The sequence below is a fragment of the Harpia harpyja genome, chromosome 2, assembly GCF_026419915.1.
Source record: "Harpia harpyja isolate bHarHar1 chromosome 2, bHarHar1 primary haplotype, whole genome shotgun sequence".
NCBI classification, from domain to species: Eukaryota; Metazoa; Chordata; class Aves; order Accipitriformes; family Accipitridae; genus Harpia; species Harpia harpyja.
Genome location: NC_068941.1, coordinates 81,510,169 through 81,653,918, shown reverse-complemented (window position 1 = coordinate 81,653,918; position 143,750 = coordinate 81,510,169). Strand labels below are relative to the sequence as shown.

Below are 143,750 nucleotides of genomic sequence, written 5' to 3'. Positions count from 1 at the left end.
AATAATTCCCTCCAGGAGAAAACCAAAAAAAAGTCTGAACCTCAAGAGGGAAAACAATTCAGTCCAGATGAAGGGTATTTCAGGCAGTACCAGAAGAAAAACTCCACATGAAGGGAGTTGTTTTAAGCAACAAGGTCTTTAAGGTTATTTCCACGGAGTTTCAGGGCTGTCACTTTCTATGATGAAATGTTATTCCTGTTCAATATGCCAACTTTTTCAGTCTTACATGACTGAAGTCAAGCCTTTTCATAGGAGCTTGTGTTCCCAACACCTCCAAGAACCAGAACTGCTTTCATGTAGGAACCGAAATCCAGATTTTTAAGTGTCAGCATACCTGTTTGTAAATGAAGGCATATGTTTATAATGCTGTTGTTTTCTTTGTTAGGGAGGAAACTTATTGTTAATACCAGAGGGCCAAACTGTACAAAGTAAATTTGTGCAAGAATTCAGCAAGACCACATCAGCTCTCTGACAGGAAGGACCTAAAGAAAGGAATTAGCAGGATCGGATGTGGTGCTTTCTGACAGACAGCCAAACCTAAGAGGTCAAAATAAGAAGCCAGCGCAAAAATAGATTTGTGCTTAAATTGAAGTGCACAATTCCCATTTGTACCGCTGCACCCTGGATTAAGCAACTATTGTATGATAGTTTATAAACCCAAAAGCCCTGGGCTCAAGGAGCAACCCATTTCACCATAAATTAGGCCGTATTCAACAATGCTGCAATGGCAGCATTTCTAGTGGTATTATCCCCGCTTTCTTCCCCAAAGGGATGGGATCTGCATGAACTTGCCCAGTGATGTACATCCCAGGCCCTGTTTTGGAGCACCGTGCAGCTACACCATCACAGGCAGCCACCCAGGTAAGTCTCACTCAGATTTCCCTCTCTCTTGACCCCATTCACTGCCTTGCCCAGTTTTTAAGGACAAGGCGATATTTTTCAGCCTGGAAGGGAATTGATCCCATTGCATAAAATGGACTGTCAGAAGTGCACAGGATCCCTTCTCCTGTGTGTACGAGGCTTTGCTCATGCAGACCACATAACCACAGCGGTAAGTACCTGCTTCCTGAGGCGGGCGAGCAAATGTCTTGCTAGAACAGTGTAAGAACCCACATTTGAAAATTCAGCCTGAAAGTGCTGACCTGTGCTGAAAATAACCTTGACAGATTGCAGGGGGAGATTCCTTGTTTTGTCACAGCATCTCATGGCCTTAACTATTCAGCTGGTAAATATTCAGCTGGCAAGTAAGCTTCTCCTTCCAATCTGTCCCTTATTGCCTGGGTGAGGATGGTGCCTTGGAGTGAAGCCCTTTGTTCCAAGTGCTTCGTGTTTAATCTGATCCTGTCTTTCCAGGTCAGGCATCTCCAGAAGTAAATATCCTACAAATGGAAGGTATTTAACAATGCTTTTGGTGAAGGATGATCCAGAAGAGTTTCCATCTCTGTGCCTAAGAACTGCTTTATCAGGGCTAACAATTTTCTACACGTGCTTTCATTAGCTTGTTTTAGACACGCTTAGTGAGCTGCTAATGCCAAAACCTCATTCCTTATTCAGTTCTGCCCCTCACTATTGCTAGAAGGCACCATAGGGGTACCACTGTTCAGCTTTCTTCCTTTGAAGAGCAGGGGGCAACTCATCGAATCAGAAGTTGATCCACATGAGGACAGGGAGCTGAACAAGGCGCCTGGAAGCGCATCTGTGTTATCCCACAGGACATCAGGTTTCTATCTACCCACAATGGACTTTTCATCTCTTTTCACACCAGCTGTGGGAAGCAGCAAAGTGGCTGGTGACTACACATGGGACAGCTTTACCAGGTAAGAAGATGCCACTAGGACTTGGAAGCTGTACGGTGGCACTGGGAGTAATTAACACCATCTTTACTCATGCTATCTGCCCATGCCCGGGGTGCACGTGCCCAGGCTGCAGAGTGCACATCCCCTGGGGCCTCCTGTCCACGGGCAAGGAGTAAGGCACAGAGCCTGCAAAGCCTCCATTCTGCTCCCTCATCCCAAAAGGTCACCGTTCCTCTCCCACGAGCCAGAGCAGGAGGAGGATAAGAGGGCACAAACTGCTGCTGAAATGGGGCACACAGCGGCATGGGTACGGTGCTGCTGAGGTAATTGCTGAGGTGGCGTGGCTTTGGCAAGACGTCAAAATGCACAGCTGGCTAATATAAACCCCTCTTTTCTCCAGAGCCACCTCAGAAGCAGCTATTGATTCTTAAGGCAGTAATATTCATCTGGCATCTCATTCATTCCAAGTTAATTGCTTAAATGGGTGGAAAAGGAAATTTGTGAAACGAAATGTGCTGCTGCATCAGGCATAAAGGAAACTTCGTCCCTATTAAGCTGGAAATGCTTCCCAAAGACAACACATAGGCTTTACTGTGCCGAGGCACTTAAGTTCAATTCTTCAGTGGGGCCACTGTTTAAAGAGAGCATTACTAACTCAGTCACAGCAAGCTTCTGTACTTCAGCTTCCCAGTCACTCAGTTTACTCTTCAGGATGGTTTCCCCTACAGCTTAAAAATATGACCTTGGAAAGAATCACTAAATAAGTAAATACTTGAGTCTAGCAGGGTTTTCTTCCTCGATCCAAACCCTGGCACAGGTTGTAGTCTTGCGACTATGTCCTATCTGCTAAGAAGTCTTCTGTTGGTATTAAGTGGCATATTGTTTAGAGAAATAACACATTTTCGTTAGGGAAGGAGAAAACATTCCAAATAAGCTGCTGGTCAAACATACATTTTTATGTGTGTCAGCAGCTTGGGAAGAAGAAGGAGAAGGGAGCAGTTTCCTTTTAAGTGTTTCTCTGAAGAAAAGTTGCAGTTTACATTACCATGAATTTCTCCTTCAGAGTGCCTCTCATTCTCAGGATGCAATTTTGTGCTTCCTTTTCACGGCAGACTTTTTTCACAATCTATATAGCAGTGCTCCTTTAAGAATTGGCTGTTTCACCTCTCTAAGTAAAGCTACTTTAGTACATACATTAATTCCTTGCATTTGCCATAACTACCATACAAAATGTCTTCTCTGCAGAGATAATAGCACTGCAGCTATTTATTTAATTATTGAAAGCAGTTGGCATCTTTTAAAGAAGATCTTTTAAAGTTTTTATTCATTATTGGGTTTTAACATCATTTCCATTTGTGACCCCCACTGTATTGGCTCACTGTTAGGTAAGTCTAAGGAAGTTTCTTTTCCCTGAACGTAAGGCCTGAGGAAGGTCTGAGCGGTGTTTAAGGGACTGGCCCAGGATGTCATCTCAGGGTCTGCTGCCATTAGCTTCCTGTGCCTGTGAGCAATTTTCTCCAGAAAAAAACATTCAAATGAGATTTTAATCCTCTATGGAGTGTTTTTTCTTCCTCAGCTCTGGTACTGCTATGTGACAAACCATTCTCTACTTACACCTTAGCTACCAGCAGCCTCAAGGAGCCAATGCAACCAATGACTGCCAAAATAGAGACCTATTCCCATGCTCCCATGGTCCTCAAGGCTCTCCAGCACGGTGGCAGCAGGGTAAGCCATGCACTGTCATCTCCTGTGGGTTCCCAATCCAGAGACCCTGTTGGCAGGTCTTGGTTCAGGGACCCAGTGTGGTCTGAGAGAGCACCATTTTGCTGGAAAACGTCTCTAACTGCAAGTGGTTGTTCAGCCTAAGTTTTCAAGTTTTCTCCAAGGAGCCTGAAAAAAACTTTTTTTTTTTTTCCTGAGGAGAATGCCATATTTTTCTGTTTGGGCTTTTGTTTAAGGGGTGAGGTGCAAACTACCATGCAGTCAAAGTCTGTAGATGACTTACTTGCAATGATGGTAGGGCTGATACAACAAGGATATGGTCGAGTGGCCAGTTCAAGAGTTAAAAGTTTCAGACTAGTCAGAGAGAATAGGTGAGTGAGAAAAAGAGGAGGAACTGCAAAGAGCTAAAGGCAACTGTCAGAGTTTGAAAGGGAGCAATGCAAATCCAGAAGAACGGGGCTGAGAAAAAAGTCAGGAATTTCTTGAAAGTGGCAGAACAAGCTTGGTGCAGTTTGGTGCAAGTCTGTAGCTGTGAATTCACTAGCCTTCCTTCAGGCATCAGCAAAACAGGCAATAACTCTTTAAATTCAGTATTATCTCATATCCTGCCTACAGGAACATTTTAGCTGCTTTCTCGGTACTGAAACACTTCACTTTTTACTGCTCTGGAAGGAGATAGCTGCAATGAGGTAGATGATGACAGCGATATTTGATGCTCAAGCAATGGCAACACCATTGCCTTGCCGGGTGACTGGCTTCACCAAGACTGAGGGAAAGGAAGTTTAACCTGGATTTTTGCACTTTAAGCCCATCCTTTTTCTATCAGGCATGGACACAGACAGCAAATCATCCCTCCCTCTCCACGTCAGCAGCTTCCTTATTTCTGGAGAAACTGTCCCATCCAGTTCAGTGGGTTTCCAACTTCAGTACTGCTCCCAGGATTTGCCCCCCCCCCCCAAGGATTGCTGCTTTAATTTCTGCATAACAATACAAAGCTAAAAGTTTCTGTAAGGGTCTTTTATAAAGAAAACAAGGAGGCTGACAAAAAAAAAAGGCATTAATGCTCACTCCCACTCATGTGCCGCCTCTCCTTATCCTTTTGGCTCTTGTTTTACACCTGTTAGTGCAGTGTATGGGTTCGAAGTAACTTCTCTCTTGCTCCTTTTAAGGGCACTGTTTTTAAACATAGGAGATTTCAGCAAAAGAGACCCCACAAACATTGAGGAGGTAGGTCTGAAGAACTATGAATTTCATCTGGGAAAGGTGGAAATGAGTCACAAAAGAGAGGCACTTATAAGAAAAAAGCCCCTAAGAAGAAAGACTTCAAAGCTGCACCTTTGAATATAAAAACCACTTCGTCTTTCAAGCCGAAACACTGCTGCCCAGAGGCCGTGTCATACAACGTGTATAGCATCAACATTACCTACCAACATATAGAAATTCAAGGTAGCCACCATCAGTTCACATCTGTTGTTTCTGCTCTAAGGTAGGTTGGCTGAGTGAAAAATGAGCCTTACCTACGGCACGGTTCAACGCTGTAATGGTGGGAGGCTCCGCCCAGAATTGTAAGCTTTAATGCAGCATTTCACAATCTCAGATAATTTTTAAGTGAAGTGTATAAGAAAGAAAGGCTGATAGATATTTACTCAGGAGTTTGTTTGTGATCTGGCTGAGGATACGCTTCCAGAAATCTGTGACGGGTGTTCTGCGCTCTTGTACATCAATGCACTGAGTGTTGTAAATGGTTATCGAGTAACCTCCATTTCAGAGGAAGGGTGTACAAGTTCAACAAAACATTGGTGTCCAAAGAAGCCTGTGGTGAAGGAGCCCTCTAAAGAGCTATTAATCGAGCTAGAAAGAAAACCTTGTGAGAACACTTTAGCTTTCATAAGTTTTCTACCCCTGGGGAGATATGTAAGGAGGGAGCTGAAAGATATAGCAACACACTCATGTTTGCCTGTTTGTTTGCCTTGGTGTCAGTTATCTGGTACTTGATAAATGCAGAAATTGTATTCACTGAACTGCTAGGATGATGAAATTTTACTTTCTTCATCTGCTGTGGTTCTGGCAAGAGATAAAGAATAACTAAAATGAAGTTATTAGGAAAATCTGTGTTTGAACCCTGGAATTTCAGAGCTATGCTCAGTAGCTTGGTATGCTCAGGTTTAACTGACCTCTCTCAACGAGGAGAGCACTCACGGCCTTCAGATTTTAGACTTAGGTCAAGTACCAAATTCCTGAATAAATGTGCAAATGCTCCCAAAGTCCTGAGTTTGTTATATTGAGGCTTTCTTGCAAGTTTTCCAGTCCATCTGCCTTCCAGAGAGATTAGAAATGGTACTAGAACAACTAATTTCTGGAATCCAGGACAAACTGGGAGTCTCACAAATTGCTCTAGTCCAGGTTTAGTTGCAGAAAAAAGAGAAGAGTACTGAACAGCACTCAGTTGTTCTGCTATTGTTTCCTCTATGGGAAAAATAGTCATTAATATATCTGGACAAACTTGCTTTGCTTCATTTCCAACCTAAATGAACAACTTGTTCTCAGTTCAGCTTCAGTATATAACAGCAAAAATTAGAAAAGAGCCCAACAATACACTAATAGATTCCAGAAATGCTGTACAATGTCAATAAAGAAGTCACTGAGCCATTTCAAAAAATGTGAAGTATTTGCAAGATATGATGAAGTGAAATAAATTGTTCCTCTTATGTCTCATAAAAGAAGCCCTATGGAAATGTAGAAAGGATTCCAATAATTATCTTATCAGAAAAAAATAATAATTTATGTGTATTCCAGTTAAATTGTAGCAATTTATTAGAAAGATTGTTTCACCTATAAACTAAATAGCTTGATTTGTAGCATGTCATTTCCACTGAAAGAAAATTTCAGTCTAACAGAAAATCCGCTTTTCCTAACTAGTTTCAGTCTTTCATGTAAATATTCCACAAATGATCATGGTTCTACAAACTCAAAGTGAAAGCCATTTTCTGAGAAAATGTAAGGAAGAAGTCTAATAAGATTAGTAAAAGACTCATAGGTCTAATAAGAGACATCTAATTAATAGTAACTCAAAAGTTGCCTTGGGATTAGATGTCTGCGAAAACTGTTTTTCCTACATGCTAAAGGAGGAACAGAGGTGTCCAAAGTCACCTCCAGGACAGGCAGCAGACAACTGGTAGGAATCTGAATTTTGGACAAAGGTTCCTCCAGGGACACCTGGACAGCACATAGGCTCTAATTTCCTCTTGTGGAGTTGAGCCTCTGGTGGTTTTTTTCTTCAGCTGTAAAATGGAGGTACCTACTGTATTTTCCTTCCTCACCAGAATATTGCGAGACTGACTCAGATTAAAACTTTTATCAGCTGGCTCTGAGGAATTGGGGTCATGGAAGTGTCCGAGATGTTACTTTTCATTGCAGCATCAAGAATGATATCTGCTTGATTGTCGGATAGCTAAAGGGATTTATTTCTATGCAACTGTGAAGAAAAGAATTTGAGAATGTTAGATTTCCATTTCTCATTACCTTGTTTCCGTTCTCACAGGCTACCGGCTGATTTGAGATATAAGCTGCGTTTTTGGATTTACAGAATAAGATTAGCTACTGCTAACTATGGATATCACTATTTATTCAGCTTGTCAAGATGGATTTTTTATTGCCTAGAAGGGAGTGTCTGCTATTTCCATTTTCCTGAGAAAAATGGAAGTTAAGACATATATCTGGAAGCAGCCTATAGTCATGACGCATGAGATCACAGACCTCTGACCACACCAGAGATTTCAAAGAGAATTTAAACACCTTAAACATTGTGGTGGGCTTGGACGCACTGTCCTACCAAGGTCATTTTAGGCTGGTTCAGGTAACTGAATCCAGTTCTCCAGAATCTGAATACTGCTGCTGTGATGGCAGCTTCCTTTATTGCCATGTTTTATCTTCACCAAGCATGAGTGAATGCCAAGCACCTGATGTGGGTTAGCAATTAGTGTCTAAGAGAACATAAGCTATAGGGTCCAAAATGTAGACTCTCTTGTTGTGTTGGTTCATCCATACACCTAATTTGGTTTTCATTTCCACCCACCTCAGCTTGAAATCCCTTGCTATGTAACTGATAGAAAGGCACAGACACCTTTGTAAATATGATTTCTGGGGAATAAACTCCTAAATTAACAGCTTGGTCTCCAAAGAAGAATCTGCTAAAAGAAAAAAGGCTATTCTGAAAAGTACCTCTGTTTATAATGTCCCTGGAGATCATTATCACTTCAGAATGGCTGCAGACTTCACAGTGGCTGGTGAATATAGGAAATCTTGTGTTTTATCATGAAATGGTTTTTTAATACACTTTTAAAAAAACCCCAAAAACAAAAAAACCCTACCTCTGCTGAAATTCCTGTACATTCAAAGGCAAAATGTAAACGTTCCCCTAGAGAACAGTCTACTGGATGATTGCGGAAGAGAAGAAAATTAAATTCAGGTGAATATATAATAAAAAACAGCTACTTGCATGTAGCTATGTTATTATAATTCATGTGGGCATCGCTAACCTCTTGCTGAATTCTTAGAGATGACAAAACTAATTTGTGGCAGTGACATTAATGTTGAAATGTCACACTTGAGCACAGTGGTTTTTCATTCTCCAAACTTTTATTCTCTTCCTTAGTTTTCTGAAAGACTTTCCCACCTTTGTTCTCTCTGCTTATCACCTGCCACATTGTGGGGTATTCTAGGATTTTTTTCCAGCTCTTATTTTTTACTTCCTTTTTTTTTAAGGGAAAAAAGTCATTAGAGAACTGCTATAGATCCGCTTTCATCTCTGGGGCTGTTTCTGCACCAAAAGCTCTTGGGTCAGGACTGACTCCACCAGTGGACACTGGCACCTTGATGCCTAATGTCCTTCATAGTTGCATAGCTTCATAGCTGTGCCTTTGGAAACGGAGTAAGGATGGGCATCAGCAGAAACAGTATGGCCCTACACGAGCTATCAGTGCCAGCCAGGATGGCCTTCTGGTGTATTGCCCACCAAGGAGGCCCTCTGCTCGGCTATCTGTAGGGCACATGTACACACATCCTGAATCGGCTGAGGCGGTCCTGCGCTCAGAGGTTCCCAAAGAAAACCAGCAGGAAAGCCTAGATGTTTGCATCCTCACGATTAAATAAGTAGCCCTAATAACAGGGTGGGCAAACCCACTCCATCTTATGGATGAACACTTGATCATTACAGTTCACAGAATCTAACAGCCTGTTATTATTTTCACAATTGTTACTAATATCATTCTGACTGTTTTTTCCCCCTTTTCATGCTTAGTGAGGAAATGGTTTCTTTGGGAGGAGAATTCTGAGCTGCCATTAAAAGATATCCCCAATGCTTCTCTTGACAAATTGTGCAGGAAACAGGGACAACCTGGCAATAGTGCGAAGGGCAACTGGTATGGAATTATTTTAAAACTTTTTTTTTTGTCAGAAACACACAGGATGAGATGAAAACTTAACTTTCGAACTTCATGAGAGGAGGCTGAGATACTTTCCAATTGCCTGGGAGAGAAGTCATTGGGGATGGGAAGACTTGCGTTGAAGACAAGAACTTGAACCTACACCTTCTTGTACCCTGGTGGTACCTGAACCACAAGCCAGAGAGGGAAGGTGGGAAATCCTCTTTCTTGCTCATGTTTCAGAAGGTAAGACATTTGTCATGGTGCAGGAGGAAACCCCTCAGAACTAGTAAAGGTTTTGTGAAATGGGGCTGGCATTCTCTCCCAGAGGACTTCCCTCCCGCTGAGCACCTTTGGGTGTCCCCGCACATAGAAAGCTCTCCTCTCCCAGCAGAAATAGGCCGTGAGGGTGTGGGACCACTAGCTCCATATCAAGCAACAGTGGGATTTGAACCTGGGTTTCCCATTGTGTGGGAAAGGATTCTAATCACCGCCATTTCACACTGATTTTGTGAACTCATCCTCTAACTTCATTAGAAATGCCCCAAAACTAAATAAGCTAATTTGCTAAATATTCTCAAAAATCAGGTTTGTGTTGTCCCCCCCAAAAAATTATCTTGCTGGTTTTGGGTGTAAGTCTGAAAACAATCAGTTCTTTATCCTCTTCTATCTAAGTACCTCAGAATCCACGGTGTAGTTATCCCCTTGTGTGCAAAGGTTGTAAGTGTATTTTTGATTCCACTCGTAGATGAACAACAACAGCACAGAGCAGAGAAGGGATTTGCCCAGGGCCGTAGAGATACTTTGTGGAGGAGCAGGGACTTGAACCAGCTTTCCCACATTCCTTCTCTGGTTCAGTAAGAGACCAAGATGATTTCAGTCAGTAGACATTGCAGGGTTCTTCCTCTGACCCTGGTCTCACATTTCAGTATAGCAGTCAGGTACAATATTTTCTGCAAGTTTGTTTAACTTTGCCAGTGTTCCTGTTTACCTGCTTTCCTACAGGAGACTCAGTATTTCCCTCAGAAGATTTTGACTGGGCAGAAAAAAAAGGGATTTTACCATTTGTCAAAGATCTCCAGGTGTTGGAGCAGCACGGTCAGATTGGCACTTGTGATGGTAGTGCACACTTTGTGCAAGTCATAGGCAAGTGGCCTTTCTGCAAATCTGCTGTGTTTGTTCTTCACCAAGTAAGTTGCTCGTACATACATAAATCCCTTTTCTCTTCTAGGGTTTCATATTTAGAAATACGCAAGACCTGCTCTGTCCTTTTCTAGGCTACAGGAATGATGAGTTACTTTTCACCATCTCCAAAATATCTCCACTGGGAAAATCCAGAAGCTCCTTACATCTTGTAAAATTTTGGGTAAGCAATACTCTTAATTGCAGAGATTATGCTTACTTTAAAATGTCACCAATATCTACAGTGAAGCCCAGCATTTCTCAAACATAATAGCAAGAACAGAGGAAAAAAATGAGATGATTCATTATTTCTATATCTTTACTGCATGGGTAAGTTCTAAAACAGTGCACATGAGAGAAGAAAGAGTTTTGAGGGATTCCAGGGACCGTTCTCATTTCTGTATGTGCAAAACAAATCACTGTAAAACTAATCTGATTTATCTTCACATCACTGCTGTGGTAATTTCAGTCTGAGGGTAACACCTGTATGTCAGCAGAGATTGCGGGCATATATGTGAGGTGGAGGACAGAACAGCAGTAACACTGTCCACCTCTTTATTAATTATCTGATAAGAGATTGCTGGTGAAAATATACGTGCTACACTGTCCTGACATTCAATGCCCTTTTGTGTATGAGCAGTTTCACTAAGGCTTCTTGGTTGCAAATATTTTTAGAACTGTTCCTGGTATTTTCCTACTTAAATCTCATATATATCATACCTCACAAGCTTCCCCCTGTGCTCAGCTCTCTTAGATGGCAGAATTTTTAAGGACACTAGTTTATGAAACACAACTGGCATCTATATCCCTTATAAGAAATAATACTCAAGAGAGAGATTTCTGCGGTGGTCATGCAGGAATAGCAGAATTTAGATTCACTGACTGCTGCTGGAAAACTGCAGCATTCTCTCCATAAAATATAACGATATATAGTGCTCAAGCTACGAGCAAGGTGTTTTATACCAACACATATATCTTTATGTGAAATACAAAATTATTAGTCGGTTCAACACTCATGCAAATTACCAAACTTATCTCCAAAACGGGCACTGTGTGGCCAGTGCCAGTGTGAGGTCTGCTGCTCCTCTGCCTCAGTGAGCCTGATCCAGCAGTTAGTGGATGCTATCACCTCATCGATGCATCAAACATGTGGGGCCTCGCTTGTGTCTCTAACCACAGGCGACTTCATGTCTCTGTGCCTCTGAGAAATTACGCAGCAGAGTGCCGGGCTCCTTCGGAAACGGCGTTGTGACTTCCCAGAGAAAAGCACCCATGGAGGGTTAAGGAATGTTTGTGGGCAGAGCCCACCCTGCTCTCATTTCCACCAGAATAAACCCAAAACTGTGTGACAGAAGCAGAGAAGCACATCGGCACCTTAAACCCAACATAACCAAGATCCTTCTGTGTCTGCACACGGCAGAACCTTCCCTGTAGACACAGGCACGTACCGCCTGGGAAGGATTTGGCCCAGAGCTTGTGGAGTTTGTCCTCATTCCCCCTTTAGACGAGCTCTCCTTGTAATTCCAAAAACGTAGTTCAGTAGCTCAGCACAGCTTGGCTGATGACGAGAGGACGCAGAGCAACTTTGGAAACACAAACTGGCACGGGGAGAGAGTCTTTTTGGCTTCGAAAGGACAGCGCACACGTTCGGAGCCAGAATGTGTAAAGACTTTTGTTCACAAACAGAAATCCCTTGTGCTGACAGACTCCGAACAAGGCTGACGCTCTTGTGAATGCAATATGAAAGTTGCCTTGTACTGGGATTAGCCGAGTGAGCAGTTTGCAGCAAACAATTGACTAGGAAAATTTAGTGGTAGAAGGGTGGTCCTCCAATATTAAAAAAAAAATAATAAAATCAACTGTGAATACTCTGCTGTTTTGACTTTATTCTCTCTTTAAAATCACCCAGTAAATGTTTCAGGAGAACACACTTCAGCCCAAGGGAGGCTTATCATCTGTTTGTTACAAAAATTCATTATTCAGGGTGTGATACTCGGTCTATAGGGTGACCCATATCCATGGCTATTGTCTGTTCACATCTCTGGAGCAATGAACTGATCCTTGCAGCAGCCCTGGGAAGTGGGGAACTCGCTTCCTCCACCTTACCCACGGCAAACTGAGATTAATAGGGTTAGACCCTCAGTACCAAGTCACGCAGGGAGTCTACAGCCAAATTGGTCTTGCTGTGTCTCAGTGAGCATCACGATGTCAGAACCACATCTTTTTCTGGCAAAATTGTTATCTTCCTGATACAGAGTTCTTCACTATCAGGCAAGAAAATGAAGTGTCCACACAGACACTCTCTCCTGGACTCATTTCTCCCACCTGAGAAGGGATAGGCTGTCCTCTGGACAAGCGGCCGTTTCCATAAAATATAGATGGAGCATGAACAGGCCAAGCAGTTCTTACATGCCTTCAGGATTGCTGTGGTGGGAAGAGGCTGAAGCCAGACTGTGCTGAAGTTTCTGCTTCTGATCAAAAGTCCTGTATTTTACAAACTACTTTTTTTTTCTAATTTCTTCTAAATTAATTTCAGACCATTTTCAAAAAACGAATGACTCAAATGTCACTTTTCTACGTGAACTTTCATATGTTCCAGCTTCTCCAGAGCAAGTATTCTCTGAAAAGGTCACAAACACAGACCTAATAAAATCCCTAGATTATTTCCAACACTTTTCTCTCACTTCAGACAGACGTGAGGCTCAGTGCTGCACCACTGCTGTTTGTTTCGCTGCAATGGTTTAGTTCCTATGCCATGTCTTTGTTAATTATCTTGAATGGAGCTAATTATTACTGGATAAGTTCATTTATGTAATATAACTAACCCTCAGAACTGAAGAATAGCAAGCCAAGCCTAAAAATTAATGGGTTAAAAATGATGAGATTCAAAAAAAATAGTAATTAGTCTTTGGATTATTTTTTTTTCTTTGCTGACAGCTGAGCCCCACAGTCCTCAATTTCAAGGTTTCTGCAGTGATGAGAAACTTCTTGTTGTCTAAAAGGTAAGTGCCATACTGCCTTGCATGGCTCATGCTGGGAAAGCATCAGCATTTGCAAAAGGCCCAGTGCAATGTGGGGACCTGGGAGGGCTGCCCTGGCCAAGCAAGAAGCAAAGCAGTACTCAGAGGAGGACCTCAATGCCAAGGAAAGCAGTAGGTTCACATGATACCAGTCCATTTGAGAGTAGTTTGCAACTAACACCCTTGCGTGGTGCCCCTTGTGTGGGTCAAGCCCTATGTACACTACCACTGACTGGCTGGGACTGAGGATTTAGGGGGGTTTGCTTTTGTATTTCTTGCAGACCAGTCACCAGACTGTGGGTCTTCACACCTCACCCCCTGTCCCACTAAGCTGTGACCATTGAGGAGCCCCAGGATGAGGGAATGGAAGCAGTTTCGTGGGTAATTTCAAGACCAACAGCAACCCTGTGAGATCCAAACCTGAGCCCAGGTGGAGAACCTCTAGGTCTTTAAAAGGACACTTTTACCTGCCCTTTTCTCTACCACAGCAATGTGAAGTACCATGCTCTTCTCCACTTTCAGGACATGCCTCCAAACGTGTCTTTTTCTTCCTTTTCCATACCTATCATATTACTTTCTTTCTCTTCTTCATTTCTTTACTCACTCACTTTCTCAACTTGCATGAGGGACTCTACAGAAAATTATTTGTGGGTGAATAGGAAGGACCCTTCCACTGAATATGTGGTTAGAACTCACAAGCACAAGCATTTTCCAGCAGCACTGAAAGGATTAATTGAAATGTTGATCTAGAGCAGTAATTATTTTACCAAACAGTGAAACACTATTCAGCCCTCCCTTCTTACCTGCTACTGATGCAATCAAGGCCAAACGGAGCCAGGATATAAAATTACCCCTGCAGTTCACCAAGTCTCTACACTTTAAAAGCAATTAAAAAGAGAGAGGTGCCCATGATTACTGTGTAAGAAAGAGGGTTTTCATTAAACAAATGGGTGTAATGCTTGCTCTAAAGCCCTACTACTGCTTCCCAGCAAAACAAAACATACAGGACTGGACTCACTTCTGACTTTCCAGAATAAATCCATTCACTTGAGTAGAGTTACTCCAAATTTACTCTGTGAGATCAGAATCAAACCTGTGCAATGAAAGATGTTAGAGGTGCTTTTTCTTTGCTTTGCTTTGCTTTACTTTTCTGTAAGCGTATTTTTATCTCTTCCTATTTGCAGTTCAAATACAGGGAAAACAATAAAAGTCCCAAAGAAGAAACTAAACTGGGGTGGAGAGCAGGAAGTGAAAATATTCCAGTCTTCATGTTTATTCTTGCCATAGGAGTAAATAGGGCTTGGTTCAATGCACAGCTCTGTCACAGCATGTTGTGTTTGCTTCTCCTTATGCCAGTGAAGCTCCACTGACTGCCATGAAATCACCACTACAGTGAGCAAATAGAAACTGGCGGATGCTCAGAGTGGACAGCAGCTGTCTCCTTCCAGGTTTTAGAAACTGGAACTGCTGAATGATCTGTTTTCTCAGAGCTGCACAAAGTGATTGTCACCCTTATGCTGACAGTGAAGGGCCCTGCACTTTTATCACTATGAATCTGCCTCATCAAATCCACGGGGGCCATGCACATTTCCCCCGCCTCTATTTGCATGCTCTGCTTTACCAGCCATCTCCATACATTTTTGTTCTTTAATCCACTTGAAACTTTCCAAAAAATTCAACCACCTTTGCTGAAATTTTCCATGTTTCTTTTCTGACCAAATGTGAGTTTGGATTCTTTAAAAAGCCAGAGGAAAATTCCATTGGCTGCTTGTGAACTGGAATGAAGTGCCAAAACAAAGAAACATTTCCCCCCATTTGAGAGGGCTTCTAGCCACATCTCATTAGGGAGAGCAACACCAACCATACTACGTAAGGGAGCTGCACATAGACTTTATGAAGGTCTCACCCCACCATTCAATAGACAATAAAGAGCTACATCTGGACTTGCACAGGCAATGGCAGCTTGGAAACCATATGATGCAGCAGGTTTCTTTATGTATCCAAACCAAACCCTATTGAAATCTGCAGGCATCCTTCCACTGATCTAACAACAACTCAACTGGACCCGAACACCAGCAAAAACATGGTAAAATGTAGGGCTGCTGTCTAGGCAATGCCTGTTTGTGGCTAGCTGGATACCGACTTGCCCAAAGAGGCTGGTAGCTCCCAGCATACCCCTCTGCCTTATATCCACCTTTTTTCCCCAAAGCAAGCATTTTTCCTAACAGCCGTCCTGGTTCTAGCCTGAATTGTCAAAAATGACCTTCTGCCTCTGAACAGAAGAGATGGCCGGTAATCTATCTTTTCCAGCCAACACAAAAGTAGCTAGTCCCTTTCCAGAAGAACCAAACCCTGGGGTAAGAAAGTCTTCATAGAGATTTTCATTAAAGGAGGAGGGGGCACTATTCCATCACTGAAGGGATCTTGAAAGTTTGGTCTTTTTTTGCTGTGAATGAAAGTGAAGCTGCAGAGATGTCCTAGATCTAATAATGCAAAGCTCTCCCCAGCACAGCTACCTTCGTAACATTGCTATGGAAAGTGTGAGGCATACCAACCTTTCCTACTATTTAATTCTAATTTTTCTTTCTTTCATTCCCTTTTCTCTTTCTTTCTGCCCATTGCGATCTTATCCCTAATTTTTTTTTAATGTTTCCTCTCCGTACTAGTGCCATAGTGGTATCTGACTTACTGGGTACAGAGTAATGTTGTTCAGCCCTCAGAAGGAGCTCTCTAGGGTGGGACTGGAACACATTAGGGAAGTTTGTTATGGCCTCTGTCTTGGCTGACACACTGGGATTGAACTAGGTGCCTCCAGAGCTAAAAGCCCAGGTTGTTGCAGTCTGAGGTTCAGAGCCAGGCTGCGTAGCTGGGAGCCGTAACAACTCCTATCCTCTGCGGATTAGCACAGAGGGGGACTTGTGAGTGGTCCATGTGATATCTGTTCGGGAGGTAAACAGAGGATTTTAGTCTCCTGGGCTGTCAAACCAGCTCCTTTGACAAGCTCTAAATTCACTTAAAGCCATGTAATTTGAACATGCTGTGGGGTCCAAGTCTACTTCACCCTTGATACTGCGTCAATAGGCCCATTAAGATTTAGCCAAGTTTTGTGTGGTTTGTTCGTAAACAGTCACCGCAAGGTCTCCTTCAGAGAGATAAGCACTCCTCTGCCAGAGCACAATAGCGGCTGCTCACACGGTGTGAATCCATGACTTTAAAATTATTGCGGGGGGGGGAAGTGCAAAAACAAATTGTGCTCAAAAGACGTTATTAAACTTTAGCAACTTTGCCATCTTGTCTATATTTTCCCAGATAGAGACCTTGTATGCTGAGCTACAACTTTGTCAGCACTTGAATCATAAACACAGTCTTGTAGGGCTTTTATAAATCAGATATAAAATTTTACCATAGGATGGAACTTTGCACACAACTCCTCAGCTAGGAGAGAAACACTTTCTTCTTTTTAAGGTTAGGAAATTTAAAAATCGTGTAGATACCTCTAAGTGCCAGGATGTTGCAGGACAGTTAAGATTTTCTATCTTATTCAATAGAAAATTCCATGCAGAGAAACATTAAATTGCACTGACATTTAATTAGATTTTTGGTTGGTTTTTTTTTTTTTTTGGTAAAGCCATTACAGTATCAAAGCTCTAGTGGTTCATAAATGCAGTCTCAACCCTCAGATTGTTCTCGCTGTTCTTCTCTGAACCGGCATCAGATACCACTTTCCAATCATATGAACTAGAGGTAGTTTTCCATAATGCACTGAGTATGAGTCTCAAAGAGGCTGATTTGGCAAATCTGTTCCAAACTTCAATGAGAAGCACAAGCTGGACACCCTTGCCTAATAATTTCTGGAACAAGTCTATCTTTTTGATTTGAACCATACCAACTGCTTCAAATACAACATCTATGTTATCTCAAAGATTGCAGAATCTTTAAGATTCTCCTGTGCCATCTCTGGGTAGGAACCCAAATTATTGCCACATGTAGGAAAATTCAGGTAAGGAGAGAGAAATCAGGAAGCTAGGTAGTCCACAGATGTTGACTGAAGTCACAGGGGAACATATGGTTGCAAAGGAACAGTATTCAGGCAAGTTGTTATTTTCAAACGTCTTAAAAAAGAGCATGGTTAAGAAAAGATTTTGCTGAGAAATTGCACAGATAAGAATTCACTGTTGGTCTTCCTTGTTGGGCCCAATGTCATAGAGTAGGACACCAAGAGAACAAGCACACAACTGGACAGGGTGAGAACACTCATGAGACTACTGAAGGCAGCCAAAACACAGAGCCCCAAGCCTCTGAGGAGGGACATGGACCCATGCACTTCTGTGCCAACAGCCCGTTGGTTGGAGCAAAGACCTGGCAGTTTGGCTATGGCTGTCTTAGAGCACAGGCAGCCAAAGCATAGTCTTCTTGCAGCAGACAGTTCCTTGTCCAAAGAGGGTTGGTCAGGTTGTGTTAAGGCTAGCTGCTATCACTGGTAATATTTCCTTTATCGGTTTTGTGCCTTACATCATCGGTCTGGCATGTGACAAGTTTGCAGTAGTGGGTTAACCCTCTCTCTTTTTGCCTATTTTATCCTTTGAAGGACTGTGCTTGCAGTAGGCTGAGTACAGAATTGTTTGGATATTGATACATCCGCACCCTGAAGGCCAAGGAAAGGCTCCCGCTGATTGCTGTGGGGCTGAATCCTGCACTGGTTTTGCAAGAAGCCTATAAAAACAACAGGGAGTCAGACCTGAGCCCCTCCTGGAACTGGCTTCAGTCCCTCTCCTCAAGACCCTCTTCAAGCCAAATCCCACTTTTGTAGTCCACCCTTAAGTTCCTGAGCCTTTGCAGCTTTCCAAGTCCCTCATCACTCTATTCTCCTTCAGGTTTTCTGAGTGCTCCTGCACACAAACCTCCTTGATCACTCCCCAGTGTTTGCACTGTGAGCCAGACGAGACAAACGCCAGCATTACAGCTGGAAAGGACACAACATCGCCCTGCAAAGCAAGCAGCCATCTCAGCACCCAGGCTGCTGGTTGCAAGTCTTAAAGAAGGGATGTCAAGGTGTGTCTCCGCTCCGCTTCAGCACATTTGCGGGCCTTCCTTAGCCCCTTGGTGTTGCTTTAATGTTTTTTTTGTATGCCTGATGCTCTGCCCATTGCCTAAGCTTCCTCTTCTTCAATGCAGGACTCTCAGGTTTTCAGCCTTCCATGTGGAAAGGACTATTGTCTTACACTGAGTGAGACTTGCGGGAAGGTGAATGAACAGAAGAGAGCACTTAGAGCCCAGACGTTGAAAGGCTCCTTACACAAAACACAAAAGAGCTTTTCTTCTCATCAGTGTTTTCAGGAGACAAAAGAAAACACATTTTCTGAAGTGTTCCTTGGAGATATTTTGTTTTGAAGTGGTTAAAGAATTTCGAATGTGAGATAAGGGGGAGACACTGGCATGGAGCGAGGATAACAGCTTGTTCCTCCGAGGGCTAGGATTAAATTGCAGGGAATGCTGGCACTCAGCCCAAGCCCAGCTTCCCCTGCCCCAACACTTGCTTAAAAAGGTAGAACTTGAAGCATGTGCTTTGCACTCTCTTCTTATCATCGCCCTCCCAGCTTCAACCATTGTTCATGTGCTCTGGCATTCACAAAGCCCACATCTAGGTTTTGCTCAGGACAGCGTTGATAAGCCAGATGATGAATGTGGAAAACTCCTCCCTGAGACGGTTTGATTGGGCCTGCGTTTGAAATCACCGGCAAAGGACTCTCCTGTTGTTTTTTGTTCATCTGTGCCTAGCATGGGGCAGTCCCATTTTGCAGAAGGTTGCACAATGCGAAGCGGAGATGCTCTGCTTGCAGGTGACTCATTATCAGGTTGACAGTGCTTACTGCTGGATTATGTCAGCTCTTGTTTTGACATGACACAACTCAAAATCTGTTCCACGTGCAGTTCCCACTCTCTCTCCTTACCTGCTGTTGGTCTTTTTTTCAGGAGTAGACTTGCTTGCAGACATTTGAAGCTTAGCATTATTTGAGCCAGAAACTGTGCAAATCACTCACAAAGTCCTCCCCTCTCAGTTTGCAGGCATTGGTGACAGATACGAGATGTTTCACCTGTCTAACCCTCAACACACATGTTCTCACAGCAGATGGGTGAGTGGGGATTTTCATGTACTCAAAGTCAGCTTGGAGTCGCAGATTAGCCAGGTCTGTGAATCAGAAACTACTGCGAGGCCCTTTTTGTGTGCTGACAGAGAGTGTCAAGACCTGTGTTTGCCTACATCCATTTATCATGGCTTGGTATGTTCAAAAATGTTGTTCTTCATTAACTCTTTCATCTGTAAAAGGCTGGGATCTTCATGCTGTCTTTGCTGCCGCATTCCTGGGTCTCCCAGGTTAATTGATTAATGAAGTGGAGCTGCTGGTATCTGTGGAACAGAGGGCATCTTGATTTAATGTAGATACCACAATGATGGTCACCAGAGGCCTGGGTAAACACAGGGGCCTGGTATGCAAAAAGAAAGAGACAGTGCCCTGAAAGCCTTATGTGCTAAATAGCAGGACAGAGTAGCATTTTACCCTTTTAAAGTGAGGGAGGAGTTTGGAGTTGATGGAAATGAGGGCAGGAAATACAGTGACTTGTCTAAGATCGTACAAGGCAGCAGTGGGACATCTAAGAACCCAGGTACCAGCCATGTGTTTTAGCCACAAAGAAATCAACTTGCAATTTTAGATGGATCTGTCTTGTTAGGTACGTGAGCTCTGCGTAGACTGTTGGCTTGCTCGTTCTCTCCTGGTAAGAAATGATGAATAGTCCCATCTCTAATCAGGCAGAACAGAGAGATGCACACTCAGCCGTAAAGCTCCCCGGCTGGCTGCTAAACCCAGCCGCTGTAAGTGGGTAAACTTTGTGCTGTTCCCTATCTCATTCTTCAGTAGCAACTTTGGCATGCCCTAGCCTGTCTGGGTTACAAGCGATTCTACGTTCATAACTCTGCTTCGTCCCATCATAAGGACAGGTCCCAAATCCAGCATATGTAAGCACAAACAGAATTACTGCACAGGTTAGATTTCCCCTGGGGATAAAAGAGAGTCCTAAAGCCCACTTCCCAGTTAGGGTGCCGGTTAGAAAGTACTGGGACTGGACTGGGGAAACAGATGCCCCATAAAAAACAAAAGTGTCAGTTTGAACCTTGATCTTCCTATGGTTTGGAAGGAGGCAGCTGTGTGTTTTGGGTTGGGTCACTTTCATTTGTTTTAGGATTTTTGGAGACAAAATATGGATTTTAGCCTATGCATCTTAAGTAGTTGCCTCATAGTTTGGCCTGTGCTGTCTCTGACATATTGTATACATGCAGCTTTATTTACGTAACAGCTGAGATATATGCACACATGTCATCTATCAGAGATTGGAGAGGGAAACGCATGAGCTGGTGCATTTTTGTATACTTGCTGTCATCACATTTGTGTAAAAAGAATTAATGCTCGAAGACAAAAAACTTGTTGCTCCATCTGACCATGGAAATCTTCTTCCTTTAACCTTATGCCCTGCATGGTTGAGCAACTGTATGGAAAAGTTTAAGTGGATAGTGCAGAGATCAAAAGAACTCCATCCATTATAAATTATTTGAGTCTCTTGTACTTCAAAAAAAAAAAAAAAACAGAGTCAGGTTCTGTTTATGTTCTTGTGGGTTGTTGTTGTTTTAACCTGCTAGCATTTGTTTCTTTAACTTCTTATTTTGATGCTGATTGTGCCCCTCATCCAAAGCCTAAGAAAATCATTAAAACAGGGACTGTAAGCTTTGTGGAGCTAGAACCCTTTGTTTGTCTTGGAGTGGTGGGTAGCTGCTCAAGGATATAAATAAAAGTTAGTGATTTGGGGCCCTTTCATGGATGGACAGACCTTAAGGGACTAAAGTCCTTAGGGAAAATGTGTCTCTATTACAGCTTTGTAGAAGGTATCAGAATCCCACTTGCCCAGGCAGTAGAGGTGATACAGGTGTGATACAGGTGACGGGAGGACCTGGGCAGGTCAGACCACACCTTTGTGGGATGGATGAAATTCCACTTGAAGCAAGACGGTGTCTGGCTTTGAAATGCGTCGTTTGGTAAAATCACCTCTCAACAGAAGCACAAGATCCAAATACTGGTTACAACTTTCTTTAGCCCCTCTCAGACAGCAGAGGCAGCTGGCCTTTGAAACACTGAATAGGTTTGGATACCCTTTGTTCTTCATGCCACATTAGAGAAGTCAGTGAGGCGTAAGGGAAAGACATGAAAATTGTATTTATCTTCTGCATATCTCATTTACAGATCTACAGATTGTCTTCCCCCATCCTCAGAATACAGAAGCTGACATTTTAGAAAAGACCCAAAGCTGATCTAATCCAGTATCTTGACTCTGACAGTAGCCAGTGGCAAATACTTGAGATAACTGCATTAAATCATGACTGCAGGCAAATTTGAAATAATCTTCTCTCTCAGAATACCCATCCTGCACTGAAATAGTTAAGGAATTACTTCAGTTCTGAACCAGAAGGTGTACTAGCTCTTCAAATGTACATGCTGTTATGATGTGTAACTTACTCATGGGTATCCTCATTGTTGCTGGGAATATACTTTTTTGAATATGGCTAAGCAGCTCCCTGCAGCAGTGAGTGCCTCATGCCTTCACGTGGTACCAGGAGACAGTGTTTCCTTTTATACTTACACCAGTTCCTCTGAAAGCCACAGTGCTTTTGTGCTATGAGTTTGGAGAAACACCTTAGGATGTCTCCCAGCAACTTATTTGTATCACATTTTCTGGTATTTACCTCCTTTCTCACTTGATAACAATGACCACTTAACATGGGCCCCTCCAGCTTGAGGTGCTTTGCCCTTAGGAACATTCCTCCCAGCAGCGAAGGCTCGTATGCATCTCAACTTCAAGCACCTCAGCAAACTGACCTAAGGAGATCCCTCAGAGGCCAACTGAGATGTCATGGTCATGACCCTGGAAGTGCCATGCTTTCTCTGTGACTAGAGGGAAAGTTGAGGTTCCCAGGGCCAAATGTCTTGAGTCAGAAGGGATCAAGGCATGTCCTTCATGAATTTGCTTACAACCACCTCTACCTGCAGTCTATCTGCATGTCCTCTTCTGGTCCTTGTCTTGACTTAGTGGAAACACCACATCTAACCACACTCTGAGAGCAGGGACGTTTCAAAAGGTGGCAGGACTTACAAACATACAGGAAACCAGTTACAGATTGCATTCAGATTTGGTTTTAAAATGCTACAAAGCTCAGCAACTAATACCAGCTGAGTTTTGTGTTCACAACCTTCTCGTGTCCTGAAAGACAGCAAGTGCCAGATCATGTCTTTCCCTTTCCGAGCTGCTGGGTGGAAGGAGAGCTGTCATGCTGTTCCCCATTAACACCACCACCAGTCTGCTCCTCACACCCAGACTTTCTCACAGAAATCCAATGCCTTGCATGAGCTGTAGGTGGATTGCTAAGACCTACATTTCCCTGGAAGCATTTTCATTGCTCATAAACAACATTTTCCACAGGCTTATCTGTAACTCACTCTCTGAAAAGACTTGACATGGATGCCACGTATCTCCACAGGCTTGCTCCTGTCCCAGGCTTGTTTCCGGTAATCTGCTACAAATACCATCATTTCACTTGCATGCAAGTCTCTTCAGCCAAAACCTTAATCTGAACTCCGTGCATTCGTTCTGAAGAGATTCCCCCTCCCTTTCAGCGTGTTGATTTTAATCTCCTGTATGGAAAATGCTGTTAAACCCATATGGACTGATTTTGCCATCGCCAGCACCGTTCCAGCCTTCATCCTACTGTGAAATGCTGCCAGATCAGGACAGTGGTGCTTCACTGTCACCCTGCCTGCAGCAACTGACAACACTGGCAAGGCAACAGTCCCATGGTTCATGTTTAACTTAATCTATGGCTGTCAAAATTACTGGATACTATCAAAAGACAGGAAGAAAAGAAAGGAAAAACTTACTTCCACAGGGCTGTGGTCAACTGGGTATTGAAACTGGCGTAGTTTCAGAGTCAGAGTGAGGCAGCATATAAATAGGAATTAAGAAAAACGAGGATGAGCTGTGAGGATGACCCCAGTCTGCTGTGTCCCCCGTGGTCCAGGCTGCAAGGCAAGGCTACTCACAACGTTAGGAGAGCATCAGATGAGCCCAGACCTGGGGCTCAGGGCACCAGAGCAGGCTGAGCTCTGCTCTGCTCTCCCAATGGAAATGATGCCATGTGCAGGGATGTGATCTGTATTTCTGGCTCTGCCTCTCTTTGTAGCTAACGTAAGACTTATGGTAGGTGAACGCATTTTGAGGAAGAACCACTCTGGTTTCTAGCTGAGGTCACTTCTTGCACGTCTTAACTTTGCTGGAGAAAGCAAGGTCCATGGGGTGAAACACTCTGAGACACGGGCTATATAAAGCCATGTATGTGTGGCTATGTGTCATCTTCCACATCACACACAGACCTCAGCACGCGCTGAATAGTTTCATACCTGCACCCACCCTGCAAAAGGTGCTTCCTCATGGCTTTTTATGTTTTAGCAAAACGTCTGGGCAAATAGTGAGCGATGATTTCCTTCAATTGTTGCCGCCATCCTCCACCACCCTCAAAATTATTCATTCTAAAGGAAATTTAAAAAAGCTTTTGTTTGAGAATTCCCTCCCTCTAATTGAGTGCATTGTGCAGAGATCAAAGCACTGTTTTTAGTGGGTCTTGGTAGGCAGGAGTTTTTCTGAACAGACTCCAAGCTTTTGGTGTAGAATGGGTCAAAATGACCTTTCCTTTCCCCCTCTCCCACATTCATACATTAGTGACTGCTAATTCACATTAGCTGGCATGGACTAGACTTAGTTTTTAGATCAATTATTCTTACAGCCTTATAGGTTTCACACAGAGTGGAAGAGTAAACAGTGCTCCTAAACTGCACACGTTTGAATCTTACAGTGTTGCTCTAGGAGGAAGAATATCCCTCTCAAAAGCTTTTTGATGGATACATTTCACCCCTACCAGCTTTCTGCTTATGCAACCAAAGTGGAGGGAAGTGAAGGAAAGACTGAACCCATGGCACACTGCCATCAAAGAGATCCAGATTTCACGTGTGGGTGAGTTTCCTGATGCAGTACTCTCATAGGTGGGCAAAGCGAATAACAGCTCGTTTTATACCCTTGAACACAGAACTCAAATGTCGAACTTTGGCAGAAACATTCATCACAATGAGGAACATGGACTGTTAAAGATCTAAAAAAAAAAACCCAAGTAAATTTTATACATCACCCCTGGGGAAAACCTCCTCCCACACACAAGTGTCAGATGCTAGTCTTGGCTTGACTGTTGCCTGAAATTCTAAATCACTAAAAAGGGAAAGGAGATGGGCACCTTAGCATGGCTGGTTTCAAAGCTTTGTGTAGCTAGTGACCTTTGGAAGGAGCCATTCGTCACCTGCAGGAAGTCCTGCATTTAGAAGGGCCAACAGGTTATCAGAGGAAAGAAGCAGTGGGATGGCTCCAGAGAGAAATACTTAATGGAAAAGGGCAAAAAAGAAGAGCAGAGGAAGATAATATGAGGATTTACTCATAAACAGACGCATTTCACTGCTGCCAAATCAGCATCTTACTAATGAGGGCTTAGAGAGTCTCTTGCCAAATAAATAATATTACAGTGTGTGAAAAAGCTCAGGTTTTCTAAATGCATGCCTCTCAATCTCCAGCCAAAACCAGCTGAATGCTTCCTCATTTAATACTCCGTAAAATGTTTTATTTAAATGTGCCATAATGCATTCAGTGTTTCTATTACACTGAAATGCAATTTGTATCATTTAAATCCTGAAAATACCATCACTTTGCAGGTTTGTTCAAACTACCAAATACATCATATTGCCCACCACTGCTATATTGGGGAGTATTTTGAGGAGAGACAGTAGTCCAAACCAGTATTCACATTACAGTATTTTCCCAGTCTCAGACAATTTTTTTCCCTAATTTTTGAAGTCTGCAACAATCCATCTGGAATTTTACATCCATGATCTTCTGGAAGAACAAGCTTTTCTTTCTGGAAAGTTTGAAGTAAAAGTGGACAAAGTGTCTTTGAGACCTGGAGGTTCAACAAATGAGGTGTTTTTATTCTTGGAAAAGTTGCCCAGTTTGTGTTTATTTTGGCTCATCTGATCATATATGGCTAGAGCTACGGACAACCGGGGAGGATCAATGCTTTTCACCAGCTCTTAGTAATGTTGTTTAGAGACGAGGACTGGAGGCCTGGACCAACAGATTCAATTAAAAAAATGGGCCAAGATACTTGAGTTTAAAGCTGACAATCTTAACACGGAAGATCACCGAGTCCAAGAAGCAACTCAATTACATTTGCCTTAATGGTTGAGGTTCCTCGTATGGTACTCTGCAGTGATTTGAAAAGGAGAAGGACTGTCAAACTCAAATTAAACGCAACACAATTCTTCCACTGGTTCACTTAGACCTTACTCCCTTGCAGAGCTGTCTCCTGAGGCTGCAGGAGATGTCCTGCTGGGCTGCTGCTCTTCCCTTGGTGCCATGTCCCCTACCCAGCAGTGCACGGTAATGTTCTGCCTCTGTTGCAGATCCTCAGCTACACCCACAACCCACCTTGGTTTTCCTTGACTTCGTACCTATATTCTTCACCTCGTGACTCATCGGGGTCAAATCACTTTTGACTTTTTTAGCAATTGGAAGTCCATTTCCCCCACCCCACCATCCATTTGTGACTATTCTAGCGTTACATATTTGCAAAGATGCAACCAGGCTGAGGAAGTCTCTGAAGCACAAATTGTTGAATCCTGTTGTATGCTTACCCTTTTCCTATGCTCTTTGTTAGGCATCTGGTACTGGCCAAGGCTTGGAAACAGGATAGTGGGCTACCAGGGTCTTTATACAATAATTCTTATGTTCTTGCGCTCTTATAATGCTTCATTCATACTATGCTATAATAACTGTAAATCTGTGTGAGCGATGAAGCTGTATTATTTTCAGGAAAAAGGATGTTTCTTCTTTTAGGTGGAGCACTGATCCCTGTGTGTTTATAAACTACTCTTTCTGTCTTATCCACAGGAAGTGAATTTGGGACTGTCTACTCAGCAAAAGGCGTGACTGCAGTCATGATAGCTCAATCTAGGCAGGCTGTTAACAACAGCACTGACAATATGGTGATGCTGACTTTAGCAATGGCACTGTGAGTAAATAGCACAGTCCCAGGAGAGTTCATACGCTGTCACCAAAGCTCTTGCTGTGGGGTCCTTGCTGCTACCACAATTTACTCCAAACTTGTACCATCTGATTCAATTTTCTGCTGGAAAGCTAAGCCTGGCTGTAAAGATTCCTGTTTTTCCAAGTGTGATACCCAGTGTGAGCCCAAACTAAAGGCATCCCAATCGCCGAAACTGTTCTACACTTCTATGCACAACTTGGTTTCTGGAGTGTAACCTTAACTCAACCTACAGACATTGGAAAGAAGAAAGCCCTGCTGAAACCACATGGCTTCACTTCCACAGGACTGCAACAGTCAGCCCTGAATTTTGAAAAGCCCTCTGTCATTTTCAATGCCAAGATGTTCTGGAGGAGTCAAAGGAGGCTGAACCAACCCCTCACCCTTCCTTGCCCCTCTCTGCCAGTGAGGATTAGACAAAAGTTCGCTGTGTCATATTGCCCAAACTATTAAAGACAAGCATGAAATGACAAATGGCAAGCACCCCTCCAGCCAAGAGATTACCAACATGTAATCATGCAAGATTTAATGATAGGAAAAGAAAGCAGATATTTTTCTTTTCTAATGAAAAATATGCATATGCAGCTACAGTAATAACGTTTGCCTGACCTTGGCCAATCTGCTTTAGTAAATATCATGCAAAGTGCCTCCTAGGAAGAGTTCAGGACACTGAAGAGTTTGGAAATTGCCTAGGATAAATCATAAACAAAACAGCCTGCCCTCTAAATTAAAAGCCAAGCTGATGGAGGAGTACAGTTCCCAAATGCGACACTAGATGATTACAAGCTCGCCTGTGTTCGGTTGTACACACACGAGCACCGGTGAAATAGCAAACCATTTATGAGGAGGAAAAAAAATCATCTCAGGTCCTTGATGCGAGGGTAGATGGGAGAGGAGCTGCATAGTCAAGGCTTGTGTCACTTGATCTGCAGCCTTCTAGGCAATATAACTATTCTTTTCAATTTACCACATAAGCTGCCTGGATAAAGAAGCTGTTTCTCTGCAGCGCAAGGGTACTGTCTGTCTCTGGAAAGTCTCAGTCACTTGGAAACAGAAGTGGCAAATGCTGGCAGTGTTAGCATAGTCATTTTTCCATCACCCATGCTGAAAGTTGTTTTCTGTCTCCAATCTCTTTGACATGAATGGTCTGATTTTGAAAAAAACATGTGTGTACGCAAAGGAAACCACTGAATGCAATAGCAAGAAAACATGTTTAATGTGCTCATTTGGGTGCTGTTGTAACCTGGGTATTTTCAGAGTCCACAAATTACCTACTCCATAGTTGAAAAATCATAGATGAAGTTTTTCAAAATCCCGAGATCATTTTAAAAAATCATGAGATGTTTGAGAATTTAGCAACAGACTTTTACTAATTTGAATTCTAAGGATTAAAGCATCATGGCTCATATTCTCATCCTCTTCTTTGCAACAGCTACTTGTATTTTTGTTTTCATTAAAAGGTGAATTCTTGTGTAGTTGCCCATAGGAAAACGGTCATAAAAATTTCATAGAGACTAGTGATTTTGGTTTAGTCAGCTGCTTACCCAGATACGTGCAGACAAAAATGTCACGGTCTTACTACAGGTCTCTCAATGTTCTATGTTTTTGCAAAAGGTCCACCACCTAGAATAAAGAGATGTGTATGAAAATTCAGCTTTCAGTTAAAAAAAATAATAAGGAACTTCTAGACATTAACATTACAGAGAAATATTCGTATGCGTGAGGCTGAGGCTCAGACAGTGATTCAGATCTTAAAGGCATGACTTTTACAGTGAGATGTCAAAACTTCTGAGCAAGTCCCTTGGACCTGAAGGCCTGGCTCAGTGGTTAGAACATTGGGGTTTGGATGTTAGTGGTACTCCAAAATGCTCAGCTGATCTGGGGAAAATCTGGTCTGGAGTTAGGTGCACAGGCAGGACACTGGTTTATACATGTGCCTCTGTTACAGGAGGGAGCGTATAAACACAGACCTGTCTGTGCGTATTAAAAAAACCCTGTGTATCAACAGCAGCAAGTTCTGGGAGCATTCCCAGAAGCATCCCCAATTGCTTACACCACTGTACTGGTGTAATGCAATGATGTGCCTGGCTTGCAAACCTGGGACGCAATGACTGCAATGAAGAATGCACAACCTGGATTCACCTCAAGCAGCAGTGAAGTCTGAATCCTAAAGCTGCCATGTAAACAGCAGCATGTGGAGTGGGTTCCCAGCAGGACTGAGGCTGCAGCAAACTCCCCTTCCTACACGGGGAAGGGTCCCCAAGCCCCAGCAGATGGGATTCAATCCCAAATAAAGCAGTCTGGATTCAAACTGGTTCTCCCAAGTGAAATGTCTGGCTGGAGTGTGTCATCCTCAGAGCTATCCTGCTCTTGGAGGAGGATCAATGTTATATACCTTTGAGCCTTGCTGTTTGGAAGGTTACTGTAGGAAATCAAGTTCTGGTGCTTTCAGAGCATCCAGAGACACTAAGACTAAATCATCACTTATACCCACCTAGCAGCTGAGTCCCAAGCCCAGGTCTTAAAGGAAGAGCTCACACTAAAGTGGCAATGATAAACCAAAGGCTAGCACAGCATCCTTGCACAGGAAAGCTGAGATTTTGTGATGTATATAAAACACCCACAATGAATACTTCAAGATCTCTGAAATCTGTTTCCTTTTACCACTTGTATGAGTCTGTAACTAGGTTTAAACCTGCAGCCTTCCACTTCCTCCACCGTAAGTACCTGTTCCTTGAGTTATGGTGCAGGTAGCACCCGTCCCCAGTGTCCTCACCAGCACAGGATGACACAGGCTTATATGCTTACACAATTACTTGCAGGATGCAATATGGTACCAAGCACTGTGATTCGGGATATGCTTCCCTATATCTGTGAGCGACCTGCAGACAGTCAGAGCGATGCCTGTACTTGGTGCCTCTGCACAGAGGAGACAGGCACCACCTCATCTACAAACACAAGCTGAAGAATTAGCTCTTCTGCGGCAATCGCAGAGAGAGATTCATCAGTCTGTATGCAGCATGAATATGGGTATGTAGCCCAAAACCAGAAGAAAAGTCCAGCACAGGGCTCCTGAGGCAGCAAATTCAGCCCATGCTTTCTGAAAGCTATGGGACAAAGTGGATGAGTCTGGCTATGGAGGGTCAGACCTTTGCTCAGCTCCTACTTCTGCCCGCAAGGACCTCAGGCAAACCATCTATCTGTCAACTTAGGTGTCAAATGAGTGAATGATGGGCAGCTCCTCCACAGGGCAGAGGCATGAGGTCATGGCTCTTAATACGGCTACAATCAGCACATCAACATTCACTCGAGGCTGCAGAAGTGCTGGGACTTGTACTGTCTTTGAGCTGGTACATGAGCACATTTCTCCCAGCTACAGTGTGGCTGTGAAGCCTCTTCAAACGCAGGCTGGAGCTTCCCGCGTGGCCGCAGGCCCTCCAGCAGCAAGGCCAGATCCTGCTGCTGGGGAGGAATGCAGTCAACAGCCCTGGGATGGAGCAGCCTGAATCCATTTTCCCATATTTTTATTTGGGGGATGTTTTTGTTTATCCAGCTCACCCGTTTGCATTTGCTGCTTTGCTATTTCATCTCATAAGAGCTTGCTAAGCAATTCTTTGTGGCTGTGAGCATTGGCAGGGTGCAGCCTTCCACCAGACGGTTACTGGGACTTTTCTCCAGCTCTGCAGAGTGAGTCACTCCAGCACTCTCTCCTCCCCTCCTTTTCTTTCTCCCTGTGCACAGAGACATTCGTGAGACACAAAAGGATAGAAGTCCTCCTGTGAACTGCCAGGCGAGTGCTGACACTTCTTGCCACGCAACTGATAGGACTGAGCTTATAAAAATAAAACTCCATAATAAAGAGCTCAAGAGATTGTTAAACTCAAGAAAAGCCATTTGCTCAGCTGGGGAAGTCTTCTGGAAATCACCCCCCTATGGAATTTCACCCTGGTCTCCTTCTGTTGAGCCAAATCACTTTTATTTTTATTTAGATCAAAGCATGGCTTCCAGAAAGGCATTCAGTATTAATTTGAAAATGTCTTGCTTCCCCTCCATAGTTTGTGCTAAGGGTTAATCAGCCTTGCTGTTTTAATTGTTTTTTTACATGCTTTATTTCCCCTGTGAATTTGACTGCCTTTAACTTCCAGGCTAAGCTTCTTCTTACTGGTTCTTGTTGTGCTGCTCTCTGGCTGAATTTGAAAAGCCCTTGTAGTGCCCGGCATCTCCGGAATGTACTTGGACACTTCATCATGTCAACTTGTCATTCAGTCTTCCTTTTATTGTCCTATTTTTCTGGGGGGACAGGAGGGAAATTGGGTATACGGTAGCCACCCCAGGGAAATCACAGGTAGCTGGGGCTGTGTCCAGCTCTGGAAGGATTACCCCAGCACATCACAAGTGTTCACTCATGTTTTTTTCTTTACAAGCCAGGAGATCCTGGGGACCATTCTGGTGAGGGCTCCTTTCTTGACTGAGTCCCTTGGGAACCCGTCCCTGCTCCGGAGAGCACGTAGGCAGTGTTATGGGGAAATGAAGTGACATGATGGCATAGCCACTCAGTAACAGAAGGAGGATGGTGAGCCCAGCCCAGTAACCAGAGCACTCCACCAGGAACCGATGCTTGTTTTCATGACTTCATTCCCCTTTACACAGCCAATCACTCATCTTCCTTTGCATTGGCACCTTTAGCGTCAAGGTCTGATGTCTTCAGTTTCTTGTCCTTTCTGATTCGTAGACTACAAACTCCTGGGAGAAGATTCACAGTCTCACTACGTCTACATGGCACCAGAGACATCCCCTGTGCGATGTGGCATTGTGAAGTTGTGAAGTTGTGTTCGCAGCGTGAGATGTGCTACTTGTTGGTGGATATGGGCCTTGAGCCCTCTTCCAGTGCATCGTTCCTCACAGGAGTCTGCTTCCTGACTTGTCCAGGAACTTTCTGTTGAAGTAAGGGTCTGTGCCTCTGTTTCCCCAACCAGTGAGAACATTTCAGTGAGGTTATCAGTGTTATTCATGGAGGCACACACTCCCCTGATTGGAGTGGGACCAGAGGTCTGGCGAAGAATTGCTCTAAGTGGTGGTGCTCAGGCACGAAATTGCTTTGGTTGCCAGCAATCCCTCTTTTTAATGTCTTGCCCATGAACTGATTGGTTCATTAGATTTTATAAGGAAAGGAACAGCCCTCACCAGTGGCAAAAAAAAGGCATTTTTAGCAGCAAATGCAGAAAGCTCCCATTTTGCAACCTCTTGGCAACTGAATTTCACACCCTTTAACTCTGAAATGGACCTAGGATTTCTTCCCTCAATTTTTCCTGCCTTAAAATCCAGGTTGATTTGTTGAAATAAGAAGTAAACATAATGACTTTAATGGGATGAGCTTGCGGGGCTGTTGGCTGACTGAGGCCACCCAGCTAGAGTTCAGTGTGAGACAGTCTGCACCTTATAAGGCCAAGAGATGAAGGCATTTAAAACAAAAAAATAAAGGATCTGAACATGTTATTTAACTGGCAATTTTTTTTTTAATTCTTTTTTTTCCCCTTCTGGTTCATGACAAACCTGAAATATGCAAGTGAATATAATGTCTAACATTTGTTAAACCCAGACTGAAGGCCAGCCAGATAGCACTGAAAACAAACTGTGAATATTTTAAATGGAGTGAGATATACATGACGGAGTAAATAAAGGGCACATACCGCGTAAGAAAAATTGGACAAAGTTCAAATGCTATTCATCTTGGAGAAAGGCTTTTGAGCAGAGCAATGCAGCTTGGAAACACTTGCATGTGCATTAGGGTCCATTATGGTCACCCAGCTTTTGGGGGCAAGGGGAGTCAAATCATTAGAAAGAAAAAGGAAAAAAACCTGATATCCCAGGTATTGCGTGCTATTAGGTAATCATGACTCCTAAGAGCTAGGAAAAGAGAATAGGGGTTGTATTAGGCAATAGATGGAACTGATCCAACATGTCAAGAGTTCAATGCTACTTCTAGGTCTTAAGAGCTAATAAAATAAGCTCCTAAACTGCAGAAGGCACATGTCCAGCCCCAAATGCTTTCCAGTTCCTTAGCAGCTATTATTTTTTTCTGTCCGATATAGCATTTTTAACTCTACGTCCCCAAACCCAGAGATAGTCCCAAATTTTGTTTGTTTTGTCTTTCTTTGGGTGCTTTTTTAGTTGACACTACTTTGGAAATTTAAGCTATTGAACTGAAATTCCTGCTGTGCGTAATGTCACTTTTCCAATGTTTAAAAACATATCTCACTCTACTTGTGGATTTGGTGGGAATCCCAGTTATGAAAAAAGGCAACATACACAGCACATACAAATGGAAAAAAATGGATATAATTTACCCATAAATCAGGACTTTGCTCTATGCAAGCAATAGGCCCAACTCTATGACTGGAGAGAAGTTGCTCACAAGAAAAAAAAAAGGGGATCTGAGAACAAAATTAGTATTTTTGGAAATGCTAGGACTGGGCTTTGGAGCTGTCAAATAGAAGTGCTAGCTCAACACCCCGGTAGCACTGATGGAAATTCTGAAGCTCTCAGTAGAGTTGAAACAAGCTGTCTCAGGAAGTTTGCAAGGAAGTTTATCTTTGTAAGAGCTGGAGACATACTTGCAGGTCAGCAGGAGAGTTAACAAAACTCTACCCATGAACTCCTGCTCCTGAGCCATCCTTGCAGCCCCTTCCCCAAAACCTGGTGCATCAGCCTTCTCCCTCAGCCAAAAGCTGACAGCTCTTGGCAGCCTGGCTCAGCGTGGCTGTTGGTTTTAATCACATTGCTTAATTTCTGTTTTCACTTCATGCTCATGTGTCTGTTGCCCGTGAACTCTGCATTTTAATAGCAGCACGTCAAAAGAGCTGTTTAGATGCACTTTGGTGTATGAGCAGGGAACGCTCATTTGTCATCTTCCACAATATCGGGCATCTCTGGCCTGTTTGGCGATCTCCACAGGACCTGTTTGCAAGGGTGGAAGGCGACAATATTTTTCCAAAGACTCTTCTCTCAATCAAATGACAGGGGTCTTTGTGCTACCTCATGGGAGTCCCTCTCACCCTACACTGCCCTTGGAATAAAAAAGCAGAGAAGCACACTGTTTAAATATGCATATAAAGCTCTGCTGCACAATAGATTAACTGCCATCAGCTTTCTATTTAGTATGAGGAAAAAACAGTAGAGATTTTTAATTGATAATTCAGAAAGACACCCCATTGAATGGTGTTAATAATTACATCTGCCTATTCTGAGCTCTTCATCTACGCAGGGGTAATAGAGCCTTGTCCCTCAGGGACTGGAGCCCAGCTGAGAAGGCGGGACACCAAGCAAAGGAGTTGTAATTTGTATTTTGTCAACAAAAGCTGCTTAATCCTCCAGAAAGGCATCCTTCAGAGAGGCAAGCCTTTGTCCCAGGGTTTTCAGAGTGGAGGGGGAGGATGGGGAGGGAGGGAGAGAGGGAGAAAAGGGAATTACTGGCCACATGTAATTTATGGTTGAAAAGGTTCATTTATAGCTATCCCACTGTTGTATGCTTAGCCTGAGACCCTACTAGCTTCTCATTCTCTCATCAAGTTTGCCTTTTGTGGCTATACGAATGGTAATGATTTGAGGAGAGGTTGGTCATGGTTGTTAAGAGTCATCTAGTGTGATCAGAACTGAAGTCTCAAATTGATATTCATGTTTAAATACATTTCACCAGCATGAAATCTGGGGTCCCTGCAATAATCATGTAGGAGCAGGCAGTCATGATGCAGTACTATGCATATATGTATTTATTAGCCACATTTCAGTTTGTTTTCAGTAAGTTTCAGATGACACAAAGGGTCTTTAACATCTGGTGGAAATGATTAAGTGAATATGAGGAATAAATAAATAATAAAAAGATCAAAAGTGGAGCTGAAGCCCTCTGAGCTCTGGTGATCTGAACATACCGTCTGGTTTTGCTTTCAGGTCAGATCCAAACCAGAAGACACCTGTTTCTCGTACTGTAGTTTGGGTACAGCAAGAACCCCTGAAACATGAAGCAAGAAGCCCTGTAACTGCAGCAGCTAGGTGACGTTTATGCCACGTAAGGCTGGCATCTCACGGGAACAGACCCCAAAGCTGCATTACCCTGTTCCTCCATCTGACTTCCAGCCTGGACAGCCTACACAAGTTCCCAGACCAGAAATAAGACAGAGCAGCTGCATACCTTCATGGCAGGTATATCCGCAGGCTGGCCATAGGCTAACACCAGAGCTGGATGTAGCTGCAGCTCTGTCTGATGTGCTCACCCCCAACCTTTGCAAGGTGTGATTCCCCTGTGTGGAGTCAGGCTCATGCCCAAACGGGTGCAGTGAGGATCCTCCACCCCAGGAGGCTTGCTCTGAAAGGTGGAAAATAGCCCACAAGTAATTTCCAGGGAGTGATCTGCAAAAAAGGTGAAACCAATGCAACTTCTGCCATCCTCAACTTAAAGCCAAAGGCCCAAGTCCTTTGCTGTAGCACCACTTCAAAAAAGCTGTTTAGATGGACTTTGGTATATGTGGATCATCACCTATCCACCAACGGGTGTCTGGCCGGGCTGGTGTTAGTAACATGTCCTTTTTTACAGTGGGCTCCTTCTGACTTCAAGTGAGAGAAATGGCTATGGGATAAAGGCCGAAAGAGGACGAACCTCTTTCTTCAGTACAGGACAAAAAAGATGTTGGTAGGAAGGGAGGTCCATATAGGCATGGGGCAGTAGTGAAAATCATACCCATACCCAAATCTGAGGATACCAACTTACCCAAATCTGAGGACACTTGAAATCCAAACTTGTAGCTTGACCTGCATTTTGTGACTGGGCTCTGGGGTCTGTGACCAACCCAAAAGCATCATTTCAATATATAGCAACTTCACACCATGAAAATCTGTTATTCCAAGCTGGACTGGCACGTATATCAGCTAGGCTCCAGAAGTGGATCTGAACTTGACACTTTTGATCCATCCTTGTATGTTTTCCTTCCCTCCAGCTTTCTCCTTTCTTCCTTCTTCTTCCCTCCCACCCTTCCCATCTTCTCTCCATCATTCTAAATGAAATTGCACACCCTGTCCCATTTTTAGATGATGGTCTTTTTTTTTTACTTCAGAATTGTCATAGAAACTCTAAGTAATGTGAAGTCAACCAGCCTAAGCTCAAGAGTGGTTTGAGGGTTTCCATTCTCTAAAAGAATTTCACTTTAAAGGATAAACAAAAGCAGCAAGGGCATTTCTGGGACAAGAAGAAAAGGCACTTTACAAACAAAATCAATAAGTGTTCCTGCAACAGCCTAATCATTAATTGATTCATATGGCATTTTATCAGTGCACCTGTTCAACAGGAAACTCACTAATCAAGCAGTTATTCTCTGTATAGTACGTACCACGGATGATTTTTCACTCAAAAACATTGCTGGGGAGATTGATGGTTCTAAGCAACTGTCATGCCACTTTTACTGCACCACCTTCATTGAACCCCTCAACTCTCAAAACATTAATGAGGCTTTACCAAGCTTGCAGATCTGTAACACCAGTGCTTCTTTACGGCCTGATAGCTACCCAGTCTGTAAGCATGTTAGAGTGCTTTTTTAACTCACTTTTTAGCAAATAGAGAGTTTAAGGCGATTACCACATCTCTATATTCTGCCTAGCTTTTTCTCAAGTTTCACTTCAGATCTGAGTTTCATAAATGCAAACAGGGGCAAATAATAGTATGTGTATATGGACAAGGCAAAAAATCATTTCTGGAGTGAATCCACTGAAGGCAAATACTTAAGTAAAATCATTAGCCAGGTAATGAATATGTCCTTTCTGCATTATCCCTGCTAACATGTGCAGTAAATGTCTCTGAGTAAATGTCACTTAGCAAATGTCTCTTAGCGATGGGTTGTCGTGCACCTGTAACTGTGTTTTAACACAGCAGCTTCCTTGCCCATGCCTTTCTAACCAACTTTGATCTTGCATTTGAACCATTAGCGCTGGGTTATTACCTGGTTACTAATCTTGGGTCTGAGTAATTTCTCCATGGCATTACCTGAGTTAACAACTGAATCATGGGGAGGGGGGAAGAGAGCGTGGTGCGTCATGTAACCAGGATGGACACCTGGGACACTCTTGGGTGGCTGAAGTACATATGGTATTGGCTTATGTTGCGGTATTGACTGATATTGATGTATGCTTGCGTTGATATGCTGCAGTCACAGTACCAGGGGTTACTCGTCTATTCAGAGGTGTCACGATTTGTTTAGTCCCTTTGGGCGTTTGGTAACTATTTGCATTACCTGTCTTTGCCTTTATTACTACTGAAGGGGGACCAGTATGTTCTTAATTGTAAAAAAGAGTTGGACAGGTACCTGAGAAACCAGAAAAACAGGATAGGAACAATGTCTTGAGGGAAACTGTACTGCTTTTACAGAGCCACCAGTGACTCAGAAGAGGAGCTGCTGAAAACCAGACCAAGACCTCCTCCCCATTATTTCCCTCTGTATTGCCGTATCTCCATGGAGTACAAGAGGTTCTCCTGGTCTGTAAATAAAACCAGAAACAGAGAGCTTTTTTTCCTCTCATCATTCACAAGATGACGACTGAACATCAGATCACTTAAAAACCCATTAACCAAAAGCCTTTTGCTCAGGCGGGAACAGAATCAGCTTGACCAAAACACTCCGCTCTGCGTCTGCGTTTGTAGAGGATGACTCCAAATAACACTTGGGGTTTACTCACAAAACAAAAACAGTGTGTTTCTGTTGAGCCAAAGCCTGTTAAAGGATTTCATATGCTTCAGCCAGAAAGACTGTGCCAGACTGCTGAATTCGCTTAAACTTTTCAGTTCGTCTAAATCAAAAGGGGAAAAAAGGCACTTTCAGCAAGGGAATTAAATAGCTGTGCTAATTAACCCCTACCCCGTGTTCCTTAGGTAGTGTGTCGAAGGGACGTCTTTGCCCACGTTTTCAACTTTGGTCATGAGGAAGGTGGGAGGAAGAGAGAGTTAAATTCAGTTTATCCTTTCATAACTTACCAAATGCTGTCTGCTCATTGCTAACAACTGAGGCAGTCCCCTTCCAGACTTACAGGACCTTGTCCTATATAGCTTTTCTGGATTTTGTTACATTTCAGGGAAGAAAACTCATACTGTCATCAAGAAATAAGGTTTAGGGCCATTCCCAGCTCTGCTATCTGATTCTTACATTAACCAGAAAAATCATTTCACTGTTACAGCACATTTCATTATCTGTTCTTATCTTGCTGGTTGAAATTTTGTCACTGGTTATTGCTATTCCCTGAGAAATTATTTTCCCCAGAAGCAGCATTTTCCCAACAAACTGCCAGCATTGTTAAAATTTTCCATCCTTTTTCCTTCTCCCCTCACTTGTTACAAAATAGTTGCATTGACAGATGAAGGTGGGACTAACAGGGATCTCCCGGGGCTCTGAATTCAGTCCCCAGCTCTCAGGACATGCCATCCCTGCCAGAAACTGCTCAAGCACCGTACGAGCTAAGCCCAGCCTTCGCTCCCTCCGCTGCTGCTGGAAGCCTGTTTCAGAGCTGTACTGCTCAGGTGGCTGGAAAACATCTTCTAATTTCCTGACTATGTTTATTAGTGACCAGTTTATATCCATTTGTTCTTGTGCCAACCTTGCCTTTTGCTTTAATAGCTCTTTTCCCTCCTTCGTATTTGCTTCCCTGATGTATTTATAGAGAGCAATCATGTTCCCTTCATTTTGCTAGGCTTAACAAGCCAATCTCTTTTAGTCCTCTCTCATAAAACAGGCTTTCCAGGCCCTGATTATGCTCCATCCTAGTTGCTTTTCTCTGCACCTGTTCCTGTTTTAATTCATCTTTTCTGATAAAGTCAAAACAGTTTAAAATCACTGAAATATCCCACTGACTGAAGGACTGGGTTTGTTTATTTTTCCAGCCAGAAGCATTATAATAGACCTTGATATTATTTTATAAGGGCTATGAACAAAGGCTACATATGTTTTTAGATTCAGGTATAGTCTAATTAGTACTTGAAGGACCACAATACTTAATAAAGTGGTTGTTCTGACTACCCAGGAGACATGTGGCCATGATTGGCACGAAGCAGATGTTTGCACTGCCTGCGACATCGCTCCATTCAGTGCTGGGGGAGAATCTATTTATTTAACTCTACCAGTTAACCTTTATTTTTTAAGGTTTGCCATATCATCCATCAAATTGGGAGGATTGCTTTTCACAGGTGCAAATGAGTCATCACATGTTTGCCAGCTTGGAAAACATTTAGAAAATTAGGGGCTAGAACTTAAAAAAAAAAAAAAGAAAAAGAGAAGAAATTACAGTCAGTCTCACGGCCCTTGCTGGGATGCGGCTGTCCTGCAAGAAGCAAAGATGCGTTTTCTTCCACCACAGGTTTTGTGCTGGTTTCTGAGATCCTTGTCAGCAAACGTCAGCAGCTCTAAAGCTGAGCCCATCCTGTAATGAAACAGTTATCCCAGCCTTAAAGGCAGGATTAGCTACCCGAAGTGGAGCAGAGAGCCCCTCTGCACTTTTTAACACCTCATGAAGAGATCTGGCTGCCAACAAAAGGAAAATCCTAATGTGTAAAAAATGCATAATAATAAGGACTTTGGCTGAGTGGAATTCCATCACGGATCAGATGAAATTGCCTTGTGCAACTTGCTGAGGGCTTCATGCTATGCTAAATGACCTTTGTACCATGTAAAATGGGCACTGCTGCAGGATGCGGGGAGAACCAGGGGCTGGGCTGCTCTTTTCTTTTCCCCCCCTATGGAGTTCAAGCTTGTCAAGAATACAACAAAAACGAGAGGGAGAAAGAGGGGGAAGAATTGTCCCATTGAATTTTTCATGAATGATTTTTGTCAGAGGAGAAGGAACATCTGTGTTTATGAAGGGTCCGGGGAGGGGACACAGTGAAAGCAGGATGCGACCGTCTGATCCTGGGTACTAAAGGACATATGCAATGCCCCATGCGAGTGGTAAAATCCAACCTGCGCTGCAATTTTTAGGGCTACATCTGAAAAGCACTGGGCCTTTGCCCTCTGCGTTGCCTGCCTGAGGCTGCCCGCTTTGCACTTGAGAAGGGGCAGTGATTCCCAGAAGGCTTGGGGCTGAGGTTTTGGTGGGTGCTGATGCTTAGCACTCTAAAAATCGAGCTCTTGCTGCCTCAAAATGATGAAAATTCCACGAATGCCCCATTTGTTGGTGTGTCCAAGAAGGGACCGCGTAGGGTCATGTCCCTGTCCACATGGGACTGATGGTCACCCAAGGCTGTTCATGGGTGCCTGCAGAACCTGGGAGGAGTTTTTCTTTCTCCTTTTTTGCTGGGGTTTCCTCACCTTCCTCAGAGGCACCTGAGACTGACAAGAGCCAGAAAGAGGAGGCAGGGAAGGACGTAGGGGCTGGTCCTCCTGGAGGTGTTAAACACTCCCAGGACAATGACTGTCTTGGATCACACACTCAGAGCTAGACCTGGCACCAGATTTGGGACCAGGAATCCATCTCCCCCAGCTCAGACTGGCAGGAGCTGTGGTGCTCTTTCCTTTTGTTTGCAGTAAGGGCTGCGACCCTTTTTGTAGAGTTGAGGGAGAATTTTACTTAACGATTTCTCTCCTACGTCATGACTGAAGATGCCCTTGAGCTCTCCTGCATCTTACAATGCAAGCTTTGAGTCTTTGACTGTAAGTCTGAAGTTTGCTATAGGGAGCAGGGCAGCGGTTTTTGTTCCATGGAGGTGAAGACATGTGGAATAGCTATTCAGTGGCTGCTTTGGGACTGGACATCTGTTGCAGAGCTGCCTGTGGTGGAGGACTGAGCTCAGCATCAACGTGCTTATTATCAGTTCTGCCTCCATCCTATTTACTCCACTAAGGACTGGGACAGATGTGCTAGGCGCTGTACAAACACTATGCAAAGCTTACGCCTGCATACCCAGAAATATCGCACAGAGAGTGCCGCTAACAGGTAAACAGCACAGGATGCTTCCTTAATAAAAGAAAAAAAAAAAATAAATGGACACCCAGAATTGATGAGAAGAACCCAAGATTATCTCAACAGCCATGTTGTATGTGTCTACAGAAGCAGGATATGGACATCGGTTGTCATACACCCAGTGGCTTTGTATTTGATCTGGCTATGCATCAGTTTCAAACTTCCCAAGAGCTCACCATTCGAACCATGGTCAGATTTCAAAATAAATGGTTTTCACCAGAGTTCACCAGGTCAGCAGCCCCTGAAAGTTTGTCCAGGAGGGTGACAAAGGGCTCTGAAAGAAGCAAGCCAACTGCAGGTACAGAGCACCTGAAAATCAGCCCTTGAGTTGTTGTCAAGACTTGTATTTCTGATGTTGCTTTCTGCTCCCAAATAATCCCATACTGCCCCACACATACACACCCACGTATCCCGAAGGGTGAACAAGCCTGAACAGGCAGAGATGAGTATCTGCTCAATGGCATTAGATACCCAAATTGCTTCAGTCTCCTGACAGCTCTCCATGCTGCTTTGTAGCTCTTTAAATAAAGATGCCCCAAGCAGAGATATAAAACTCACAGAGCACACAGTATTCTTGAAGGTCAAATGGCACAAGGAAAACACAGCCAGAGAGGATAAACGGAGCTGGAGTCCTGGGTTCTTTTTCTACCCACTCCAGTGCCATTTTGCATGACTCGAAGCTGTTTATTCACTCTACCTCCAAATCTCTTTTCACCTATCTATGGAATTCATACTGACCTGCCAGGAATTTCTCATGAGTTAATTTGGTCTGGGAATGTTGGAAGAGCTGCTACTGAAATGCAAAGGGGATGTTTTCTAATATTATTATCATTTTTATTAAACCTTGTTCCTCCCCCTACCTCTCCCTCCACCCACTGCCCGTGGCGAGAATGTAACTGCACCTTCTGAGACCATTACAGAGTGAGTGCTTCGACAGGTCTCCCTTGAACTTTCCTCCTGAAGGTCTGGTATCATACTGTCGGAGACCTGATCCATCTGGAGATAACAGGAATAATTTATCCTTTGTGGCAACTCATCTTCTTGCCCAGATGTCCTCAGAGCTAAAGCAGGGTGGGGTCTCACTCTTAGAGGACAAGCAGGAGAAGTTTCTCTTGATGCCTTTTTTTCTGATGGTGGCAGCAACATTTGACTCTGGTGAGGTCCGATACCCCTTCCCTAGCTGACACAGCCACTGAACGGACACAGGGAGCACGTACGTTGGCCTTGCAGCTCTTCCTCCCATGCTAGCATCCCCTTGGAGGGGTTTTGGTCTTGACACATAGTCAGATCTCTGGGCAAATGCTAAGGGGGATTGAGGTCCCCTCTCCCCCATCAGCGTTGCTCATGGTTGCATACCCACCACACTCAATGTAGTAGCACCAGGGCAGCTGAGCAAGGTCCCTCCGGCTCCCCGATCCTGAACAGCGGGCCTCATACCTCTTAGGAAGGACCATTCCCCAGGGCCATTACTGGACACTCAGCCCCGTTACTCATTTTTTTGCCAGCACGCTGCAAGCGTCTCACAGTGCAGAGTTAATGGTGCTCTTCCAGATCCCACGACTCCACGGACATGGCACGTTTACCCACACGCACTGTGCAGGATAATGCTCCATGGCACCTTCCCCCCATACCAGCTAGTCCCCGCACAGCAACCCTTTTCTTCTTCAGTTCAAAGTGCTCTGGCACTTCATCTGGAAAATCCTTTAAATCTACATTACCTCTGCCTTATTTAATCTTTTCGGGAGCACTGACATCCAGTGCATGAAAAAGAGATTTTAGGCTGAAAGGAAAGCTGCCCTGATCGCTTCTGGGGCTAAGTTACAAACTGAATTGGAAACTGGAAGGTGAAAAGAATACGTTACCTTTTAAGTGTCACATTTTCCTCTGCAAAAATGCCTTTTAACTGAGCTGTTGCAGAAGGAGTAGAAATAACATCAAGCCACAGCCTTAGAGTTTTGCACTGTGCTTTGAATGCTCCTAAACAGCTGGCTTTGGTGTCTGGCTTTGTTTTTGCCGAAATGGGGGCCACCAGGCACATAGTTGGAATTTAGAAATCCCTTAGACTGCAGAAGGTTTATATCTCTGTGCTGAAGCACTGAACTGCAAGTGCCCATTGCTTACAACACTTCATAGCACAAACCAGATTCATCCTCAGCATCAGCAGCACAGGAACAGCCCTGGGCACACCGCAAGTATCAGAAAGAAAAGCAAAGAGGAATTTGTAGGCAGCACCAACATAGCTGAACATCATAAATCTTTATTCTACCTGAAAACTGCAAACCACAATGCTGCTTGGAGCTTACCTGGTTTTAACTTGAGGTTTTGCAGACTTTGTGCATCTGAGTTGAAGGATGTGCAGCGACTTATTGTACAAACATTCCCTCCATGCTGCAGGGCCCAGGGCAGACAAAGCACTCACATGATCGTGGCCGGATCCCCATTGGCAGAACTATTTTAGGACACAGTCGGTGAGGACATAGTCTAGAACGCATCACCTCTCCAGGAGGCACAGCTGCCTCCAGCTAATTACTGAACAAAATTTATTCAAGGTCACCGTACCCCCAAAGTGCCTTCCTGCATCAAAACATCTATTTACCTAGGGTGGAAAAAGCATCAGCTGGCCCTCTGCAGATCCCAGCAGGACTGTTCATCCACTTGTCCTGGTGGATGTAGGATTTGTAGGTGCCAGTGACAGAGGGGAGACGGGTAAAGGTGCTGGGACAGGACAGGGAGATGCACAGACTTACTGCACAGGTCAAAAGCAGACAGAGGGAGAGGAAAGGCTTGCTGAAAGCAGTTCTCCAGGGCTGTTTCTTCCCTCTTTATCTCACAAGTGCCATCACCTTCAACCTCTTTGCTGCAGCTGACCCTTCAGCCTGCAGCTGCACCAGGGTTGCCTGACCAGGCTCACACCCTTGGGGTCAGCAGCCCCCAGGGAAGCTCCTGTGCAGTGGGTGTCTCCTGGGCCCCTTACACGGACCACCTTGTCCTCATGTTTCTCAATTTAGCTTCTGACAAACTTCTGTGTCTGCTCCCTTTTCTTTTCTTCCCCCAGGACACTCACCTGGTCTGGGACCCATCGATTTTGACAGAACATAACTTTAGTAGGAATTTTCCCCAATTAAGAAAGTCACAGTTTCCCTCTAGAAAAGATAATCACTGTTGTTTGTGAGCGAACAGACTGTAGGACGCTGATAAGAGCAGTGTAACAGAATAAAATACTATTTATATATCAGACAGGCTGACAAATGCTGATTAAAATGTCTCCTTACACAATCAAATGGCAAATATAAAGACATATTTTCTTATCTGTCAAGGAGCTTTCATAGCAGCCTAGGCCAGAAACCCTTTGATACTGTACAGTATCCAGTAATGTGAGCGCTCTTTACAGAAACAGGCACAAGCCTTTGTTGCAGGAGATCTTGGCTCAGTCTTTCTGTCTGACAGTGACTTGATTTAAGAGGTCCTACTACGGCTCAATTCAGTTGCTTATGCATGGGCATCTAGTGCCATCGGACATGGCCTTCAGTGTCCCTCCAGCCTCCAGAAGGACACAGATGGCCCAAAGCCTTCTATTTGATGTGTTGGTCCCCTTCAGGTGTTTGAGGTACTCCCAGTCTTGTCCAGAGGCAACAGATGACCAGACCAAGGCCGTCAGATTGAACTCTGAATCCCCCATGTATCAAGTTGCCGTCTACAAAACTTGAAATACCTTTTCCTCCTTGTTTTTTAAAACAGCCTGCAAGATCTGGGAATGGGATCTATGGCAGGGCTCTCTTCTAAGCGGGTACCATTATGTTCTTCTGTAATATACATACCAAAAGCAACTTACAGGAGAGCTCTTTCCCAGTGCACTGATTAAAGGTTTATTGGTCTTCCTTGGGAGGCAGGTGAACTCCCCACATGTGTACCTCCTCCGCATGCTGTGAGTGCACTGAGTATCAAAACAAAATACAAACAACCAGGAGCAAATTGGTTTTTATTTATGCAACAAAGCTAAGAGGCATGCAGGGCAGAGGCAAAGGAAGATCCATCTCCAGCTGCTGAAGTCCTCCCTGTGAGCATCAGGTAAAGCCTGCCCTGCCCTCAGCTTGGCAGGGCTTCATTCGCATCCAGCAGTCCCAGGTAAAGCACTGGGGTCCGGTTAGTGGAAGGGAAGAGGGGGAAGCACAGCCTGTGTTTGCACCAGAGTGCTACAGCTTGCACCCTACTAGCTTGTGTGTTACAAGTGGCGGATGCGTGAGCAAAAACTCAGGAGCAAATACCCCTCATGAACAGATGCAGACAGCCAGGAGCTGGAAATGTGTCTCTGCTACCAAACCAGTGGGGCTCAGCTGTAGCTGGAGGCAGGGCCGTAAGGGAGGGTTGCGTGCAAGCAGCTCCATCAGAGCAGTCCCAGGACAAGCTCTGGTGCAGACAGCTCTGACTCACCAGTCCTCCCAGCTTCGTCCTGGAGCAGGAGTGGAGAGCAAGCCTGCACCAGCCCCAAAACGATGGCATGTGTTCCCCACGGCAGCCGGGGGGGTATGTGAGCAAGGGGAGCTGGAACCACCGCTCACTGCTCGCCATCCTTTCCATCCTATCTCTTGCATAGAAAGGACGAAGTGAGAAGCGGGAAGTCCCGCTCACTTCTGGACCTACAGCCCAGGATACTTAACGGGGTGCTGGGTGGCAGCAGACCAACACCAAGAGACTGACGGCACACGAAGACAGAGGCAAAGCAGAGAGCTGAACATAGAGCACTTGGGGCAATTCACCCCCCTGGCAGGACACCTTCCGTCTCCTCTATAAGGGAAAGCACTCCAGCTGAACACCTATTTTTCCAGTGTTTATGCATGCCTGAGTTGGCCGTTGCCTCTCATCACCATCAGTGCCTACTTCTCCCAGGGCACCCCAAATGTGCAATTCATACCTGGAGCTGCCCGAGGGGGGACGGGCTTGGCTCTGATGCTGGGCAGACAGGTGAGCGCTGCTGGTACCGCAGCTCCTCTGGGGGAATGACTACCTGATTTATCTCCAGCCAAATCCTCCCTGATGTAAATTGTAGAAGCTCTCTTGGCAGGGAGCCCCATCCCCTTGTATAAGCTGAAATATTGCCCTTTGAGATTCATCCATTACTGCCAGACTGCTGAGCTGTCTGTCTTCAGCAAGGGCCCCAGAAGAGGAGAGGACGGTTGTGTTCGTACACTTTTTGTCTGTGCAAGGTAAATATTATTGCGTATTCTCCCCTGCGGCAGAGAGCCCAGAGCCCCTTGGACAGAGATGCCTCTGCTCTGTTGTGCTGAGACACTGGCTCAAATACTAGGGATTTCATTTGACCCTGTAAATATCTTTCACAGTTAAATGTTTGATCTTGGGCAGGGGGAAGGCTCTTTTAGGGGACTGAAATTTATATACACACACAGAGAAAAAGATTTCTTAAGAAAAATTGAACGCAGCAAATCACTGTGCATATGGGAAATGGATTTTCAGCAAACTGTAATCCCATTCCCTTTCCGTCCTTCCTCCCCTCCTTCCCACCCACAGAGATACACACACACACGTGTGTACACCCCAACACCTCTGGTCCCCACCAGAGCCCAGCAGACGCCCGGCCCCTGCCCAGCTGCTCACCCCCACAACCAGCATCTCTCCAGTCATTTGTGCCCCTGTTTGCTGGAGGGATCTGCTCCCCATCCCCATGCTCCCACAGCGATTAGATTGCACTGTTGGAGCAGTTGTGTTTGGAGAGCTACATGTTTAAACTGTCGGAGAGACGACAAGCCTGGAGGAGGAAGGCGGCTATTCCCTCTGCAGAGCTCTGATAAGGCCAAGGGTCTGGTTGATAGACCTGGAGGGGCTGATGGGGCCTGCTGAGTTTTGAAGTGCTCGTTACATAGCTGCAGATTGCAGAAGAGAACAAAACTGGTGCCCAAGCAGTGTAAACCAAGGGATGGCGACAGGTAGCCTGGAATTACACCATCTGAGATATCGCTTCCCTCATTTAATTTCATTTAAGCTGCCACTTGAATTTAAAGCCATTTCCTTGCACTGAAGTTTAATGAGGCTGTTATCATTCCTGAATCCACTGTCGGGCACTGGCACGAGGGGAACTGGTGCACAGAGGCTCTCAGGTGGGATCTTACAGCAGAGCTGGGTCAGGTCGTCCTGAGTCGGAGACGATTCACAGCCCCAAGTAGCAGCATCCACCGAGAACTATTGTCCTGGAGAGGACACCTCTTTCCTCCCTTTCTATCCTCCAGCTCCCAATCTCTTTCAGCAAGATCCATGTCAGCTCACCCTGCCCAACCCAATGCTTCGAGCTTGGCTCCGCTCTGCCGTTCCCGCAGTGCCGAGGCAAACCGCTGCCTCTCCGAGGGGAAGCTGGCTCGGATCTGCTTTTCTCTGGCTGCAGGGGTGGCGGGGAAGCAAATCACTGGCTGTCACAGCACGAATTGCTGTGCCCCTTCCCGGTGCTTCCTCCCTTTGACACCTCTCATTTCAGACCTCTGCCACCTGGCTGCAGGGAAGAACCTCACCTGAACCCCCAAAAAAGCAAACCCAGGGTTTGAAGCGTGAGATCCTGGACTAGGTAAGCCCCAGCTTACAGTAAGGCAGCTCCCCGTCCCCTTCGGCGTACTGTCGTGTTTCTCAAGGGCTGGGGACCATTGTTAGGGAACAATGCAGCATTTTTATAAAAGAGGAGAGCACAGTTAATAAGTTCACTAACTGAGAAAAACACAGCCTTTTAATATCTCTCTTTGTGACTCATAGTGTGAGAGCCAGCTGTTACTATTGGAGTGAAATTCCTTGCTGATTAGTCTTTTAAAGGGCTTCCCAGATAATTAAATAATGATTTCTCTCCCCATTCATTCTAAGTGACAGGAGAGCCTGGCAAACCCACTAAGCATGGAAGGGCAGCATGTTTTCCCAAGCCTTATAGGAGCTTAGCTATTCTGTGGCTAATCTGGTGCTTAAACTCAGCCGCAGATCCCCGCACCAAGGGACAGGCTGTCCCACCTTCCTGGTGCTCCAGGGGTGACTTGGGTTTGGCTGTCTGAAACTCTGAAACAAGGCTTTAGGCCAGGGCCGTGTTTTCAGATATGAAAATCTGACAGGAAGGATGGCCTCACCTGGGCAGGCAAATGAAATTTTTTTGCCCGAGCTTCCAAAGAAACCAGGTTTGTCCTGGGGTTTGCATGAGCTCTGCAACACCGAAGATGAATTAATCCCTCTCTGTCCTTCCTGGGCTGTGTTCAGGGCCACAACTAGAAAGAAGGAGTGACCCATATGGAGGCCATTTGGGGGTATTTCTGGGATAACCTGGTCTTCAGCACATCTGATGTTTCTACTACATTTCCATGTCATGGCACAATTCACAGCAATTTGCACAGGCAAGCATTTCAACTATATGATCATGTGGCCTCTCTGGGTACCGCTCCATTGGTCTGATGGAGTTATTCTGGATTTCCACCAAAGCATAAAAGCCGAAGGAGAACCCGTGTACTCACCAGGTGTAACGCCATCGTATAGCCGATCAATGCAGGATTCAGAAGCAGGCGTGCCTACACTTGAGTAACTGCACCCTCACTTAGTTTCACTTGTTTGGCTTTTAGAGTGGCTTCTTATCTCATACCTTACAAAATCCACAGAAAATTTCAGGATTCAATAAACTCTGGAAAAATTAAGGTCAGAAATTTATTATCTTCATCACCAACAGAAAAAAGACTTAACCACATATTTTACCAAAGACCAAGACCGGTTTGTAGCTTCAGTTACATTGAAGCATTTTTCCAGTGAGCAGATGCTTTTATTTAATTGAAAACCAATCAGAAATATCATCTGAGACAGAAAAACATTGACCAACCATATAAATATGTGAAAATGAGCTTGTGAGGTTTGCCCATTCCTAATTGAGAATCTGTTCCCATGGTTAATTGAGAATCTGTTTAGGGGCAAAACAGGGGTGGGATAGATAGAAGGGAGAAAATATTTAAGAAGCAAGTGCTCTATCAGCAACATGCTGTAATGAGAGTCTAGCAAAAAAAATGTATTAATTTTATTTTTTTAGCTAAGAGCCATCTGGCCATCTTGGCAAGATGAAAAGATGCACCATTAGCAAAAGAGTCTTTCTGAAGAAGTTGTTCCAACCTACATGTAACCCACAAGGCATGTTCAGGCACTTGGAAATGTTATGGATTTGTAATGTCCCCACAATACTAGCACTGTTTAACCCTTGAATTGACAGCTAAACTGACGTACAAGGTGGTTAGGTGGCACTACTGTAGGACAAAATCAGTCAGTGGTAGAGGCAGAAGTGCTTCTCTCTTTGCTCCAATGCTGAAGGAAGCATCACCCAACTATAATGCAACCTGGAGATGGAGTGAACTCTCTGATGGCAGGAGATTTTGGATGAACTGTCCCCAAACCCGCAGCCATGAGAGCAATGGGCACTGCAAAACTTCCCATGAAAGCCTGGCTGGGGGAGGATTCTCCTATAGAAAACCTGCATTTAAATAGCATTGAGCACTTAGCCTGACAAAAGGCAGGAAATTCAAAGCAAAGGGTGACACTCTGTCTTTAACTTACATTTTTATGCCTTTTATTCCTTTCTTCCCCACAGTGCAAACAAAGGACAGGGGGTCAGATTGATCCCTTAGGGAACTCCCTACATTCAGTGGTGTTCCACCAGAAATGTTTGGTGGCCCAAACCATCAGACTAAACAACTTTTCCTGGGACTAGGAAGTTTAGGCACGATTTTCTGATTCCCATTGCAGAAGACCTCCGTAGCCACGCTTGTCCCGGGGGGATGCGGTGCTGCCCAGCAGCGTGGGTCCCAATCCCTCGCCCCTGGAGAAAATGTTAGTGAGGCAGAGGTCCTGGGAGACGGGAAGAAACAGGGGATGCTTTGTAAACCGATAATGTTCCCTTTGATCTGAGAAGAGTGAAGGAAGGCAGAACCTTTTACAGATAACCCGTGGAAAGAGAGCAGTCCAGAGCATGAAGGCTGAGCTTCAACAGAGGCTGGAAGAGAGGGACCTTTTGCTCGAAGATAAATGCTTCAAAAACCCAAAGTTGAGCTTTCTGGGCAGGAGATAGCTTCTCTACTGTCATCTTTAATTCAACAAGATATGTTTTTTACATCTGTTGAAACCATTTTAAAACATGCTAAAAAACCCCAGCAAAACTAGCCTGAATTCAGGGAATTATAGACCTCTGCCTGGAGTCCCAAGCATTGGGAAGAAGTTCAAACTTAAGGTCAAAATGTTACCACTCTTAATTCCTTATTATTAGCTGTGTCCTTAGAAGAAAAATTGTCTTTTAAACGTCACTACATTATTTGCCATATAAAATGACCCAGCTGTTGATCTGTCTGTGCGGTTTCTAAGGACTCTCAGAGTGGGGGCACAATGGAGGACTCTCCTGCCCATCTCATCGGAGCAGTTTAGGACATTTTGCCCTCAGGTCCCTGTCCCTGCAGCACAGCCCTGACTCCGGTGAGCTGAAGGGAAGGGACAGTGGGAGCACTCATTAGTCTGCTCCTGTGCAAAGGCAGCTGCAGGCCATCTTCCCTGATGGATCAGGAGGAAACTGAATGTTTCTGGCAGATTTGTTGGGTGGCAGAACCAGCAGCGGATGCAGTAATCAACATCTGGGAATTAAGGCTGGCTTTTAAGCTCTCTGCTGTTTGCAGATGTTCCTATGCCCTTCGAGTCCTCTGTGGGCAGACTTAAAAGTGAGGTTGAGATGAGCCATTGCTTTACTCATGTCAGGCTGAAATGGGACAACTAGTTTCCCCTCATGGCCTTAAACATACATACACAAGAGCCTCCCTCTTCAGGGAGCTGTGCCAGGAGTCACAGGGCAGGTGCTGTGGTGTGGAACTGGGACAAAATCAGGGGTCATAAGGGTGAGTATGTCCAGGACATCAGGGGCAAATTTAGGGACTCTGAAAGAGAGGTTGGGATTGCAATGCCTCTTCATTCCCCCTCCTCATGAGGAAAAACTGAAATAACTGCAGACTGTCCCAGCCTGTGATCAGCCAGTACCATGGATCAGAAAATCCCCCCTATGCTGTGCAATGTGCACTGTGATGAAGTTTGTCCAGTCTCAGCCAGTGGACCAAATTCTTGTGGCAGGTACATGGGACAACCTCATTGCTCTGAGCACACAGTGCCCTCGGGCAGTGCTGCAGGGTGTCCCTGTTGTGCTCTTCTTGTGCACTGAAAAGTGGATTTTACCAGCAGAAGTCAGCTCACTAGAGAAGGATGGATTTAGCAATAGCAGTTTTGCTGCCATAAGTGCGACGCACACCGATGGTGTAGCACAGCCCTCCCGGCACAGGCTTGGCTCCTGCACTGAAAGAACAGCCATCAGTTAACCGAAGGGGCTTTCATGCCAGCAGGAGAAACCCTCGAAAGGAATTGCATTGCTTTTTTGAAGAGAGCCTCTGGGTAAACAATTATCCTAGGTTGAATTTTGGCGTTCCCAAGTTCCCAATCTTGATGGTCCCTTTTTAACTGCACAGGGAAGGGAGCAGCAGTGCCACAATGAAGCTGTTCATGTTTTCAGGGGGAGCTGTATGTCCAGATAACTCCCCTTCTGTTCAACCACCAAGCACAGCCCTGGCATTGTGGCTGACACTAAAAGACTGATTTTTGGTGCCTTTGACTGCTCATAGTAAGTCCCCAGCAATCTCAGCTGGTAAGGTATTGATGAAGTAATGAAACCCCAGATGGGAGGAACAGTATTTTCTTCAGCCTGGGGACCTGGAGTGGTTTGGGGTTCAGTTTTGTCTTTTTTTAACTACTAGGGGAAAAAAAATGATAATCAAATCTCTCTGCCACTCTTAATTAGCAAAGGGGAAAAGCAGTGCAAGAAATAATTAGCAGAGGCAACTTTCTGTTAATATGAGACCACAGTCAGCCACCCCAGGTGATCCAAACACATCTGATCATGCAGGGGCATTCAAAGTCAGCTAGAAAAGCAGAGGAACTCCTCCACATCCAAATGTTACTGCCCTCCTTATATTGCACTATAAAACCGGGGTGTCAAAAAGGCTAGAGATTTTACACTTAGTGTCAGTGTTTTATAGTCATTAGACTAATTATGTTGGTGTTTTTACCACCTTTATTCTACTAATTGGCCTAAAAGCCAAACAGGGACATCATTACTTTGCACAAACAAGCAATTATTGGGCTATAAACACACCCTGGTTTGTGTTCCCTGGGTGAGGAGGGAGCTCCTAATGCTCCCTCTGTAGTGTCTGCCACAATAACAGGCATTACAGATGCACTTGACTTTAGCTCTGCTTACAAAGAGGCCTCAAAGCTGCTGATACACGAGTGAAACTGGATATTTGTTACCTCCCTACAAACAGATTAAGGAAAATGGCATAACTCCAGGTTCAGCCCATGCATCGCTCTTTCAGTGCCAGGGTAGCTTGGCTTCATTTTTGGTTGGGATTCGTCGTGTATTTGCTTTCCTAGAAAGGGACAGCTCAGTGAATGTGGCCAGAACAATTTGTTTATGAGACACCCATGAGAAATGTTTTATTTCCAAGAAATTTGGTCTCCTTGCAGGCTACTGGGTGAAACATTAGCTACGACTTTCCAAGACTTGTCATTGCCTAGAGCCCTGCAAAATACATCTGCTTTGTCCGAAAGGGCAGCGTCTTCCCAGGTTACGCTCCCTGGCAGTTCTTCACCAGCTATTGCTCTCCCAGCTGGGTTGTTTCAGTAAATGCTTCCAAAAAACAGCAACTGCACTTCGTTCCTCCTTGCATTCCTGGGAAGGCCATATCTGCTGGCTACAACATTTTGCTCTAAGGCTTGATGCACTTCATGCATGTAAGCACTGCCTGCGTTTGAAATTAGAATTATTGGTGAGCAAACATTTGCACGAGATTAGAAGAACTGGGTTATGTGTGCAGCACTGCCAGGGCTCAGAGACCTAGGCTCTTCGTCACTCACAGCAAAGCTTTTCAGCACTGTAATTCCTCACAGAAAGCCTATCACACCTACTTCCAGTGACCGTGTGTGCAAGGGGTGCTTTGGAGAGGTATGAAAAAAACAAATGTGAAATCCACCTCAGTATGACCACGGCAGCAATGTCAATGGTCTAATATCAACATCGTGGTCTAATACTTTATTTTATTTTACCACCATGGAGATAGCTCCTCTTCACATGAGGTTATAAACTAGAATTCATATTCAAGTAGACCAAATGTTGACCATTCGTTGTCTTAAAGAGGACATAGTGATTTTCTGTAAGCACTGGGATATCAGGAAAAGATGAGGGCAGTTTGGAAGGGGGAGGTTTATCTCAGGCAAAGCAGGAATGACCTTGCACCTCCCAAAATTCCCTCCCCAGTTTGCCCCGGGTGTGATAGTCCTCAACACTGATAATAAATTGAAATGCAGCGTTGTTGTGAACCATTGAATAATAGATGTGCTTCCTACAAGGGAGATCTGCTTTTAAATGTTGGTTGAAACAATCTGTGTGATTAGTCTTGAGTTCCGATGCTGGAAACATCTGCGTTTTGCCTAAATAAAGTGCGGGCCTGAGGTCTTTTTCGGTTGCTGAAGGGCTTTGAAATCCTTGTGTCCTTACCGTGTCACTGTTTTTTTAAGCCCTTTCCCTGAAGACTTCATCAAGGACTCTCACTTCAAAACTGATGACACAATATGGTCCATCAGAGTTAAATGACATATGAAGTAAAAGTCAAATGCTCAGCGTTTCGCAGCAAATGTTTTCTGCAGCGTGACACTGGCTGCCGTATTTACTGAACACATCAGATCTTTGACTCTACAGTTTCTTAAACAAGCCAAGTTTTTGTTTTGTTTTGTTTTGTTTATGTTCCATAAATCCATTTCAACGGAGCTATAAGGGTTATTTTTAAGCTATCTCTCAAAAGTTTCTAAGGGACTTCTGTAATATCCAACAGAGCTGGCTCCTCTCCTTTGGAAATAAGAAACTGCAGCTCCAGTGAGAAACACTATGTGAACAATGTCTTCTTTAAACAGCCCCCAGAAGCACTGCATTTCCAACTCTAAAGGGAATTTGCATGTGTTTCAGCATCAAAGCTTGATACGACCCTATCACCTAGGGACTGTCATGTTATCTAAGTGCCCCCATATCAGGAGCACGATAACATTGTGTGGTTCACAGCTGCTGCAGAAAGGACATATTTTCTGAATTAACCTAGGCTCAGATTTATATAAACTATCCCTGATAACATCTGCCCAGGACTCTCCTTTGAAAATGTGCAGAGATCCTGCCCGAGCGGGCTCGCTTCTGCAGCTGGGAGCAGAATAAAAACCAAATCAAAACACCTCTCCCTGGAAAAAACCCCCGCTTGGTTTTGCGGTGCCCACCCCAAAAGAGAGTGGAAAAAAAAAAAAATGCTCAGCGGCGAAGGTAGAACAATGAAGATGTCAAGCGGCTTCTTGGGAGCGAGCCGCTGTGTCTTGTCATGCTTGGACATGAACGGGGAAAAAAATGTCTTTATTACCCAGAACGGTAACCTTGAAGTGCACTGGCCGCTTGATCCTATAACTTTCCCATTAGAAGAGGGCGCCCGCAATCCTAATGAGGCACAATAAGTAGATTATGAGAGTCCTTTTGTTTTGTTAAACAGCAGCTTTTTCTGCAGGGAGTATCACAAAGGTGTGCGGGGCCCTGGTGCGTGGGGCCGCTGTGACTGATACGCCGATTTGTTCGGTAAGGCCGGGGAGAAGAATTGAAGGAGACAGCACGAATGTGCGCTAGAGCCATGGGGGGCGGGTGCCAGAGCTGCCTAAATTAGACTCATCAGTAGAGAGGCTCTGCCCATTGTATCTGGGCTATAAAGCTGTCAGAGAGGAGCCCGTTTGAATGTTCCCTCATTCCTACCCTGGCGCTTCCTCCGCTCTCAGCAGAGAGCTAAGCCCCGGGATCTTTTGTTTGCATGAGAAACCACTGGCATCTTACATTTATAAGGACTTTTAAGGCTCTGCTATGAAAAATAACTCTGTCTCGAAAATACAGGGGATTTTGTTGTTGTTGTTGGGTTCCTTTTAATTGCATGCAAACCAGCTAGTGGATCTGCGCGCTCCTCTGAGAAGTTATTTTTACAGAGAGATCGGTGGTCATTTAAGATGCAAAGGAGAGCGCAGCTTTTTACCAGGCTGCAATCTTTCCACCTTGCATATTCATTTCGATGCCTAGAGGAGGAAACTGCTCCGGGGGAAAAAAGCAGGGATGGATTCCTGCCTCTGTGAAGGGGCTGGATCCGGTGGAAAGATAAGAGGGAGTAACAAGTGGGCCCACCACCCCTGAAACGGGCTTCTTAGCAACGTTCCTGTAACCATTCCTCTGCTGGGTGGATGTGGAGAAGGCGTTAGGAGTGCTCAAACCAACTCGCAGGCTGAGATGCAGCGTGCAAAATTGCATTCTTGTTTTCTGTTGTTTTAATTAGGCCGCCCAGACTTTGAGGATTGAGGTTGTGGAGTTGCAGGTCAAACGAGGACCCTGTAGCGTGACCGTTGATGCGAAAGTAGAAAGACTGCACGGCCAAGCAGGAAGTTTCATCACAGCCCGCTCAGATGTTAGCTGGCTGCCTGTCATCACTCTGGTTGAACTGGAGATATATGGAGAAGTCTCTCCTATTCTACTTTGGCCTCTCCATGTGAATCTGGCAACAGACAGGAAGAAAATTTACATCTTGGGAAAACAAGTAAAAGTAGCTGGGTTTTTGGATCTCTGGGAAGCTCTGCTTTGTGTTACAAAGGCACTCCTGGTGCACGTTCAGGGGGGCAAGGTTGCCCAGGTCTCCGGACCTACCTGCCTGCAAGGACAGGCTGTGCACATCTGTGCAAATCCTCACTTCACCAGCAAAGAACTTGAGTGTCTGGACACAAGGCATATGTAAGGATTTTCTCAAACTAGAAGGAAATTTTCATGCATTCAGTTCTTTCGATGGATCTGGAATTATTTGCTGGGGAGTTTCCCTGCCAGTCCTTGGTCTGGAATTGCATCTGAACTACTGTTTTCCCGTGTATTTAGTAGGTTCTGAGTTTTGTAATCCCCCAGAACCAGTGCAAGTGTTTCTACTGAACCAGGGCAGCAAGAGGGAGAGGATCTATTCAGTTTGTCACTGAGTGCTCCTTCTTGAGTATGATTACTACTTATTATTTTAATGCTGGTATTAACCCATCATGGATTGAGATCCCACTATGTGAACCACTGTACCAGGGCAGATGGACATTGGAAAGCTAGCTCCTTTCACAGAAAGGCTGACCCAAGGCACCAATAGCCAAACATGAAGCCACATAACCAACTGTGCCACCCCCCCAAGAGCAGACATTTTCTTATCTAGCCATTTCTCACAACCCAGAAAAAAAGACTCAGTTACATGGTCACATCAGTCAACACTTGAATCAATGGCTGGGATCATCTCAGTCAGCTGAAATAAAGTACAGCATAAATGTGATAGAACTGATTGAAGTTATCCCAAAAATGATGCGCACAGAGAAGGATTTTAGATGTCAGATATTTTGAATCTTCTCTATACTTGCAAAAAACCAAAGCAATCCTTTTATACCTGATCCAAGCAGCTAGCAATGTTTTTTACCAACACTGGGACGTGTCACAGGTGTGCTGTTGGGACCTACCAGTCCTGTATTCATTTGCTGCAGTCTTGGTTTGGACCCAAGCTGTAACGATCAACTGAAAAAGCCCTTCTGGACGCATCTTTTCCTTAGACTGTATCAATGAAGTTTGGAGGATTTTTCCAAAATATTTTCCCTTTGATCTCCCAAATCCCCAGTTGGTTTTACTTTTCTCCTCCCCATCGCTGCCCCCTCCTTGTTCCACACTGCCAAAGGGCTCTGGGAGCTGTCTCCTTCCAGTGCTTGGATGAGGACTCTGCTCGCAGTCACGGCAAAGCCTCTGCGTCTTGGCAAACACACTGCAGAGCATCACAGTACACGCAACAGTATTTTTAAAACCTCTCTTTCCATGGGATCCAAAAAAACCATTGCAGCCTGATTTCTGAGAAACCAGGGAAGACCTCTGCAACGCTGGGCTGTGGGATGGATCGGAGTGGGGTTCCCAAAACTATCAGCGTGAGCAAAGGCACTTGTGTTACCTCGCTCTCAGGGCTGTACATCCTTCACAAAACACTCCTGAGAGCCCACCCCAGACCCCCTGGGGACAGCAACAGTTGTGGAGAAGCAGCTGGGGATGTTGCAGCACCAGCATCTTCCAACATACAAAATGCAGCCTCAGGCTGTCCAGTCGCACCCTGGATTTCTCCATGGAGCATCTAGGGATGTGTTTAGATAAAAGATATTTTTGAAAATAAATCTTGCTTTACAACCGTTTTTAGTCTTGGCAGCGGGTGGGCCATTGGAAAAGGGATTGTTAGAAAACAAATCTGAATCTATATTGTTGGCCAAGGCATAAAACGGTTGTCCAAAATAAAGCATAAAACATGTTAACAAGCAAAGCACACTATCAGATTCAATGCCAACAGGAGCAGGCAAAAAAAAATATGAAAACCTGCTCCAGGCGCTCTGAATGCAGCTCTTATGAACTAGACCCTTTTCAAAGATGTCGTTTTATTTCTTCCCCCCCTTTTTTAGGGGTTTTGTTTTATTTTTAGCAGCAGTCCTGTTTTTTCCTTTTTCTGATATTTTTCTGTAAATAATAATTGGTTCCTTTGTGGCAGCATTTCCACATTGGCAGTGGCGTGTAGTGCTTTCTTGGAGGTGGCAAGAAAAAAGGGAGTGATTTGTTTCAATGGGTTATTGTTGAGTGAATGCAAATATCTGCAGCCACTGGAGCAAATAGGAGCAGGGGATTAGGCGCAGGAAGCTGGCTGAGTGGCATAGGCCATCTGTCCCGGTCCTGAGAAAAGAGGAATCTCGTTTGCAGTGTATGTTAATTAGTTAGCTGATTGGCTCAGCTGTCACCTTTGCAGAGTGAAAGCGCACGGGCACAATTAAATTCATGTCCATATATGTTTATCAAAGCACATGTTTTTAGACGGCCTTGGCTTTTAGGTGTAATTTTTGTCTTCTCAGGGACCGAGAGGATTCTTTGCTATTGTGCCCACAAATGGAGGGGAGGAAAAAAAGGAAGAAAGAAAAAAGAAAGAAGAAGAAAGAAAATACCTTAATTAAAACATGATCTGGATTGTTTGCTGAAGCGTCTCTGGCCGCATTCTTTAATGCACTTGAAATTACCCATTTGCATCAATAGGCGTTAGCTGAATTTATTTCCATTCAAATGTATTCCCTTGATGTTTCTACAGAAGGTGGTAGGTTTGGAAATACATGTATGGCAAGTTTGGGCTCCTACGGTGCCCCCATTCAAACACAATGTCAATATCCTACACTTAAAAGGGACCCCTTAGTTAAAGTAAAACACTCCCTGGTTTGGGGTGGGTTTTGTTTTTGTTTTCATTACATTGACATCTCCAAGGCAGCATCCCCAGTAACTTTCCTTGGGAAGAAGTTGTCTGCTTGCAAGCCCCAGGGAGTTATTTCCCATGGTGTCATTTCAATTATTTTTGATTTATTTGTTTACTGTCTTCCAGTCCTTGTCAATGCACAATGGGCCACGTCTCCCCCTCCACGGGCACACAGGGCCCTGCCTGCGGGGTTTCGGGATGCTGCAGAGTGCCGTAGAAGCCACGAACATCTGCCCGGACACTCGCGCACTTTAGGGGTTTACGCAGAGAGGGCAGGAAGGGGAGAGGGCAGGTCGGGGCCGAGGGATCCTGCCCGGTCAGGGACACTGGCGTTGACCTTCACACAGAGACGTGAAAGAGCGGCACAGGCTCCCGGTCCCAGGCTGGACGAGCAGCCAGGGAGCTGCTCTCCTGAGGCTGCTTTGCAGCAATGAAAGGTTTTTTTCCTTACTGGCCTCGGAGGAGAAACCTGTCACTCAGCCCACTTGGCTCAGGCAAGTCCTGGGAAGAGGAGCTGCCTCGAAGCGCTCCAGCCCGGTGCCATCAGGCTGCATTCACAGTCCCAGCTCCCCAGAGAAAAACCCGTCCTCTCGTTCCCATCCTTTGGCAGGGTCTGGCCATTGCTCCTCAGGCTACAAAACCAGTGAAGGGCCATGTCTTCATGCCCTGGGGAGATGCTGTGCCTGCAGGGACTCCCCAGAAGCCAACAAGTTGGTTCACAAGTCAGGGAGGGAAAATAAAATGCCAGGAACTGCCTTTACTGCAAAAAACAAGAGCAAATGCATCCAAAGCTCCAATGGCCAGAAGCAGAGGAGGAGATGTTTATATCCAAAAATTGCAGCTCCTAGTTGTGAGCCATGTAAAAGGAATACACGTCTCTATGCCAGGGGCTCGCATCCTACCCAGGGATAATGCACTCTGCGTGCAGCCTGGGGTGAGGAGGAGCAGGGGTGTGGGGGTATCTGCGTGGTGATAGGGCTGCTTCCAGCTGATGGGCTATTGTAAAACCCAGCATGTTTGAATGCTCATCTCTGCAGAGATGAGACATCTCCCGTGTGCACACAAATTGATAAAACATGTAGCAGCTTCTGGGAAAACATATGTAACACCTTCTTGTCCTGTTTCATAGAGCTCACACCCTTTGCCAGCTGAGGGTTTCCTTCCTTCCTTCCTTCCTTCCTTCCTTCCTTCCTTCCTTCCTTCCTTTTCCTCCTTTCTCCTTTTTTTTGACCTAGGGTGCCTCTCTGTCCCACTGGAAGGGTGAAAGCTGCTTTGGGTAAAACCACTCTCAGAGATGCTGAATCCCACCAGGAGAGACACCTAAGCAATGTCACCAGTATGGCCTTTGATGGGTGACATGGGCTGTCTTTGGAGTGTGTTCAGCCCCTGGCAGAGTAAATTAAACACACACACACAAACACACACATCTAGCTATATTACTCTTCCATGTGATTCATGGCCAACTATGATATTTCCTAATACCTTTCATTGGGATCGCACTCTTACGGGTTGTGTGTGTAAATGTGTGTCGTCTTCTTTTTAAGACAAAGCACTAAATCAGCTACATTTACAGAGGATCAGCAGATGGCCAGCAAGCTGTGAAAAAAAAATTATATTTGTCAGGCTTATAAATCTGAAAGGGGAGTTTGAGCAAAACTCCACAGCACTTGATGCAATTAATTTGTGGAATGGTATTTTGTCTCTGCAAAAATTACCCCAGGCCTTCAGTACACAGAGAGTACAAGGAGCTACATGGGTGCCATTATGGCAGCATGTAAGAGCTCCTGGGGTGTCCTCACAACCCCCAAGGAAGGCATGGTGCTGCTGTCCTCACAAAACAGAGGAGGAAGAACTGGGCTGCTCAAGCCTGTGCTGAGGATCCCGCAGCAAAGAGGGGGACTGAACGTGGGCCAGAATTTGGGTTCACCGTGAGACAGGAGACATGGGATGAGCACAGCCCTTTCCATGCACCCTACACCAGGTGCTCAGGGCTGGAGCGGTGCATCCATGCTGACTCTATGGTATTTCACTCACTGGCTCTTCTGGATATTAGTGAACATCCTGTGCCTTGGCAGGGACTTTGGGAAGCCTGGGAGAAGCCTCAATGTGAGAATAAAGAGAAAAGCCGGCGAGGCTCAGGAGGGCATAGACAACCTGTGACTGTGATCCATCAGCGAGGGAAAGGTAGAAGCCCTGTAGGAGTGAGCAGATGTCCTCCCAGCATGGTCCAGAAATGGCATGACTAACGTAAGACCAGACTTACCCCCTTTTTCTTTAACCACTTTGCAAAACGTCACCAGAGATTCATGTCACGGCCCTGCAGCGTTTTCTCTCGTGTCCAAGCTAACCTATAACCAGTTTTACTCCCTTCCACTACGGGAGACATAGGGTCTGACTACATAGGGCTTAAAAATGCATATAATCTATTAGTGAAGATTGCCAAAAGTCCTAATTAAGACAGGTAAAAGCTGTGCATTAACATTAGCTGATCAGAGCAACCCTGGGAGTTTCCCCTCAGTAACACAGCAGGTGTGAGAATATAACTTGTCCCCTCTACGGGAGTCTTTAGGATGCATTAGCTGAAATGTTTTTAAAATACACTTTTCCTTCTAATTTAAACCAGCTTGCTGCATCAAGTTGCTTTGGCGTCATAGTTTTTACAGGCAGAGGGTCCAAGATGCTGTTTTATGAAGGGATTTAGTTCACAGCAGAGCATGGGATGACGAATCTGTTCGGCCGCCGGAGGTGGGAGACCACCGCTGTGCCGGGGAGATGCGCTGTGCCAGCAAGTGCCGAGCACCCGCTGCTCCTTCCTCACAGTAACTCCCTTTCCACCGAGGAGGAAGAGTAAGTGCATGTACAAAAAAAGCCAGTCCTCCATGGTCATTACTCTTAATTACACTATTGATTCAGGACTACCACAAAATTATCCTGATTTGCCACTGCCTTACATAGACTTTTATACCAGCACAAATTGAGTGCTAAGTGGGTGTAAATCAATACCAACCCCCGAGCAGAGATTTCTGGCATGGCAGCATTTTACGTTCAATTTCTGTAGCAGTAAAGGGTACTGTATACAGGTCCTCCCTCCCTAATTTTACCTGCAAGACCTCTAAGACAAGGAGCAGCCCCTGCTTGCCAGACCATTCCCAGCAGTGAACCTTATATACCCACACAGGATTTTCCTTGCAGATGCTTGCTACTTCACTTTTTTAATCCTCAGCCCTCACATTTCCAACAGTAAGTGATAGCTCTGCATGTCCCAGGTTGTTTGTCTCCCACAGGGATTGGCAATGCTTCATGTTTCATTTAAAAGCCATCTAGCAACAGCCAGAGTTTTCCTCTGAAAAATAAATAAAGCTCCTCTCCCCACCCCTCAGAGAAAAATCCTCCCCAAAACTCAGCGAGAATCAAAGCTGAACTATCTAGGAAAGATTATTCCTTAAAAAGGACCAGTGAAGTTATTTTGGAAGACAACTGCCGGCGGTACTACGAGAACATTGATATCCAAAGCTGTCATAATATTTGACCCTCAGAAAATAGGAATGTCCATCCCTTGGGTAAACTGGGATAATATTAAACAGGGAGAGGGAAAGAAAACACTTGTTGTCTTTCAGAAGAGGGACGCAGGGTTGCAGCAGCGCTCCTCGGCCGAGCATGCAGGCGATGCGGAGATCAAAAGCTGAGCTTCAAGTGCTTCCAGTCAGGAGCCTTTCATCTGCAGCTCTGCAAGCGTTTAGAGATGAAAGTCCTAGAGTTTCACTGGGAGTGACGAAAAACATTCCTTAGGACCTCGCTTGAAAGTGTGGCTGTCTGCAGAACGGATTTGTATTTGGATTTTGTGCTCTTTTTCTTTTTTTTCCCCATCCCTAGGACTTAAATTATACACGTTGGCCCAAATGCAGAGGTAGACCAGCTGCAGGCAAAGGAGATGGTGGTGGGATGCAGGGTCTGCTCCAGTGGCCGCAGGTTGCAATCTCAGCCGCTTCAACCAGCCATGTGCAGGTAGGGTGGTCTTATTCCCCGCAAGAAGGGGGTCTTGTATTTAATCTTCTCCCTCCATTGCAATTCTACAGAGATGCATGGCTGTCTCCAGGAAAGCACTCGGGGAAGGAGGCAACCAGACCGCGGCTGCCGCCGAAAGCATCGGGTATGCAACTATTCAGCAAATTCTCGCAAATGACTGTTCTGTTCTCAGAAATCAGGATCACTCAGCATACGCTTCACAAACAGGGGGAAAAAAAAAAAGGCAGGGGGGGATAAATTCATGGGATAATTTATTCACAATGAATAATTCAACCAGCAGAAGTGACTACTCCAAAGATCGGGTCAAAAGTTGAGTACTTGAATAAATGAATTGCCCTTTCACAAATATAAAAAGCAGAAATCTCAATATTTATCATTTGCAGACACACAAATATTCCAGAACAACATTTTCTAATGAAGTGGGGAGGGGTGTTAATAATAAATTCTATTGATAACAGGAGTTAGAAAAGCAAATAATAACTGACTGGAACATGTTTATATATGAAGAGTGACTTTTCAAATAAACTGTCAACAGTGGGCTGCATTATAAGACTATTAGGAAATAGGAACTCTGTAAATAACTTGCCTACCCCAGCAACTACTGAACCTACTGCCAGTAAATAAGCATTACCTTGGAGCATGAACCAAGCTGTCGCAAGCTCAGAGACAAATGGCAAAAGCGCAAGAAGAGAGACTCAAGATCCACAGCTGAGACCAGACAGCAGACCGAGGTGAAAAATGGGAACCGTTAGAGACCTCTCCCGGTGTCGCACCCTTAGAGGAGTCACATCCCCTCCCTGGCTGGGTGCGACCTGGGTTTTACAGCCACTGCTGCCCAAGGACTCCGATGTGCAGACTGGGCAGTGTCCCTTGTGGTGCCCACTGCAGGGTGACCAGAGACACCTACCTCCAACCCAACCGGCATGGCCACCACATCCTTTTCAACAGGACCAGCCACATCTGGGCAGTTTCTGGTTGGGGTAAATGCCTGTGAAGCGCTCAGCTGTAACGTGCCTGCCCCATCCGCTGCCTCTCTGCAGTAATATGCCCATGGAGGCTCGCTGTGCTTTCTTGGAAAGACATCCACAGTTCCTCCAGGATTTAACCCCACAGGAGTCCAGACTGGCATTGCTAGATGCTCTCATATCATGAGCAGATGCTGAGTCTCCCTGCATGCTCTGAGAGAGTCTATCCTCATGACGTTTCGTTATTGGCCCACCTGCTACACCATTGTGGCAAACCTGCTCTTTTCCTGTAATTATAGGGGCAGATGAATGTAGAGGTAGGAGCTGATCTGGGCTTGTCAACTTGTTTCACCCAAGTTACTGCCAGTCATGCTTGCTCATGGCTGATCTAACCCATGGCAGGAATTCTTCAGTCCTGGGGAGTCCTCTGCCACCTTGCTGGCAGCAGTAACTGAACTTCAGCCAAACCAACGGGAATTTGATTCAGTGCAGTTTGGACTGTTCAAAATTAGGGTGCAGGTCCTGCGGGTTGGTTTAATCCAGTCTTGAAGTCATGCCTTGAGATCACATTTGGAAACACGAAGGCACTGAGAGTGAAATTCCATTTTTCCTTATACTGTGCATAGCTGTAGTGAGCTGAGCCCTCAGCAGAGAACGGTCTCGGGCACAGTAAAAAATGACTTGAGGCACCAACAGCCCAAAAAGGGGGAAGGAGGTTGATGAAAGACAGAAACACGGCTAGCTGGGGTTGGAGCTGAGGTGCTGCTTTCCTTCTGCAGTGGGAGTGCAGACTAAAAACATCCCAAATACTGCCTTCCTATGATGTCCTTCGCCTGCCCTGAAGAGCAGACATCGCCAACTATCCCTGAAAACCAGCTTGGTGTTACTGAGCTACAAAGAACTGTGAAACACTGCCCAGATGGTTTGACAATGGAGCCAGGGTCTATGGCCTGGAGCAGGACAGAGAAGGAGCTCTGCTTGGACGGGGAGCCTGGGAAGGCCGGTGTGCCCAGCATCACTTTGCTCTGCCATGAAGCCCTGCCTGCTGTGACGAGCCACAGGTCACACAGAAACTTGGTGGGCAAGGTAGGACTCTCACCCCACTGCTTTGGAGTCCCCATCCTCTCGCTGCAACCAGAGCACAGCCTCTCCATCCAACCTCAGACCCAGACTGTAAGAAAGTTGGCTTGATTGGATTTTTTTTAAATTTTATTCTATTTCTGGAGAAAAAAAAAGGGAAGGCCGTTTTCAACTTGGCAACAGGAATAACAAACACATGAGTACAAGAGCTGACAGCCTTAATTTGTGGTTACATTTCTATAGCTTCATCTCAACAAGGATTCTGGATGCAGGGGAGGCAAATAGAACTCCTACCCTATAAAAGAGGTACAGGGGGAAGAATGTGGTCCAGTAATTACAGAAATGGTCTGGAGTCAGAAGGACTGCACTACAAGCAATTAAAAGGAAAATTAACCATAAGAAAAGTTTTCTTTCGGTTTTATAGCTAAACCCACAAATAGAAGAAATACTGTACAGTTGAACTCCAACAAACAAGCACGCCTGATTTTAATGAACAAAATGAAGGGCTTGTTTTATGGGATATGTAATATAATAGTCCCATGGTAAGGGAGCCCATTTCTCCACTGCTCTGCACTGCATGCAGTTATTCCAAGTGGTGCGATGTGGGTGTGAAATGCTACTGAAACCGAATTTCTTCCTTGTATCCTCCTTCAGTCATATCCTACACCCCTTCAATGCATGTGTGCACCACTGTGCTGCGTGTGAACCAGCAGATTAAAGAAAAAGGACTAGTACTGTGGTTAGGAAAGGAGGGGAAGGGAAGGAGGGAGGTTCTGGGCTCACCCCCTTGCCACAAACTTCCTGCATGATCCTGGTTGAGTCACTTAATTTCAGCAGAAGGTGGGATGGCAGGGCTCTGGCAGAGGTCCAGAGGTCCAAATCACCAGTGAGGGTGGGATGCACGGGGCTGGCAGACCCTGAAGCACCCATGCCATGGCTGAGCCATGCATCTTCCCACTTGCTGCCCCTTAAATGCCTCTGTGGAGCTGTAACTCTTCTCTCAGGGGTGAAACACGATTCCCTGTCCTCGCAGTCATGTCATGTGCCTACAGCCATCACAGCAAATACCCCTAGAACAGGGGTGCACCGGAGTTTGTAACCAAACTTTGCTGTTACTGTGGCAGAAGATACTCTTGTCTATGAATATAGAGACGAAAAGTAAAAATCTGGCAGCAACAAGGACACGGCCTCAAAATTTCCCTGGGGGAGTTGCAGATGGTTGGGGTCGCCCTGCACGCCAACGAGGACCACGGACGTCTCATTTTTCCACACGTGTGAGGGGCACGCAGCACCATCGTACACAATAACCTCATCCCTCCCCATCACACACACCCCTGCGTTCACTAAGCTCTCTCTCACATCAGAGTAAAAAAAAAACTAACTACGCTTATACTCCCCACCACTGCCACCACCCTTTGCCCCACAGACTAATCTGTTCTTACTTGCCCAAACTTACTGAAATAAAAAGGCAACTTGGTGTTTATAAATGCAAAAGAAAATACATGACTTGTTTGCCAGGGAAAAGGTCTTAAGGCTGTATAGCAAAAATTATTTCCAGTTGACTCCTTCCACCCCATCGGTTTCAAAGAACCAATTTGTTGGCTACTTTGTTGCTTTATTCAAAGAAAAAAACACTTCTTTTTTTTTTTTATTATCCTCGCTCTCATATTTCATGTCATTCATTGTTCTTGTGGGCAAGAACAGAGCAGGGGCAATACAAGCACAGAGGAGAAGAGAGAAAGGTCTGAATAGCAGCTGGGTATGAGTGAAAGCAGTCATCTTCAAAGCTGGCTTTCGTCTCTCATAGCCCGTATGATATGAGACAGTGATCTCACCAGGGGTCATGCTCCTTCGCCTTCTCCTCCTCCTTCTTTTCTTTCCATTTTGGGTGTTGCAAGGAGAGGGTACCCTGTTTAGAGACATATAACCCAGGGCTGCACCCCTCAGGGCATAACACATGGTGAAGCTTGCTGTGATGCTCATGAGCATCCTGGACTGCACTTTCCAAGGCAGTGACATCCCAGGCCCTTTTATCTGAAAGACGCATTTGACCACACAGCAAGGCCAAATGGCCAGGATCAGCTCCAAGCAGATTGCACCACAAGGCTTGTGGAAATGGGTTAAACGTAATTATCACAAACTCACTTGTCCTACATCTGCCACCAGCAGCATGCTTCTTGTGATGTATATCGAACCACAAATACCTCCCACCTGTGTGGCTGGTGTTGCATGTGTTGGGCTGGGTTGCAAACTACGTGACACCTTCTGCCAAGCAGCAGCTGGCTTTGCTGGAATGACCCTGTCTTCTGCAAACGGCCAACAAAACTCAACATGTAAATGCATCGCACCAACAAACCTGCTGGAGTTGCTACTCCTCAAGAATTTCTCAGCGATACCAAGCAACGATCTCACCAACTGCATCACCCTTCCTACATCGCTGGGGAGCTCCTCGCTTTGAGCTAGTAAGCAAGTCACCTTTCCCACCAGGTTTGCTGGAGGCTTGGACTGCTGAAGAGGAGGACAGGAAGGCAACACCAATTTGGCATTCACATCCCAGAGTGGGGGAAACCTATCTTGATGTAACGGTTGCAAGAAAGGTTTTAAAGGCAGAGCTATCTACTGCCCATGCCCTGGGCTGATGGAATGTCCACCATCTCAGAGGTACCCAGCCACTCTTCCCTCCCTCACTGGTATCACAGCAACATCCAGAACCGGTTCTCACAGGTACCACAGGGCATTTTTTATTTGTTTGGGGGTTTTTTTGACTTAACAGCAAGTACGCCAGAAATCCAAGATTTTGGAAAATTAAATTCTTTGCAAATTCAGGGTGATCTGAGCTAATAGTTTCGGGGGGGGGGGAAGGAAGAAAGAGAAAAGAGTGGGAGGGGAATTTTGAAAAAATTTCGAAACACATTGTTTCAACATCTTCTAAACAAAATGGGTTGGGTTTTTTCTGAAATACCGAAATGTTTCATTTCAACATTTTTACATTCATGTCTCAAAACAGCCTTTTTGTTTTACAGACAAATATAAATTAAAAGAAAACAAAGTTAAATGAAAAGGTTAATAAATACAATAAAACATTTTGGGTTTGGACTGAAGAAACTATTTGGGGTTGACCCTACAGGGATCTTTTCCTTTTTTCCCCAGTTTGCCAAGAAAATGCAGATAATTTGTTTTGGTTTGACCTGAAGCAATTTATTTATCATTCTTGGAACCTGAAATGCCATTGTTTACCTAGAGCAACTCATCAGCTCCCTGGCACCCTTTTCTTGGGGGAATTAGCAAGATCAAGGGGATTAAGAGAGACCACATTGAATTGGCTGCGAGGAGGGTTCCTGTGGGGTCTGGGCTTTTTGATCCCAGTCAGGGTGGTTAGGTGCTGTGGTACCCACAGTGCCCTCAGGACACGAACCAGATGTGGGGAGAGGTGAGCTCTTTTATTAGACCAAACTAAAAGATCTAATAAATGATATTATCTGCACCCACAAGACTTACCTTGCCTGGAGGATGAGGCACGGTCACTGCTAAGGCACAGCTCTGTCCCCAGGGGCACCGTAGTATCCTGACCAATAGATTTTAGGGGTTTTGGAAAGAAAATCAGGAGGGTCAGGTTTCATGGCTTGCCCTCTGTTTGGGAGAAAAGGCAAAAAAACCTGTCCCTGTCCATACACAAGAGATGTCAGACAGGCACAGGGATGATGTGGAGGCCCCAGAAATGGGACTGGCCCCAGGTTTTATGCCTCACTGTGCCATGCCAGGGGCTCCTGCATACGTGCTATTGATTTCGGTTGCGTAATGCTGAGCTGTAAGACCTCATCAGCTGCTACTCATTACACAGGCACAGCCCTTCTTGAATAGAAACCATAGCAGAAAATAGATCTCGGGATGTAAAACCTGACATCTTGAATTCATAAACTGAGCGACAGCATTCTTGTTTAGAGTCTGAGGGTGGCCTGTTCTGAACTCGCCTTTTTTTATACCAGATGAGTCTAACCTCAGAGCCAGGATGACTCCAGTGAGTATCATTACCCTAAAGCAAAGGAAAGAACATGACTCAAGTCTAGCAGTGCTGGAGTCACTCGCTACAAAGCACCCAAGCAGGGGACACCAAATCTGATCCTGCCATCTGTCCAGACCCATCGACTCTCTGATGATCTCTTCAGTCCCAACAACAGCAACGACAAAGGGTGCGATTCTGGGCTGCAGTCAGACTGTTTTCTCACATGTGATTTCCTAACTGGAGAAGTGCCTTGGAAAACCCCAGCCACTAGAGACAGAAAATAAACCAAGAAACCACCCTCCTCCACCTAGCCCACTACCAAACCAGTTTCATTTCTGAAAGCAGGAAGGACTTGTCCCATGGCGTGTTCCCCTCTCTGTTGACACCAGGCTAAAGGAAGGCATGGTCTGAAGTGCTTTTCATCCAAAGAACCTAAAGACACAAGACCTTTTGAAGCACCAGCATCTCTCGGTAAGGCTGTGCCAAAACACCAGCTCCACCACAGCAGTTGCATCTTCTTTGCTGCTCTGCTTTAACTCAGCTAAAGAAGAGAAATAATTTGTCCACAGGTAGGTAGATGCCCAGCCACAGCTTTCAGAACATACTCGGCACGCAGAAAGGCTGCAGGAATCAACACCCATTGCCTCCCTGGCCCAGAGCTATGTAAAGGAGAGGGGCAAGATCGACTATTTTCATTAAGCAATGGAGGGGCTGGGACTCATTGACCTCTCAAGGTCTCTTACAACCCAAATTTTTTACAGTTTCATATACACGTTTCTTTAAGATGTGGGTTTGAGGAGATTGGGGGTTTATGCCAGATCTCTGGTATGAGCCCAGGCAGGACCATCTAACCTCTCCCCACCTTTCCAAAACCATGATAATGTGTATTGACAGACCCATTCATGTTAGTGAGATACTTAGATAATGGTGCTGGAGACAATGAAGTATCTGGCTGGCCAGCAGGTATGGACAATTTGCAGGTGTAGCCTGAGAAGGCATTAATGTGCCTCAAATCACCTCATCACTGTCCCTAACCTGCCCACAGCCAAACTTCATCAGTGCATCCACTGACAACAGTGAGGTCTTCTCCTGCAGCTCCTTTTGCAGCTCCTCATGCTCTCTACCCTTTCACAGACTCTTTCTGAGGAGGCTGGTGGTGCAAGTCCCTTTCTCACCTACTCAGTGGGAGGGAAGAAACCACATATACAAGATAAAAACACACCCTATGCAGCAGCTTGGTTTAAGCATGCTGTTTCCAGGTTCTGTCTATTTATTCTTTGTCAGCTCTTTCTACTTGCTCCATCTTTCCTCACATATTTCAAATCTGCATCTAATTCAAGTATTACATCCACTTATTTTCTTAATACTTTTATTCCCCTGAACTGTGTTTTTATGGTGGGTAGCCGTCGTTGCAAGCACAGTGCTGAAATAAGGCACTTATTGGCTGCAGCTCCAGGGATTTTAACCGGATATCTGCCTTTGTTTAAATTAAGTAAATCAGGATGTTTCCTAAACACCATAAAGACAGAAGTTTAGACTTCTACTGAATCAACTTTTTGACCTAAAGCCAGCAATGTTTCAGTCTAGGACATTCCCTGGATGTATCCAAGGAGTCTGAAAATCCCCTTCATGAGGTCCCAGGAGCTCTGCCACTCACCCTGTGGGGGACACCAGTCCTGCTCCCTTTGGAGGGGATGCCTACCCCTATAAAGTAACTACTTGAAGACAAACTTGTAGTCACTCAAAATTGAGTGAGATGATACATCCCACTCTTCAAATGCATTTTTTGATACAAGACTGTAGTTTATATACTTAGAGACATACTCACCCATACCCCCTGATGAAAAAAAACCTGCAGCCGTGATGGGGTACAGCTTTAGACACTGCTATAGACAGAGCTTCGGCGGGGGGGTTGACAGAGCCATGGGCTGGTGGATGTTGTGTTCCTGAGTACCTTTTCTACAGAAATGTTTTACCTTCAGTTTTGATTAGGTGAGGAGTTTCTAAAGTGCTCAAAGCAGGACATGATAGTGAACTTAAAGTAAAACATAAATTTCAGCACTATTTCTTACACTGGTATCTTTCTGGAAGCCCAGAAGTTAAACATACAAGTTCCATAAGCAAGAACAAGTGGCATATGGACAAATCTTGCAAGCAGACCCATGGTCTTTGGAGACTGGAGGGTCCCAAAAGCATTTAAAGGATCTGTGCATCCTGGGACTTTCATTTTTATTTTCTTCTGAAGAAGCACACTGCTGTGGCCCAGCCATAGTCCACGGGCACCCAAATTAACTGGAAAGGTCCAGCTCACCCAAAGAAATATGCTGCTGCAAATATCGATTGCTGGGGGAAGAGGGAGGGTGAATAATTCATATGAGAAATTGGTCAAATTATTGGAAATGCTGACAAAAGCTAAAGCACAATAAGTGGTTCCCAGCACTGAGATGCTTTGAGCCAGCAGGACCTTTGCTGTCCTTCAGCCACAGGCCACCAACAAAGAAAATAGAAACTGCTGATGAAATTAATCATTAATTGTCTTAATTAAACAACTGAGAAAAAGCTTTGTCATCAAATATCCACCTTCCTTTTGTAAAGAAAATCTAACATGTTTGCCACACAGGGTTTGAAGAACAATCACTCAAGGTCAGACTCAGATTGCTTGAACTGATTCCCATTTGAGGCTTTGAGGTGCTTAACTTAGTTGTTTCCATGGGAGAGAGATTCACCTTCAAACTGTTACCTGGACTTTACTCTTCCAGGTTCTTTCCCTAAAGTTAGCTGGTCTATTTAAGGAAAGAGATGCTTCTCTGTATGAATGATGCTAGTAAAATATGACCAGCAGTATTGACTGTGGCATATCTACAGAGGTCACTGGCTTTGAAGGCCTTGTTAAATACTCTTTATTTGTCTCAGCTAATGTCATTGTTGTGATTCACCCTGTTTCTCTATGCCAGCAAAACGAATGAGCATTATTAATGTTTTACATCAAGGTGCAGAGTGCGTAGTCAAATGCCTTCACACAGGCACTGACGTCACACGAGGATGTTTTCCTTCACCTCTCCTCCTTGGCATTGCCCAGGACTTCAGCGGGAGAAAAAGCGTACACAGATGCAACACAGGCCTTATGTGGCTCAGCAGCAGTACCCTACATCACTTAGATTTTACTAGCAGTGCAGTTTTTTAGATGAAAGCTGTACTGACATATAAGGAGAGCTCAAAATGTTGTCCAGATCAGCAAAAGAGGAGGTTAAATAATTAGCTATAAAAAAAAGCAAACTTAACGAGAAGCCAGGTAATGCCTAACTTGATGTGATATTAGAAAGCAAAGGAATCTAAGTGAGGCAATTTACATATCTTGGCAGCAATGTGCAGCTCAGTAGGAATGTCTGGAAGGAAATCACATCTGCAGTCAGCACAGCAGTGTTAACCAAGATTTGAGCCTCAAAAATCTACAGCTTAAAGTCCCATCACTGAGGCTCCAGTTCCTATGTTATTCCCGTGTTAAGAAATGGGTAGAAAACCAGAAAAACCCTCTGAAGGTTGAAAGAGCCAGCCAAATTACTTTGGATGCAAGTTCCTTGGGAAGAATGATGTATCTGATTAAATGAATTTATTGCAGACAGTGCAGAACTTGATCAAGGCTCCCCTATAGTGGAGATAGATAACCTGTAGTAGACATACCCTGAAGAAGCTTTAAACGCTGAATCAACAGCAGTCTAACCCAGCAGCACTGGGGGGTAACTACCCACATACTTACCCTGTTCTTTGGGTGGGTTTTGCCACTATTTTGAACCTGTACCTGCTGCTAAAGATACATGGTTTGGATCAGTCTGCTCTGTGTTACGGACACAACAGTGACGGCAGAGTGGACTCTGACAGTTCATCAGATGTGAGTCTCCAGCATCACCCAGTAAGGGAGAGGCACACAGCAGATATGTGCTAAAAATGAAAGCAGAGAATCCACAGAGACCGTCCTGCCACCAGACAATTGGAAAAAAAACACAGATGGGGATGGCTGCAAGCCACTCATCAAAGAAAGCTGGGAGGGAACATTTATGGGGTTTAAGCAACTCCGAGGACATGCAAAGAGCAGCTCAAGCTAGACAGGGATGACCAAAAAGTTGCCTTAAGCGCCTGATGGTGAGGGAAGCATCCAAATGCAGATTCTTCAAAGTCTTGTAAGTGGTTAAGCAGAAGCACTGAAGACAAAAGGAAATAATTCATTTTTCAGCTTGTTTCCACTACTGCCCTTCAGTGCCTTCAGAGCTAAAACTAAGTGACTGAAGCTCAGCTGGGTAAACACAAACCAGCCCGCTTTTTGAAAATATCACCACTAGCTGCTAATTTGCAACCAGTTTGATGCTGGAGCATCAACTGAGAGTTTAAAACCTGCTGGACCCCCAAGAACATGTCTGCATGGAAGCAGCCACGCTCCCAGCTGCTCGAGCAACCTGCCTGGTCCTGCTTGCCGTACCCTCGAGGTGGACACGGCCGCCCAGGCGCAGAGCTGGGAGCAAAGGGCTTCCCCAGCACTGCTTTGGGTAATGGCCCTTGAGCAAATGCGCTTTCAAGGGCAAACGCCCTATCTTTTCTTTCACCTCTTTAATCTTATCAGTACTGCCTAAACCTGGTCTAACAGGCCATCCAAGGGACAGCGATTGCCTCAGGGGTGGACATGCAACTGGAGAGAGACTGCCAAGTATGCAGATGGTTGTTATCTGCAACAGCATTGCTGTGCAACAGGCTGAGCCCAGACTCTCCGGCCATCTCCTAAGGAAGCACGCCCCAAGAGCATGGTGTTTCCCTCCTTCAGCCTTTTGAATTTGGCCTCCGCAGGGGCTGCCTTTGATCAGAGCATCACCAAAGCTTCACCAGATTAAATTCCACCAAGGGGATCCTCAGCTGTGGTAAATCAACGCAGCTCCCCTGGGGTGGATGGACTTATGGCGTAACCTCCCTTGAGAGGATCCAGCCCTGTGTTTCATCCAGCTCGAGCATTAGTGACAAATGCAGCTAGTTTCGAATGCCTTTGTCCGTCTTGCTGGAAGAATGCTGATTGTGAAATGGGAATTTGCAATGCTAACAAAATCCTGAGGAAGAGCTGCAGAGAAAAATAACTGCAAACAAACAAGATCAAACCCTCTCCTCACTTAGAAGATTCACAGCATCCCAAAGAAGTCATAGCAGGGAGGCAGAGACTGACAGTGTTTGAACCCTCCTCTCCGCTTCATGAGGAAGATCTGTGGGCAAAGGGCACCTGATACTGCAGGGGCAATGGCTGGCTGCTTTGTAAGGAAGCACCGTAGTGGTTTGATGCCGGTGCTGTTTTCTCCTCACATTTGCACTGACTCGGGACACAATCCTCACCTTTCTGCTAAGCTCTGGTACTCCCTCGGCACATTGCACAGCCAAGGTATAGCGTTGCATTGGTGGGTGGAAATGATCCCTTGTGAGGAATATGTAAGCAGAGACCCTCACTCCATCTGCGCACTCAGCTTCTCCCTGTTTTCTTGCACCTTCTCCCATTTCTGAGAAACCCTCGGTTCAGTTCCTCTGCCTGCAATGTCTTTCATCTGGAAGTAAAAATAGAGTTGGTGCAGGCAATTTCTAAACTTATTGTGAATATGAAGAGGTGAGAAGTGAAAACTAACTTTTCACCAATTCTGACCCAAATCGCCTGGAGCCCACTTCTTATATTTTCTGCCCACGTGGAAAGGCCATACACACATCTTCGGGGAAGAGAAGGGATAGCTTTTATCGCCTTTTCACAGAGCTGCAGTCCTCGGGCTTTCCCTTTAAGGTTTTAGCATCCTCAGGAAGTAAAAAATACAATACAGACCAAGGTGGGACACACGGAAAACAGCAAGTACCAAAGCAAGTACCCCAAAAGTAACACCAGGTGATTTTGGCAAGGCAAGACCTCTCCTTTTTAGAGGCCACTTACTTTCTTTGCAGATCTCAGCATGGATCTCTCACACCTCTGACCCCAGATCCTCTCTCATAACAGTCCTCAAGATGCCCCTGTGCTCCCCGCTGCCATGGGGCAGGTAATGCCCAGCAGCATCTTTTTTTCCCCAAAGAACATCAGGTCTTCTAATTTGAGTTTGCTAGAGGTGACCTGTGCTGTCAGAGCACAGCCAGCTCCCAAAATACAGAGGCTTTATATAAGTAAAGATAAATCTGCAGGCGTGACAATGGTACAACCTTTTTATTCACTCTCATGTGGGTCATTGCAAATACCAGGTGAGGCTGAGGCATTTCAAGTACAGGCTGGGAAAAAGACTGAGTGTGACAGAATAAAAGGAGCCAGAATAAGGACAAGTGGCTATTGCGCACAATAACCAAAGGAAAAATAACATTTTTCAGTCTTCCTCCACCAAGTACCTTTGACAAGGAAACAGTTAAAGTCCAAACCTTTCTCATTTTTTTCCCAAATAAGTGTCAGTCTCTTGGCAGAATGAATTTTGCCCTGAAAATTTCACTGACCCCATTCAGTTAAATTCACAGATCTTTTAAAGTTTTCCAACATCATCAAGCAAAAAAATAAACACTTGCGATGTTAAAAACGCTGCAAGACACTGTTTGTTTTGGGGAATTTTCCTTATTCACTCTCAGGCCCGAGCATATGGTTAGCATTTCGGCATCTGCTGGCAGCCGGGGACTGGCTGGAGATGGGATTGCTCCAGCTCTGCTCAATGGGCACCGGCCATTGCCAGGCTCCCCAGATGCAAACAACGAGGCAGCCATTTCTCAAAGAACATGAAAACCCTTCAACCATCTGCAAAATACACAGCATGACATCGGCAGAAGATCACTAAAGGAAAGAGCCTCTTCAATTTGACGTTGATTGGAAAGGGAAGCCAGAGAACTTAAAGAAAAGAAGAGGAAAGCACAAGGAATCCCCATGGCAAATTATTATTTGTTGCCTTTTAGACCAATGTTGGACTGAAATCATGGCCTTAAGCTGCTGATTCCAACCAGATGAGCCACTGGTGATGTGGCCATGCTGTTTGCTTAGTGTAATTCATGTATTTCCAGCAGTTGCCCACACAGGTTCTCGGAGCAGGGTGGGCTCAGGGCAGCATCCGGGCAGCTGTCCTCCCGGATGCGGCAGAGCAGGTACACCCGACCGCAGGGACAACCCTCCATGGATGGAAATGATGCTCCAGAGTTTAAGCATCCCCGGGTGAAACACCATTTCCTTTAGGTATACCCTGTATTTTCATTTGCAGGTAGGCTTTTGTTTTGCTTTCAGCTGGGCGGTTCATTACGATAAGCCACACCACCTTATTTTAAATTCTGCTTATTGCCAGTTTGACACATTACACTAATATTTATTTTTCAAATCATTCCATGAAACACTTTACTGATACAATTGAAATGGATATTAACTTAATGTTTGGCCTTATCAGGACCAATATTCACCAGGTTTCTTAAATACGTCCAAGCCTGCTTACAAAAGGAATATTTTTCAAAGCTGCAGTGAGGTAGAAGCAAATATAATATAACTCACCCATTGTCAGAGACCAAGAGAACTTGAATTTAAAGTTAGCACATGAGCTCATTTCCTAACACCAAACTTACGAATGCTCTTCTCATTTCTCCAAACACAATATTCCTCCTGCAAAATGATCCATAACCAGCCATTTGTCAGACTTCGGACCTTCCGATAATGCTTACAGTTTACTGAAAAGTCAACATTTATTTTCAAGCGGCTGAGTCAGGCCACAGGTAATTATTGGCTGAAATCAAAATATGAAGTGAGGCATTTTGAAAGCTAATGTATAACTCTGGATGAAAGCCATAGTGCCATGATGTGTTTTAGGTAGCAGTAATATTCATGACCAATGGTTGTCATCATTTGTTGTGTTTATGCCTCAATTACTGTGTTATGTCATACACTCCCGCGTGGTCAAAATCTGTGTTTTAATTTTAGACTCATCTCATGGCGTACCGTGAAAAAAATGTATGAAATATAAGTAGCATACTTTACTCATCTACCATGTCTTTCTATCAACCTTATCTTTCTTATCTTTAAAGAAAACTATAATTGGATAATCTTTACTTAATGTAAACTTCTAAAAGCTGGAAGCCATTTCAAGATTACACAGATTAACTGTGGCTACCTGTGAGAACATGCTTCAACATTTCTATGAATTCAAGGTGGATAAAATCAAATGTCTCCAGTATTTATGAAACTATTTTGGCAAAGAAGTGACTGGAAATTTGTCACACAGCTTTCAAGAAAAAATGATAACTTTTCTGTAGTGTTCTTGTCTTTCTTATTACCCTAAGCCAGTCAGGTAGCTGGAAGCAAATAGTGGTTTTAATTTGCTGTTGGTTTGCAGACAGTGGTGTCTCGTTCCCAGGTTAACTTTAGCACTGTCAGCTGCAGAAAGGAATATATTTTCAAAGTTCAGATCGTTTGATTTTGGTATACTATTTACATGTACAGATATTCCTTGCAGCCTAGCTGCACAGCTGTCTGTAGAGAAACCAGCCTGAGAGTGGATTATCCCCCTTCCACTGTATAGTAAGACACAAACTATTACAAATATTTTCATACTTCTATGGTTTGAGGCATCAACAGCCACAGAGAAAATATGCCCTTTTCAACCAAGTTCCTACTTGTGTTCTCAATTGAAAGAGGAGCTAATATATTCCTGGCAATATGCAACCCTTTTGTCTTACCATGGCGTATGATTAATACTACGCCTGAATTTTGGAGAAGGACACAAACTTACTGTCACAATCAAGTGACTTGTATGAACCAGAGCGGATACTGCAGCCGCCTGCTTGTTGTTGTTTCTGAAGTGCCTAGCTCTGTACAGTTTTCCTCCCAAAAAACGAGGTTTGCATTCCAGTGCTAGGCTAGAGAAATTGGTAAGATCTGCACTGCTTGCATGCTGTGTCCCACGAGCCCACCATGAGCAATTAAGAAGCAATTTCTGGGTAAACTACATTAAGCCTTTTGGCAATTAACGCTATTTTCCTGATTTGTTTAAACTCTTTTTTCCCCTCATTGCATCAAGTTAGGAAACTAATGATTAAGAGGAGTAACTTGATTTTGTCCATTAGTGTTAGTTCCCAGTTACTGTCGTAGTTACACTCCACACAGGGATATCACTAAATAGTTGAAAATGCCTAAATAATATTTAGATTCAGCCTTGGAGCAAAACTTGTCCCCGCTAATTAGCAGGTCCACAGATTCCAGACACTACAGAGACTGAAGTAGACAGTCTGTATAAATATATGGAAAAGAAAAATCATATTTAGTTACAGAAGAATAAGTATATAGTAGTTTTCAACCAGTTTCACTCTAGTCTGTGGGTCTCCGGGTACACTGACTTCTTCTGAATGGTCTACAAAACTTAACAAGAAAAATAAGCCTGTTGTCAGTAGGCTTCAATTTAACTATACAAGGGGCTGAAGCTCTGCTGGAAAAAATGTAGATGTCGTCAAATGAAGAAGATTGAAAACCACCGACTGAAAACCACTGGCTATTCTGGCTGTGTATTTTTAAGGAAGACTGGAGTTATGCTGTAAAAATGCCTTCAGAAGTATCTATTTACCTTTCACTACTATTGGAGATATATTTGTGACTTGCAGAGAAATGTGATCTTGGGAGGTGGACTTGACAATCCTTAAGGGTCCCTTCCAACTTGAGATATTCTATGATTCTATGATCTTTCAGATTTAAAGGTGATGCACAAATGCGAAACAGCGCTGTGTGTGAAATGGAGGGGGCAGACCCTGACCTCAGGCAAGGTGGTGGTTTGGAGAAACAAAGCCTTCAGCCACCGTGGATCTTGCACCTTGGACCAGCTCCGGCACTTCCAGCCAGTGCTCATGGGCCAAGGGGCATACTGTTTCTCTTTACACCCCCACAGCAAAGCCCCGAAGCCTCCCTCCACCCACAGAAAGCAACACCGCAGGCTGCTAAAATGGGGTGAAAACGCCCCCCCTTCAGCAGCTGAGCATCCAGGATCCCTCCTTTATCAGCGTACAGAGACAGGCACCACCAGAAGCAATTTAAGTTCAAAAAGTCATATTCTGGAGTTATCTAGCTCTCTCCGTTGACCATAGGGACAGCACAGGTCCAATCAGGTTCCTAACTCAGGTGCTTTGCTAACTTCTCTTGAAGTTATGTGGGTTTTTCAACCTAAGTAGACATGGGTGACAAAGCATTGCAGAGGCAGGAGGTGCTCAAAGAGAGTGGGGAGTTTCTAGAGTCACGCAGTTAATGGCAAATCTGGGGGTAAACCTTGGGTCTTCTCCATAAATAAAAACCTTTGACTGGTCAGTGAATCTTTTACACGGTGCTCAAGATCAGCGGTACCTGACATCCCCTGTTTCCAAATGCTTATTAATGATTCATCTGATCTATTGACCTAAAGCAAAATCGGCTGTGAAAAGAACGGCAAAGCCATGCAGGCCTTGCAGGGCTGATCCTCAACAACGGATCTGTCCCCAGCACTCTTCTGGTCACGTTTTAAGTGACTCCAGCTTTTCTTTCGGAACAGATAGAGCTGACCTGTGTTAAAAGTATACACAAAAAAAGTGGGGCAAAATGCAACAGAGGAGGGGGAACATCACCAAGTTCTGGAAAAATGCATCGTGAGCAATTTCTTCATATAAAAGGATAATAAAGAACAGAATTTCTATCCCAGGAACAGCTCGCAGCATTGAGTTCACTTCTCTTCTAAGCAGCCTGCAGGATGTTTGTCCAGTTTAGGAAGAAAGCGCTCTCATTTGTTCAAAATATTCATTTGCCCATCTCCCCCAGTGCTGCCAGGACCACCGCCCATCCCTGCCCACCTCAGCATCCCAGCTCGGCAGGCGCTGGCAAGGCTGTTTGCGCGTTGCAAACTGCACTATAACTTGAGCAATCAATTCCCTCCCTAGGAAAGAGGCTGCTAGAGCATCGCAGTGTTCCTGGAATGTTTGGAAATACTTGTCAAAACACGACTCCGGTTTCATTGTTAGTTCTATTAACATTCAAACATTTCCCTTGTTGATTAAAGGCATTGGCTCCATGCAACATCTTAAAGTCAATACCTACCTGCCTCCTATCCAATTTCTTATGTAACTGCTGCTTTCCACACCACAAATGTTTTTCTCTTATTGATGAATGAAATGATTTATGCCACAATTACTATGCAGAGGCCTTTCAGGGCTGGCGGAGGCCAAACCTCCCTGACCACAGGTTGCATTCTTCATGATGTTTGATCTGGACATCCAGCACGCTGCGTGAGGGGAATCACATTTCTGCAAAAGCACAAGATCCCTGGGGTAGTTATCACTTTATTATGACAGAGCTGGACGTGGTCCCACAAGCCAAGCTGCAGACCAGGAGTTGGCATTTAGGAAGGCAGTTCACCTTCCTGGGCTTTGGAGTGACCGACTGTACCATGGGGATAATAACACTTAACTACCCCCTATAGGGTTATCTCTGTTTATAAAGTATCCTGAGATCCTCAATTGCTTTTCCACTCCAAAGCTGTTGGATGTGCATATAGGATCTGGAATACATATGTATGTTGCTTCTTATTTCAAAGGCCAGTAAAAGCTATAGAGCCACTCAATTCTGTAACATGTGCTGTATATTTAATACACCGATATGTGTCTGATCCACCCACTTTATCTCTGCAGCGGAATATACCTAGGGCGGAGCTTGCGCCATGCTCTTTGGAAAACGAAAACTACCACAGGAATTGCAAGGAGATAGCCATACAAATCAGGCTCTAGATGTGGCTGGGCTGGTCAGACGCAGCACTGTCAGCACTGTCTTGCAGGAGCACACAGGCTGTATTAAAGCAGAATTAAGAATGGCTGATTTGTCCCCCTATTTGAGCCTTCCCCTGAAGTAAGACAACGTGCCACTGAGAAAGAGCTTGCTTGAAAGTTGTAGCAATAATGCCCTAATATTGACTAAAATTCTGCCATCCCTAATAGATGAAAGCCCTCAGCTCATATTTATTTTAGGATGTGGCTGCTTATCCTGAAAGCTCCCACACCGCTCACGATGCATTCCTTTCCCTACCTCGGAGTGGGGCAGAGCAGGGGAAAAGCCCCTTGAGAAAGGAGGGTAGGGATGTGGCCACCAGGACATACAGCAGGGCCAGGACGTGGGGAAGAGCCTGACGTGTGACATCTCCGAAGGGCTGAAGACGAGGGGTGTTTCCGTACCCCCTTGCTGCGGGTGGGCAGCTGGGGTGGACAGGCAGTGGCAGGCAGCCGGTGTGCCTTTTGGTGGTCTCTGGTCGCATCCAGGAAAGAAGACTAAGTACAGCCATCGGGCTCCCAGAAGCTCATCTTTGGAGCGTGTGGTTTCTCCTCGCAGGTATCAGTCTGCACAGGCTGGTGGGGGATTAAAGAGGTTGTGGCTTCATTTCAAACACCCTGCAAAGTAAAGTGTCCTGCTACACCCGCAAGTGCAATGCTCCAGCCCATGTTTGCTGGAAATGTCCCACATGGTGACAGCACGCATAGGTCTGGCAGGCAGAAGTGATCTCTGTCTTCTCTCCAGGCTCCAGAGCATTGTCTTGGTTTATTCCAAGGACAGGGAATACCCAGCCTGCGCTGGCAGTCAATGGCACCTCCGAGAGCCGCTTGTGACCCTGGTGCAGTCCCCGGCTGCACACACAGCTGCTCTGCTGAGTCAGCATTATTTCAAGGTCTGATTTTAAATCTTTGCTTCTCACACCCTCCACAGGCTCTCTCCAGTTTTGGTTTGGGTTTTTTTTTTTTCCCCTCTCTCTGCTTTCTCCAATCGTCTGCTTTGCTCTCCAGGCTGCCAAATTATTTCACTTCTGCCAGCACCTCCCCGTATGCAGCTCTCGCAGAAGAGACTCGCTGTGTCTCTCCAGCTCACTCATTGCTGCTTATTTCACTTCAAATCAAACAACTTGCCCCTTGCAGAGCCCTGCATTCCTCATCTGTCCATGCTGTTCGGTGGGAAATGAATCCCACAGGATGAGGTTGTGTTGCAACCAGCTTGCAGAGGGTGCAAGCACAGAGAGAGCCTTCACAGGGTGGCTTAACCTCTTGCAATGTTTACCCTGACAATCATCTGGATCCTTAATCTTAGCAACAACGACTATCGGCTTGAAATTCAATAAACCTGCCTGGAATCGCGGTCCTTTGGGCTGGCTAGCTAATAAAAAAAGGTTTAGCCATTCCAATGCACCTTATTGATATAAATGGATAGTGACATGAGCTCTGTAAAATGTACCCCAGCATCTGCATCCACTGATACTATTTAACCCTTGGATGCTAAGGGTGGACAGCTTGGGCTTTTACTCACACACACTGACACTGACCTCCAAGCCAATATTTCAATTCAGTTTAATGCGAGCTTGTAACGGTCCATTGGGCCAAAAGAACAGCTTGTTACAGCACTGCGGGGCTGCAACGCTCCGTCTGGCTCACAAGTAGGCTGATAAGTCCCAGTTTTGATAAGAAATATTTGGTGATATTTTTTGTGTGTACCTAACCTGATGTGATTCAGAGATTCATGTGACCACATCTCTGATCAAACTTGCCCAGCGTATTTTTGCTCCAACTTTGTTCCAACTCAGTATTGATTCAGGGATCACTTTCTGCCTGCTAAGGAAGTAAGTTCTGCAAGGATCCACTGATGGGGATGTAGAGGGGTACCGGTCCCCAGTATCGTTTTTGCAAGATCCTTACAGAGCCCAGCGCTGTGACAGCGCAGGGCAGTCCCTGGGCTCCGCTGTCTGCTTTGCTAAATGCGACAGCTCGGATGTTCAGGCGAGTGGCTTGCAACAGTGAACGGGAGGAATTGCGGGAGGAAGGGAAGCGGCTCGTGCCACCGCGCCCCACCGCATCACACGCTCTCCTCCAGCAATGTCACCAGAGGTGACTCACGAGGAGCCTCAGCCCCAAGGGTTTTTGGACAGACATCTCACAGCCTGTCCCGTCCCCATCTTCTGGACGGAGAGGCAGAAGGGACTGCTCAAAGCATTCACGCCTGGAGCCGATTTTGCTGACAGCAGCCTGCCTTTAGCTTATTTTGAGACTATCAACAGGTTGCACTTTCAGAGAGAGAGATTAGCAGCCTCCCTCTCAGGCAGGGCTTTGGAGAGGCACGAAGGCAGAGAGGGGTTTTAGCCATGCTGACTCCCCCAGGCCCCCAAATCTCTTCCCAGGACAGCTGCTCTCAGTGGTCGAGCCCCCGGCAGGGTCCGGGCAGATGGAGGTGTCGTGGGAGCGTGACGGTGACAGGCTTGGACACCGAGAGCACCGCTGACCATGTTGTATTTCAGCTGCTTGCTCGGAAAAGTGCAGCCACTCACCATCCCTGAGCTGCCGAAAGGGGTTTGATTTTCATCACTGACAGCTCTGGATATTAAGGGGATAAACAAATACAAAGTTCTGGGAAGGGAATGTTTATAAAGGGTAAAAGGAGAACAAACACATTGGCAGCGAGAGTATCCCTGCATGAAGGGGAGTGCACGCTCCTAGCTTGTGGGGGAAGGAAAACTTTAGGGCTAATATGCAGCTTATGGCATAATAGTCCTAAAATAAATGCAATTGTATTGCGCAGGCTTTACTGGTCTATGTACGTGGATTTTTTTTTATAGTAAGAAAGTGGCTGAGACACAGTCCAGAGCCGTAGTTTTTGCCGCACAGCACTACATCCCGGGCTCTGTTCTGGCGGCCACCGCAGTGACGAAGCAGCATCAGAAAATGCGCACTTAAATCGGGTCTGTGCTCCCCAGCCCCACGTGAGTGTGCTGCACCAGAGGTTAATAAATGGGAAACCTAAAAATATCCCGCTCTAGGGAAAACTGCAAACCTTGAAGTCCTTTATACAGGACTATCTCAATCCCCCTTTGATTTCCTGTTGTAAAGGGCTTCCAAATGTTATAAGCTTTTAGTTTTCCTCCAAATGAAAACCAGTTCAAAACCATTAAAGGGCTGAGCTGACTTGGTCTGAGATGCAGACCTTTTACATCTCCCAGCAACCTTAAAACTCCCTGGGTTCGGATCGGCCGTTTCCAGCCTATTACCCCACTCCAGGAACATCACGAAAGCGTTTGCCTTCACCTGGCAATGGTGGAACCGTCACTGTGGTGCTTCCGAAACACAGTCACAGCATGAGAAACCACCCTGAATTCTCACTTATGTTTCTATTTTAGCTGTGGGCTTAGGGAAAGCTCCTGATCCTTCTTTGCTGCTTTCCTCTTGGAAAATGGGGATCATCATAGTAACAATACCGGGTGTTGCTCTTACCGTGCTGACTTTACATGAGATCAGAATTTGGCCCTGCTTTTGCAAAAGTCATCTTCAAAATAACAACAGTAACAACTCATGCAGTGTTACAGTTTATGCTGCTATTGCTGCTTTTATTTTTATCGATTTTCTGGCACCTCCAGCACAGCAGTTGTGAGAGCAAGCGTCGTGCAGTTTGACACGCTGCCAAGCCATCTCTGTGACGGTGAAATAACCACATTTTATTTATATGTCTGCTTTTCCCCCCATTGTTTTCGTTTAAACTGGCGGTGTCACTGGCAAGGGTCTCTGCTGACATGTAGGATTTCCTCGCCACAGCCCCGTCTCAATGCTTCCCCACACAATGCAACAGTATTGAGATGTCAGAGTCTCTGTGCCTGATAAAGGTGTCAAGACAGATCCCGGCTGCAGCGACAACGGCGCGAACTCCGAGCCCTCCACGGCGGCCGTACGCCCTCGCTGAAAGCCAAACCTCCACACTGCCCCAGCTTTTTGCCCAATTTCTCTGACCTGAACAGCCTCGGCTTGACTGTTCCGCAGGTTGGGTTTTTTGGGTCCCCTATGCACAGCGTTTTCGGCGCTGATAGTATTTGCATCTGTTTTCCGTGAACGAGCTGCTACGTCAAGGGGGATTAAAGCAGAGCTGTGACTTCTCTGTACGAAGCAGCTCGGATCGCTTGTCAGCAATAACTGATGCGTGTCACTTAGACAACTTGGTCTTGTCAGGGGTCTCTGAGATGACCACGATATCCCAAACCATAACTACGATAGCGACTTGATCATTGTAGTTATAACTAGATACAAGTGACCTTTAATCAGATCTTATTAAAGTAGCTGGTCCAGTCAGCGGCAGCAAACATGCCCAGTCCGTGGAGGCTGTGACCACTCCCATCAATAAAGCACAGCGATTCTGGGTGTTTGGTGGGTGAAGTCAGGGTGCTTGAAGCCGGTTGCACGCTCGCGGCTTCGCTTTGGGGTACAGCGTGGCAACCCTGCCAGGGGAGTGGGTGCGGTGCCCACTTGCTGTGGGAGTCCTCGGGCTGAGCCCAAGTGTTCCATGCACCTTCCGTGCCACCCCCGACCCACGGATCCCCCTTCAGCCCCTTCCCACCGCCCCTTTTTCAGAAACCGCGCTGTTGCAGGGCCAGCATAAGAAAACCCACGGGTGTGTTTCGCGGCACACGGTGCCCCTCTGGAGCCGCAACCCGGACCCCCGCTGCCGTGGGGTTTTGCGCCAACTTTACTCCCATCTATCCGGGGAAAGGGTGCCTGCTTCACCCCGGCAACCTGGCGGGAGAGCGCCGCGGCAGAACCGCCGCCCGCCCCGAGCGGCACCCGGCCGCCCCCTTCCCCCTCCCGACCGAGTCCTCCCCCCGTCCCCCGTCCCCTCGCAGCCCCGGGGGCCGGGCGCGGAGCGGAGCGGGCGGCGGGCGCGGCCCCCCGCGGCGGCGGCGGCGGCGGGGCGGGGCGGGGCGGCTGGGGCGGGCGGCCCGGCCCGGCGGGCGGGGACATCGCGGCCGCCCCGCTCCGCGCCCGCGCCGCGCCGAGCAGACGCAGGAGCGCCGCGGCGGCGGGCGGGCAGGCGGGCGGGCGGGCGGCGGTGGCGGCGGCTCCTGCGGGCGCGCTCGCTCCCTCTCTCCATGCGCGGTGCGCGGCCGGCCGCGGGGCTTGCGCAGGTAGGCGCCCCGCCGCCGCTCGGCGCCCGGGCTGCGCGCGTCCCCTTGCGCTTTTTTACCTCCCCCTCCCCGACTTTTTCCCCCCCTTTTTACTATTATTTTTCCTTTTTACTGTTTGGTTTTGGTTTTTTTTTTCCTTTTTCTCCTCCGTGTCGGCACCAGGGGCGGGGGGGTTTCCTCCTCCCCCTGAGCGCCTCTCTCCCTCTCCCGGCAGCGCGGCGGCGGAGCGGAGCGGTGAGCGGCGGCAGCATGCGACCGGGGGATGTCTGAGGCGGGCGGTGCGGCGGCCGCGCTGCCCCGGCGCCGCGCCGGAGGCATGCGGGCGGCCTGGGGCTCCGTCTGGTGCCTGTGCCTGGCGGCGGCCGTCGGCGGGATGCCGGCGGCGCGGCGGGGCGGCGGGGCGGCGGCGGCGGCGGCGGAGAGGAGCGGCGGGCAGCCGGCAGGTAAGGCTGCGCGGCCGCGCACACGTGCTCCGCGCTGCGGCTGGGGCCGGGGGGGATGTCGGCCGCGGCGGGGTGCCGGGTTTAGCGCTAGGACACCCACCCCCCCCTTCCCTCGGAGAGTGGAGGGAGACCGCCGGAGCGGGAGTTACAAACGCCGGGGCCGGGGAGGTGGCAGCCGGGCCGGGGTGGTCCTACTCTCGCCGCGGCTCGGGCAAGCGGCAGAGGCGCCCAGGAGGGAAAAAACTGCTTTTAAGACGATCCCCGTCTCGCAGGAGTCCCCTCCCAGCGGTAGCAGTACATGCAACACCCCGGGTTTGACCCGTGGCTGCCTTTATAACTGCAGTCGGGGAAGGAAAGATGCCTCCGCAGATGCGTAGCGCGCATCTTCGGCGCACATCTGAAGTGCTCTAGCTGTGCGTGTTCGGGTGGGAAAAGTACGGAAGGGACATTTGTACCCACATCTCGGGAGCAAAACTGGAGTTGCGACAGCCCCGGGAAGGCACAGGCTGGATCGCAGCTGAATAACTGCGGCCGTGCTGAGAAGGGAACAGCGTTTCGGGGAAGCCGGTACAGATCTCCCCTCGAGTGGCAGCACTGCAGTTGCAAGGGAAGAAAAGTTAACACGTCGGACAAAAGCTGTTGGGTTTTTGTTTTGGGTTTTTTTCCCCCCAAATAATATATGGCGAGTTTGAAACGTCGTGTCTCTCTGATACGCCTCAGCTGCTACCTGAGTCCCTGTTTATTTTTCAAAGCTCTTTAATGGAAGGGAGCCCCCTCGCAGCCCCCCGGCTTCGGGATTGCATGTACCCGGCAGAAAGTTTCCATTGTTCAGGAAAGGGTTTGAAGCCTGTTTGCCAAAAAAGTGACAGGGGAATAAATGGGCTTCGTGGAGGCTGGGGGGTGGGGGCATTACTTTCATACCCCTTTTGGTTACAGCTATAAATCACACCGGGGGTTGGTTTTGTTTTCGAGAAAGTCCTAATAAAACACCAGATTCTTGGTGTAACTCGTTTGGCTCATTTTTCAGAGCCAAAAGAATTGATTTATGGGGCAACATCTCAGGGACTTGGTCAGAGCAGATGAGGTCGGTGTGCGGGAGCAAGTGAGCAGCCTGGGCTGGTCACAGGGGTGGGAAGCGGCAGAAGCAAAGCGTCCCCAGCTTTCCCAGTTTTAGCCTGAAGTATGTATTGGCGCTGTCACTTCGGGCACAGTTGAACCCACGGGTGTTGGGAGCAACCTCGGTGGCCGCCTCGGTGGTCCCCGGGGTTTCCACCCGCACCTTCAGCCCGTAGCTTGGGGTTGATGATGTGTTCAAGTAGTGCTAAACCTTTCCCGTGCTCTAAGACATCTTTGCAAGTTAAAGCTTTGGGATGCTGTTTGAATCGTAACAAGTGGTGTACTCAGAGGTCACACTGAGGGAAACATCCCTCCGGTCATGTCTGTGAGTTGAGCCGTAGGTTGGGATTTCCAGGGGCAATCCTCAGGACAGGCTCTCCAACCGCTCTGTCAGCTTTCTCCAAAGCAAAGATGTTGCTGTCAACCCCCCCTCCGCAGCCCCGTGCTCCCTGGGAGCAGGATTCGGCCCTGAGCGAAGGGCTCCCGTTAGCCCCAACCCCCAGCGATGTCTCCAAGGGTTGCCCCATCACTATGAGGTGCTGGAGGCTCAGGCGGACGGGGGGCTGCGAGGACGGGGGGAGCTTTGCCATGCCGGTGGCTCTCCCACCACTGACCACGTGCGCGGGGAAGCGTGAAGCCGGAGCTGCTCGCCCAGCTCCGCGCCGAAGCCAGCGGCCCCGCCGGTGCGGGGGCACCCGCTGCCCGTCCGACCTGGGGGGGAAAAGGTTGTGCAAAAGAAACTGTAAAGAATATAAACCTTCAGAGCCAAGTAAAAACACATTTTACTTTTTCAGTCTTTTTGAATTGAATGGTAAAAAGCAAATTCTTTCTCCTAGTCAAATGGGCCATGGGGTATTGGCTCATTACTGAGGCTTGTTGTTCGCTGGGCTTTGCATTTACAGTCTAAGGCCTTATTTTCCATAAAGGGGCTTGGAAGGATTTTTCCCCAGTGATCTAATTCTCCACACGGGGCTGTGAAGGCTATAACAGCTACTGCTTTGTGCCTATACTCAGCTACATAAAACACACATTGAAGGGAGGCATTCTCAAGGTATGTGTATGTTTGCTAATATGAATACTCGCTATTAGCGGAGGTGGAGGGGGTGCAGGTTTTAACATCTCCGCAGGGAGGTGTTCGGCTGTTGGCAGGAAGGAGGCAGATGGCGGGGCTGTTGCTGAATAGAAGCTAAACTAAAAACACCAGGGGCCTCATCTGGGCTGAGTTTCTCTTCTCTCCCTTTCTCGGGGCTGCTGGAGGAAGAACAATGTCAAATTTCCCCCCCCCTCTTTTTTTTTTTTTTTTTTTTATGAATGAAAGTAGAGAGGCGAGGCAGGATTGAATGTGTATGTCATTCAGGGGCTATGACAGAGATGATTAGGGAGGTCAGTGAACTCCTTTGCAGCCTTGAGCATGCGGTCACTCTATTCAGCAGCCACAGAATAGACATCAATATAAAAAAGCCCGTCCAATTTGCATTAGTATTCAGATAAAGATATTACTTCGTACGATTTGTGAATGTCAAGTAACACTGGCTGTTTTCTTAGAGAGCAGACCAACTGAAACGGCAGAGTTTTGCTTTAAAAACTTCTGATAACTGGCCTGTCTCCTGTAGCTGGTGTGTATGTGTCTGTCTGCATAGGGTATACATGAAAAAGGGGATTTCTGGGCTTCTTAGGATTTGTGTTGCACTGGTTAGCTGCTAAAGCTGTCTGTGTGCATTGAAAGAGTTGTATAGAGGGTTGCTAACGTTTGAGCAGGTTTGTGCGGGAAGGGGAGAGCTCTCCCAATCTGTCAGGAGCAAGAACCGAAGTTTCCTTGTGCAGCAGCACAGTCAAATAGTCACCCAGAGTTACTGCACAGGCAGTTTTCAAGCCAAAAGCATGGAAAAGGGGCCGTTTCAGGATTTTGCTTAAGTTGAATGGGAGAGCATGTACCAATTCCTGTGACTTTTCTGCTTGGAAAGAACTGGTGATGCACTGGTTGAGATATTTTTCTTCATGCAGCTGATGGCAACTGGATTCTTGTAGCTCTTCAGCGTGCACCCAGTGAAGGGTCCAAGGCGTAGGGCGCAGCGATCCGTGTTGCTTTGCTTTGTGTATCTGAGCGTTTCAAAGCTCACCCTGAAATTATAAGGGTATTGAAGTGAGTGCCAAATGGCACTGACCATTCCTGGAGCTGGCCTGGGGCTTTACGTGTTAAAACCCTCTAAAAAGAGTCTCTTCTATATTGATGGTGCTTCCTGCTTTGTGCCTGAGACCACAAACGCTTTAGATTCAGTGGGCAGCTCTGAGCGATACAGTTTTCAGATTAAAAGTTGATCCATTTGTTCTTATTAACAGCAACAGCTTAAAAAGCTAATTAAGTCTTTAATGTTGAGATGAGCATATTTTGCCAAGCAATAAAATAAGAGGACATGAGTAAAGGATGATGAAATATGGCTTCTTTTTTTTTTTTTTTTTAAAATCTATTTCTTACCTGGCAAATAGTGAACTAGAAAGTTTGTTCCAGTGCAGAGACGGACTCATTAATGTATTCGATACTAGCGGTATAACATCACATCTTCTATGCGTATTGACAAGGGTCACTCCAATTAAATCTGAGGGGTTTTTTTCTTTTAATTAAGACTTTATTAACAACCACTGAGTAGGGAACGTGATGAAAGTAAATCTGAAAATTGTGTAGTGAAGTGTTGATCTGCTAATTAAATCATGCAATTAAAGTAAGCCACTCGGACCAGCATGTTAACTTTTACGACTCCCTCCAACAAATCTTCAGTGCTGTTTGGGAAAGTGTACCTGTCCCGAAGCCTGCCTAAGCGTGGTTTTTGAAGTTAAGTGAACACTAAAGAAGTCTTGATCCCTGCTGCACCTGGACTGTTTCCGTCCAGTGGGACCCAGTCTGCTGCCTGGACAAAGCTGAAATTTTGCATGAAGCTGGAGGAGGGCTTTTTTCCCCCTCTATAAGGCTGGGAAACAAAATTTTTCCTCTTAAAATATGGTCAATGAAAGTGCACTGTCATATCCAACTATATGCTTAGAAAGCTGTCCTCCCTGAAAACTTAATGTGTACATCTGCTATTTCACTTAGAGACCCCAGAAAATAGGGAATCACCCCAGTTTCTCAGCAGTTAATAAAATGTCCAGTTTACAAAAGCATTTGACCAAGATGTTTCTGACAGTGATCTGTCAGCTGGCAAACAGAGCTGTGACTGAAAGCATTAACTGAACCTTAATTTCAGCTAAGGTTAGGCCATGGCCTGCTGCTAAGTTTTTCTGGCTGGTCATTGAAGTGTGTGGGATCCAGTGCAGGAGCCTGGGCACAAGCCCTCAGGCTTCAGAGCAGGTGGAGAAGTGCCTGTGTTTTCCTCACAGTTCAGCTTTTGGCAATTCTTAGTATATGTGGAGTAGAACTAACAGGAATGTTACAAATTCAGGTATTTCTACTAAAAACACAGGTGAAATTCCCTCCCCAGTTGGAAGACTTTTTCCCAGCTAGGCTGGACCTGGTACACAGACAATCAATTAAACCGCCTTTATTCTGTTTCCCTGTTTGAACAGACTTTTCTCTTTTTCCTAGTGTGCTACGTGCTTGTAGCTTTTCCTATATCCTGGAGGTTTGTCTGGCTCTACATACCTGTTTTGTCTTTTTTCTGACCCTTCAAAAAAAAAAAAAGCAGCTTGAAGTCACGAGGCTGACTCAGCACCCTCCAAGGCATTCAATAGTGTGGTGTGATGGAGCTGTTTCAGTGTTTGCCGTTTCGTCTCTTTTAATACTGGTTAGTTAATAAACTTTATTCTCCTCCATGTACCAGGCTGGATGCCAGAGAGGATGGTGGCTTGGTAAAAATTTGCCATACATCCTTTTTTTTGCAGCAAACGGGACTGTGGTTCAGCAAAGCCATTCGTGGTATGTGAAAGCGGGCAGTCTGGGCTGTTAGGAGGAGTAAATCCGATAGCACCCCCTCTGCAAACTTTGGGCTAAAACCATGTCTGAAGACAAGTACAATGCCAAAAGTGCCTTAAAATACCTTGTTACACCCTGACTTATTTTCCTTGGCCTCCTACATAGCTTATCGGTTTACTGTTTGCCCCTCTCTTGGCTGTTTATCTGGTGATCTTGTAAAAAAAAAAAAAAAGTATTTTTTCTCTGAAGTGGAGCTGACTGTCCCGGTGCCCCCTTTCCGATATGCTCACAGCTCAGGTTGCCAAGTGCCGTAGGTATGATTTAAAGCCCTGGATGTGTGAAGAAGAGCTTCTATTCCTGCGGTGAATGCAGTATTCTTGGTGTGCTTAGCCCTAAAGTATCTGCTCCTTGGCTTGAATGACCAGGAAGTTTCTGTAATATCAAAAGCAAACAAAAACTGTGAGATATGAGCAGAGTAAAACCTTTGGTAAACTTAGTAGTTAAAATGTGAAAGGTAATCAGACGTAAACCTGCCCTATTATTGTGATAGGCTATCTGGGGGGTTGTCGTGTTCAGGTGAATAAGGACTAGCCAGGTAGTTACACCATTTTTTTTTTTCTATAACACTCAGGTTACACAATGTAGCAAAGCTTTTTTTTTTTTGAAGAATAGCACAGTCAAGTAAGAAAACATTTCTCCAGTAACTGTTTCAGTTTCAGATGTATTCATCTAAAAAAGGTGTGGTATTTATTGTGGAGGGGGAGGTAGGTCTTGTGTGCTGGCCTTGCTTTCTCAAATCCAAAAAGCAGGGGAAGATAAAGAGTTGGTTAAACAGAACGGTTATATTAAAACTTGGAAGGAGATTTCTTTATCACGCAGAAGTGTATGCAAAACAATTACCATGTGCTTACACGTTCAGCATCTGTGAGATTTTGGGGCTGTGCCATTTCTGCAGGTTGTGAGGGGTTAAAAGTATTAATGACTCAGAAGTGAGAAGGGTTCCAAGTTTTTGGGTGAGGAAAGGACACAGTCTAGGATCGCTCTCTGTGAGCAAGCGAAGCTCCGCAGGCTGTGGTGTGTGCTGAATGCACTCTTCCCCGCGAATGCCGCGGCACAAGGACCGCAGCATCGGTGTTTGCACCCAGGGGTTGTACTGTGAGCTATTGAACTACCTGCAAATGTCAAGCTGACACATGGCAGCATGTTGATTTGGTTTTTTTTTTTCCCTCTTTTCCTTGTCACCCAAGGAGCCAAGCCATCGCTACGTCCCTTGCTTTGAGTATGAGTTTTTTGGGGAAAGGAAATAACAGGCGATCATGGTGCACCGTGGCATGTCAGAGACCCACAAGGCTGGCTTCCCAACTCCTGCTGTTTGATAACTGATGAGAGTATTTGTCGGCTTAACTTCATTTAATGCTTTTGCCCTGGAAAGTGGAGTGTTTTGCAGTTGTGCCTTTATTGCACCAAACTACCTTGTGCCGTTCAGAAGGAATCTCGCCAAAGTATTTCAGCTGATGCAGTTAAATCAGTAAGGCTTTGGAGAGCAGATCACGGGTAGGTTTCAAGGATTGGGCTAGTACCCAGCGATAAGGGAGTAAAGGGAGTTGAAGCATTTTGGAGTTGACCTGGGGCAAGTTGGGTGTCAGGGAGTCAGCAAAATAACTGGGTATTGCTTAGGGGCCAAACCTTGTGGTTATGCGGTGCGTAGGTGAGTTCTCACTGATGCCAAGAGAGAGGAGCAATGCAAAGTAACAGGCAAGAGGTGGAGAACTTGACTGTCATAGTGCTCCGAGGAGGGTGCCAAAAATAAGAGCATCTCTGAGGCTCCTCTCACAAAATGCAGGTGGCACCTGGCCTCTGCTGAGACGGGGTGCAGACGTGGTCCCCATAGCAGGACCCACGTCCCAGGAGCCATCTGGTCCCCTGTGTTGCTGGTGGTGGCTCTGTAGAGGGACTCACTGGGGGGGTTTCATCGTGGTGTGGTGCAGAGGAGATCATGTGAAGTCCTGAAGGTGTTTCTGCTCTGGGCTCCACGGGGTACTGCAGAGTAACATGCATCACCCCGGACTGACAACACATTCTCTCTTACTCAGTCCCTGTGAGGAAGGCAAAATATGCATCTATGAAGGCTTTTCTTTTGAGGAAAAGGGAGCTACGGGAGATGTTCCTGGATCCAAATGATGAGACCAGTCTTTATCAACCTTACACTTTCCCTGTCAAAAAACTGAAAAGCTCCCAAGAATTGGATTTTTAATTTTACTTTAATGCTTGGCAGAGCTTGTAAAGATCCTTCACGGCAAGTTTGCCTCCCAGTTCAGAGGGTTGTTGCTTTGTTTGGGGGTTTCGCCATTCTTTGCTGCTTGTAGTCCTGTAAAAATAATAATGAGGTCCTGATCTTGCGCCTATTGAATCCTAAGCAAAAAAGCGCCCATTGATTTCCAAGGGAGCAGGCTGAAGCCCTTCACAGATCGTGGTGGGAGCAGCTATTTAGCATAAGCAGGGATTGTTTGGAAAGTTTTCTAATGACCCAAACATTTTAACAAGCAGAGGAAACTCCGGCAAGTAAAAGGGCTCCCTGGTTTGGGGGTGGGGAGGTGCCTGGTGCTGCTTCGTCCCTGGAGCCGGCTCTCCGTGACCTCCCGTTCCTCTAAACCTGCTGCAACACAGACCTTCGCTTCCCGTCTCGGTTTTCATAACTCCAGCTTTGATGGAAGCCGGCGGCAGCGTCGCAGCCCAAACGCGAGCGCCGGAGGCGACGGTGACAGCCACCGCCTGGGCCCCCCGTGAATCTGGCGTGAGTCCCGCGTGGAGCCGAGCCCCGGCACCGGCCGCCATCGCCTCATGCCCCATCCTCGTTGCCATCGTATCAGTGTCGGCCGGCATTAGCCCCCAGCGCCGTGATCTGCGAGCTGCACAATGCGCTGGGGAAAGTGTTAATAATCCCCCGCGGGGGTCCGCAGGCGAGCCCGGGGCCGAGGGCACGCTGGGGCTGCCGAGCTCCGGGACCGCTCGAACGGAGACAGGAGCCAGCAAAGGAGCTTTCCCGGCACTTCACGGGCAGGCAGAGCTAGGGGGAAAAAGAAAAAAGAGTTTTCTCAGAGGGTTTGGGGTTTTTTTTTTGTATCCCCTCCTTTCATGTGGAAGACTCGAGCACAAGAAATTCCCTCCCAGCAAAATATTTCAGCAGCTTGTTTGGAGCCTGTAGGTCTTGAAGTAACCGGTGATTTGATTTTTGTTTAAAATTTTTTAACTTCTCTATATAGATTCCCCCAGGCAAGCATTTTGTTTCTAGCCGGTAGCAGGATCTGTGCGAGATGAGCATGCCGATTCCCTGAGATGTGCTTTGGGAGATGGGGGTATCGGAGCTAAAAGTGAAGAGGAAAAACCAGTTGCAATGGGAAGATTAGGGAGTTAAGAGTGTGCCCTTACAACTAGCATGTGCAACCAAAGATAAATCCTCCGTGAGCCTGTCTTTAATTAAAAGAATGATTGGAATTAGGCAGAGTACCATCTCTCCTGATCTGTATCATGTGTATCTGTACGAATAAAGCATTTTTGAGGAGGGAGAAGAGAAAAACACCAGATTTTAATCTTCCTTTGGTAGCCGATATGTCTGCCTTTTGAAAGGGCATATTTCTCCCTGTCTTAGAGTACCCAGGCTTGTTGACAGTAAACAACTGTCACTTGGCAGTTTATGAAAGAAGAAGAATGTTTAAGAAAACATGTCCAGTTTAAATAGTTATGTTAATAGGCTGGGGATTCATGCAGAAGTGGGGGGGGGCTGGTAAATGGAGGTGCATAAATTAGCTGGTATTTACTGCGTGAGAGATGAACTGTGAGTAAATGCAGTTGGGAAAAAAAAGAAAAAAAACCCAACATTCATTTTTACAGCCGGTGTGTTATGCCTGATTTCGCAGCTTTCTGTGAAAGCATTATTTTTTTTTTTTTCCAGGGAAAACTCAGAAAGCCTCTTTCTTGCAGCGTGCGGTGGGTTGGGCCCCGGGAGGCCCCTGGGTGGGACGAGCCGCAGGGCTGGGAGCCCAGCACTCCCACTGACCGGCCCTAATGCTGCTTCACGCTCCGCAGGCAGCGCTTAGACCTTGCAGCCGCCCTGACGTGTCCTTAGCCTTTGCTTCACAGGGGCGATCGGAAGAGGAGACTGCAAGGAAACTCTGCCTCCCAATTTGCAAATTGATTAATTACAGAAAGGAAGGAAAAAAAGAAATGGCAGATGGTGTCCTCTCTGCATCCCTGCCCAAAGTTGCTACAAATCCATCACCCACCTTCTTCTGAGTTAAACACTGGTGAACGTAGTGAGTGATGAGCAAGTGTAAAGCATTTATTCCAGCTCGGCCCAAAGGCATCAGTGTCAAAAGCGTAATGAGCGAGGGCCTGGTGTCAGGCACTTGGAATCTGTAATTAAGCATAAAACTAAGTTTCAGGCTCTCCAGGCTCCTGATTGCTCTGGCTTGGGAACAAGGGTATAAGCGGCTATTGGGGTATGCTGACATCATTAGTCTTGAAGGTACTTGGTAAGGGTTCCGCACCCCCAGCTCCCATCCTAGCTGGGACACAATGTGAATACTGTGGAGTTTAAATAAATACAGTGTAGATACTATGTTACAGATACTCCACCTCTCTTTCAGCCGTGGGTATCTCGGAGGGGGCACCTTGACAGCGGCACCTTCTCTTGCCCTCATTTCAGGCAGCAGAGAGAGCTGCAGGAGCAAGTGGAACCCCCAGAGCATGGACAAAAGGTTCACACTTAATTTTCTTTTGGCCAGTGGTTGAATTAGTATTGCCATTATTTGGACAAGGAGGCAAAGGAAACCCAAACCTGAAGCCTCCTGCTGCAGAAATGCTTTGAGATCTGCCCAGACAAAAAGGAAAATAACTTCTAGAAAGTGTTCATTGAGTCATACTGGGACTCCAACCTGTGTATTATTTAGTGAAGGAATGAGATTTCTGCCTCATTTTTATGTGCAGGCGTGCTGGCATCTTGGGATTTGAGAAGGCAGTGGGCTTCTCCATTGGGAAAATCTGTGGAGGGATGGGAACCACGGAGGTGGCTGGGGGGGACAGCAGGGTTTCTCCTTCGCCCCGACTCCCTCAGTGCAGCTGCAAAAAGGGGCAGGTTTGTACCCGCTGCTCTGGTTTCGGTGGTGGGTCACTGCCTGAGAAGCTGGGCTGCCTGCCTGATCCTGGTGACCCCATGCAATGTAAATCCTTTCTGCGAGGAGCCATCTGCACGCTCTAAACAAGGTCATCTTGTGGGTGGAATGTGTTAGTCCTGGCAAAAAGGACCCGAAACCTCCTCAGGTGCTTTCAAAATACGTGTAAATGCTTGAAGTGGAGGTTTCCTCCCCCTCTGCCCCCCTCCTCCCAGTGCATAGCAAATGAGGTGCGGACAAGCGGTGCAGTCTTTGCAGGAATAAATTCACCCAGTGCTCAAGCCTGGCCATTTTGGAGGTGAGATGGAGCAGTTGGAGGAGCAACATGTGGTGTCTCAGGGCAGGGAGGAAGAGGAGATGACCCTGAATTAGCCACCCCCCCCCCCTCAAAAAGGGAGTGGAGGGGCCAGAATGCTGTGGGCAACTCTTGCTCCATTTACAGATGTATACATCAACATTGATAAATAGGTATAAATATGTGGGGAGGTTGTCCAACATCACGTCTTCACTAGTGATATGAGGTGGTGGTTCATCCACCCGTCCCACCTAAAGAAGCATGGCAGGAGTTTAGCTTCGGTGCCCAGCTTTGAGACAAATCCAGCCCTTGGGTGGCTACTGGGCTCAGTTTTGATCATCCCCATCTTCCATCTGCCAGAGAGAAGTGGCCATTTTCTTTCTCCCTTGGCTTGCCTGTTGCAATGACCATCCCTGCTGTTGCGACAGCATCAATCTCACTTGGACACTTGCGTGCTCGTTTGCAGAGAGAAAGAGGTTTTAGAAGTGCTTCTGGTGGGGGAAGTAAGGGAAAACCTGGGAAAATCAGGCTGTGGAGGATGCGGCAGGTGTCCAAAAGTGCCTGTGGAAGGTCCCTGGCTCGTGCGGGTAGGATCAGCCATGTCCTGCTGCAGGATACTGGAAACAGCCCTCTGCAGAGGGTCTGCATTTCCTTGCAGCAGCATTAAAATAGCTGTGTATAGAGGTGTCTAACCTGCTTCTGGCATTACTGGAGCCTAACGTAGTACAGTCTGTAGAAGATGATTATTTGGGGGCATTAGAACTGCTTGAAGGGAGTGGGAACCGAGACACGCATGACTTCCTTGAAGTCTCTCTTAATTTATTACATGCAGTCCAAAACCCACCGTAATAGATACGGTTGCAGGAGACCATTAAAAGGTCCGTTCTGGTGAACCTGATGCCCTGCTGTTGCTGCTGGAAATGATAAACCGCCACGTTTGGGTCGGATGGTATGTGATGCCCTGTGTGTGTGCGTGTATGCATGGAAGCTGGTAAGTCCTGCTAATTTAGGGATTGTTTTCCAAGTCTGTTTTCTATAACTCCGTAGACTTAATACAAATAAAGAACTGATTTAGTTTCCTGTGAGAAGCACAGAACAAACGCTAAGCATGGGATTTGAATGCAGAAAGGTGAAAACACAAATGTATACAGAAACAGCAAGTCAAACAAGCTGAAAAAATATTGTAAGGTTGATTTAACAGAGCAGTGAACTCAAAGCTGTCTAATCCCTTTAGCAGCCTTCTTTAAAGAGGAGAAATAAAAGAATTTTTGACATGTACTTTTCTTTTGCCATCTCTCCCAACTCTTTCTAATAACGCTGAAGGATAAGACTTGAGTTTAGCACAAGGACAAAGTGTTGCAGCTTTACTTAGATGTGCTTTCTAAATAACAAAATCTTCGTATGTCATTTGCAACTTTAGATTAAAGTGGATCAGACTTCCCAAAAGGAGATTACTGTTAAACTTCTTCAGCTTGGGTACCTGGCACCTAAATTTCACTTGAGGCACTGAAATAACAGGCTTGGTTTTGAAAGATGCTGAGCCAGGTCAGGCTCTGCATTTAAATCGCTTAAGCACTCTCAAAATCTGGCTATTCATTTTGATGCCTAGATATGGATTTCTGGGCTTAATCACCGACCTTTGCATTTCAAATGTTTGACCTTTGTTTTCTTTACTAAGTATGCAGACAGAGTGGCCCCTAAATTATTTTTTTTTTTCTTTTACGCAGCTGAAAACAGCTAGCAAAGAAGGCTTGAAGTTCTGTGTCTTATTACTGAGAAATAGGGATCTTTGAAAAATGCCATTTTATGTAACTCAAGGGAAACTTGCAAGAAGGGGAATATTTACTTATTTTCATTCACGTGAACATGATCCGTCATATATCTAAAACCCACAATCAGTTGGAAAAAAACCCACCCAAACTACCCTAAACCTTTGCCCTCTCTTAATCCGTGTACAAGAGGGTTTTTTTTTTTAAGATGTGCTTCCCCCCCCCCGCTCCGAAATAGAGGCAATTGATAGGCTCATAAACAAATACCAAACATTAAGTCCTAATCTCCATATAGAGGAGCCTGACCCTTTTTATGGAGAGAGAGCGTAGAGGGAGGAAACAGGGCCAGGAGTTTGAGGTTTAATGCTTATTAAAGTTTTAGTGGGTGGGAAAATGCAATCAATAAATTTTGTTTAATGCCTCGAAACTGGTGTTAGTTTTCACTAGCTACGCTGGAGAGTAGTTTTCATTTTGAAACTAGGACACTCGTAGTTGGAATGACAATTAATGTGGAGTGAATATGGTCCCAGTTGGAAGCCGATTTTTTGAATAGCATGAAAACTCCCCCCACCTCCCCGCCTTGGCTCCGGAGTGGGGTAGCTTCCGTTTTTAATTAGCGAACCAGGCAAAATTTAGCTCATTGTGTCTTTCTGCTCCTTTGGCCCAGTGGATAGCTTGGATTTCTCCATCTTGCTGTCATGAGGCTGTTCTTTTTATTTTTTTTTCTTCAGTTTTGATGCGGGGAGGAAGGGGGGGCTTCAGGATACTTAGGATTAAAGTCATTGTTCGGGGGTATTTGCAGCCAGCTGCCTGCATTAAATGAAGATTAGAGGAGCGCACATTAAAAGTGCAAGGGAAATGCAGAGGAGCTGGGATTTGGGAGCTGCATAGCTGTGAACCGAAGGGGAAAGGTTGGGGCTTTATGGCAAATTTTTTCTGATGCCATGTGATCTCAAAGCCCACTTCAGAAAAGCATCACAAACACCAGAAAAGCATCACAAGTAACTGCCAGGTCCAGGCCTGCCTGGGAATTGTAAAGGGACCATGAGTCTTTGCATCCCTTAAAAAGTTTCTCTGAGGTAAACTTAAACTTCTGGTCCTGGTGAACTTAGGTATTGCTTAAAAATTGACCTGCAAGAGCACTTAAGAAGTGGTGAACTTTTTGCTAGAATTCACTAAATAGCTGAAAACCCACCCTGGAGGTCAAAACTCCAAAAGTAATGAATTTTTGAAGGATTTTAGGAAGGAGATGAAGGTGTAGAGGAGGAGCCCAGAAAAAATAACTCAAAAGAATTATTCAGCAATGCATGCTTGTTCTTTTAAGCATTTATAAGAAAGTTTAAAAAATATTTCCTAAGAGTCCATTTTTCTCTTTATGCTTTGTGGAGCACTCAATTTGTGTAATCTGTCATTCTTGTTGCAAACTTTGCTAATTGCTTGGTGCGTGTCACCCAGAAAACCCCGCCTGGTAACCTGGTCCAGCTAAGCGGGAGGGAAGGCATGGTGCACTGATGCTGAAGAGCGTAGGTTTGCTCAGGGCCTCCACAGTTTAGCAGGACCCAATCCTGCTCCGATGGAGGCTGCGGACAAGCTTTGCCCAGTCCGTTGGGATGCTGGGAAGCCTCAGTCTGTGCCTCAGTTTCCATAGCTGCCTCCACTGGCTTTGGAAAGGGGTTGTGGCGGTTGCTTCCTCGCTGCAACGACGCGGTTTTTTTGGACCTCCTCAGGCATGAGGAGCAGGAATGTAAACCATCAGCCATTTTGTGGTGGGATCTGTCTGTCAAGATCAAGCCAGGATGGCCCTGCTGTGCTGTGCAAAAGCTGGGGCCAAGTCGGCCACCGTTCCTCAGAGGCAAGAAGAGGCAGACACCAAAAGGACGACGACTTATCGGCACAGTGTCTTGTGCTCCACCTAGGATCAGCCCAATGGGTGTCCCGTCACTCTGCCTTGAGTAGAGAATGGTCTGGGTTGACCACATTTGGCCAGCCTTTGGGGGAGATGTGCTGTGTGACATGTGGGCAAACCAGCTGCATGGATGCACTCACCCACGTGCCAGGTGGGGACTGGCCGTGGGTGTGGGCTGCTGAGATCTGATAGAGCTCATTGCTGCCCTCCTCTTGATTAAAGCACAAAGGCTTCGGCACCTGGGGGAGCAGGAACCATCTGCATGGGCATCCTTGAGGTGCTTCAGCACAAGCCAGGAGCTTTCATGGGACACATGGAGCAGCACGGCCTGGGGACCTCAGCATCCCCACGCTGGCGGGCCTCTGCTCCGCTGCTCCCTGCATTTAGGGACCTTTGATAAAGTGGAGGACATTTCATATCAGTTCTCTTGTTCCTGTTTTAAAAATGAAGGAGTGCAGAACTGTGAGATAGATAGATAAGAGTGGTGGTTGCTTCCCTCTTTTGTGTTTTGAGTGGGGAACCAAGGAGAGTGTTTGATTGCACAGTCTGGCCAGATTTTAAGGAAAACTCCCCATCACTGCCTGTTCCTTTAAGCCAGCAAAGCCCCAGCTGAAGGCTGTCCTTGGGACAGGCTCTGGGCTCTCAGCAGCAACCAAAGCTTTGTGTCTCTTGGGGTCTACGTTCCCATTTTTGTTAGGTGTAGCCAGGAGACCCCTTTGATTTGTTCTCTGTCTTTTTCCTCCTCAGGGCTTTCCAAGTGCCACAGGGAAATCCTCCGGCCAAAGTGTTTTTGTAACTATTTTAGCTTTGTGATGATTTATTTCTTCTTCTAACTCTCAGCATCTGAATTGGGTGATCTGAGAAAACAGTCCATTAAAAGGAGGATACTGTAGAGTCCTGATGAATCCTGTTTTCTACTTGGCCGGTGGAACAGAAAGCTAATTGCGAGTAGTAAATCCATTCAAAGGAGGGCTGGAGGGAGGGAGAAAAGCTAATATTCCTCCTTGAATGCCATTTAATCTCTGAAACCTTTCATGCAGATGTAAATTAGGATTTGCACAACAGAGTCAACAGTTGCTCCGTAGATAAGGCAGATTTGCAACATCTGCTTTTCCATTCTAGAAGCTCTTCCAAAGTCGCTGTCGGGGATAGCCAAGCTAAACACTAGAGATTTTTTTTTTCTTTCCATAATCTCTTGTTTATGAAGAAAGCTGCATATGACAGAACTAAACCTGGTTATTGTTCTGCTAATTCTCTAGGAAAAAAGTTTGCTTTCCTCCTAACACAGATGTAAAAAAAAAACCCACTGGGTGGTAATACAGTGCAGCACACTTGTTAACATCTTTGGAAGAAACATTGTCTGGTAACAATTGCATAGGCCACTGTGGTGGTAATACAGTATAAACAGTTTACTTTGCATTATTATTAGGAAAGCTATTTTAAGCTTTTCCAGGAGAACTGCCCCCCCCAAGCAAACACATGCAATAGGTGACATATAAAGTGGCACCTTCAAATGACAGAGGCAAACCTTTTTCAGACGTGCTTTCCTAAAGGCACATTTCTCGATCACGGTTTAGGCTTTTACAGAAGCAACCAGATTTTTGTATTTTTGCTGAGGTGTGAGCCCCACTGAGCAGGAGAGATAACCCAGCTGAACACCACTTTGGGAAATGATGTTGCTTCGGCAAAGCATCCCGTGCTGCTGTGATTGCCAGAGCGAGCCCCTTCCTCCCAGGATGGCTGCAGCCTGCCACTGGGAAATGTGCTCCGAGAGGGGTCTTGACCTTGGAGGGGGAAGAAAGGGGGGAAAGAGGGAAGACAGGATATATATTTTATATAATACTTTTTACTTTATATAATATTATATAGAATATCTTATACATAATGTACTATGTATAATATTATGTACTTATTTTAGAAACTTTATTTTGCCGTGCCAGGGTGGTGGTATGCCCTTTGGGGTGGCAGGGCCACAGCCAGGCAGCGATGCTCCGCCACTGGCACCGTCATGGCTGCTGCAGAAAGGAGTGGAAGCTTTGCCTTGCATAAAGCACTGCCAAAAATACATATATTAAAATACCCCATGGCTCCCCGCAGTGCAGTGAGGGTATGTGGTGACTTTGGGTGAGCTCTCTTTGCTGCGGGGGCCACTCCCTCGATCTTATCTGCTCTGAGAAGGCAGGTACTCGGGTAGACAGGTGATCCCACGGTTAAACAGCTGATCCCACGATCTTATCGTGCCCACCTCTCACAGGGGCTGCTGCTCGGTGCAGGGCCTGGGGCTGGTTTGGTGGTTTTCCATATTCCCTGGGGGCCTGTCTGCCTCTCTGGGGAGACGGAGGGAACAGGGAGATGGCAGGATGCTCGCGGGGAGGTGGCACTGCGGCAGCTTGTCACCCCTCGTGGCTGCTTTTTAAATTAAGGCAGGTCCCAAATGAACAGCGTTCAGCAAGAAAAGTGTTTTATTTCCTTTCTGAGCAACAGGGTTTGCTCTTCCCGGTGCAGAAGTCCTGAGGTGAAGTAGGGAAGTAGCTCTGTCCCACGAACAGCCACACAGGTATTGGGAAAAACACTGTTGTGGGGGGTGAATAATACTATGGGCCCCTATTAACACCGGTGGTACACGTACTTAGAGTAACCCAGGGCTAAGCGGGCATAGAGGACAGGGCGCTGGTCTGAGCCTGAGATACTCTACGTGTTCTTTGCCATCACAGCCTTGTTCATCCCACCAATGCTGGGGGATTCCGTATCCTTCCAGCAGTTAGCCACCAACTCGGGGGCTGTGACCATGATCCCCCTGGGAACGGGATACCAAACTCAATAGGAGAAAGCTCTGGCGTGGTTGTTGCTCTGTGATCCTATAATATATCCTGTCACGGTGGATTTGGTGCAATGAAATACATAGAACAGGAAACGTTTTCAAATTAACCTGAAGAGAGAAATGCGTGGAGTCCTGCTATCTTGCTGCTTGTTAACATGCCACATACAGCTTGTCCAGCTTGAAAAGGGGAAAATATGATCCACTTAGAAATGAGCCTCTTAGTCCATTCCACCACTGGGCTATGAAGCAATCCCAAAAAGCCTCTCTGGGCTTGCCAGGGTTCAAGGTAGGGTGAGGAATATCTTGCTGATGGTACTGAAGGTTGTGAGCCTCGAGCCCTCTGTGGTGTCCCAGGGGGGTTTCAGTTGTGTGGTGGATGTGCCCCCAGTGCGGGATGCTCGCTGAAGGAGGATGATGATGATGATGATGATGATGATGATGGGGGAGGCGTGCACCCCATGTAAGCAGTCCCTCGGGAGGCTCCCAGACACTTTGGTGTTTGGAAAAGCAGAAATGTGGGAAGCTATTCCAGGAGGAAAAACACACGTGAAGAGAAATAACTGGATGGAGTGCCTTGGAGCCAGGACCCAGCACCCTGCAAGGTAGTGCAGGGCCCCGTGTCTTCCCCCACCCCAGCAAGACTCCCGCAGGCACTGTGGGCCTTCGCCGCCCGGGAACAGCCCCCATACTTTCTGCCACAGCACCTGGAAATAGTCCCTGACCCCAAGGAGGGCACCAGCTAGGCTCTAGGTTCACTTGAAGTTTTTTGGAGGCCACAAGCAGCCCGGGAATAACCCACCAACCTCCACCTCCTTGTCCTTTCGTGCCTGAAAAATAAATAACTGCATATCCTTCTGCAGCTCTCGAGAGCTGCCTGCATTAAAACCAAAATAAAACATTTCCAGGCTCAGCCAGAAACAAGTATTGATGTCAAAGAGGAGCAGACATCTGATGGAAATACTGACACACTTAAGCACTTGGAGCTGTGAACCACACAGAAAGTGAATTATCGCTGAGATGAGCCAAGCAGCTACAGAGATGAAGTGTCTTATCCTTATAAGTGAATGCATACAAAAGCATTTTAGCATTGCTGGGCCAGCTGCTCCTCATTGTGGAAGGTGCTTCCCGGCAAGTTGCTGCCTTTTTGCTCCTCTGAACAGCTTAAAAATTGCCTCTTTCTCTGTAGCATGTTTGCTACTAGCAGCAGTGATGATGCTGCAAGCGCTGATCTCCATCAGAAGCATCTCTTGGTGATTCTTGACTCATTACTTCTTTGGCTAAACTAATAAATGGTTGAATTTTAGTCATATCTTGGGAGCCCACAACCTAGATTGCCTCCTCCTCTCTAAGAACCCATTAAAGCTGCAAACGCATTAATCCCTGCTCTGCTGGCAAGTGACGGAGTGGGCTCCCGTAACCCCTGCACAAGTTAACTCCCCAGTAATTTATACCTGTGTCTACTGTGGATTTTAAAAAGATGCTGTTAATGTCAGTTAGATCCCAAATGGGAATTTCCTTTGGGAGCAGGGGGGACCTTTGCAACCTGACTTGCAATAGAAACGCTTTAAGAAAGTTTTAAAGGATGCGTGGGGGTAGCTGTTTGCCAGCAGCGAGGATGGTTTTCTTGGGACCCAGCACTGAGATCCAGGAGGTGTGTGTTCAGCCCCAGTAAATCCGAAAACCTGCCTCCCTGCAGCACTGCTTTGCAGTGGGAAGTTTTCTGCCTGCCTCAGTCAAAGGCGTGGAACCAGATGGAAGGAGCAAACGTGTCGGGAGAGCTCAGCACCTGCCCCCCTCTGCTGTTTCCTTATGATTTAGCAATGGGAGATGCAGGCTGAAGAAGGTGGCCAAACCCTCGCCCAGGTCCCCAGGAGCGCTCAGCCCGTCTGTGTTAAACCCTCCCAAGCACAGGCTGCACACACAGCTCCTCCACGTGGTTGGAGATGTAGACTTCTGCAAGTCAGTCTGATGGCTGGATGCTTGGCCTCAGAGGGGCCAACTTCACGCCTCATTCATGTCTTGGTATCTCTTGTTGAGGCGTTGGAAACACCAGGCACTTGCAGCTGGAAGGCAGGAAGGAGGTGCTGGGCTCTGGACACCCAGCGGGAGACATGAGCTCTGGTTCCTCGCTTTAAACTCCAGCTGTTCTCAGCATGGACATGAGACCGTCTCCTCTTTTGGATTTATCATTGTATTTGAAAGGTATACAAGGAATTATAAGAGTAAAATTTCATTCTCCAAGGTCACAGTTGGGCAAAGTGCTTAAGCACTTAAGTGCACTTTTATGTACTTTGTGGAGGTCTCCAATTTGGGTCTTGTTTATTTTTTAAGCCATAAGCATACGAACTGAAATTTGAAAATCTGTTTAAAGGAGTGAGATTAAAACCATTAGTAACATGCTCCTTTTAATTCACCACTCCATCTTTCCAGATAGTACTTCCAGTCAATAGGAATAAAGTCACTAGGACTGAACTTTGCATTTAAGAGGCATCACAGTATCTGCTGGAGACCGGCTGGGGAGGTTGAGGGCAGAGATGCCAAAACAAAGTTGTCAGAAACAAGAGATGATGCTTCTTTCTACAGAAGAAGCTTCAGACCCCAATTGTTCTGCTCTGAGTCTAAAGTGAATTTCCTCTTTCATTTCAGCATTCCCTCCTAATTGTGTTTTAGAAAAATAGTTTGTTGCTTTGTCATTAACCCAGGTTCATTATGGCTTTCAAAAAAGAGCGATTTCTTTTTAAATGGCTGAACAGTACAGTTTGGCTTGTGCTTAGTCTGGGCTTGTTCCTGTTTGGTAGGTTTATGATACAAAAGCCAAAATATACAAGTCTTGATCATTTGGCAAACAGCTTGGGTAAAACTGTGTATTTTGTATGGAGGGATTGTGCAGCTGCATGGAGTTTGTTTTCCAGTAGATTAAATTAGCAAGAGCTTCCATCAGAGTCAACAAACAAAGATCAGTATCCAGTCCTGCAAGTGCAAAGCTGTATAGAGGGCTTTTTAATTGGAAGCCAGAGTTGGTACCATTGAAAAAATCCTTACAGTCTAAAAGAAGGAAGGAAAAAACCTGAAAGGAACAGTTAAACCAGAATATTTCTCAACCGTATTTTCCCCAAGTATATATCCCAGTTGGGAAGAGACCATGGGTGAACACTCAGCGTCACAACAGGTGCTGGTCTGATAGGAAGGAGATGCGGGAGTTCTGTCTTCTTTTGCTTCTTACTAAAAGTACATGCTTTCAGGGAAAATCTTTTCATTAAAAGAAAAAAAACAAAACCACCCTAAACCTTTGACTGTATGAATACCACAAAATTCTGGCCAAAACCTAAACTATTTGAGTTGGAATTGCTGCCAGGGTATCAGAGGAAAGGTTCTTTGTAACCCAAATGAGTGTGGGCTTTGCCTCCTGCAAGACGATACCTCCCATGAAATACCACATTTTCAGGCCCCCAGGATTCTTTATTTCTACCCTGCAAGGCTATTGACGGAAACATTTTTATATTTTTATTTTTTACATTTCCACAAGAATAAAAACTTGCATGACAAGAAGAGAAAAGCAATACATCTTTCTCTTATAACCTGCTCCAACTCTTTCACTCAGTGGCAAAAGAGCAGCTTGAAGCCAATGCCACATCCTCAGGTATTCAGAGCTGCTGTAATTGCATTGGTTTCACAGTCAAATTGTAATCTATGAATATGCTTAAGATGCAAAATTAGGATCTCTGTCCATATCTGATTACTATTGGAGATCAGCTCAAGCCACCTGGGTTTGCATCATAGGATTAGGTTCAGACTAATCTGTTTTGAATTACTTTTTACTTGCTAATTATGTAATCATAGCTCTGAATTGTCTTCATCGTGGAATAGGATCCCCCATGATACATACTGTACAAACCCAAGAAGACTCTTTTGCCTGGTGGAGTGTACAGTCTCAGAGCCGGTGTAAGCCAGAAGATGGGGCAATGCCAAGGGAAAATGTTGGTTAGTGTAGACAAGGTGGGCAGAATAGTAGTGTCGCTGTTGATCTAACTGGGTTGAGGGCAGCTGTAGAGGGCCAATTCTTCTTTATTAAACTGGTGTAAAAGATGGATAAACCATTCAGTGTCAAGAGTGAGTTTATATGTTACTAGCCTGAGGACCATCAGACCCAGGAACCACACTTTAAACATGCCCCACGTTCCTCCATGGGGAGACTTCTGAGCTTGAACCTTTCCTTTTGTCATTATCCCATGGTAAAACAAAATTCTCCAGCCTGTGGCAGGGTTCACTGCCATCACTCATGGAACAAACTGCCGCAGCTGGTAGGTAGATTGAAGAAATTGGGATTTCAGCTTTCATGCTCAGTCTTTGGTTCTGCACTTCTTTGTTGCACACAGAGTAACTCCAGCAGGGACCTAGTGCTGGGTTCATTTATTTTAGGTATTCCAGCCTGTGTCTTCCCACCTGTTTCCTTCAGCCCGCAGAGGTTGCCTTTGGGCCACCCAGAGCCACCGGAGAGCTTGGGTTTATCCCCATTTCTGCTCCATGTATCCTCTCCTTGGTGGGTCTCGCAGGGGTTGTGGACAGACTCACAGGAATAAAGAAACTGAGATCCAGAGACTGAACTGTGGACTTTTGAGCACACACTTATTTCTGCCAGATCACCCCCCCCACGTGACATTGGGTGTTGCGATGACCCTACACAGAGGTCTCTGCTGTTTGTTAGGATGCATCTGGTAGGGTGGCTGTGTTTTGGTTGCTACAGGGTTGAAGCCATCCTTGTAGATCAGCCAGAGACTTGACTGTGGTGTGCACAGCTGTCTTTCTGCATTACTACCCGCCTGGGCCAGGCAAGGCTTACCTCTGGCCAGGAGGAGTTCTGGGCACATGGAAGCATCAGTAGGGCAAATATAAGATACGTTTCTTTTTTAAATGCTCTTTCATTCTCCAACACCTGCTCTTGTTTACTCATTTCCATTTCTTCCTTCCTTTGCAGAATACTTGAGGAGCGAGACCGCCTTTCTGGAAGAGTTGGTGTTTGGAAGTGGAGATACCATTGAACTTTCCTGTAACACCCAAGGCTCTTCTGTGTCTGTTTTCTGGTTTAAAGATGGTATCGGGATTGCACCTACGAACAGAACTCATATTGGACAAAAATTGTTGAAGATAATCAATGTGTCGTATGATGACTCGGGGCTGTACAGTTGCAGGCCAAGGCATTCCAACGAGGTCCTGGGAAACTTTACAGTCAGAGTTACAGGTACGTGCAGAAACACAGCTGTCTCTGTGTTGTGTTTCTTTTTTTTTTAAGTTTTTGCCCCTTCACATGTTCAGCACAGCTGGTGCTTTGCGGTGTTTGTCCGTACTTGGTAGGTCTCTACCTCCCTGGTAACTCCTGGCAGTGATTAGACTGACAAAACAAACCAATCAAAGAATGCTTGCATGTCCACACCAAATGTTAAAGTTTGGTATTAATACTGAGGGAGACTTAGAAATGGTGCTAGTTATATTAAACGCCCAATCTCCCTTAACGCTCAAAGAGATGCAATGCTACATGTGCCTTTGAAGTCTTTTGTGAGTGGGTGAACTGTGGCTCAGTTCACTTTTTCCACTTTATGTGGCAAATCAGTGGCAAAATTGCATGTAAAAGCCGGAGGTTCCTGAAAACTTTCCCTATTGTAGCTGATAAATCTCTTCCCTCCATCCCGGTTATCACAAATTACTAGTTTGTTTCGGAAATAGCTTATCTGTAAACTGTGTATGTCTCAAACACGTGCTTCATCAAAGGTACTTACTGGGATTCATATACTGCAAACAAGTGCTGTGTGAGCAAAGCACATGCTGTCATTTGCTTGGCCATATTTTCTGTGATTAGGACAGTAGGACAGAACAGCTACAACCTGTCCAAGCCTGGATCACTAAACAGACAGTGCCAGAAAAATCTGTTGTTCCCAGATAGCTAAATGCTAAAACTAAGATCATCTCCATGATTTCAGGCTGCTGCATTGGTAGATGGATACTCATCCCTGTGAGCAGATAGAAAGCCTCCTGATCACACAGATTAAAAGCCTGAATTTTCAGAAGAGATAACCCCTTATGGATCTAAGGTTTTGAAAACTTTCCTTTGCCCTTGTGCTGTTGGAGCTTTTTTAAGCATCCCCAAACAGTAGGTCCTTGCCTCCAAAAGTTGAGTTCCCTCAAAAAGTAAGGGGCTCTGTCTGAAAACCAAACACAGAGATGTTTGTGACTGTAAATCACATCCACTCGATAAAGGGCTTTCTCGTGCCAGAAATAGGATTTTGTGTAAGTGAGAGAATCAAACCATCGTAAGAATAAAAGCTCATTTCAGCAAGCCTTCACCAACATCTGCTTTTCATTGAACGTTACTGGAGATTGCTGTGAATGCTTCAAGGTCATATCAATTAAATGGTTAAAGAAGTATTTGGCCCTTGAAAGGCTTTCTTTAACTAGGTACGATTATTGGAACTATCCAAGGAACTGCAGGTTGTTAGAAACGTTACTCTCCCTTTTTTTTTTTAAGTGACATTAAAATGCTTTTGAGTTCAAGGGGCAGCAGAGAGGCAGAAGAGGGCAGCTGGTTACACGCTCAAATGAAACAGCTGCCAGCCCCAAAAGTTCGTAAAGTGAGAAATTGTTTTTAATAGTGGAAGGACTGATAATCCTCTGCTTTTAAAAAGTTTAAGCCCCTGTGTTTTTCCTCTTCACTAATAATAGCTAATAACAGCTTAAGAACAAGCGAGTAACCTGAACCTGCTTTCTGACAGCATTATGAGTCTTTGATTCTATTAGCCCACTGTCATTACCACCAAAGTGATGGTAATGTGGGAGTCTCCGTTTTAGCTGTCAGCAACACTTGTTTTAAACTTTGAAGCCCTGCTTTATGTGGCAATAGTGGTGCCTCTCGTATGCTCAGATTTTTCTTCATAGTTAGTATTGATCGCTCAGTGTGGCACTGCAGAGATGCGATTGTTATCAGAGTTGGTGATTTGTGTTGCCACTTCTTAAAAGTAATGCCAGCAATTAGTTCAGGTATCTGGTCGGGTGTTTATGTGGATGTCTAATGTTCAGGGCTGGAGTTGTTTTCTGCATTAAACTGGTTTAAATCTGTACTAACAAACTGGAATTGCTCTGATCTGTATTCTTAAGTGAGCAAAACTAGGCTAGGTATACTCAGAATAGCTAATATACATGTAAGTCCCATTTTGAGAGATGCTTCCAGATTCTAGGAGCGTATCACGATTTTCCTATGTGGGGCCATGAGTTTTGAGCCTGCAACAAATTGGCTTTTCTGCAGCGACTGTCTTTTTCTGTCAGTGTGCACAGTGAGATGCTTGATGCTGAAGATAGAGCAAGGAGATGCTGGCGCTCACATTTCAGGGTTGAAAACCAGGTTGATTAATAGCAGGGTTTGATCTCTTTCAAATGCCTCCCTTGACAGACATGGGCTTGAGTCTTTTGCTAGTTTACAAAAAGAAACATACTGTTCTCTTAAAACCTGAGCACTTGAAGAGGATCACAAATAGAGGCTGCATGCCCAAACTGATCTCCAGCCCTGTTGGCAGAAGCTCCATTTCTGTAACCATTTCACACACAGAACAGCCTTTGGGTTTAGTGGCCGAGCAGCACCCCTGTGATGTGTACGGACTGCAGGCTGGCACCAGCGAAAAGAGCTTTCAAAATACCCAAGACTAAGCTCCTCAAAGCAGGTGACTAAAAAAATTAAGCCCCTTTCCATTCATAATTAAAGCTCTTTTGAGAATAGCATCTAGCAGTTCTTGTTGATGCCGATACTTGTCAACTTCTGTAAAGGATTGCTCTTTTAGTAAATGATTAACAAATAGCTTACAAATTTTTAGTCACCTTTTGAAAAAGGTGATGTTCTAGTAACCTCAATAGGACAGTAGCTCTGAACATGGGATATTTGGTCTTAAAACCTAAGTTGCATCTCTCATCTGAAACACAAGCAAGGTGAAAGACTCTTCCCTCAGTCTTGTGGAAATGTTTTTGAATTGGGTTAAAAATTGATTCTGCTCCTCTGGTCACGATTGGTTCATTGGAAACCAGAAGTAAACTATAATCACATGTTAATATATGGGTAGCCAAATCTGAGAGTGCAAGGCTGAGAATGTGCTGGTTTCTCTGTCGATGCTGGTGGGGATTTGGCTCAGTGTCTGCCTTCGCCGGGACTTGAATAAACCTGCTGGTTCAGCCAAAACACCTAAACATCCACTTCACTTTCAGCAAGCCCTGTGGCATTTCCCTAGTTCTGCTGCCAGCAGGACCTCAGTTGTGGATTTGCAGTTAGATACGTGCTTGAAGTCTTCCTTGAGACTTTGCCAAAGAAAAGGTGCAAAGCACGATGCGCCACTGCAGTCTAAAGCAGGGAGATGATTCTTGTGTTACTTGCTCCTATACGTGGTGAATATATCTGGAAAGTCCATCCAGATTCTGCAGAGAAGTAGTATTTGTTGTAACCTTTCCCCTACCTTTTTTTTTCTTTTTTTTTCCTTTTTTTTCTTTTTTTTTTTTTTTTCCTCCCCAATTTTTACCTCCACTGAGCTGGTCAGAGAACAGCAGAAAACTCAAGTGCATCTTGAAATGAAGGAGGTTCTGCCTGGCTTGGTCTAAAGTAGTGCTTTACATATCTGGCCACATGTTGAACACTCATAAAGTTTCCTATTTTCTAGTGTTTAAGGCCAAGTTCTTTTACCACTGTCTCAGAATATAAAGGCTGCTGCGTTGTTAGCGTTTTGCCTTTATTTAAAAAAGGAATTCCTAGAGATTATATGAAGTCAGTGATGCTAAATCTTCCAGACACTGAATTATACTAAATCGTGTAAACTAAATCAAGCACTAAGCTGCTATTTTATAATGGGATTTACGTTTACAGTAGTCACTTGGTGGGGGGAAGAGGGACAGAGACTTCATTGTGGACAGCTTGGAGAAGGTGAGATGTTAGACCACATTAAGAGAAACAGTTCAGGATGTTTTGGAGAGATACAGATGGAGAATTCCCACCTGTTAACCTGTATTCAGTTACAGCCTTGAGGTGCCTCTGTAGGAGGACTAAAACCAAAGGGAACTGGTTCACGGAGTAGCCATCAAAATGTCAATCGAGAGAGAGGTTTGATTGCAAGGGGAAGTTCTAAAAGCTTTGGGGTGAGTGATTGAGCAAGGAATTAATGAAGGGAGACGTGGCAGGTGTGTATTGAGTTAAAAGAAAAATGCAGGGAAAGTGAATTAGAAATGCTGACCTGTCCTTTTGAGACTTGGTGAAATAAAAAGTCTTCAGAGTGAATGCTAGAGGGAAAAAAAAGTGGGGGAGAGCTTGTTCTGCAAAAAGAAACTTCCCCCTTGGGAATTGCTTTTGTATTTATGAGGAGAAGAGCACTTCACACAGGGAGAAGTATTTCGCGTTGAATCCCAGTTTCTGGTGGCAGAGCACTGGCAAACTCATGACACCTCTCTCCCAGTTCAGAAAGCTCCTGGCCAGTTGTCCCTTGGCCAGCAGAGTGGGAGGAACGGGCTGGTGGAGCTGCAGGGAAGGGTGACCCATCACCTGGATGTCCTCCCTCGCTGGAGCCCACCGTGGCACCAACAGCCTCATCCAACATGGTGTCCCCACGTGCCATCCTTTTTCTGCTTCACTACTTTCTCCTTCTCCTCCTAGATTCCCCTTCGTCAGGTGACGATGAAGATGACGATGATGAGTCAGAAGATACAGGTAATTTGTTTTTCTGGGATACAGAGGTCTTTTCTTTCAAAGAGATGTGGCTCCCAAGCGGAGCAGCTCATCCAGATGTTCACCTGGTTGGACAGCAGCTCTTTCTCCGTGTTGAAATCGGTGACCTTAGGATGGTATCGTGATGATATTTATCTAAAAACTTAGAAATAGCTGCCAGAGTGGTATCGCTGCTATAATAACCTACAGCAGGAGTGGCGGGTTTGTTTTTTTTTTTTTGGAGACTTGATTCTGCGGATTTGATTTGATGAGCTAGAGTTATAAATTCTCCTTGCATGTAAATCCAGACAAACCCACTTACCATATTTCTTTTTTACTACACTGACGTTACACCAGTTTTACACCATTGCAAACCTTGGCCTGCTTTATTTTCAGCTGTTTTGATCCTGGTTCTTACCAGCATCTTGGCTGGAGTCAGAGCACAAAATTTACACTAGCCAAGGGCCAAATTTACTCATGCTGTAAGTGGGAGCAACCCCTTTGGCTTTACTGGCTTTTCCTTTAACTCACGTGGGGAAGGGAGCCCCAGGATGGAGCCTCTTGGTGCTTTTACTCTGAATCTCTTTCAATCCCAGTGCTTGTTTCTTTAAGTGCAATAGCATTAATCAGGATCATTACATGCTTCAGAGGCGTTAGTGTTGTGTTTTATTATGCTTTTTATATTTCTGCAAAGCAAGCTGCCTGTGTGTATGTGTTTTTAATAAATAAATGTCTTGCATTTGAACTCCCAATCAGCTATGTACATTGGCAGAAGTTCAACATGACTGGAAAATTTCTCCTGTCCGTAGCGTTGGACATGCAGGACTCTTTAAAGCAGGTCTCCCACTGTAATAAATTCATGCTGCTGTGTCATGCAGTATGCGGACAGTAATGGTGAGTTACGGTGCCAGGCGACCCATGAGCAGCAGTTAGTGGTTTTCTGATAGCTTCTAATTAAGGGCCAGATCCTGTGAGGTAGCAGGCACCTTTGCAGAGGTACTCAGAGCTCCTGATGACTGCTGAAGCCTGGTAGAGGCATAGGGAGTGTCAGGTTTGGTCAGGATTTGTTCCTGCTGCAGAGCAGCTTCTGATGAGCACAATTAATCGTTCTGTGTTTTTTTTTTAATGTGGTTTGTAGTAAACTCCATCTCTTAGCAACAGGTATCACAAAACATCAGCTGGTTTATGGTACAGAAAGACATGTTGTTCTTCACTGAAAAGGAAAACACACGTTTCACCGCATGTATTTATAGCCTGTATTCTGGGTCTTCTTGACTTCAAGGCTGTCTCTTTTTTTAGACCAGAAGGTAATGACTGGCTTTCCTTAAAGGTCTCGTTATAAAAAGTTGGATTCTCTTCTGCTTTAAAAACGGTTGATTAGCTTAACGTGCCAGCACGGTGATACTTCATGGCGTCTCGTGATGTGGGTGTGCTTCATGTTGCTTTGTTTGATGTCAGACCCTCCGCTTAACCTTCACAGGTCGTCTCTAGAGTCTGGGGGAGCCATGTTGTTAACCCTGGCAACACCATCGCTGGGACATCCCACTGGGGACAGGGACTACAGGACCATCCCGGACGGGGGGATACGTGGGTGTAGCCATTGCCATGTCCTATGGACAGCCCAAAGACCTGTGTCCTCCATCTCTCGTGACAAAAAGATACCCTACTAATGAGGTGTATGAGCCCCTGCTTGGCCATCAGACATAGCCATGGTCAGTAGTTAGAGGAGTGAAGGCAATAAACACACTTTCATGCAAAAGAAAAGTATAACCAATAGTTATTCATATTTAGGGGGAGGTAATCCATCCAGGACTGGCTCACTGTGTGGTCCCATATTGCACATCACTGAATAAGACCCTTGTCTCTTGGCCCCTTGCGATGATAAAGGAAATTTTCTGGCATAATTGAGGTGTTCAAGAGAGTTTCTTATCCTCATACTTATAGAGAAGAGCTTGGAGAGCTGATTCCAATAACATCATGAGTTTGAAGCCAATCTTGTTAATTTGGGGGTTTTGACTCAAAATTGCTGAACGATGGGAGCTGGAAATACCAAAGCAAGAGAACGAGAGGAAATCTGTCCTAAAATAAATGAATATTTGGTGCAAAAACTCGGAGAGCACGGAGACAGGCCCTCCACGTGGAGAGCTCTCCTCTGCTCACCCTCCTTTAAGCATCCTCTCCGAAGGGCATACAGAAACAGGGCATTCCTTAGGGATGGGCAGTGGAAAAGAAGAAAGAGGAACTTCAGCAGCTTCAAATCATCGGCCCGTTTGTTGCAGCCTTGTCACAAACCGCGATCCGCCTTTGCAAAAAGAGGCTTTCCAATACCTCTGTTCTCTACAGCTGTTTTTCCTGGCCCTGAAACAAAAACAAAACTCCCTTTTCACACACTGCTCTTCTGCCCCAGTGCTCCCTACCCCTCTGTATCTGTTTGTTTGGAGACCCTGCTGCGTAGCCCCAGCACCTTCAAAGAGCCCCTATAATCTCCAATTAAATCTGGCTGTGTACTCAGAGGCGTCAGCTGGGGAAATTACACAATTAGGGTTGATTCTGTCTGCCGCAGAATTTTGTGGCAGCTCCTAATTGCTAAATGAGCGCTTGGCCGTATTAATTATTCCAAGTATCGCTCTCGGGTTTTTTTAATTGGTCATTCCAGTCCGATGGGTGGCCGGTGTCTTTGACAAACAAAACGGACCGTCGGGCCTAGCGTTTGATGATGGGAAAGGGCTGGTGATAATGTTTGCGGGTCCCTTTTTTTTTTTCACACCTGCACATGCAAAACCATTGCTCGTAATTAGAGAGAGTGGGTCTAGAATTTTTTCCTGTCTTTCATCCTTCTTCCTTTCTCGTTCCCGAAATTCTCTGGATCTTTGCAAGCTTTGCTTGAAAAGAAGAGTTAGCAACATTTTCACCCCCTTAAAAAGCAGTAATGAAAGGACTCTGGGGGCACGGCAAACCGAAAGCAGTGAGGTTTTGTTCACTGCTCCTGCGAGTGAGAACAAAGGCACCGTTTTCAATGCGTAGACACTTTCTTCCAGTTCCAGTTTGACTTGAGAGCGATGCCCTGTTTGTTTGAATCTTGGCACATTAATCCAGCGATGCCCAGCCCTGGCAAGCCCCGAATCGCATGGAAGAGTACCCAAATGGAAGGAAGGCATTCTCAGGGGAGAAGCCGTGTCTAATTGCAGGAGGGAGGAGCGGATCCTGCCTTTGCTCGATATGGAGAATATCCCCAGCTTGAAACTTTCCTGGGCCCCGTCTTGCTCGTCTCTGATGTCCAATGGCAAAATCCCTTTGGCTTCAGTGGCAAAATTTGCAGCCTGTGAGATTCAAACTCATCTTTTGAGTGAGAAAATGTGGTGAAACGTCTCCCTGCAGGAAGCCCAGCCAGTGTGGAAAGGCGAACCCCCCCCCAAAATCACAGCACAAGGAGGAGCCCAGTCCTGGGGGGGCGGCCGTGCAATCTAATTAGACCCCTGTGCCTGGGTGAGTGTCACCGATGCCACAAAATGGGATTTATTGTAGGCAGATATGTTAATCAAACAACAAACAGCAGGTTATTCAGCTGCCCTTCTTAGTGGTGGTGAAGGGGGACTTCTCCATCTGTGGTCGGCCTTTCCCTGAACTTTCCCCCGTCGCCCCGTTAACCTTCTGTAAAGTCTCCGGGAAATCAGGGTGCGTTGCCAAAAGGAAGCGTTCGGCCAGAAAATAGCCTGTGCTTTGGAAACCAAGGACCAGATGTCTCCCAACATGGTTTGTGCAGCTCCCTCCTCTTCAGCCTTCCCAACACCACCCCAACCGTCCTCCTCCAGACTCACCCCCCCTGCTGCTGCCTGGGCTTTTGCCCGGCCTTTGCTTGGTTTCTGCCCTTCCCAATACATGTGATAGCAGCATCTTCCTTTGCCATCAAGGCCTACACTGCCTTTAGGGGTTGCATGCACTTTTCTAACAGTTTTTGGAATATTTCCCTTTTTTGTGCAGTTCTACCATTTTTCTAAGCTCGCATGTTGGAAGGTGGATGGCTACATGATGTCCCACTTTTTAGCCCATGTTATCATGTAGCATTTTAGGCCTCTCCTGGATGTGCCGTGTGTTTACAACAAACTTTGTAGCTGGGATTTTGCAGGGGCACGGGAATTGCAGGGATTCCTCCTTTTGCTTTTGTTTGTGCCAGCTATACTCCTGCTCCGGTGCCATCCTGGCAAGAAAAGGGCCTTAAGCAGTTTCGTTGTTTAAAAAATGAGGCGTGCATGGTAGGGGTGAGCACCAGATCCCTCTGATACGTGGAGCTGACTCTGATAGGCATCACAGTGCGGTATGCAAGGCAGTCTGAGGGCAGATGCAAGCCCTCAGTACTGGATTTCCCTCCCTGGTACGGCATTACTGAGGCACCTACATCCAGCCGCCCAGCTGCAGAGGTGTGAAAGCAGATGAGACACGAGAGCAATGCGCCCAGTGGGGCCATCTCCAGCAAATGGAGGGCCTCCTGGATGTAGCTCCTGATATCCAGTTCCTCATGGCCAGCTGGGCTTCGCAAGGAGCCATGGGGAGAGGGGACCATGTGGAGAGTGTTAGCAGGTGCTAAAACTTGGTGGGTGCATGGATTGCCTTGGCTGGGCTATGTGACCCTGCCTGCAAAATCATTGGAGCTGAAATGCAGCAGGGAGCCTGCGTGGGAGACAGTGGGGACTTAGACCGAGGTGGGGTCATCACTGACTTCCCTGGAATTGCAACGGGATGGGTCTTGTGGAGCCAAACACATCAGGGCTAAGTATATCGGGGAGCGCTGGAGAAAGGGAGCAGCTCGGGTGCATCTCAGAGGGATGCAACAAGAGCGGAAACTTTGTATGCCCTTTTCAATATGGGGAAGGGGATGCAGAGGCTTCAGAGTAGCACTGAGGTGGGGCTGTGATGCTGGGTGGTGTTTCTGAGCATCGTCACCGCTGCAGGAGAGGCCAGCAGCGATGCTTTCCCAACAGCTTTGCCAGCCATCGTGTTGTCCAAGGCAGTTCTTGAAGGACAAGCACCTTCGGTTTGGGTTGGCCAGAAGCATACAGGTCCCTGCGACCGGTGGGTTTGGGTACTCTGTGTCTCTGGGTGCTTCCTTCCCATCCGGAGAAGGTGCCGGTTACACTCCTTGGCCCCTTCTTCGCTATTTTGCAGCCCAAACACTGTCTGCCCCCATCTCCCTTTGGCCTCGGTGTGGGAGCACGGACCTGGGGGGCTGGATGTGGCCCCCAGCGCGGTGGGGGGAACACCCCACGAGCAGCTCCGCAGTGTTTCCTTAAGCAGAAATGAAAGCTTGGGAAGCTTTTTTTAAAAACTTTCTCTTTCTTTCTTCCCAGTATAATGAGTTTGCTGGTGCTGCTGCCTTAATTTGGAGTTAATATGTAATGTTTGTAACACAGCCAAGAAACATCGCTGTACTTGAGGCAGATTATAAAAAGTATCTCATGCTAACACTGGTGTTTTAAAACTTATCCCTGTTCAAAGGTAACATGAATCTTTAAAACTAAAATCACTGGTACTTAAAGAACATAAACATGATAAACCAGTTTGGCACTGGCTTTTTTTTTCTTTCCTTCCCTTAAGGAGGCTACACTACATTTGTGCTCGCTGAGAAGCAAAATTTTCCAGTGCACTCGACTAACACTTTTTCTCTGCTCCCTTGCTGGCCCATCAACATTTTTTTACAGTTCCAACATCTTTCTTCTGTTCGTGCTTCTTGGCTACTATTGTCCCAAAGATACATCTGTATCGTTTTACACGCTAAGGCCAGATTCTCATCCTGATCTGGGATAACTCTCCCTGTTGATTTAAAAGCAACTACTCTGGATTTATACTGGCATTACCCAGACGAGAACCTGGTCGTGAACCTTTCATCACAAACCTAAAATGCAAACACCCTGTCTACGTCTATGAGAGTCATGTAGCTGGAAAGCATTTCTGTGTCATTTATCTTAACTGCAGCAGGTAGCAATTTAACTGTCACTCTGCACATGTCAAAGCCTCTTCAAATGCATCTGCTCACCAGCTGATATCCTCCGCGGCAGAAATGGGCCTGTTCAACTTGGCCTTTCCTTTCTCAGGTGTCCCCTTCTGGACCCGGCCAGATAAGATGGAGAAGAAGCTGCTGGCTGTTCCTGCCGCCAACACCGTTCGCTTCCGATGTCCAGCGGGTGGAAACCCAACTCCTTCCATCTACTGGCTGAAAAACGGCAAGGAGTTCAAGGGAGAGCATAGGATTGGGGGCATCAAGGTAAGGCCTTGGTTTGGATCTCTGTTTTTATCAGTTTTCTACTGACTGTAGACAATTGTATTTCACAGTGATTGACATTGGTGCGTGTAAGAGCACAGTCCCGACTGCGTGGAAATGGGGGTGTTTCTCGCAGCCGTAGCGGTTGCTCAACACCAAAGTGTTAAAAAGGGCTGCTGTCCCTTGGGATCGAGGGCTAATTCTCTCTGGCTTTGTCTACAGTGGTCTTTCAGGGAGTAGGTAAAAATGAGGCTGGGTGTATGGTTACGTTGCGGACAGTGATGAGAAAGCAGGAGCAGAAACGTCTGTCCTAATTTCTGGAGATCAGCCCGGTGCATTGAGATGTGTTAGACCGAGCCATAGCTACTCCCAGCTTTCAAGGAAAACCGACTCGGCATCCTTTGAAGGTGTAGCAAGGACCTCACCGAAGAGCTGTATCATCATGCTGGTGGTCATTAACATTCTTGTGGTATAAATCACTGACCTTTGGTCAAGCATTGGATTCCCTTGTAGCCAGAGTAATAGCATCTGCTCCTTGGCTGCTTTCTTCTCCCTCCTTCCTTTCTACCATGAGGTGTTCTGGAAAATCCTCTGGTTTGTGTTTGTAGATAGAGCTAAGGGACAAAAAACCCCACTGCACTCAAATGATTTAATTAGCTAGAAGTTTCTGTGCTACTGTATATGACGAATTATGGCAGGATTTTAACAGGAAAATCAGCTGCTCTGATTTTGTTGTTATTACTTTGTCCCCTTAAGGTCACAGTCAGACTCCTTTTGTGGTTTTATTTGGGGAGAATAAAACTGGCAGCAGCCGATTGTAACACAATCAGTGTAGCAGGAAGGACTCCTGAGCAACAATTTTCGCCTGCACTCTGCCAGCCCTGGCATATCCCTGGGCTACTGCTAAGGAGAGAAGGTGATTTTTAGGAAGGCACCTTCATCAGTACTCTGAATAGCTCTGTGCTGGTGCCTACCACATCTGTAGCATCTTGAAAGGGGGCTAGGCATGCAAAGCGTGCTGGGCTCCAGAAACCAGAAAATGATTCAAAAAAGTCTTCCCTTCCTGCAGTTTTGGGCTGTTTCTTTCCTGTTAGCTCAGACCCGTTCCTGAAAGAGCCTTCTGTGATTGCTTCAGTGAAGCCTTTGAAGCTCCCTCCTCAGTCCTGTCCCTGCTCCAGCCTGGTCAAGGCTGAGGACACACTTAGGTTTGGATCTTCTGAAAAATTAAGGAGGGAAAAGAAGTGGGGAAGCAACTCCTGTGGGTAAACAGCCTTTTGGCAGATAACATTCACAAAGCACAGGCATCTTTTACTAATTGCAGGCTGTAAGGATCATCATGAAGTGTTTTCAGGCTTGCGTGCGCCGTTCGAACGGCTTTTTACAAAACTATGTGACATCAGCTGCACTAAATTATGCTTGCAGAATAAAATCTGAAGCTGAAGGCAATTCCCCTACCCACTTCCCAGTGGTTTTAATCTATCCTTGAGTTTAAATTGACACGTTTCATCCTCTGCAACACGGTAGTGAGTCTTTGGCATCACTGTGCTTTGTTTCTCTAGGGGCACCTTCAGCAACAAGCCGATGCTTAAAAGAGCTATTGAAGGCAATGTCAGGCCAATTACAGCAAGATTGGTTTAAGCTCTCTATCTGTCTAGGTGTAGTTCTTTGTCCCTTTCTTGATATAAAGACATCTTTCTCTCTCTGTAATTTTCCTTCCCTTATTTGCTTGCTTTTGCTCTTGAGCTGTGGTTAGATGTAAGTAGTCTAATGTAAATCTCATCCAGTATAAATATACTGATAGATATCAGCTGAGATTTGAACCAGAAAAAGAGCTTGCAAACCTGCTCAGTATCTCATGTATGTAAGATTTAAATTCCCTGTTACAACTTAACTTCATAACAGGATTAAGCAGCTTGAAAAGAATGGGCAAGATCCAGATCTGGCAGAGTTTGGTTGGCTTACTTCACCTCGAGATCTGGTCTTAACCCAGAAATCCTTGAGCTGGGAATGTTCTCATTTGTTTTCAGTGTGTGGAAGAGTTTAGATGTTGATAGTGAAAGGCCTGTGGTCAGCAGATGAAAGCTGACCACTCCTCCACTTGTGCCGTTTGTAAATGGTGTTTAGATCCCGTGTGATTGCCCGACGTAAAGCCTGCATGAGAGAAGGGCAAGTGTTGAAAACAGGAAGTGCAGGCTAACCTAGTTTTGTTACAGTTCATCCTTAACTGGTAAAGAAAAGAAATTCATATGACTTATCATATGAAATTTCCCAAAGAGCATTAATGGTTAAATCCTTGTTGGAATCTCTAATATCGTAAGCCTGTGTGTGTTAAATGACCCTAGAAGGGAAGATTGAGGGGAGGGGAGATAGAGGATTATCCTTTCCCCAGACCATTGCACTGACTTGCATACCAGTCTGGCAAACACGGACTGAGGTTCCAAGTGTGTCTGCAAATGTTTGTTTCACAAAGAGCCAAGAATGACAACACCAAATAAACAAGAGGGCTTTCCAGGATCTCACCCACTTGATTAATGCCTGCACTAAGTCACTTCGTGTTTCTAGTGTTTTATGGAGTGCAGCGACTATCCTAACTTGAGAATGTCCCTTTTTATTGTATCTAGATGCCAGTCTCAACCTAAAAAAAAAATAATCTTGTTTCTTCTAGAAGAGTTTCCAAACAAGTTCTGCCCCATGAATTTGTGCCCCCCAGGTTATCCTCTCTGTTCAAAGTCCAAAGTCCCCGACACAAACCTGATGAAGAGGAGTTCTTTGAAAGTGTCATAAAAGTGTCTTTGAAAGTGCATCCTAAGTAAAACACCTAATTTGGACCTGATTTTATAATACAGGTCAGTCTAGGGAGTCCATGTATCTGGAGCCCCATTTCCTTGGAGTAGCTCCGAGGGCTTCCAGACGCAAATGCTTTGCAATGCTGAAAAGTGGATTAAAAGAAGTCTTTAGACACAACTATGAGACAAGCCAGTATGGAAACGAGCCACTGAGCAGCCACAAATTTGCATTGAAACTTCCTTGACGGTCTGGTATGTTCAGCTGCGAACTCAGGGTCCAGGCTCTCTGTTCTCAGAGCTCCTCTTACAGTGTAGTTGCCGTGATCTTACAGAGACGCACCAAGTAGGATGCTGCTTTACAAAAGGTGTGATATTGGTTCTGCCTTGAGCTCCATCTATGCTGTCCTGGGTGGGCAGAGGGTGCAGTCAGACCTGACCAGACATCTGCAACGACCAAGGTTTCTGTACAGACTCTTTAGCCACAGCCTTCCATTACCTATAACCCGAAATGAAAGGAATTTCAGTGGTCTCTGAAAAGTGGGGTGCTCAGCAGTGCTGTTCTCAGGGATGCAGAGATCGACAAAGCTTTGACTTTTGCTTGCTTATCTTGTAACTAAGCTGTCTAGTCCTATGACTTTAAACCTTCTCTTTGCAAAATTCTGGCTTTAATTGTAACTTGGCCCTTTAAAGGAAAGCATGTGGCTGCAATTTACGTGTAGCAAAAGAGGTTAAATGACTTCATATTTGAGTTCACCTGCTGCAGCAAGAAACCTCCAGGAGCAATTACGCCCTTGTTTTTTCCATCAGCCCTTGACATTCTGTAGCGCAGCGTTATTGTAATCTCCTGCTTCTGTGTCCTTGGAGTCACGTTCAAAATGTTTAATAAAGTTAAATGTTCTGCTCTGAGCGGCAGAAGGCATCAAATTAATACCCAGAGATTTGGAGAGCTTTCATACACTATGCGTCCTGAAGTCATCTTTGTTACCGTCAGTTGCTTTCTGTATTAATTCAAGATTTGCTTTCCATATTCATTATTTCCTTTATACTCATTAGAAACAAACGTTTTAGCTGGGATCACAGGGCAACAGGTCAGGGTGGAGGCACGGGTTGTGCTTTGCCTTCTGCTACTGAACAGCCAACAACTCTGGACATGAGCCACATCCAGAAAACCAACTAGTATAAAACTTGGTGCCAGAAGAGAGGAGCTGACCAAGCATCCTAGGGACCAGACTTGAGGCTAGGCATGTTTTCTCCTGTTTTTTACAGGGAATTTAGGGGACTAACTCTGTTGCAGACACCCATTTCTGTTCAGACAGATGCCATGACCTGTTGCCTCCATAGCACACATCTTTAATGTATGTTATAGATGGGGTGAGAAATACAATTTTTATTGTTTATAGTCATCTTAGGGGTTATATGTAGCAGTTGGTAAAGGTCTGCAGATGAGAGTACAATATTTTGAGCTGACAGAGTCTCTGGACCAGAGTGGTCTGGCAGAGGGGACCGGCAGATTGGAGTTATCTTAGCTGATGCCTTCTGAGGTCGTTATTCTAATGAGAGGTGCCACATTCACCTGTCAGCTGGTTTCTTTATTGTTTTTATTGTGGAAGCATCCAAGTCCCCATTGCAATCTCAGTGTGTTAAATTGTGTTGCACTGTTCCTGCATTGGTCTTAATTCCTTTTCACATTAAGCCTTTAATGACCCTTGAAATGGGTCCTTGTGATGTTCAGGCCTACTCTGGGGTCCATTATGCTGGCCAAGTGTGTAGAAGCTCACTGATTGTTTGCTGATTTGAATAGTCTGGTGATGATGGTACTTGACCAAGAGCTTGATGGTTTGATTTCTTCTTCTAGTTGCGACACCAGCAGTGGAGCTTGGTGATGGAGAGTGTTGTGCCATCAGATCGAGGAAATTACACCTGTGTTGTGGAGAACAAATATGGCAACATTAGGCACACGTACCAGCTTGATGTATTAGGTGAGATTTCACTGTTTTCCCTCAACAGCTGATCTGTGGTGATGCTGAACAGGCATGTGATGGGATATGGGAAGCAGAAGCTTGGTTTCTTTCCCAAAGTGCTGGATCATGTGTCTTCTAAAACCAACAGCAAGCTTCCTTTTGGCCAACAATTCACCCTCAGATCTGTGATCAATAAATCACTTAGCTGGTCTGCAGAGGGGCCAGAGAAGGAATGGCAGGGCTGAGATGCCTCCTCCATTCCCAGGTGGTTCTTGCCTGTTGGGCTTGAGAAGCACTGGGTGGAACGGTGGCCAGGACACGTAGCGGGGACAATCCCAGTCTGCACCCTTTCTGCTGAAAAGCCAGGAGATGAAGGGTTCAGAGGAGAATCCTTGCTGGAAGAAGGACAAGTAAATTAGGATTTCCCTCTCTTCTGTTTTTCAGAAAGGTCACCCCACCGACCAATCCTGCAAGCAGGGCTCCCTGCCAACCAGACTGTGGTGGTAGGGAGCAATGTGGAGTTTCACTGCAAGGTCTACAGCGATGCCCAGCCTCACATCCAGTGGCTAAAACACGTGGAAGTCAACGGCAGCAAATATGGGCCCGATGGGACGCCCTATGTCACGGTGTTGAAGGTTGGTACACGCTCCTTCTTCTTACCCTTGGGGCAGTCCTTCCTCTGCCTTGGTCTCAGTGTCACAGAGATGGCAGCTATATTGTGGGGATGCTCCTCAAAGAAACCCACTGCCATAGACACGGCAAGAGAGATCAGCACTGAGTAAAGGTGTTTGCCATCAATGGAAGCCATTAACTTCAGTTACATGTTTATAAATAAGCCCTAGACTAGCAGTTCCATGTGAACCAGAAACTACCCACAGAATATGTTCAATGCCACAGTTCCTGGAAGGGTAATCATTACTTAAATCAGATTTTGGGGAGCTCGAGGTCTCATTTTCTGTAATTGTTTTGTGTCTATAAGAAAAAAATCATGAGAATAAGCCAAGGACAGCTGTTGGGATTGTTCTTTCTTTTAAGCCTGCGCAGTGGAATACTCTGCTTTTTGGAGGGGGTACAGCAAAAATGTCCTAAAAGTCGATGTTCCGGACTCTTCTGTTTGCCAGAGATAACACAACTACTGTAGTGGCACGAATAAGCAAAGTAATTGTAAGAGCTGAGGCAACTGTGAGAAATGCAGCATAATAAAAGAAAAGCTGTCAGATTGCATTTGACCTAAATTGTAAAAACAACCTTTTTTTACAGCTTCAATAGCAGTATTTTGGGGGCTTATTAAAATAAAAGGCTCCCAACTAAAACACATTCTTTCCTTTCCCAAGTAAACATACTGCAGCATGCACATACTAAATAATGCTGAACTACCAGCACCTGAGAGCGAAGATAGTCTTGTTCCAGCCACTGACATTTGTGAACATTGCTATTATCCATGCTCAGGAAAGCCTTTTTTTTATTGAGCAAAAACTCACTAAGTAAAACTTTACTTTGCTAAAATGCTTTCTTGAAAGGGAACTTCCAGATTACAGCCAGAACAAAGCCAGCAGGTCTGGTTTTCCCTCAACCTATGTAAATATAAAAAGTAGAGAATAGAGAGTGAAAAGCACATTGGACTTTTAATATCTTTTTTTTTTTTTCTTTTAATAATAAAGGCATCCTGTGTTGATGTTTATTAGAATATATAGGGCCAAATGGAGTTTTTCTGGCTCTGCAGTTATAGCTGAAAGTAGATTTTGTCCCTGCAGTTTCAAGCTGAGGTTGTCCTGTACATAGACATTCCCCGTGCCCATCCTGCTGCACACATCCTACTTCTCCTTGTATGAAGTTTTAAAAAAAACCCACTTACCAGACAGCATCTACAAAACTGTAACTCAGCCAGATACATGATAATAAAAGCCAGAGACCCTGGAAATAATTACACAGATTGAAATAACAGATTGGTTGGAAGAAATGGTTGGAGACAGTTCTTCAGGATTGGCAACACGCGCTTCTTGCGAGTTGATAAAACTTTTTATTTTCTCGCTGTCTGTCCAAATGTGTTTGAATTATGCATATTTGAATTTCCCCCTGGTTTCACAGCCCAGTACCAAGCTCTGAATAGCTGGCTGTGTCACATGCCATCTAGTATAGTCTCCGTGCTCCGTGTGTGGTCCCCGTGGGATAAAGTGCTACCTTTTGGAAGTTTGCAGAGCCGCTGCGAACAGTGCCTTGTGTCACAAGCACAAGCTCCCATTTTGCTGTGGCAAAGAACATATAAATAGTCCGTATAAATAGTGTTTTAAAATTAAGTTGAAGCGGCACCGGGGTGGCTAGGTAATTAGAATTGCCAAATAACTTCTCTTCTGTGCACGGCAAAGGCTCCACATTCCTCGAAGGGGAGCACAGGCAGGCGTTTGAAAGCACAAGTTTTGTTTGGTTTTATTTTTTTGCTGAATAGGACCAGCACACGTCTATTTACTACTTCTGGTTAATCAGGAATGCTTTGAATTGTATTAATGCCGGCATCAGCACTGGGGCATGGAGCATTTCCATTTTGGGATGCATCTTTTGTGCGCCAGTATGGGGCTCCGTGGAGCTGTGTCAGGCCCAGCTTTGCAGGGATATATTTTTTTTTAACGTGTGTTTGCTTATTTTTTAAAAATAAAGATCTGATAAAATGATCTCACTGTCATCTTGGGGCCACTCCGTTGGCTTTAGGGACTCGTTCCACGCAGTGCTGTTGCTTTGACCCAGCATCCTGGCCGTGCTGCTGGAGCAGGGTGCTGTTAACAGCCCTTCCCTGCCCACAGCTGCTTTAGAAAAGGCTCTCTCCTGCCCAGTGCTGTGGTGCCTGCAGGGAGATAAGGCTTTTTTATCAGCCTGCCCTTCCCTCCTGCTTTCAGGAGATTTTGTGGAGCATAGGAGCTGCTATGGGGCAGTTTATATATGGGGGAGTATCCCGGTCTCCATCGGAGCAAGGGGGACAGAGAGGTGCTCAGCACATGGAATTCCTCCCTCACATCTAAATGGGGGGGACACTCCCCCCCAGTCCAGATGGATAAATTGAATGCCATACTTTCAACCCATTTTTTAAACAGCTTGACAAAACCAAGCCATCACCTGCATCAGTTCCTCAAAGCCTGGGCTAATTTGTGATCAAAGGAAACCCCTTTTTCTTTGCAGAAGAGCACTAAATGCATTCCAGTTACGGGGAGGGGGGGTAGCAACACTGTGCCCAAGCTTTGTTAAAGGCTAAATTGTATGTTCTGCATTGAAACATGCCCGTTTTCATTATAAACAAGGCAGCAACAGCAGGCAGGCGTGTTTCCCCACTAGTCAGGACAGACAAATTTGCCAGCACGTAAGCCTTAGAGATGAGATCAGGTCAAAACCGGTGGTGTTTGTCATCAGACATGGACACAGGGGCTCCTCTCTGATGCCACCTCTGGGTTCAGTTCCTAATAACCTATCAGATCTGGCAGCCCTGTTGATTTTAATGGGCTGTAAGTCATATTGGCAGGATCAGGCCTTGAAATTGAAGGCACTGAGACTGGGCTGGAGAGCCTAAGACCAAAAATGAGAGGAGCAATTGTGTTATTTTCATTTCCAGAACCGAAGCTGATATTTTTTCTAGATTTTCCCTAGGCTACTTCAGAGGCCACCCAAAACAGTTGTGCATTTTCAACCAAAATAAAAACAACTGTTTAGGGAAAAAGCTGATGTGCTGCTGTGGCAGCATGGAAGAAGAGATATAAGAGATTGCTTAAGAGTCTGAAGTTTGTTTGATTTATGTGCACCACTTTATTTAGTAAAGAAGAGGCTCCTATAAGCAGTGGAAAAAATTACAGCTAATTTCTGAAAGGCAAAGTCAGCAGTGAGTTTCAGACCGCCACTGCTTATATTTTGTTTCCAAATTCTATTTTGGAATCTGATAATTGAAACAGTATTTGCTGAGCTGGGTTGCAAACACAAATATCTGCTTAAGCCCTTTCTCTGGTGCTCCTGTCTGCAGAGTTGTTAAGAAACCGTAGGGCCTTTGACTGCTGTCAGATGGAGAAGTGGGAAATTGGTCTGTTTTAAAAAAGGAATCGCATGTGTGCCGCTAGTGAAGGGAAGGGAGTTCACTTGCATGTGGTTTGGGGGCCAAATGCGACTTCTCTTCTTCGCCCAGGTCCTGGGTTAGGTCTCTCACCGCAGGGTGAGCCGGGGATGTTGCCACAGCCAAAAAGAAAATAGCTGTGAACAGTCAATCCTAGCTAATGTAGGTGTGATGGAGGTATTGTTTGGTTTACTGAAGTTCAGGTTTCTGTCTATTCCTGCAGTCTTGGATCAGTAAAAACGCTGAAGCCGATGCTAACCTAAATCTGTTCAATGTGACAGAACAAGATGAAGGAGAATATCTGTGTAGAGCCAACAATTTCGTAGGCATAGCCGAAAAACCATTTTGGCTCCACATTCGCAAACCAAAACCAGGTAAACCACAGACTCTGTCCCAAGGCCCTGGCAACTGCAAGAATGAGCTATAACATTTTTAAGAAGCTAGTGATTAAAATTACTATTCATTTTGTATTATACCCTGTCAACTGACGCTGAATGGCTTTATCTTATTTTCTTGCTAATTTTTTTTTTTTTACAAGAATGTAACGCCTATACAGCAATTGCCATGGAAAAATTCCCACAATAAAATGACTGTCAAATTTTGCTATCAACTCTTCATGCTTTTATTCCTTTCCCTTCCTTACAATTGAGTGCTGATAACAGAATTGCATGTTAATGACCTGTGACGTTCAAAGCTCTGGAAAACCAAGCTGTTTCAAGATTTTCACCCGTAAAACTGATATAATCAGTTCTGTCCCTTGGAGAAGTAATGGAGAAATAAATATCAACATTGGCTCATACAAGCAGACATGTTAAATAGAGAGAGCAGCAATCTCATGGGCTCTGGGGTTTGACTCCAGCCTGGAGGGTCTGGCTGCTGTGTTGCTCAGTGCCACTGCAGGAAAGTTCCTTACAGGTACCTTCTTGTTATCGGGCAGTTATACTACAGTATCAAGGGCTGTGTAATCAATACATGGCTTTGAGATGCCCAGTCTGAAAAAATTCTAAAAAATCCTAAAATTCTATATTTTTCGATGACCTAATGAACCAAAATGTTTGTATGTTCCTCTGATCAGCACTTGAGTCTTACCCCACTACATCTGCCCCCCTTTCTCCTTTCTTTCTGTCCTTCCTCTCCCCTTTTACCATCTTTCTTTCCCCACCCCTGTACTCACCCTACTAACCCACAGTCAGTCATATTGTGGGGGCAATTTTTCATTTGGATGCTTTTGCTTGCATGCTTCTTTAGTGGGACAGAGTAAGAACCTGGTGAAGGGAACTTTTTTTGCTTTTGACTACAGGTTGCAGAGGGGAATGAATAAATAAATGTGGAAGATGGGCCATTGGAAAAAAAACCCAAACAACCCACCTTAATTGCTTTTGAAATTTGCCTGTGGTGTCCTCACACTTGCTGGGAATGTGGCTTATTCTCTGTTTTCCCTCTTTCTATATGTGTGTGTTTTTTTTCCCCGTAGACGGCAGGTGTTAACACAACGGATAAGGAGCTAGAGATTCTGTACTTGCGAAATGTTACTTTTGAGGATGCTGGGGAATATACTTGTCTCGCAGGGAATTCTATTGGGTTCTCACATCACTCTGCTTGGCTGACGGTGCTACCAGGTATTTCCTTCTGTGCTGGCCTCTCTTTCCCTCTCCAGGGTGCCTTGACGTTTTGCTTTAGAAATGCCAAGTTCCTGCAGACCGCCCCTTGCTTGGAAGAGGGGGTGTTATCCAGGGAGGGCTCTCCTCTGGAATTCGCTGCAGACCCCTGTTGCATACTCACAGCTGACACTTTTTGCATTGCATCTCAAGATTTAAATTATTATTGCAGTAGTAATATAAAATGCCCAGTATCTTTTTTGACCTAGTTAACAGGGAGGTGTTCACAGCCTCTTTGTTAGGAGACTGTTAAGTGCCAAAGTTAGGACCTTTGTCTTCTTACACTGCCAGTGGGAGAAGGAAACCTCCCCACCAGATGGTCCAGGGCACCTAAATTGGACACGGACTGTGGATCATCTTATGAAGGAACCTTTCTGTCTAACCTCGTATCTTAACCTAAAATTGGATGCATAAGTGGTTGGTGTGAGTACACCCTTCCCTGCCTGTAGCATTATTTCCACTTCACGGATGAACAGGCCAAGATAGCAATCTCAAACAGAAGGTCGAGGAGAGTCATCTGTAGAGAGAGCCCAGGAGTCCTGGCTCCCAGGGGCATTGCATGCTGCCTGCTCCAGCTGGGATCGATGAAAGCTGCAGTGGGCTTGAAACCCGAGGCCAGAGTGACATCCATTTTGTGGTCCTTTCACGTGCAAAGCTCTCACTGACAATGAAGCCAGCGCAGAATATGCAACAGAGGAGCCTGCTCTCCAAAAGAGGGGAATGAGGCTGTGCTGTCCCTTCACCTGCAGAATCTGCCTGCAGCTATGGGGCAGGCTTGAGCATGGTCCACAAGAGCACCAGCAATTTTCATGTTGAATCTCATGGGTGCTGTGCCTTGCAGAGAGTGCTGGAACAGACCTGGAGTATGTTCAGCAGACCCTTACTGAAAGGGCACCCAAAATCCTGTACACCCCACTTTGGCTCACCCCATCATAGACCACATTGGGGTCCATCTCACAACACATCCATCTCGAGATGTGTTTAGGAACCAGAAACATTGGCATTTCTAATCTTGACTTTATCTGTGCGGATGATTCGGATGTAATTGCTTTTACTGGGGTTCAAGGTCTCCTCCATGCCCGACCCTGCTGCTGGTGGGATCTGCTGGTCTTTTCTCTATTTGCCAGCTCTATAATAGCTGATCTGATCCTGTTTCTGCTTCTGCCATCCACTGGATGAGAAATTGTTTCCTTTGGTTAGAAGACTGTCTCTGTTATTTTGAGAATCTTCTGATACTGTCTCATCCGGCTGTTACACTGGTTTTACAATGTCTCTCGCCTCTTATTTAAGCAAAGAATAAGCAGGAGAAAACCCACCAAAAATCCTGAAGCGGAACTTTATATTGAAGTCAGCCACAGTGAAGGGCAGCCGTCCGTGCAGCAGCAGGCGCCGAAGTGCTACCCGCAGAGAGGGTGCAGGATACAGCCCGTCTGGGGAACCTTGCCTTGTAAACCCCTGTCCACGCTACGGGAGGAGAGATGTGGAGCAGAGGGCGAGACAGTGTGAGCCAAGGCAGCAGAACTGTGGCACCGACCATAGTGCCTGATCCTGGGAGATCTGGTAACCCTTTCTCGCTGGAGGAGATTGCCGCTTGTCAGGATCAGGCCCTGCACAGCTGGCACACAGGCTGGTGCAGCCCCCAACGTCACCGGCAGCCCTTTCCCCATGTCCCCCTGGACACAGCCACCGAAGACCTGACATGGAGCCTGCTGCTGCCGGGGGAAAGCTCCCACTGCTTGCCAAAGACGCTGCTTTGGGGCAGCAGTGATGTACACGAGCCGTTAGTGAGCTAACCACGCTGGCATGACTTCATTATAAAGTTTCCCACTGCTGACTGTTCCTCTGATGCCAGCACGCCTTTGGGGGACAGAAAACCAGTCCCACAGTGGCTCCTTCCTCTGGTCTATGTGCCTGTCCTGAAAGGAACAAGGGGAAAAACACAGCTGAGATTTGCTGGTCCCAAAAATGTCTTGCTAGCAGGTAGCCACTGCTGATGGGCTCGTGCCATCACCCTCCCGGCTCAGCCACCTCTCTGGGACAGGCCTTCCAGCCTCTTCCCAGCAGAACTAAGTTTTTATGAAAAAGTTGTGCAGATTGCTCTCATGAGGCTTTTTCCCTGTGTGATGCCTTAACCCTGGGTGCCCTTTGAGCCCCTTGGTCCCTCAGGGCAGGCACTGGTCCAGTGGAAATCTTTGCTGGAGAAGCCAAATCAGCAAAAAGTGCAGCAAACCCGCACATCCAAGGCATCCAGCTATGTGGTGTGGGTGTGCAGGGAAAGCAAGGTTTGGGTCAGAGGGACAGCACAGACACGTGAAGATGCCTTCAGCCTAGAGCAGTGGTTTTCAGCCTGTGGGCTGAAGGCTCTTAGAAACCCTGGGATTGCATCAAAGGGCAGTAAAATGACCCCAAAACAGGCAAACCAAACTAATGTTTTAGCAACAGCCACAGGTGGAAAACCACTGGCCTAGGAGAGTTCCCTCACTGAAGTGACTCAGCAAATTGGCGTAGATGAGCAAGTCCTCCCCAAATTCTTCATGCTGCATGTGTGTAGTTGCGTACGGGCAGCTGCCCGCCCCGTCCTCACTGCCGTCTCTTGTCACCCCGCAGCGGAGGAGCTCATGGAGATGGATGATTCGGGCTCAGTGTACGCTGGCATTCTCAGTTACGGCACTGGCTTTGTTCTCTTCATCCTGGTGCTGGTCATTGTGATTATCTGCAGGATGAAAATGCCAAACAAAAAGGCCATGAACACCCCCACTGTGCAGAAAGTCTCCAAATTTCCACTTAAGAGACAGGTAACAGAAAGTAGATACAAGATTCCTATTCCCCCCTATGGTCATCCCTCTTTTTTTTTTTTCCCCTCCTTGAAATTTTCTCTCTAGGTGAGAAGCTCTACCAGAAAAACATTGCCCAAGAGGGACATAGCTGGCTGCAGTCTATGAGTTTAACCCCTTTTATTCATTTGTTTCTGTTCCAGTGGAGCAGTAGCTGGTGGCAGCTGACTCTGGTTCATGAGCAGCTCCCAAGCAGCCGTGTTTCTGTCGGCCTTGTCCAAGACGGGCTGGCAGCACAGCCGTGGATGCCACAAAAAGCACATCTTCCAGGAGAACAGTTTAGTCCAGGCTCCCTGGTGGAGCGGGGATTTGGGGAGCAAGAGCACGTTCAGTTGTGCTCGGTCCTGCTTTCGCAGAGGTCGCTGGTGACTTGAACCAATTCTCATGGAGGTGGGAGAGGGTCCTCTTTCTCCTTGCAGTTAGAGATGCTCTGCCACGTGTCATTGCAGAGGGGCAGGAGCAAAAGGCACCATTTAAAACCACGTAGTGATGGATACGGATTTCACGGCTTTGGCTGCAAGATCATGGTGGGCATTTACAGTGCCAGAAGTGACTCCATAGCCTGTATGTGCTATGGAGATGCACACAGAAAAAATGAACAGAATATACCTCCTGCCTGCTGGAGGACACTGGCTGACCTGTCCCTCCTTTCCACCAGCTAAAAACCTGACCACAGGTGCCTAGATCAGTGCATTTCTGCAAGGATGGGGGGAGAAGCGGAGGGTGTGGGTGGGGATTTCCCATTTAGAAATTACCAGAAAGCTGCCAGTGGGCAAAGATAGCTCAAACCCCCTCAGTGATCCATCTCAGGCACTGCCTTCCCTAGGAATACAGTTGGCAATAACACTTCATTTGCTCTACCCAAGCAGGTGTCGTTGGAGTCCAACTCTTCCATGAATTCCAACACGCCCCTGGTCCGGATCACACGTCTCTCCTCCAGCGACGGGCCGATGCTGGCCAATGTCTCTGAGCTGGAACTGCCTCCCGATCCCAAGTGGGAATTGGCACGCTCTCGGTCAGTCAACCCACGGGTCGGGGTCCCTGTGCCTGCTGGTAGTGTCACCACCCCGGTACCCACTAATGTGCCTGCTTGTCCCTCTCTCCAGCCTGACCTTGGGGAAGCCGCTCGGTGAGGGGTGTTTTGGCCAAGTGGTGATGGCAGAAGCAATTGGGATTGATAAGGACAAGCCAAACAAGGCCATCACGGTTGCTGTCAAGATGCTAAAAGGTATGGGGAGCCCACGAAGGGCAGAACAGCATATTGCACTGGGGTTTCCTCTCGTTCCCTGTCTTTTAAGTCTTTTATACAAACAGACACAATAGAAGAAAGCAAGAACAGCCTTTCTTCCCCTTCACCCACACAGCCTGCGGGTGAGGGCTCTCTCCTTGGAGAGCAAGTAAAAGTGCAAATCCCATCAGGAAGAGGGACTGGGAATTAACCCAGTTCTCTGCCAAGGGGTAATAACATCCCTGAGAAGAAGGGGAAACCCCTTCCCTTCTAGCCAGCTCTGTGAATCAGCCCACTCCTTACTCCTTCCATAACCAGCGCTGCCTGTTCTAGCAAAAGCTTATGCAACAAGCTCAGGTGGAGTTTGCAGAAATTCAGTTGACAAACCCCTTCTTGAGGAGTTTCTTTATTGAAGAAACTTGATCCCAAACTCCTGAGAGGTTAAATGGAGGCCAAAAATGGGGAAGTCACTGGGCGTCTCCAGGTGAGTCTCTGTTTCCCATACTTCCCCCGTGCATGGTAACCACAGACAGCACACAGACAAACTCACCCTGAGAAGTTCAGCAGGAGCAAACAGGGCAGAAGCTCCAGCAGTGAGCAGCCTGGGGCTGAGGTTACATGGGGTGACATCTTTAAAAAAAAAAATATTTCTTATCAGAAAAGGATTTGTTTAATTTACATTTCCTTCAGTCCATTCTGAAGTTGGTTTTGGAAGCAGGAACATTTCCATCTTTCCAAACCAAAACATTCATCTGGGGAGGTTTCCCCCCATTTTTCTACTTCTGTAGAAAAACTGCAGCTTTCCACGCAAAAAGCCCATTTCTTCCTGTAGCCCCTCTCCCAGCTCTGACCTTCCACCATCCTTAATGTTTTGCCCCTGGAGATGAGGGAGGGGAACAAATAAGAAAAGCAAAATGATCCCAGGTACCAAAACTGACTTTTTTTCTTTAATACTTACCAGGATGAAACAGAAGATGAAAGGCTTTATTGATTTCCATACGAACATTTATCTCCATTTGGTTTTTTATCTTTTTGTTGTAGTAGGTTTTCATTTTGATTCTTCCCAAAGTAGAATAAAAACAAATACTGCCATATTTTGAGTACTGTTTCCCCACCAAAGCCCCACATGGCTACGCAGCAGTTGTATTAACTGCTTCCCAAAACACTTATTTTCTTCCTGACATTTTTTTGCTTTCCTCTCTTGCTTTCTCCAGATGATGCCACAGACAAGGACCTTTCTGACCTGGTCTCTGAGATGGAAATGATGAAAATGATTGGGAAGCATAAAAACATTATTAACCTCCTCGGTGCCTGCACGCAGGATGGTACGTAGCAAAGCAGCCCAGTGCTCGCAGGGCCATGGGAGGCTCAGGTTTGACAGTCCCTTCTGTGCAATTACTCACTGGCTGCCCAAAATGTCCCAGATGAGATTTCAGTGGTCAGCTGTTCCTCCGCTGGATGCTGATGCGCTCTTGCTTGCAGGACCGCTCTATGTGTTGGTGGAATATGCGTCAAAGGGGAACTTGCGGGAATACCTCAGGGCACGTCGCCCACCTGGCATGGACTATTCCTTCGACACCTGCAAGCTGCCCGAGGAGCAGTTGACATTTAAAGACCTGGTTTCCTGTGCCTACCAGGTGGCCCGAGGCATGGAGTACTTGGCATCTCAGAAAGTGAGTTGAGAAACCTCATTTGGTAGAAGCGTCGGTCAGACCCATGTGTTCAAAGGCATGCAATGCTGTGTGTAGGACAATCTCAGGCAAAGCATCGCAGGCTTCTCTAGAGATCAGATTTTCCCCTGTGAAGTACCTTGGGTTTTTTGCTGGAGGCTTCATCCATATGCAGAAGTTCCCATATGCTAGCTGCATCCATGAACCATGCAGCTGCACAGCCCTCACTGTCACCTGCAGGCTTGTTAGCATCCCCCAAATGCATATAAAAGCACACGCAACCCAGACCTTGGTGCCTGTCCTCACCAATTCAACCTCTACCACTCGTAGAGGTAACTGTCTTTCAGACGGGCAGTCCTGAGGCTTGGGCAGCAGAGGTCAGGTTGTGAGCATCACACCAAGTTGTGAGCTTCCACTGTGGGAGACGTTACGTTAGGCAACAGTCAGGAGCTGTGTTCACCCCTGTGCCCCCATCTCCCTTCTGAGATCACTAAAGGTGCAGAGCACTCACGAGGAAGCTGGGATCCTGGGTGTAGCTCCGTGCTTGCGGCTGTCACCAGCACGCGTAGGCTCGGTGGGAGTGGAGCTGACAGTGGATTTGGCTCGATGCATGGCTGCGCCCAGGGTGCTCCCTGGGGGAGCACTTTGCTGGCACTGCACCAGCTGCTGCTTCCACCTCCATCATACCCTGGGATTAGTCCTGATTTACCCTGATATCAGCAAGTGGAGAATCAGGCTTTGGGTTCACGAAGCTGTGCACCAGCCGGCGTGACCTCTTTTTGCAGGCAGGGAGCACTACGGCAAGAGCCAGTTCAGCTTCAGATGTCAGATGTGTTCATCCTGTGACTGCAGTTCAGGGTGGATGGTTCGTGGTGGCTTTAAACTCCCTTTCTGCACAGTGCAGGCTAATTTAGCTTCTTTCTCAGCTAACAGCTATGATGGTGGGGGTTGGACTAGGTGACCTTTAAAGGTCCCTTCCAACCCAAACCAGTGTATGATTCTATGTAATTTGGATGTATTTGGGGATGTCTTAATTTGAGGATTTTTTTCCTTCAAACATCAACCTGCACTCCTCTTCCTGGAGAAAGCAGGACAGAAAGACAGTTTCACATCCCAGTAAGCACCCGCAGAAGAGAAGGGTTGGCTTTCTCATCTGTGCATCCCCTTTGGAGAGAAAAGATGCGTGGCTGTGTCAGCACTGAGGCTACCGATTAGGTGTTGCTAAGAGGTGGCTCCCACTGAGCATGCATGATGGAGCAGTGACACAGAAAGCGAGGAGTTAAGCAGTGCCCACAGCTTTATGAGCTTGGGAGTCAATGAAACGGCAGCTCATAAACTACATGGTGCTGTTGGTTCCAGGCGCGAGCAGCTAACAAGCCCTTATTTATTGACTTGCTCACCTTTCACAGTGCATTCATCGTGACTTGGCAGCCAGGAATGTGTTAGTCACTGAAGACAATGTGATGAAAATAGCTGATTTTGGCCTCGCTAGAGACGTTCACAACATCGACTATTACAAGAAAACCACCAATGTAAGTACAGAGCTGCCAAGCACGTGTGGTTCTCCTTCTGGCAGGGAATTCGGCCATCCCTACAGCAAGTGGCCGTTGTCCCATATCTCCCTTTCTAGAAGGGCTTAGGAGGAAGAAATCTGCCGGTGGCCTCACCTAGTGAGGGACTGTAGATAGGCTGGTCCCAGGAGTCCACCCACCATCCGTTTTCTTCCTCACAGATACTGCTGCTGCTAGCAGCTGTCGTGAGGTCTCAGCTCTGGCCAGAAGGCTTTAGACTAAGAGAAACCAAGGGTTTTACCAAAGGGGAATGGAGCCCTTTCCAGTCTGCTCCACTACTGTTCATAAAGTTCCCAATGAGCCAACCTCTGGTGCCACCAGAGCCCTTGACAGAGGAATGTCACTATGTGTATTCCTGGAGCTACCTGGCTTTCATGCATTTCTCTCTTTTTTACAACTAAGCACCTTGACTCTACTGCCAAGGGTGAGAAGAGGGTCCCAGCCAACGACTGAGTCCTGGAGCCATTTGTATTTTCTGTAGAGATTAATTTAGGAACGAAGGGCTAGAGAGACAAGCTGTATCATGATTCAAAGCCCTGCAGCAGACGCTGAGCTCTGAGCAGTCCATGGGACATCCTCCCCATCACCAGCACACTGCAGAGAACAAAGCACGTCCCAGTGCTCTGCAGCAGAAGAGCAAAAGCCACAACTACAACATCGTGTGGAGATGGCAGTGGAAGAGGTTGAGGGTATTACAGAACCTGACGGTCTTGAAAGAGCAAGGGGTCTAAATGTCCAAGCAGTCCTACAAAGCCTACCATGCCCATACTGAGCCTTTCCAATATAATATCAGAAATCTCTCTTAATTGCCAGGATTTCTTAATCATAAAGTAATAAAAATTCTTGGGAATTTTAATTGTAAATCATATGGATTTTCCCTGTTTGAGCTGTGTTGGACAGCTGAGAGCATAATCCCATTTATGCATCCTGCCTATGTCCCATCTCTAGTTGTCTCCCCCAGTGAGGCAGTGGGTCAGAAGAGGACAAAGCCCTCCCATAGCCAAATTATGCCTCAAAGACGAAACAGTCCTTTCTCACTCCCTCCAGGGGCCAAGCAAAGCCCAAAAGAATTACAACTAATCTAGTCTTTCTAATCTCATATTTCTCATATGTGACAGCCCATGTTTATGACCCTGATGTAGGATGTTCCCCTGGAAACCTGGGATGAGGCCTCCTCCTTTAGCCTCCAGCAGGATAAGGATTTGTTTCTTAGAGGATTTGGCCCTTGCCGCCTTCACTCTTGGAACTTTCCCTTCAAGTTCAGCCTGAGCCAGGTTTGGACTTGAAGTCAACCTGCTTCTTCCAACCAAAGAGACAGAAAGTGTTGTCCCATGGTCTGCTGCAGAGCTCGCTGCATTTATGAGCAATGGATACTGTTCCCATGCAAAGATTTAGATGCTCTGATACGTTAAACCTGCCTTGGCATTGAAGTACAGTCCTCTACAGAGAGCATTTACTGCAAAGATTGTCAGCAAAGATCCAGGGATCAAATGCTCTAATCTGTTTATATGTGGCCACTACTGCTTTGCCCAGTGACCGGGAAGGCAGATGCGGTTGTTAATGAAAATGTTTCAAACTGGATTAGAAAAGAAGATTCAGATGGTGCCGTTGTGGCTGGGGGAATATGCTGATGGGATGTTCCCATTGTCTTCCTAATTACAGGGTCGGCTGCCTGTGAAATGGATGGCTCCAGAAGCGTTGTTTGACCGGGTCTATACTCACCAGAGCGATGTGTAAGCATACCCACACTTTTTAAAAATATAAAATGACAGGGAAATCAACACCTATAATATCTTAAAGACAAACGTACTGCTAAGCACGTGCAGGGTTCATTCAGTGCTGGGGTGCCTGGGGATGCAAAAGCAAAGGAATCGATTCCAAGCTGAAGCTTTGCACACGCGGTTTTATTTTGCCGTTATCTAGTTGCTTTCATCCGAGGATCTCTAGTGAGCTGCTGAGAAATTATTGGAAGGCAGGCAGGTATTTCTTGTCCAATTTATAGATGAGGTGATTCATGCTGCAGTGAAAAAACTTTGTGCAAAAAAAACTCCACGCAAAAAAAAAATTACCCTCAGCTTCCTCCACGCTTTGCCCCAGACAGTTAAGCTTCAGTTGAGTATATGGGATGAGCATGAAATATTCTGTCCGCCATTAGTAGCTGATCAGAGACTATTCAACAAATATATTCATAGATTAATTTTGCTACTTCATTTATTTGCCTGTATTTTTCTTAATCCTGTCTTGTCAGTTTTGGTGCCTCTGCACGGTAAGCAAAGAGCAGAGCCCGTGTTACGTGGTAAATCTGTATCCTGTCTGAACTTTGCAAGGGCTGAAGTAGCCCAGCATGCACGCTGGCTTTTTTATTTCAATATTTGGTTCATAATGGCATTTTTACAGTAATTCAGCAGCCAGCCTGCCTGCTCCCCAAGGCTTGCCGCTTGCAATTGGACAAATTAATCTTTTCTATTTCTGTATTTTTCACATACTTTGGCTTTTATTGATCTTAAATCATAGTTTCCATGCTTAGGTAATGCTGCAGCAGGCATGACAGATAAATCAAAGCTAGAGAACGGGAGAGCGAGCGTGCATGAAAGCAAAACAGAGACAGATAATCCCTGTTTTTAAAAAGAAAATGAAGAAGGCAAAAGATATTTTTGAAAAAGAGGACTTTTAACCAGAGCACAGCTGTGGGACTGGAGCATGTAACATTAGTGCTCTGCTGATTTTTGTTGGGGTATTTTTCTCCCAGCTTGGCCAGTGAAATGAGTGTTGTAACAAGCAAGTTTTGGTATCAGCTTGCACAATTAGTGGCCTGTGGTTCCAAGCCTGCAATTCAGTGAAGCTGTGCATGAATAATTTGATTTGTTCCATTCAGTGGAGCTGGTGGAAGACCTAACAAAGAGCTGGGGGTGATAGATGGGCTGTCACCTATCTGATTAAATGCTCATTTCAATTTCAGACTTGGTGCCTGGGATTTCTTTGCTATTGAGTTGGATCAGCAGAGATCTCCAAGTAACTAGTAAAAATGGCCTAGGCAATTAGTCATGCTATTGATGACTTTGTTAGCTATGCATGGCTGCACAGAAATAAAGCCGAGCGGGGTGGGGAGGGGATATGGGGGGGCTTGGAAAAAAACCTCATTGAATTTTAAAGATCTTTCTTTGGTTTCCAGCTGGTCTTTTGGAGTGCTACTATGGGAGATCTTCACTTTGGGAGGGTCTCCATACCCGGGAATTCCCGTTGAGGAACTCTTCAAACTCTTGAAGGAAGGCCATCGGATGGACAAACCCGCAAACTGCACCCATGATCTGTGAGTGTGTGGTGGGGGGTGACCTCCTCACCCCGCTCCCCCTTCCTTCTGCGGCCAAATACCACCCCAGGCCGTGGGTTGGGCTGTTGGGGCATCCCCGCTGTGAGATTGTGTGGCCATCTCCAGGTAGGCTCACCCACCCCAACTCATTTCGGCTCAGCTCACAACTGCCGAGCGACGTAACATGCCTGCCCTCGTTTGGTGGGCGGCAGTTGGGGGTGTAGCTCTAGTGTGTCACCTTTAGGACGGGTCCTCCTCCTGCTTTGAGAGCGCAGACACGCATGAGATGATCAGTAACGAGGAGCGTGGCTCCACAAAACCCTCCTCCTCCTGCCCCACCAGCTGGCCATGCACCAAGGCCACCATGGCTGAAGTTGCGTTGGCCATAGCTGTTCTCTCAGGCGATTTGGGGGTGGGTGGGCAGGTGGGTGGGCGCCGCTTAGCCCCACCATGGGTGACGGTCCCCTCTCCCCTCATGCAGGTACATGATCATGCGGGAGTGCTGGCACGCCGTCCCCTCGCAGCGGCCGACCTTCAAGCAGCTGGTGGAAGACCTGGACAGGGTCCTCACCGTGACGTCCACCGACGTGAGTGTGGTGGGGTGGGCGCGGGGAGGGGTGACTCGGTCCCCGGCGGGTGGCACCCAGCGTTGATGGGTCTGTCGCCCTGGCAGGAGTACCTGGACCTCTCGGTGCCCTTCGAGCAGTACTCACCCGCCGGCCAGGACACCCACAGCACCTGCTCCTCGGGGGACGACTCGGTCTTTGCACATGACCTGCTGCCTGACGAGCCCTGCCTGCCCAAGCACCCGCCCTGCAATGGCGTCATCCGGACGTGAGGACCCCCCCCGGACGGATGGACAGACGGACGGACGGACGGGCGGGCAGCATGCCCATGGAAGCGCGAATGTGGGGCACCAAGGACGAAACCATAGTGAAGGATCTTCCAGTGGAACTGCATGGTGGTGCCTGGAGATTTGTGTTGTCAAGCTGTTCAGGGTAAAAAGAAAAAAAGAAATTTTAACTTTTTTTTGGTTGTTTTTTTTGGTTGGTTTTTTTTCCAGTTTGCTGTATAAAAAGTCAAGAAGCACTGTTTGGCCCGAAGGAACTAATCTCTTGCCAAGACGATCTATCATATATGATTTTTTTTGTTTGTTTATTTTTCATTTTTTGGTGGTTTTTTTTTTTGTTTGGTTGTTTTTTTTTTTAACTAAGCAGAATGTTGAACCTGGGGGGCGCTGACCTCCCAGCCTCCGCGCTTGCATTTCGAGTGCCAGAGTAGCCGTTCTGTGCCTGCAATACGAAGAAGAGGAAAAAAAAATCTTCCTTTTTTAAAAAAAAAAAACACAAACAAAAAAAAAGTGTAAAGAATGTAGAAATTCTTTGCTTATGCAATCTGTACATGAACCTTTTTGGTGGAGCTGAAAAGCCACGTTGCCTGCAGGGATTCATATATTTATAAAAATATCTATATTTTTGTTGTTGTCATTTTTATAACTTCATGATCATACTACCCAGCTACATAGAAGGAATCCTTTTTGGAAGAAGAAAAAGAAAAATTAAGTAAAATGCAAATCATCATGGAGAAAGGAAAAAAAAAATAATAAAAAGAGACAGTCAAGTCGTCTGAAATGGCGGTGCTTTGGCCGGGCTCGGCAGCCACCGGCCCTTGCACTGGGCTGGGAGCGATGGGGCCGTGCCGAGGTGGGAGCAGACCCCAGGGACAGGCAGAGACCCAGCGGTGGCCGTGGGGGACCCCAGGGAAGAGAGCATCACCCATCCAGGGCGGCGGGGGACCTGGCTCCTGCGTGCACACACAGCATCTCAAGCCACATCCCGACCTTTGGGAACAGCCGTTTTGGGGAAAAAAAATCTTGCTTTTCGGGGTTTGCATATTTTTTGCTTGCCAAGGGTGAGTGGGAGGGGAGCAGCTCCTCTATCCACCCCTCGACGCCAGCGGTTTGGCTCCATCTACATGCAGTGACTCGGAGAAAGAAGTTACGGGTACCTGTAGGCAAGAGCCTTTAACTTATATCAAAAAGGTTTATTCCAGAGAATCTGTGTATATATCTATAAATATATCCTGTATATATATAAATAAATATATTAAAAAAAAAAGAATGTATAATACTAATGCAACCTAAAGCAGTACTGAGAGAGTCTCAAAATACGAGCATTGCAATCTAGGATATACTGATCTGGGCAAAAGAAAAGATTTTTTGTTTGTTTGTTTTATATCTTCACAGTTTTGTTTTAAAAATTGTACCTTAACATGTATATTTGTAAAGTTATTTATAGACATTAACATATCTGTTCATCGGTTTAAATAGCGTAGCGTTACTGTAAACTTTAAATTTCACCGAGCTTAAGGGTGTTTTTTAACTTATTAAAAATGGAGAAAAAATATATTAATCAAGTTTTTCTTTTGTGTTTATGGGAAATATTGAAAGAATGTATAGATGTACAGTCCTTTAACAAATTACATTTAATGTTATAAATATATATATATATATATGTATTCATTAAAAATTATTAGTTTATCCTGGATTGCAGTGAGCAAAGGTAAGTTTATTTTTCAATACATCACCAGTGGTTAAACCAAACAAATAGCAGCAGAGAGATGATTTTTACATATTTCAGAAAAACAGGGCCAAGAATTCTTCCATCAGTTTAACCACTGTGCATTAAGGGGGCGTGGGTGTTTATTTTTCTATTTTCAAATGAAGGTATTCTTTGTGGTCATTTTAATAACAAGTATGCAGCAAAGCAAAATGTTGACTTTGGATGATGTGGGGTAATTTTTTTTCCCCTTTGCCAGTACCGTTGTATTTTGGGCTTCAGAAATGCCATGTGAGCAAAATAGGAAGAAGAGTGACACTGTTTGGGAGAGGTGCAACGACTACGTCTTTCTTTTGCATCTAACACATTGGAAAATGCCAGTGATGCCTGATTTTCTGTGTTCAAAATGCTGTGCTGTTTTGTTCCTCGATGTCAGATAGCTGTTTAAAAGCACAGGAATGAACTGGGGAATTTTAGAGTAGATCAAGCTGACAAGGGGGGAGATTTGGGCTGGGGGTTTTTTTGTGGGTGGGTTGTTGGTTTTGGTTTTGTTTTTTTTTTTTTTGTCCGGAAGACTTTATCTACTACCACAAAGAGGAAAGGCAAATTTCATCCTGAATTCTTTCTTTCCATTTTTCTCTGGTGCATATTACATATCAATGTTTCAGAATAACAGGATGACAGCATCTCATTTTAAGACCTTTTTTTTTTCTTTTTAGAGCCACAAAATCCTTATCCTAAAATAAATAATTTATAGTTTGAGGTTACTTCAATGGAAGTTTGAGAAGGTAGATTTCTATAGATTTTTTTGTTTTGTTTTGTTGGAATAAAAAAGAATTTTTTGGTATTTTCTTACAAATGTCTGCTAATTGTGTACATTCCAAGTACTCGAAGCATTGAGTTTTCCTGTACTGAAAAAAGAAAATGTACAAAACTGTGCATGATTTCAAATGTTACTAGATATTATAAATATATATATAATTTATTGAGTTTTTACAAGATGTATCTGTTGTAGACTTGTTGACTTTAACATTTCTTATTCAATGCTTATATAGTTTTATAGCCTGGACTATTATCTTTAAAAGCTTAAAAAAATTAAAAATTCCAATTTTGTTACATTTTATACTGTTGATGTTACAATCCACAGGTTTGCATAGTGTGATTTTTTTCAATGAGCAACTCTGTTCAGTTTATTTTAATACTGTATTTCTGTGCCTGACAGCTGCAGCTGTCGAAGGTGTGAGATGAACACTAAATAAAACTATTCTGCTTTTGTTAACATGGCAAACTTACTTTTACCAAAAAAAAAAAAAAAAAAAAGAAATAAACAAGTTGTTAAATTTTGGGATTTATTCCCAGTTGTGAGGGTCCTTTGCAAAAATAAGTCTTCTAGTCTCTGGGATTTGTAGTGCCAGGAGGGGGTATTTTTTACAGTGCTGCTTTGTGAGTCCTGGCCAGCACAGGTTTTATATGCATAATAAATTTATAACAATTTTGGATTAAGAGCAGTATTATTTCTTTCTTAGTGGGTATGTTTATATCCACACAAGCCATTGTGTGCATGCAGGTATTTAACCCCCGCTCTCATACAGGATTAAGCATATAGCAATAGCACAAGGGCAGGAATTGCTCGTTAAACCTGTGTTACGGATTTCATCCAGACCAGGTTGTCTCCCGGCGTGACCGGGGTGGTGCTCACGACGTTGCATTCAGCCCTGCAGATGCTGGTGGAGGTGCAAGGTCCGCAAGAGGAGCCCACCGCTGGGAAAGGGAGAAGGTGGGCGTGTGAGAGCGGGCACCCAGTGCCAGGTGGGATGGGCACGAGGGACCTCATCCTGCCCGGCTCCCAAGGAGCAAGGGGAACCCGAGT

At 45.8% G+C, this 143,750-nt stretch overlaps 1 protein-coding gene across 4 annotated transcripts; it reads left to right on the top strand.

Annotated features, from left to right (window-relative positions):
• The first annotated feature begins 84,714 nt into the window (after positions 1–84,714).
• On the top strand, positions 84,715–143,159 carry FGFR3 (fibroblast growth factor receptor 3). 4 transcript variants are annotated; one of them, XM_052780689.1, is made up of 18 exons: positions 84,715–84,815; positions 85,030–85,258; positions 107,216–107,479; positions 111,911–111,964; positions 118,051–118,220; positions 122,859–122,982; positions 123,409–123,599; positions 128,526–128,670; positions 131,317–131,504; positions 132,413–132,558; positions 132,650–132,771; positions 133,986–134,096; positions 134,254–134,444; positions 135,851–135,973; positions 137,675–137,745; positions 139,185–139,322; positions 139,804–139,909; positions 139,996–143,159. In XM_052780689.1, the coding sequence occupies exons 2-18, from the start codon at positions 85,078–85,080 to the stop codon at positions 140,158–140,160; spliced, it is 2,490 nt and encodes an 829-aa protein (XP_052636649.1). In that variant the 5' UTR covers positions 84,715–84,815; positions 85,030–85,077; the 3' UTR covers positions 140,161–143,159. The 4 variants fall into 4 exon arrangements, with proteins under 4 accessions (XP_052636649.1, XP_052636648.1, XP_052636647.1 ...); XM_052780688.1 differs by having other exon boundaries at positions 132,410–132,558; XM_052780687.1 differs by lacking the exon at positions 128,526–128,670 and adding an exon at positions 127,275–127,425.
• The last annotated feature ends 591 nt before the right edge of the window (positions 143,160–143,750 follow it).

Excerpts from the sequence above, each read along its gene's own strand:
- FGFR3 (XM_052780686.1), top strand. The coding sequence starts at position 85,078 with ATGTCTGAGGCGGGCGGTGCGGCGGCCGCGCTGCCCCGGCGCCGCGCC. Across the intron at positions 111,965-118,050 it reads TGATGAGTCAGAAGATACAG|GTGTCCCCTTCTGGACCCGG; the intron begins GTAATTTGTTTT and ends TTCCTTTCTCAG. Across the intron at positions 131,505-132,409 it reads AATTTCCACTTAAGAGACAG|CAGGTGTCGTTGGAGTCCAA; the intron begins GTAACAGAAAGT and ends GCTCTACCCAAG.